At 34.8% G+C, this 144179-nt stretch overlaps 1 protein-coding gene and 3 pseudogenes across 9 annotated transcripts; 3 read left to right on the top strand and 1 right to left on the bottom strand.

Annotated features, from left to right (window-relative positions):
- Positions 1–26157: 26157 nt before the first annotated feature.
- LOC149743915 (FUN14 domain-containing protein 1 pseudogene) lies at positions 26158–29416 on the top strand (annotated as a pseudogene).
- A 37731-nt stretch (positions 29417–67147) lies between these two features.
- LOC149743912 (uncharacterized) lies at positions 67148–144164 on the bottom strand. Of its 9 annotated transcripts, XR_016391673.1 has the most exons (5): positions 143300–144164; positions 141559–141658; positions 137944–138087; positions 132978–134146; positions 116451–120680 (listed from the first exon to the last, which is right to left on the bottom strand). XR_016391673.1 is itself a non-coding variant. In XM_089906039.1 (4 exons), the coding sequence occupies exons 1-3, from the start codon at positions 143495–143497 to the stop codon at positions 137990–137992; spliced, it is 396 nt and encodes a 131-aa protein (XP_089762165.1). In that variant the 5' UTR covers positions 143498–144164; the 3' UTR covers positions 99334–102661; positions 137944–137989. The 9 variants fall into 9 exon arrangements, 7 of the variants coding, with proteins under 7 accessions (XP_089762167.1, XP_089762165.1, XP_089762168.1 ...); XM_089906039.1 differs by lacking the exons at positions 116451–120680; positions 132978–134146 and adding an exon at positions 99334–102661; XR_016391674.1 differs by lacking the exon at positions 137944–138087 and having other exon boundaries at positions 143300–144163.
- Positions 77446–100436, top strand: LOC149743914 (T-box transcription factor T pseudogene; annotated as a pseudogene).
- On the top strand, positions 92516–103628 carry LOC149743913 (casein kinase II subunit beta-like; annotated as a pseudogene).
- Positions 144165–144179: the final 15 nt, after the last annotated feature.

The following is a 144179-nucleotide window of genomic DNA, read 5'->3' as shown; positions in this document are numbered from 1 at the left end:
TCTCCATCTTCCAGGAGGCTCTTCAGTTCATCTCCAGATGAATTCTGTTTTCTGCCAGGCACTTAGTGACAAATACAATCCTTTGCCTTCTCTCAAAAAACTTACAGTCCAGTTTGGGATAATTATATGTATTTAGATAAATTGTTTTATATGTTATGATAGAAGAATGCATGGTAATATTTTAGCGAAGATAGGAATTTATTTTTTAACTGTTTCACAAAGAAGACACATTTAAAGTGAATTATGAATAATGAGTAGGTTTCCAACAAAGAAACAATGGGCATAAAATTAGTTTTTTTACTTCTTTCCTCTTAAATTTTAGCTTTTCTTGTCATTCTATCATTGGCCTACTTATTTCTACTTCTGAATTCCTTATAATAGGAGCGATTATTGGAATTCAAAACTATAAACCACTGCTAAATGCTAATTATATATATATATACAGACATATAAACAGGTGAACTTATAGACAGAGAGATTTTTTTCCAGCCAGGACCTGCCTATTAAATATAGGTACAATGATATTTATACCAAATCAAACTCCGGAATGTAATAACCTCCACTAGATTTCTGTAAACTTTAGAGGACTTACACAGTGAATAACCTTACTTGCACTAACTTATTCTTTTCTGTTACATTCTTACTATCTGATATGTATTTTTTTTTGTTTTTTTTTAATTATCGATGTCTGGGGGTCAACCCATCTTGAGCCTTTTATTTAAAAGAATCATTGTTCAATTAATTTCCATAAGTTTGTATTTAGCTTAATATTATATCAGGTTATTAATTCCTAATCATGGTTTTGAATACTAAACAAAGTATTTCAGGTAATAAGTAAACTTTAAAAGTTGCCAGATGCACAGTCAATATGATTAAATTAAGTATATTTCTGAATAGTAGCATCAAACAATTTAAAAGTAAAATTTTAAATACCATTAATAACATCAAAAATATAAAATCAGCAGAATACATTTCAGAAGATTTCTAAAACCTACCATAAAGAGTACAAAACATTGCTGTAAAAACATTAAAGAAGTTCTAAATAATTGAACAGATACCAAATTTGTGAAAACATTGTAAAAGTATCAATTTTCCTCATATTCTTATATAGTCACTAAAATCTCAATGAAAATGTCTAAGATTTTTTAAACTTTTGTAGAAAGTGAGAAGGTGATTCTAAGATTTAGTTTGAAATGCAAAGAACCTACTGTAGTCAATATATTCTTGAGGAAGAATAAAATTGGAGGACATACATCCCAGATTTGACAAATTACTGAAAAAGCTAGTTATTAGCATCATAGTGTACTGGCATAAGAATAGACAAACAATATCAATAGTACTAAAATAGATCCATATATTTGGGCACTTGACTTATATAGAAGATTAAAGAGGTGAAATTACGTTGAAGCAATAAATTAATGAAAGATAATTGAATCGAACAATTTTATCTCTACAATGGTAAAAAATAAATAAAACTTGACAACTATCTTATACCATTCAATGAAATTGACAAAACTTAGTTCATAGGCATAACTGTGAAAAGAAATCTAAAGTCTCTATAAGAAAACGCAGAGGGATATCTATATGACCCTGCAATAGGTAAAGATCTCTAATATAGGAATCAAAAACACTGAAGAACTAGTCCTAAAACAAAAAATTAAAAATTGGCTTTATAATATTTTTTTCCTTTGCCAATAAACCTCATGAAGAAAGTGAAAACACCAAAGAAATAGTAGAAGAAAATATATATTTGTTATATGTATGTGCTGTAGGACTCATATTCAGAATATAGAAAAGACTTCTCCAAATCAATAAGGAAAAAAATAAAAATAATGGGAAATGTCCCTTGAAAAGAATTTTCATATAAATTATATTTAAATAGCTAATAAGCGTAATAAATATAGTCAACATCACTATTCATCAGGAAAACACAAATTAAAAATACAAAGAAATACTGTTACATAAATACAAATTAAAAGTACAAATAAATACAGCTACTAGGACAACTATAATTAACTAAGAAAGAAACTACCAAATGTGTGGAATAGGTGGAAAAATTGAATACATGGCTGGTAGGGATGTAAAATTATAAAACTGCTTCAGGATAGCTGGCCATTTCCATTATTTCCACTCCTAAATGTATACACAAGAGAAGTGAGTCCACACAAAGACAAAAATATTGATAACATATTTATTCATAATAATAAGCATCTGGGAAAAACCTATATGCTTAACAATAGAGAATGGGTAAACTGTGGTAAATCTTATGAAGGAATATTACAGAGAAGTACAAAAGTATACACTTCGAATATATACAACATGAATAAACCTAACAGACATAGTACTGAGTGAAATCAACTCAAGACAAAAGTAGTAACTGCTATATGATTCCATTTATGGCAAGTTCTAGGATAGTCAAATCTAATTGATGAGGAGAGAATTCAGAATAGTAGTTAAATCTAGGGGCTAGTTTAGACTGAGAAAGGGCAAGGAAGTGCCTTCATGGGTGCTGAAACAGTTCTGTATCTTGTTCTGGGTGGTGATTACATGGGAGAATACACATGTAAACATCATCATGCTGTATTTGTAGATTTAGTTCACTTCATTCATTTTACCATATGTATTTTGCCCCTTGATTTTCATAAGACAAGTAAATACTTACATATGTGGAAAATGTATCTCAGGCAACTACTGTTATAAACAAACTCATTTTTTCCCCTAAGAAATATAATTTTCAAAACGAAGAAATAGTCTGATTTCTTCATTATCAAAACAATAAATCCTTATTCTTGTCCCTAACAATTGATATAAAATTGGTTCATCTTGTTGCTAATAATCAATTTGGAGATAATATTATATAATAGAAATGGTATCGTGTATAGTCTCCTAGAGAATTTGCTATATGAATGCTGGCAGAAGGGTGGACTTAAATATGTTAAAAATACGAAGAAAATAATCAAGAGTATTTCCACAACGATATTTGAACACTAAAGAGTAGCCAGATGATCTAGAACTTTAAGTAGTTATGCCAATTCAAAGTTATGTTCAAAGAGAAATACACAGTTAAGCAAGTCAAGTTCATTATCAGAAAACGGCCTGTCTGTTCAGACATAGCATGTAGTTTCACACATTTTTGTTTCACCTTTTGAAATTTTCAGTCATTAATAGAGTCTTCTCAAAAAGCTTTAATCCATTGTGAGATTCTTTTCCTGATAAAAAGAGTATCATAATTACAAACTTTGATGTGGAAATTAAAAAAGCACATGGCAGACATAGTTCCAAAGCGTGTCTTCTAATTAGTCATTAGGGATGTTTTGGCTAATCCTTCCTCACTAATGGTCTGTCTTTCTACAAAGTTTCAGACTTTGTGGAAGGAACTCTTCCCCATAATGAGAACCTGCCAGCACATTAGTAGAATTTACCCTATCCTTTTAGAAATTCATAATTAACACATATATTGTCCTCTACATTTAATTGTTTCATTCTTTATGTAATATTAAAGAAACCCAAAGGATAATTATTTTACTTATAATTTTTTAAAATAGGGAAACTGAGGGTCACAGAGATCAAAAGTTCAGGATTACAGTTAATAGGAAGTGGCAGTAAGGCTTGAAATTGTTTAGATTATGTTTCCAGAAGCTAAGTTTTATGGGAATGAGAAGATATTGTTGCTAAATTTTCTCAAATCATTATGGAATGTTAAAAGACAGTCTTATATATCAGTTTTCCACCATAAGCCTGTGAATCAGTTCTCACCATGCTGAGCAAAAGAATTGATTTAGGGTCAAAAGTCAAAGATTGGATGTGACCTATATTTTTCATTTGAGTTCTTTAGTTACTGTCTCATTTATTGTGATCATCTACCATGAAAGATATTAAATTTGTTCTTGAAGTACTAACGATAACCCCTGAAAGGTGCTGTTATAATTTAAGCAGTGTTTTAATATTCATAGAAGGAATAAGTGATATGTAGCAAGAGAAGAAAGGCACCTTCACTGTGAAAGATCTTACTTATTGTCTCAAACTACATTATTTAAGAGACAAGACTATAAATCACACAGAGGGAGGCTAATGAAATTTACCAATCCACATTTTTTTTGGAGCACTTGACTTAACTATATTGAGGTTAATTCTGAAATAAAAAGAATTTACTATCTAGTACACCGATTAATAAAAAAATCACAGTCTAATGATGACAATTAAATACTGAATGTAAAAAGAATAAATACAGTGTTATTTTGAGTACGGTGATAGAGATGTTAAGAAAAAATCAAATGGAAAGAATTAATGATTTTTTACTGTTCCATAACAGTGAAATTGTGCTAAGTACTTAAATACCAACATTAACAAAGTTTTCTTTCACCAAATTAAAGATTTTCAAAGATATTGATAGTGACAAAATACTAAAATAATAATAGTAATAATAATGATCTTAATATTATTTCAATATCAAATAAAACACAATATTATTCATTTAAAATCATGCTCAACTACTAATGTATGTTCTATTCTCCATGTTTCTATATCTTATTACCTGAACATGAAATAAACATTTAATATTTAATGCAAGACAAAAATTGGTATTTTGGACTTAAGGAACAAAAGCTAAGACATGGAAATTTAAAACCATGTATATATACTATTAGAACTTAGTATTAAGACATTAATTGATTTGACTTTATTTATATGATTTTTTTATTTCCAAAAAGCCAAAAATTAAATTAAGAAAATATTTTAATTGAATGTAATCATAAATATATATGAATATATTGAATTATTTATAACTTGAATTGAAAGTTAGGAACATCATAAATTACTTAAATATATATTCATGTCTGTCTGGATGAGCTTTTGCAAAAAATTATACTTCATGGATTTAGCTGTATTATTTTCTTAAAGGGGTTTATTTTTAAAAACATTTTCACAGTGTTTGAATTTTCTCTCCAATTGTTTTACATCTATCTCATTTATCTTGAAGAATATTGGGAACAAGTCAAGACTGGAAATGCTTTATACTTTTTCATTACAAATTTATATTTACCTTATACATTATTCACTAATTCTACGCAATAAAGTCTATTAAAGTAACATGAACAGGGTACAAACATCTGTCAACTTACTTGGGTGATAGATATCATTCCTGCACTACTGCTGGGAGCTTTTATATCCCAGCCCTTCTAAATCAATCTCTCTCTCAACTCTCTCTCTTTCATTCTCTTTTGCACATATAACACATAAAATTCTTAATCTTCCCTTCCATTCACACATAAACTAAATTTGATCAACAAACCTAGTTGTACCTTTTGTATATTAAAAAAATCTTAATAAGATCATTTTATTGGCATGTGCTTTCATAAGCTTAACCTTAATTTTCATGAAGCAAATTTTAAAATGTAAAACGAATTTTAAAAACTCAAAAACGGGAAAACATAAGAACTTTCTCTAAAGGGATCTGCTTATTTTGTTAATAACTGGATCTTTGTAATAGCTGTTTAATCTTCTGCTAAGCACTTATTATGATTTGTATTTACTTACCTTTAATATTGTTTTTCCTATTTTCTCCCAGAATTGTGAGCTCAATGAAAGCAGGAATTTTTTTTTGGCTTTTTAATCACCATAATTCCATTATCTAGAACAGTGATTGACAAATAGTAGGCACTTTGGAAATCATTGACCAGATAACAGGAGATAGCTAATAATTATTTGTTGGATAATAAATAAGTAAACACACAAATAAACCTAAAATTAGAACTGGAATTCCTACTAAAATATAATCTATAGAAACTAAGGAACTCTCTTTTGAAAATTGTCTTGAGTAACATTGAAAATTTAGAATTTGAAAGACCTATCTTTTTTTTCTGTCATTACAAATCTGAATTGATATTCTGAAATAAATATGGATCTATCATTTACATATTCTTAAACTTGCTGAAGTTAATTTAAAGAGCTTTCTGTGTTTTGCTCTAATTTGAAATGAATCATGCTACTGGAAATAACCAATAATCTTTATTAAAATAAAATTATTTAAATTAAATTTCTATTGTTTCATTACTTATGTTTGTAAATAATAATTGTGAGTAAAATCACATGCAAATTCATTATGTCAATAAAAATTCCATTCTTCTTAGACAAAGAATAGAAAAGTATCTAGATTGAAGATTCACTGAATTGAGACTTATAACAAGGATTAATGTTTTACTTCTGCATTCCCAATATTTTATGCTCCTTCTAATACTAAATTAGAGTGACTGGAGTATTAAACTACCAATTGGGACACCTTAATTCCAGCTGTAAATTCCCACAATTTATTCACAAATCTGTAACAAAAATAAACAATAAAATTTCTCTTCCCTAAAAATAAAAAGTGGAAAGATACTATAGTAGCTATGAATATACGTATTCTTAAGTTACATTTTATTTTATCAATACTATAGTATATATCATTTGACATTAATATGCTATATTTATAATGACATTGTTTTACAACATTCTTAAAATATAGGGTTTCATTTTTTCATTTCCTTATTCTTAATCATCAATAAGGTATTAAATTAGATGCTGGAGTAAAATGTCAAAAAATCCTAAACACTTTAGAAGGAGATAATTTTGTTATAGTTGCAAAACTAGTCTCTTTAATGCATCATATTAGGTTCTGACATTTCAATCTATTACAAGAATCCTTTGTTGACTGGATTTATCTCTTTAAATCCAATTTATCTCCACCTAAGTGCTACTTTTCTTGACACATAACATGATTTACCTGGATATTAGAGATAAAGTCTAATAATATTTCATCACTTGCTTAAATATTTGCTACATGATATTAAATTTTCCTTTATTACTTTGAAAAAAACATTATATATAAATTTTATACTGAGTGAGTAAGGAAAAGATACATAGTAAGTACCTAATATATTTTCCTTTCCCTTCATATTTTAAAAATTTAATTACCCTCCTCACTAAGTTTCTCAAAAATCACATGGTTCAATTTAGTACTATCAAGTTTTCACTTTTCAAAATACAGAACATTATTTAAGTAATCACCAAAAGAAGGAAGAAGTAAAAATAGAAACTATTAAAAGTATTTGTCTCTAGGAAATTGGGCTACTTTCAGGGAATGGTGAAGTAGGGGATTATTGCTTTCATTATAAATTGATTTTGGCCTTATAACTTAAAATATCTGGTACAAATTCTATTTACAATAACAATTATAAAAATACTAATTCTCATATATCTGGAATTCAAAAACATTTTTAAATTTTGTTATGTGGCTCATGGAAACAGACTATGAAAAACATGTGCAAAAAATAAAATGAACAGAATTATTTTAGAAAGACATAAATGCTAAGAAAGCAACAAAATAGCACATATTCCTGAGAGTGATAAAGGATCAGGAGTTCGATGGTCAAGAAAAACTGAACAACAATTCTCTATTTTCTCCTTCCCCTGGCCTTTGGTAACCACAATTCTACTCTCTACTTCTATGCGTTTGACTATTTTAGGTACCTTATATAAGTAGAATCATGCAGTATTTGTCTTTCTGTGACCAGCTTACCTCACTTACCATAATGTCCTCCAGGTTCATTCATGCTGTCACATATGGCAGAATTTCCTTCTTTTTTAAGCCTGAATAGTTTGATTCATGCAAGATGAATAAGTTCTAGAGATCTGTTGTACAACAAGTTGTCTATAGTTCGCAATACTCTCTTGTGCACTTAAAAATTTGTTAAGTGGGCAGATCTCACGTTAAGTGTCCTTACCACACTTAAAAAAGAAAAAAAAAGGGCTTCCCTGGTGGCGCAGTGGTTAAAATTCTGCCTGCCGATGCAGGGGACACGGGTTCATATCCTGGTCCGGGAAGATCCCACATGCGGTGAAGCGGCTGGGCCTGTCAGCCATGACCGCTGAGCCTGCGTGTCTGGAGCCTGTGCTCCGCAATGGGAGAGGCCACAACAGTGAGAGGCCCGCGTACCGCAAAAAAAAAAAAAAAAAAGAAAAGAAAAATGTGTTGGAAAGGTGAAAAGGAGCAGATACATAAATGAGGGAGTCAGCCTTCGGAAGATCTGGTGGCAGAATATTCCATAAGAAGGAAAGGGAAAATATATCTTTAAAGTGGAATAATGAAAAGACAAGTGACTATGGGAAAAGGGGAAATTAAAGTGAGAGCAGAGGAGTAAACCAGGTCGGACTGGGCCTTGGAAGACGTGTTTAAAATTTAATCTCTTCGAGAATTCTAATAGGGTCCTAATTTCAATGGGAGTTCACTGTAGTGTTTGAAAATGAGAATGATGTTACCTAATACATATATTAAAACTACAAAAATATTCTCAAAAAAAATGAAGAAAAATTCTAGAGGAAAAAAGTTGTACATGGACATGTGATTGATTACTTCATGGGTCTTTATAGATTTCACCAGCCAGAAATTTTCAAGGATGCTCTATAAATGGGGTTCAATTAATTATGTCTTTTCTGTCTTGGATGGTGTCCTTGGTTGATCATCTTATTCCTGGATGGTGACATTGATTTCCTAAATAAAGTCTGTCACTGTATTAAGGGCATTTAGTTATTGTCAAAGTAATTGTGAATAATTCCTCACATCTAACCCAAGCTCCAATAAAGTTTCTAGATAAAACAAAAAATATCTGAGTTCAGAGCTGCTTTCCAGACCATTAAAAAAAACCCATGAATCATTAATATAATTTTTTTCTAAGATTCCCTCAGAGATAAATGACACATAGTCAATTGTTCCAAATGACATAAACCTAACTAAGAAAATAGAAGAAAGAATTTGAGAAACGACTTGACTTGAGAGTCAGGGACTAAATAGCAGAATAACACTTTGGAAGCCAACTCTAGAGCTGTAGATGCAAATGATGGAGAATAATCTCAAGGCTGAACTAAGAGATTTGAAAATCGCTCCCAAGATAGAAGGGTACATTCCGTCTGTCATGTTTTGTGCTTCCTGTTCATAGTAAATTGTGAAGAGAGAGAGAGAAGAGGGGAGAGAGAAAGAAAGAAAGAAAGGCGAAGGGGAAGGGTAAGAATGGGAAGGGATGGGAAGGGATGGGAAGGAGGAAGGAGGGAAGGAAGGAAGGAAGGGAAGGTGGAAGTTAAAAAAAGAAAATTAAATAAAGAGAAAATGGGCACAGTATTTTTCTTCAAGAATTAGTCTTCCTGATTAAAGGAAAACTTTAAAGTATGTATTTAAGATTTATCCTAAGATAAGAACAGTGCAATTACCTGGAAGTATAAGGTTTTGGACTAAATATTTGAATTTTTTACTTTTCTGTAAGTTCTTGAAAGGTTTCACCTCACTTCTATTCATATACTAATACTAACGCCAATTCATGCTAATTAAAAAGAACAACAGTAAATACAGTAAGAGTGAGTTTCACCAGACAGAAAAGACATAATTAATATAGTGTCTTACATTCCTATCTCATTAACTCCAGGCTTGACTATTGTACTTATACTGAATTTGACCAATAAAATATGAACAGAAGAGGGATGAGGCACTTCCAAGGAAAATCTTTAAGAACCTTTGATGGTTCCATCATTTTATCTTTTCCATTTCCCATGAAAACAGAAATATATTTAACTGGGACTGGTCATCTAGCTCAGTTCCTTTAATAAAAATGAGAAGCACATCCACAGACAAACCATCATGAACATGTCACAATAATAGGAAATGCATCATTTTTATTTCCTTTTTTGTATGTGTCCCTCAAACTTTGTGGTTTATAACTTAAGCATAACTTAGCTAAGGCTGACCAATGTGAGTACACAATTTTTTGTTTATTTGTTTGTTTTGCATATATATTGCTCCAAAAAAGAGCAATGTTATTTTTCAAATTTTAGGTGCTTAATAATTATTTTTCCTATGACTGAATTTTGCTGTCATGTATTAAGTATAAACTTGCCATAGAATATTTAAATATATTGTTTTTCTCTATTTTGGTATTTAGGTTAAAACACAGTTACTCACATCTCTCAAACCTTATTATATCCCTAAGGAGCGTGTGGGTGCATAGATAGATAGAGCAGCTCTATTTTGAAAATTGAATCAAAATCTCTGAAAGAGGGACCAGATATTTGCATATTCATCAACCTTACTCAGATAAGTATAATGCACACCAAAGTTGTAGAACTGTTGTTAAATGCGATGATACCTAAATCTTTTAACCATTCATAAACATAAAAATACAATATGTCAGAAATAATTTTAGTTACTTGCCATGAAAAGCAAAGAAAATTAAAATGTATATGCAATGTATAGGTGTTTTTTATTCAGGACTATTTATCAAATATATATAATTTTATGTAATTTTATACATAAATTTCAAAATTTATGCATTCTTTATATAAAATTTTAGAATCTATAAGTAAATTCTGGTATTCTCCACATTAATGCATTTATCACTTGAATCTTTCAGAATTGTTTGTCAGAGTTTCTCTTCCATATCCTGTTTTTTCACTTGGAGTCATCTTCATTTCTTTCAACTAACAATTACAGATTATTTAAGAACAAGATTTGTCTTCTCATTAGGGAGAAAAAATAAAGATTTATTAATTGCAAATTCCTCCTAATAAACATGTGGGGAAATTTACATTTTACAAGGAGATATCAATGTTTTTCCTTCTTTTTTTTACCTGTCCACAACTACTGTCCAAATAAGAATGACATATTAATTAAGCAAAATCAAGATGTTACCTATGAATCTCACATTTTGATAAAGATTGCTGTTCTTTTGATTACATTCCTCCTCAGCTTACCATTAACTTATCATTCACCTTCTCTCTTAACCAGATATGACATATTATGGAGATACTACTACAAAGAAATGATACAATTTAGAAGAAAATGCTGGATAGGTTTTAGGATAGATTCTGCTGCTAACAAGAACAAAAATGTTATATACATTTGAAAAATTGTCAAAATAGCAAAAATTGTCAGGTCAAGATTTGAGTAAAATAAGAAAGCCACAGAGGTAACATACAAAAAGATAACATACAAAATATGCAGTAGAGTTTTAAAATTATATTGAGACATATCACAAAACACTTTAGACCAAGGTTCCTCAACCTTGGCACTATTAACATTTTGGATCAAATAAGGTTTGGTTGATGGGAAGGTTGTCCTCTATATTGCAGGATAGTTCACAGCATCCTAGTTTCTACCTAGTAAATGTCAATAGAAAAAATCCTGTTGTGACCAAAAAAAAAATTTTTAAATGTCCCATTGAGGCAAATTATGCCTCATTTAAGAACCAATGCTCTAGGTCAGTAAGTAAAATTGAGGTTAAAAAAATGTTTTTTAATTTCTGGAAATACATAACCTACAAAAATTGACACAAGAAGAAAATGAAAACTTAAACAATCCTTTACTCATAGTAACAAATTAAATAGTACTGAAGCCACTATCCTCATCCACAAAAATTCTCCCCCCCAAAATAATATTTCTAGATGGACCACTGCATAGAGAATTTCTACTGTGCCAACACAGCTAGACTGATGCTATCTTTTTACAGAATTCTCTTTCCTACATAATTACAGGTTAGCGTGACCAAATGAAGCACTTTGCAAGAAATTCGGAAGGGAGAACTATGTAGCAGACACATTAATTTTACATTAGGAAGGTTTTTTGTTTGTTTCTGTTTCTTTGCTTTTATGGCTTCCAAATGGGCTGTGAAATTTGGAGCAAAAAAAAATGATGAGTTCACAACACTAAGTTTCCTGCCCAAATCTCTTATAAGGGAGCTGACTACCATAAAATAAAACCTCATCTTCTATAGACATAGTGCTCATATTTATAAAAATCATACCTGTGTCAAAGAGTGTTTTTCCTATGTTTTCCTCTATGAGTTTTATAGTGTCTGGTCTTACATTTAGGTCTTTAATCCATTTGGAGTGTATTTTTGTGTATGGTGTTAGGTAGTGTTCTCATTTCATTCTTTTACATGTAGCTGTCCAGTTTTCCCAGCACCACTTATTGAAGAGGCTGTCTTTTCTCCATTGTATGTTCTTGCCTCCTTTGTCATAAATTAGGCAAGCATATGTGTGTGGGTCTATCTCTGGTCTTTCTATCTTGTTCCATTGATCTATATTTCTGTTTTTGTTCCAGTACCATATTGTGTTGATTACTGTAGCTTTGTAGTATCGTTTGAAGTTGGGGAGCCTAATTCCTCCAGCTCCACTGTTCTTTGCAGTATTATTTTGGCTATTCAGGGTCTTTTGTATTCCCATATGAATGTGGTACTGATGAACATAGTGGCAGGGCAGGAATAAAGATATAGATATAGGGAATGGAGTTGAAGACACGGGGTGGAGGGGCAAGCTGGGACGAAGTAAGAGTAGCATTGACATATATACACTACCAAATGGTAAATACTTAGCTAGTGGGAAGCAGCAGCATAGCACAGGGAGATCAGCTCGGTACTTTGTGACGACCTAGAGGGGTGGAATAGAGAGGGTGGGAGGGAGGCTCAAGAGGGAGGAGATATGGGGATATATGTATGTATATGGCTGACTCACTTTGTTGTACAACAGAAACTAACACAGTATTGTGAAGCAATTATACTCCAATAAACATCTATAAAAAATCATACCTAAATTATAAGATTACAGAATTGAATTCTCAAGCTTGCAAGGCTTTTTATGATAAATTTAGGGTATTGATTGGGAAGGATTGGGGTCCTAAATATTAAGATAGAGGCATATGGAAAAATTCCAAATAAGATTGGAAAGTTGAACTTTTAAACTCTGCTAAACTGCCTTTCTTTTAGAATTATCTCTTCAACCTCTTGTTTTAAAGACGTTAGTTTCCTCTTGTTTGAAGAAACTATAATTTCCTCCCCACTGAGACAGTTCTCTTTCAAGAAGAGACTGCTAATCCTCTCCATATCCTATCTCCAACAATTCTTAATGCTCCTACATCTATAACCAGAGTCAAGTTCCAACAGGGCCCAGAAGGTAATGTACAAAGTGTGACATGGAAAGTATTACACATACCAAAAATTTTTCACATATGATTTTAACATTCTACATTTACCAAAACCTAGGTAAACAAGTGAGAATTAATCCTAAGGTTTTTAGATTAAGGTAGAAGAAATACAAATTTGGCTCAGGCTGAGGAGAGCAATAAGGTCTCACTTAGCCAAGATTCCAGATTCAATATGTTAAATCAAGAAGATAGGAGTAGCTTTAACATTTTCCTTTGCAAATGACTAAAATCTGAGACCCAAAAGTGCTTACATTTAATTAAATTAAATGCTAGAAATTCCCTGTCATATTACTGAGGGATATAACCAAAGTCTTAGTGAGATCGGAACAGTAGAATGTATTTATGATGTCATATTTGTTTATTTATCTCCTAATGCACCCCTCAGGTGGATCAGAATACACTCCCTTCATTAAGTCTGGAAGAAATATATTCATGGGGAGTCCACAGTGTCCTTAATGAGCTCCTTTGTGATTACATATTTTTTTCTTTATAAATATTTATTTATTTATTTAGCTACATCGGGTCTTGGTTGGGGCAGGTGGGACCTTCGCTGCGCCCTGAGGGATCTTTCATTGTGGTGCATGAGCTCTTCATTACGACGAGCAGGCTTCTCTCTAGTTGTGGTGCACAGGCTCCAGAGCACACAGGCTCAGTAGATGCGATGTGCAGGCTTCTCTCTAGTTGTGGCTCATGGGCTCCACAGTGCACAGGCTCTGTAGTTTGCAGCACGTGGGCTATCTAGTTGTGGCACACGGGCTCCGGAGTGCACGGGCTCAGTAGTTGCGACACACCGGCTCAGTTGCCCTGTGGCATGTGGGATCTTAGTTCTCCAACCAGGGATGGAACTCGCGTCCCCTGCATTCTTAACCACTGGACCACCAGGGAAGTCCCTGTGATTACTTTCTATTGTTCAGAAATATAAGCAGAAACTACTGTCATGGATCTGGGCTCCCAGAAATCAATGGGGATAATGGAATTCCAGGGTGGCAGATGGCAAATTGAGGCACTTAATCTCCAGAGATAAAATAGTAATGGTAACTCCACTGCAGAGCAGAGCTGAAGCAGGAATCAGAATGTCTATGCTGCAAAGATTTTGGTGTTGAATAGTTCATCATTATGTACCTAGAACTAAAATAAATGAGTAGTCTGTTAAATTTCTAAAAGTAAAAATTCCCAAATGTGTTAACCGTGATCTGTTTTAGAACACAATACAGTCACAGACATCCCTCAACCAGTTTACAGTAACCAGAGTCATTTTAATGAAAAGAAGACTGAGTCCTCTTGAGGAAAGTCCTAGCTATATAGCCCAAAACGGATATTGTTAATATTTCTCCTAGCTTTTCCCTAAAGACCTGCAAATATTTACCATGGTTACTATGAACTGGTGAAGGTGAAATTATCAGACTTTTCAAGGGCATTTGACATTGACTCTGACCTCCCACTGATGCCTGGAGATAAAAATAGAACTGTAATGTACTAGTCAGAAGAGAGGCTTATGAAGGTCACATAATCAATGGAGTGTGTCCATTTCATAGTAGACCCAGTGGACACCTAAACCCACACCGTGACTATCTTCTGAGTTCCAAAATACATAATCAGATAGCACATGCTCATCAGCGGACTTGGTTCTGTAACCCGTGGAAAGGGCTTTGTTATGGTAGGGAAAGCCTAGTGAAAACCCCTAGATCTTCCTTTACACATAAAATATAAAACCGGAAACAACATCACACCCCAAGAGGGATTTCAGAGATTAACGTCACTATCAAGCCCCTAAAAATGCTGGAGTTTATTCCTACCACAGCTAATTCAACTTACCTATTTTGCTTGTGCAGAGGACAGATGTAAATAACCATTATGAAATGAGATTATTGAAAATATAATCATGCAGTGATTCCAACTGCATCTGCTAATCTAGATGTAGTTTCATTGCTAGAGCAAATCATTACATCTCTTGTCAACTGATAGGCAATGATAGATGTGGACAATGCTTTTCTTCTCTAAACTTTTGAGCAAAGAGGTAGTTTGCTTTCAGCAGGTAGAGCCAGAAACACAATTGTACTATTCTAGCTCAGGGGTATATCAACTGTTAAGCTTTCTGTCATAGTCTAGTCTGTAATGACCTGAAACACCTCTCAATTCAAAAGGATGTCATGTTTATACATTACATTTATGATGCAGTGATTTTGCATCTGATGAAGAGGAAGTATCAGCAACTCTAGATACTTTGACATGCATGTTAGAATTTGGGAATGCATCCCACAAAATTCAGGGACTTGCCACCTTGGTGACATTTCTAGGGGCTCCATCTCATAGGAATGTTGAAATATCCCTTCCAAGATGAGAGATAAATTGCTGCATCTTGTCCCTCTACTATTGAGAAAAGTTTTAACAGTCTATGGGTCTCTTTAGATTTGGGATGCCACATATATCTCACTTTGCTGTATTATTCTTACTCATTTATTTAGTATCCTGAAAAGCTGCCAGTTTTGAGTGAGACTAAGTTTCTGCAACATGTCCATCTGCCAAGAAAGCTGTTCTGCTTGGACCATATGACTCAACGGATCCAATTTTGTTTTAAGTGTTTATGGCAGAAAACAAATGTATTGAACCTTTTGCAGGCTGGTATAAATGATTCACAGAATGGAGTTTTGGAATTTTGGAGAAAGCTAAAACAGTTCCTATATATAACTTTCCTTCTGAGACATCACTTCTTTTTGATACCTTGCCTTAGCAAAGATGAAGTGCTTTATTTAACACAGGGCAGCCAGTTATCATAAAGCCTGAGACGCCCATGATGAACTGGGTTTATCTCAAGGAAATCAATTGCTGCTAAGAAAGTACATGGATACAAAACTTCAAATTTACAAAGTTCTATACAGGATGGAGGCTGACTTTTGCAAATAATACTTTAATTTTTTTTTTGGTTAAAGGAAACTAATTTTTATATTCAAATGCATATAAGTGTTAAGCAACTTACAGAATTTACTGGTGAAGTAAAAATGATTTTGGGAGCAAGACAAACACCTCAAAGAAAAGAAGCAAAGATTAAAGAATTGGGGGCTTCCCTGGTGGCGCAGTGGTTGAGGGTCCGCCTGCCGATGCAGGGGACGCGGGTTCGTGCCCTGGTCCGGGAAGATCCCACATGCTGCGGAGCGCCTGGGCCCGTGAGCCATGGCCGCTGAGCCTGCGCGTCCGGAGCCTGTGCTCCGCAACGGGAGAGGCCACAACAGTGAGAGACCCGCGTACAGAAAAAAAAAAAAAAAAAAAAGAATTCGGAGCCGCTGTAATCAAGGCAGGCTCTGCCTCCCAGATACCCTGCTCCTGAGCTGTGTTCTTTCCCAACAAAGCCTGCTGCCTGACAGCACCAGACCCTGTGCAGAAAAAAAAAATTGGTTTATTTGTTTTGTTTAAGTAAATCAATAAACGACAAATGGTCTTGAATAAGGAGGGAAGGGGGCAGGGCACCATCTTTAAAAGAATGATATAGCCATAGGACATGACAAAAACTGTTTAGAGCCAACCTGGTCCAAGATGGCGGAAGATTTGACTCCCAGTGGACCTTGGGCTTCATTATATGCTTATTGTAATACATTAGCATGCTAAATGACACACCCACCAGCACCATGACAGTTACGAGGCTAACTATAAAAGACCAAAAAGTGGGCGGTGGCCCAATTCCTGGAAATCCCTATCCCTTCCCCCAAATAGTTGGAATAATCCTCCCACTCATTAGTCTATGAAATTACTCACCCCTATAGAAACTGACAACCCTGTACCCTGGGGCCTCTTACCTTCAGAGATGGCCCACACTCTGTCTGTGGATTATGTATCTCCCTGAATAAACCTTCTTTCACTTTACTATAGCTCTCTCTTGAACTCTTTCCTGTGCGAAGCCAAGATTCTACACATGGCAGCTGTTCCAGGGACTCCCCTGAGACCTGGGACGTGACCATCTTCTCGCACTCCACTTTATCTCCTGCAAGTCTGAATTGAAATAATAAATATTAAATTAGCTTTCTTCTAAAGGGATTTTTACATTTTCTTCAGTTTATGATAAGCTTAGAATGTGTGGTAACTTGGAATAAGAAAAGAAAAAGATTTGAACGCAAAAGGCTGTGATGAACTACAAGGGGATGATTAGGTTCTATGGATAAACTGAGGAAGATAAGGATGCCAAAGATTCCACGGTTAAGTCATTTGCTGTTTTATGTTTGGTTATGAGTTCTCTCCTATGTGGTCAGGTCACTGGAAGTTGCTGTTCTCTTGCTCTCTGTACATCCCCAGCTAGACCAGTGCCTGGGGTCTAGCTACACCCTACTCACATGACTGACCTTCCTACATACTGTCCCCAGGCCCCAGCTAGAGATTATTTTTATCAAAGAGGAGGTGAGGGGCATGCCCCCTGCTAGTTTCCCTGGTAACCAATGAGCTAACCTGACTTCAATTCCCCCTATAACTGGCAATCTCCTCTTCCCCCCAGGAGCAAAGACTGGCACCATGTGCTGCCCACCATCTGCTGCACATGGTGGGGTGTTGCTTCAGAAGTATAAGATCCCGTTATCCATTAAACCATTGATGTCTCTGTCACTGACTCCGGGCTCTTTCTTTGTCTTGAAGCTGGGCAACTACAGGCCTTGAAGGCCAGTGGGGTGCACACCAACACCTCCTTAATGTCCATATTATGTTTACTGCATACAATCAAAGTTGTTATTGACAATTTGGAGAGTAATGCAAAGGACACATTAGTGGTAGGATGTCAGCAGTTGCAAAAAATAAGCCTCAATTTTGGTGATTTCAGATTGAGCTGGAATAGAACTCCCTTGGAAAATTTTAAAGTATATTTATAATAATAAAACCAACAACAGTAGTGGTAGTTGTAATAATATAAACAATGATAATGACTGCCAACATTAATGCACACTATCTGACTCAGGTATTGTTGAAGTGCTTTACCTGGATTATCACTTAATTATCAGTATAATATATGAGGTAAAACTGTTGTTCCCTCTGTTTTCAGTGAAGAATTTGAGTCACCAAAAATTTAAGAAACTTGCCAAAGATCAAACTTCTTACAAATGAAAGTCGCAGAGAGTCAGAGTTGGTAGACTTAGCTAATCACCCCTACACTAGTATACTCTCCATTTACAGAAATGAGGGGAGAGGGAGTTTAGCCTTTGATTTATATTAATTGATAGAGTAATTCTAGAACACTGAGTTTCTTTGGGTTATGAATGCTATATTTGTGTTTATTTTGTATGTATTTCCTACCTTTTAAGATTATTTTTCATTTTATTTATGTGCGACACAACTGTGTCATGAAATAAATATCACTAGAAATATATTTCTCATACTGTCAACTGGTTGCCATATCACGTACTTATAACTGTTTAAAACTGAGCAAGTACTATTATGTAAACAGATGTTTCATCCTCCATAAGACTGGTGATTTATGAAATATATTTTGTAATAAGTTAAGAAGACTGTAGAAATATCACTTCCCCATAAATGAAACAAAAGAATTAATTTATTACACAGAAAATGGGTAATGTGGAAATTGGATTCTGTGACAACTCATTGAACAAACAATCATGAGCAACCACAATAAAATGTAATTTCCTTTACCTTAAATTCTTTAAAGTTAGCAGTTAAAGCTGGATTCTCATATATGCCATTCCATATCTTCCAAGAAAATGATTTTGTGTGTCAAATATCTGTAGCAAGGATAATTCATGAGCTGAGATTTTAAGGGTGAAGAAACCAATGAAAAGTTGCACTGGTGTTCCTTTGCTTCAGACTTATAACTGCACAATGTTAATTTTTTTTTCAGTTTTGTGTGAGCTCATGTAGTGACAGGAAAGCATAATATAATCAAGACAGCAGGGAGCTTCTCTCTACAACTCGAATGAATTTACATTTGTCCATTATGTAAATGATTCTTCACCATTTTCCTATTTGCCTATTTGAAGTAGCGTCAGAGTGAATTTCCATGTGCACTTATGAAAGTGTTTTCAAAGTCTTTCTACAATGATACAAAAATACTCATTTTTTCATTAATATTAAGATAAGTTACTGGTGTATTTCTATCAGAAATAAAAAATTGGTCAAATGTGTTCTTATTTTCTTTATTTATCTTGTATATGATTTATCCTGGAAAGCTAAGTCTGTTAATAGATTTATTTCATAACCTAAATTAGCCATGATTATAGTTTTAATAGTTGGAGGTCATTAAATACTTTTTATAATGTTTTTATAATAATTAGTAAATCCTCTAAAGTTTTCACTTAAAAGGGTGTGAAAACTATGTGTTAAATAAGAACAAAAATAAAATAAAAATATTATCACATCTATGACAGATATCTTTAATCAATAAATTCTAGAAATTTATCAAATAGAAAGTTTCCAGCCTCTGCAAGTTTTGAATTATATCCCTCTCGTTTTATTCTCTTGTAAGACAAATATAGTTGAATGAATTTTGCTGTAAATATGAAAAATACTTTCAACCCCAGAAGTTAAAGTGCATTTTAAAATGAATGCTTTTCAACATATTTCATTTAATAGTCAACTTTACTTTTGACTCAATGAATGCCATATATTTTTTATTCCTGAAATTTAGTTCACTTTATAGCAGTTGCACAAGTAGTCACTCAGTCAGTGCAATTAATAACATATGGCAGGCAAGTAGTAAAAGTGTTTAAACCATTTATTTTCTTTAGTGCAGACTTGCGGAGGTTTGCTATGGCACAGATTTTTCACTAGTAAGCAAGTTTCTGTTCAGTAGTGTATATGACATTTTTTTCTGAGTTTATTGTCCAAAGAATAGTCTAAGCTCACAGCTCCATCCTCCTCAATGAATACTTCTCCCAAATTGCTCATCTACTTTTATGCTTTAACTAGCATGTTTGTGGTCACAAACCTCATATTAACAACCAGTGCTCTAATTTTTTGTTTCTCTAATTATCTATTCAAAGATACCTTCAAGGTATCTCCACTTTTATTTTCTCCCAACCACACAAATTTAATAGTCATAAACAAAAAGCTGTCTTTCTATTGCTCTTGTGCCTCTTCTTACCCTAGACTTTTCTTTTGCATCTGTAGATCATGCCCAGTCTGCCCTCTGCCCAGACTTGAAGGCTTCAATTTCTACTTCAGTGTCCACTTACATCCAGTACATTCCATTGCTCTACTCTGGGCTTGTGTTCCTGCTTTAATTTGTTTCACAAAATGCCTTTATTTTGTAGTACCTCTGTCATCAAACTAAATCCCTTAGGCATCTAAGACTTTTCCGTAACTAGCAGAATGAGTTCTTTTCAGAGTCATGCTTATTTCTTATAACTATGCAAACCAACACTTTTAGTTAAGTCATCTTTATCAATACTACTTCTCCCCTTGTATCTCCTTCTACACACACACACACACACACACTTTATTCATATCGGCAACTGTTCCTTTCCTCATTTTATGCCTCACGTGGGCAACCGTTTCTAATATGCTCAACTAATTCAAACCATATATTTTACTCTAAATGTTGCCTAAGAATTTTCTTGCAAATTCTGAATTGCTTATGCTTAAATATTTCAATTCTTGATATTCTCTTTTTACTACCTCATCCACTGTGTGATGCATGGTGACCTGGAATTTAAGGAAAAATTCTAGAAGGATTTTCTAGAGAGTGGATGTTTTCTTTCATTTAAATTTTAATTAAATACATTGACATTATTTTAACACAATAGCACTTGTTTAAAAATGTTTCCTTATTTATAAATCAGTTAGATATATAGTAAAGGTCATAAAAACCAATTGTAATAAAACTATAAATTTCAGGATTTCTATGGGAACCTAATGCAAAATGTAATTCAGAAGAGGCTATATGAAAGCAGATTCTGTAGAAATTCTCTGAGTTCAAGTATGTCATCATAGATTTTCACTCTGCTTCCAAATGACACAAGCGTGATATAAAGTGAACCTCTTTAAGTTTTTTATCATTTAAATTTGTGAATTTATTATCCATTCCAGCTTTTTAGTGTTTTTTAAAGACGTGGGTGGGATGCAGACATTACTTCTTGCACCATTTTGGCTTCACATCACTAGATTTAAGCATTTAACAGTTGGAAGCCTCTTACGTGTTCATTTGTAGAAAATGAACTAGGGAGGATGGTTTCACAGTGACTCTCCTGCCTTCTCTCTGCTCCAAGTGGAACATCTGCTGGAGGTATGTGCATTCTTTCTGCAAAGACATGATGTCCTTGTACCCATTTTCAATTTCGTAATGATTGTCAGTGAGAACTGGTGAAGCGTGAAGTAGAGAGTGCAAGTTTGGTTGTCAGGAACAGCAATGATCTGTGCTAGATAGGAAGGTTAGATAGGAAGAGAGAGGTTAGATAGGAAGAAAGGAGTTGATGTATTAAAAACTATGCTTGATTGAGGTCCTCTGGAAACCAAATCGGAGACATTTATTTACAAGAGATGTATCAGACAGTGCTCTTAGTCACAATTGCCATAAAGGAAAGGAAACAATGAGAGTTTGAACCTTGATGTAGTTGAAATAAAGGTTTCATTCACTCCTATGAGAAGCTCTAGAGTTTGTATGGCCAAATAGACTACAAGATCAAAATGAAAAATTGCAATAATGACATAGTCAGAAAATTAAAAAGAGGAAAGAAAGAAAGAATGAATGAAAGGGAGAAAGATTGAGAAGAGACCAGTGAATAGCTGTAAAACTAATCAAATTGAAAAGGAAAAATGTTTTAAATGAATAAAAAATCATAAATATCATGAAAAATAAATTAAAAATCATAAACTGTATATATTGGCAGAACATAACAGGAAATATCTCATAAAACTTTGTGCACTGTACTAAATTTGGGTATCTTCACATAGTAGAAATCTATTTTAGTAGTAACATAAAATTTCATGTTGTAAAGCCTCCTAAATAACCATTAACAAGATATAAGGACACATTTTTAACAGAATTAACTTGTAATTTGTAATGCCTGGATTTAGGAATAGTAAAATAAATACTGGGTTTTGATAAGCCCAGTGGAACACCAGGATATTTGAGAAGATAAAAAATTATTAATTTTAGTCATGAATTAAATTAATAAATACATAAAATATCTACTATGACATTAATAACACTCAAATACAACTGATTTTTTTCAGGCAGTATAGACTTTTCTTCTTTCTTATTTTCCCTATTTCACAACTTTTTGCTCTTTTTCAATTTTTTAAATTTATTCTCTTGTTTTTTCCATCTGCCTCTTTCTAATGTTTATTATTGAAGCTAGATTTATGGATGTCAAAGGAACATATTAAAACCCAAAAAATTTAGTAATAATGACTCCTCTGAAAATATGAAGTAAAGGCCAAATGCTGTTGAATGGCATGTAGATGGAAACTCAAGAAAAAATAATATTTATTATAAAATTAAGCTTATCATCAAATTTGTAAACATGTAAATGGTGTTAGAGACTAGATTTTTCTGTCAGTTTCTCTATATCAGTAGAAAAGGCAACAAGTGCAGAAAAATAAACAAGCAACAACGATGACCTTCCACATGCTATCTGCACTCTCAATATTTTTGTACTTATTTGACATAGCAAACTCTTAATGAAATGCATGCTGGGGTAAGGAAGGGCGCTGGGGCAGATCGTTGTAACACTCTGCTGGTAAATAACATTGCTCCCCTCCTAATTCTAAGAATCATTCGGTTTCTCTAAGGAAATATATATATTTTGTTGTTGTTGTTATTGTTTGTGGGAGGAGGATGAGATGTCAATTTTGAAGCAATGGAAAAGAAGGAAAGATGTAAAGATAAAAACTGGAAAGACTAATTCCAGAACTGATTTTCAAAATTGCCTGAGAGAAATAATCTATATTGTCAGAAATCAGGATAGTGATTTCCTTTGGGAGTTGCTACTAGAAGCAAAGATGGAGGCTTCTAGACTAAAATGTTTAACAAAATTAGTGTACCCCCTAAAACAGTAGCTCATTTTTTTTTTCCAGTACACGGGCCTCTCACTGCTGGGGCCTCTCCCGTTGCGGAGCACAGGCTCCGGACGCGCAGGCTCAGCGGCCATGGCTCATGGGCCCAGCCGCTCCGTGACATGTGCGATCTTCCTGGACCAGGGCCAAACCCGCGTCCCCTGCATCAGCAGGTGGACTCTCAACCACTCCGCCACCAGGGAAGCCCAGTAGCTCATTTTAATGCTTCAAGAATACTTAAAAATCATTTTTTTAATGATTAATGTAAACTATGGAAATAGCACACAAAATAAGTACACAACTAATCATGGTGATTCATACCTGTTTTTTTTTGTTGTTGTTGTTGTTTTTTCGGCTGTGCCATGCGGCTGTCAGGATTTTAGTTCCCTGACCAGGGATTGAACCCAGGCCCCCTGCAGTGGAAGCCCAGAGTCCTAACCACTGGACCACCAGGGAATTCCCTCATGTCTGTATATTCTAATCATGTGATAGAGAAGATTCTAAGATATTCCCCTAAGATCCCTGCACTGTAGTGTAAATGACTTATATAATCTCCTTCTCTTGACTGTGGGTGTAGTCTGGAATATAATGGGATATCACTTCTGTGATTAGTTTACTAATAAGCTAACTGTGTGTTATGCAGAAGGGAGATTATTCTTGTGTGGCTGACCTAATTATGTAAGCTTTTAAAAGAAGGTGAAACATCAGAGATGGAAGAACACAGATGAAGATGAGAATTCCATCAATAGTCTATCATAGAAATCAATTAATGAAATTTATTTTGAGTTCATAGATTTTTATTTTATTGCATTTTCTCTTTAAAATTTTAATCTAATTATTATTGTTAATTATTATAGGTACAATTATCTTATTTTATTAATTTCAACTCTTACCTTTCTAATTTTCTCTCTTCTACTTTCTTTGGGTTTAATTTGATTTTCTTTTTCCAGCATCTTAAGTCATTGTATTCATTGTATTCATAATTCTTTTTTTTCCTAATATAAATACTTAAAGACACATATCTCAAGACTGTTTTAGCTATATTGAACAAATTTTGGTCTACTGTGCTTCCATATTTACTCATTAAAATATTTTCTATTTTCCTGAGTATTTTTTTGTCCCAAGTGTTATTTGTAAGTGAATTGTTTAGTTTCTGTACACTTGAATGTTTTAATATGCCCCTTTTTGTGAATTACTAATTTAATTATGCTGTATAAATGGACTCATACAATATGTCATATTTGTGGATGTCTTTTTATATCTGGAATAAAATTTACAAGGTTTTTCTATATTGTAGCATGTATCATTACTTAATTCTTACAATGAATAATATTTCATTGTATGGATATAACACATTTTATTTGCTCATTTATCAGTTGATGGACATTCAGATTATTTCTACTTTTTGTCTATTAATAAACCATGCTGCTGTGAAAAAGTGAAAAGAAGTTATGGTAGACATATGTTTTTATTATTCATAGGTATATACATATGAAAATACCGAGGAGGGGAATTTCTGGATTATATGGTAACTCTATTTTTAACATTTTTAGAAAGAGCTGAACTATTTCCCATGGAGTCTATATCATTTTACATTCCTACCACCAACATCTCAACATCCTGGCCAGCTAGTTTTATGATCTGTCCTTTTGACTTTAGTCATCCTAGTAGGCATTAAATAGTGAATATACTGTGAATATCCTACTATATCAGTATCAGAGATGATCATGTGCTGTGTGTCATTTAATCTATTAATAGAGTATATTATATCGATAGTTTTTACGTATAAAACTGCCAATGCATTCTCTGGATGAAGCCCATTTAGCCGTATATACTTATTTTTATATATTGTTGGATTCATTTTCTCCGAGTATGTTTTGAACATTCTTTGTCTATATTCATTAAGAATATTGGTCTATAGATTGCTCTTATAATGTCCTTATACTAGATGGAAAATAGCCACCTGTCTTATTTCTATAGCAAGGAAACATTTTTTCACACTAATTCATGAACTCATTCTGTTCTATCATGATACATGCAGAAATAATGCAAATTAATATTAACATAGGAAAATTAATCATCATTATCATGAGGTGTTTCTTTTCAATGAAAGAGAAGCATGTAATTTCCATGTGCAGATGCACATTTAATGGGATCAGCTGTATGGTGATGGACAGAAACTACATTTTTGGTGGTGAACATGTTGAAAAGTATGCAGAAGTAGATAATATCATGTTGTACACATGGAACTTACATAATGTCATAAACTGACATTACCTCAATAAAAAACAAATCTAAAAAAAGCACACTTAAGAAGAAAATTACTGTCTTGCTTTATGGTGCTTTTAAAAATGATTTTCCTCCTTCAGTGTTGTTACTTCAAATCTAATAAATTTAAGATGTATATGTAGGGTAGTGTTTATATCTCATATGTGGTTGGTCCGTAAATATTATTTAAAATATGCACAGTTTTACATTAGGGTATTATTTCCTGACCTCTCAACTAAAGTTTATAAATAACTGATTGTGACATTCTGCACATTGTCATATAAATGAGCATGGGGTACAATATCAACCTCTTACCATAACTGATCTTTAACACTCAAGAATGTTTTATGTTGGAGTGGAAAAGAGTTGACTATCATTGAATGGAAAACAGAAACATGATTATACTTAGAAAATAAAGGCAGTAAATGGTTCATTTGCTCTCTTTCCATTTGCAGAATTGTAATAAAAATGCCAACTAGATGGATATTTAGGCAAAAGTACATTGCAATGAAGTTCAGATTACAAGAGGAGCTGCATTAATATACAACATTCTTGTTTGAGCCTGCTTTTCTATTTCAATTTCAAGAGTACTTGGGTATTTTAATTTCAGTTATAGATAGCCATTTAGCAACTCTCTTTTCTATAAAATAAATGTTAACACTTCTAAGTTATTCCATTTTACCATGTTTTCTTAGATTTTAATCTTAATATTAAAAAAAAATCACAACATTTGAAAGAAGTTACAGTCCTGTATATCACACAGAGTACTGAATGCCTTCTAGTTCACACATTATTAAGCTGCTGTAGCAGCAGCTGCATAGGATTTAGCACAACATATGGTGTTGATTCTTTCTCTTTTTTAATGAAAATCTGATTTATGAATCTCTTGCAACAAACTGGTGGTGAAATGTTTAGCAAAGCTATAACACATATTACTTGATATTTAAAAATGTCACCTTTTTTTCTCGTGAGCAAAATGATGACAGACGTATGAAGGTATGCTAAAAGAGGAGCGGAAATAAAATGGAAGGGAAGAATGAGAAAAAATGTAGAATTACAAGATAACAACTAATACTCCCTAAAATGAGTCTCATAAAATAATGTTATTTTTATTGGTTAAATAATTATTTGAGCTGTAATTTTGGAGTTTTTAAAAAAAATTTTTAAAGTATTAAGGTTGTAGTAAGGTGTTTTGTGTGTTTTATTGAGGGAGGGTAGAGAGGTAGTACAGCAGCTAAAGAAAAACTACACTGTTTCAGGATGTGTTAGAATGCTTTGTAAGACATTTCAAATAAATGTTCTTAATATGAACAATATCAATTTTTAAAATATAGAAAAATTGTATTAGCAATTAAAATAAAACGAAAAGTGTCATACAGGCTCTAGCTATACATATTCCAAGAAACAAACCTTGATGAAGATTGCCTTTCTTATTCATCAGTTCCTATTTTTCTATGCCCATGGCATTTATTCTTTCTAGAAATTAACTAGTGACTTGATATCATCTCATGTAAGAACTGATTCTGAGTAAAATATTTTCCTTATATTCTTGAAGATTCCCTGTTATGGTACCTGTAATCTTTCCACTTAGATGAGGGACTACTTAAAACATCTTCCAATGAAAATATATTTATCAAGAGGAGATTTAAGAAGGGAGAAAACCATCCTTTACCTCTAAAGTGATACAATGCAGGTGTTTTAAGGAAAAATAGATTTTCCTTATACATACATATATGCAGAGAAGCTTGATTCTCAATCTAAGTTTTAATCCTCATTACAACTCAAAACTAATATTTTGTTTATTAAGATGCTATCATAAGCTGTACTAGCAGCCCTTCTCGAAAACAACACTTACATCATCACCAGTGGTGGTATCTTATTTTTTAATGTCACTGGTAGATTACAGACTGGGAATTAGATGTGTTTTTTTATAACCATTTACTTAGTGCCAAGTATTCATATGTTGATGCAGTCTGAGCTTGAGAACGTTGGGAATGACAGTTTCTATTTTCAGGCTAATCTTTTCTCTCTGTTGACCAAGTAACCTTTCCAGTCTTCACTTCCTCTTTATTCAGAATAAGTCCCCATCCCCCAATTCCTGACAAAAGAGAGCCTCGATATTCTGGAATAATCTTCCTCACCCTAATTTAGATGTGTCAAACCATGTCTGAATACTAGAGTGAGCGTGATTCAGCCACAAGCTGGTAACTCCACTAAGACTAGTGAAGTCAATATTAGACTCCTAAGAAATAAAGCATTTAGGGCTAGCAAAGAAGAGATTTTTAAAAAAGAAAAATACTAATATCTATTGCTGACTAGTGAATTTTTATTCATTTTATTTATAATAAACAACTTAGATCTTATTATGCCAATTGATCTTATTAAGCCAATTAATAACGCTGGTACAATATTTATAGGTGTTTCTAACAGAATTCATTTTATGTATAAATGTCCAGTCACTATTCTTGTTCTCATTATTACTACCGTTATGCCCATCCTCACTGAACACAAATAATTTACAGTAATCTGTGATCTCTCTAGAAAAGGAAATGGCATTAAGGGAAATGGCATTAAGGAAATGGCATTAAGGGAAATCACAGATCGGCAGAGAGGAAATTAATTAAATATTAAATTAAATCTTGACAGCAAGCTTTCAGAGGCAGCAAAACATCTCCATCGATGATACAAAGCAAATACACTTAACATCTTTCCTCATCTGTAGTATCTCAATAGATACTATACAGATCTAATACAGACCTAGATAACAGATCTAATGATCTGTCACATGAAACACCTGCTCCAAAGTTTCTTTTCTCCCAACTCCTAAAAACATGAGTTCTACAACCCAAGCTAGTAGGTAGATTTTTGCCCCTTTTTTTCTTCTCTCACATTGCTTAAGAGGCTTTCTACTTCAGTTGTCTGTAACTCCAGAGTAGTTTAAGTTATTCAACTTTTTCTGAATTTCACTTTAGTGCATCTCAAGAGGCTGACATTGATCAGACTCAGAGAACCTATCTTTTAATATCAAAGACTGGGTAAAAATCTGTAAATGCCTGTGCGTGAATGCATAGTTAGGGTCAATATTACTTTTTCAGTACCCATACCTTTACACCGCACCTGACGTGTTGCACTGATAAACACTATCAGGTATTCTAGTTTGCAAAAACTGAAAGGACCACTTCAAGTGCATCTCTGGGAAACTAGCTATTGGAACTGCCCTCAAATTAATCCTGCTGAGGCTAAAGTTTTCTTATCTATAAAATACTCTTCAGGGACTTACTTGGGGGTCCAGTGGTGAAGACTCCATGCTTCTACTTCAGGGAGCACAGGTTCAATCCTTGGTCAGGGAGAAAATATCATGTATGCCATGCCATGCAGCCAAAAATAATAACAAAATACTATTCATTACTTAATTAAAAAAATAATGGGGGAAACAGTAAAAGCCCTCAATTCCAGAGGGTGAGAAAGCTTGGGGATAGAGAGCTGTGAAGTTCTTTTAATTAGTCCAGCACAGAAAGGCTGATTTACCTAGAAATACCATTTGCTTAGTTTTCATGAAGTGCTTACTTCTATGTCTATGACCATTTCTTCCAACCCCAGGCCCTCTTTGCCCCCCTTTGACAGCTGAGTCCTTTTCACTTGGTTCTGGATTCCAAGGCCAGGCCAGTCTAGATGGGATCTCTCTCACCTGAATATGAAAGTGATGATGATTCATATTGGACCTAACTCAGTATACATGAAGACACCGCTGGTAGAATCTATGTTTGGCCATAGTTTGGCACTTCCGGTAGAACAATACTCAGTAGCCATCCAGATTGCACTGGCCATTGTGCAGGATTTTTGTTCCAGAAAGTTGGAAAACTTACAGCAACAGTAGGCTGCTGGCCATCTTCTTCAGATTTACCAGTCAAAGTAACTATGTGCAAATCAACTGGGACAGAGTTGAAAAAAGATATAAAGAAAGCAGGAAGACCTGATTCAGAAATGAGCAAATAAAGCAGCACCTGAAATCAGCAATATAATTGAAGCAGCAACAGAATTTATCAAACAGGACATTGTGATGTTCAGTGGATTTGTGAGAGGCTATTTGCTAGGCCTTGCCTCTTAAGGACATGAGTGTTCTGTCACAGTGGATTCAACCTGAGGGGAGAAGGGGTGGTAACATGATGACGTCTCTACAGTTCCAGACACCAGATTCTCCAGGGTGTGAAGAAAAAAGTAGTTGGGCAAAATGGAGCTCACAACTTACTGTTTGTCTTCTGACAAATCCTGCAGCGCAGCCAAAAAATAAATAAAGTGAATCCACTTTAAAAAATATATATGTTTGCAATAAACTAAAAGGATTGTAATGCCCTTTTGTGGAAGGTCTTAGAAATAATAGAATTATTGTGTATATTAAATAGATTCTACTGATATAAAATAATAATAAAGGGGGAAAAATCACTGCTGTTCTAGTCTCTGTGACATAATTAGTGCAGCTTGTATCTCCCAAATCTTACCATTCTGTTTCTCTTGCAGGGCCAGAATACGGTGCTGCCCTTTGCATTCTCTGCTTCCCAGCACAGAAAACACTGGCAAAGAACAGGCAAGGAAGCTGGTCATTTAAGCCACTCTAAACTACAGATTATTCTTGAAGGAGATTCTTTTAAGGAACTGAGTTTTTGGTTTTACTGTATAGTAATGAATATATACAACTGAATTTTACAGTTATTTTTAAACAGTTGTATAAATGTTTTCTTAACTGAGAGATGACTGATTTTACTTTTTCTGTTTTCACTTGTATTCATTATGACGTTTTTTAAATTATAAGCCTTGAATCAATATACTTATGTGAATGTTGATAAGAGTAATCATTTCTAAGCTTGTTTGTCTCATGCCATAATATATACACATATTTCAAGATATTGAATTTATAGAAAATATATAGAAAAATATATGGAAGTGAATATTTAGAGAAAAAATCACTACTGACCACACCTCGTCAAATTATAAGATATGACAATTTCCCCTATTGTCAATACAAATGCTATTAATGCATTTGTATATGCAATGAAACTTTTGAAAATTCATGTAGGAAAATTATATCAGACAGCTCACAGATTAGATTGTACAAATATTGAGTACATTAATGATTATTCATTAAAAACTATCCTAGGTAAAAACAGTAATAAGATGTCGGTATTAAGCCAATCCTTTGAAGTAAAAAGTAATGGCATATAGGGTGTTAATAGATATTAGAGACATAAATTAAAGTGATTGGGCTAACTAAGGCTATAATGCCACACTAGCGATTCAGATTATTATGAGTGTTTTGTAGTGTCAGCCTGGGAATGCTCAAGGAAGTATATTCCAAACTTCCTTAATGATAAATGTCACCAGACTAGATAGCTAAACGTAATGATTATCAGACCTCTGCCCCAAGAGATTCTCATTCAGTAGATTGTATTGTGACATTGTTATCTATAGTGTACCTGTAGTCCTCCTGGGGACTCTTCAGGCAAGCTTGAAAATCACCAAGGCTAAGAGGTCTGTGACCTTGGCACACTCTGAGCCTTTAATCTTCCTCATTTGTGCTTAAAGTTTGTGAAATAGGTTATAATTGTCAGATTATATAAACTATTTGTTTTATTTTACAGCATTTGCTCACCTAACAACTCTGTGAACTACTTGATATATATTTCATACATTCTTTACTTGGATTTAAGGGTGCACATGCGTTCTCAAACTTAATGTGCATGAGGATCACTTGGACAAATCATTAAAATGCAAATGCATGCTCTGCCACCTAGATTTTGATTCATTTGGTCTCTGATGGGACCTAGGAATTCACATTTGAAATAAGCACTCCTGCTGATTCTGATGAAAGTGCTGTACAGATTATATATTCAGAAATCCCACTGTAGAGGACTGATGAATTAAAATCACAGTAACTGTTGGAAATCCACCTAAATCTAAACAAACCCTGTGGAAATACTTCTGTGTTTGGAGCTTCCTACCAGCTGCCAACATATTACCTGAATTTCACTATAAATGGTGCACTTGAATGTCATAAGACATTATCTTTATTCATTGGAATTATTTTGAGATTCATTCTATTTAAAAGACACTACAAGGAGGGCTTCCCTGGTGGCGCAGTGGTTGAGCGTCCGCTTGCCGATGCAGGGGACACGAGCTCGTGCCCCGGTCCGGGAAGATCTCTTATGCCGCAGGCCGGCTAGGCCCGTGAGCTGTGGCCGCTGAGCCTGCGCGTCCGGAGCCTGTGACCCGCAACGGGAGAGGCCACAATGGTGAGAGGCCCGCGTACCACAAAAAAAAAAAAAAAAGACACTACAAGGACAGAACTTCTAGGTGATTTAATTAAGACAAAACTCCTATTATTTGCTATTTAGGTAAACTATTTTATTTTTAATGTCCAAGCAAAATAATTGTTTGCAATTGTAATTATACTCTTTACCAATGTATCAAAAACTCCACAAAGAAACTGGTATTATATTTTCCTACAGGAAATCTTGCAATTTTGCAGTTCACATTTTTAGTTAGGTAAAATACAACTTTCATTACTATGCACAGTGAGAATTTAAATGTTTCTGATCCTTTCTGCAATAAAATGTTATGTACATGCTTTAAGACAGTTGAATTACTATGCTTCTCACTAATGATGGAGTAAAATTTTACGTGAATGTGTTATAATATTTCTGAATCTCATTAAATATTACATTCATAGAATTTTATTTTAGAACAATAGCTATCATCTCTTAATTGTTATGATCCTGAAACACACCAAATGCATTTCACTTGGTCAAATTTGCATTGTAGCTTATTTTAAATGTTTAATCTTAGACATCTGAGTTATTAGAAGGGTTGATTCAAAAATCGAATGTGTCTGGCTTGCAGAAGAATGAAACTGTCAATCCTATAATGATTAAAACAATGGATTAACAAATGTGCTAACCATATAAACAGTGGCTTTTTATATTGGTGTATCAGTGTTTTAAATTAGGTAAAATTTGTCAATGTGATCAGCTTTATGTTTTTTACTTTCAGATGATATAGTCTAATTTAATGAGGAATAATAACACTGGCTTTCTCACAGTTATTACCAAAATGCAATCAGCAAAGTATGTTAACAATTTGGATAAACAGTCCTTGTGTGTGTGTGTGTGTGTGTGTGTGTGTATGAAAGTGCACATATGCCTGTGTGCACACAGAGTACATGTTTAATTATAATATTGATATTTTAAAATACAGTTATATTTATCTGTGTGAACACATTTTATTTCTATTTTGAACAGAGTGTTATTAATTTAACCATGTTATTGATGATCTATTTCTGATTTCCTAAATAATTATTTTAAACAGAAGTCATGTTCCTTTATCCAGGTTGGTTTTCCTCATCGAAATTGTGTGTAGAAGAATAATATCTTGATGAGAAAAAGAAGAAAGACTGCACAGTCTAACCCTAATTTTAGAGGGATAGCTTTTTATCTTCATCCCTGACATCAAAAGAGGAGGTATCATAACATTTTAAAGCTTGAGCTTTTTATTTGACCGAGATTAGAAAATAAGGAACTCTGGATTTTGTACTTGTTTACCTGAAAACATCAAATTTAATACAACTCAAAAGATATATTATATTCTAGTTTACTTTTCATATGTCCTTGTTATAGTCAAATGTTCTCTTTTTTCCAAGAAGATAAAGTTTTCCTCTGTGAATATATTTTTTTTAACTTTTCATTTTATATTGGAGTATAGTTTTTTTGTTTTGTTTTGTTTTTTTGCCACACCATGTGGCTTGTGGGATTTTAGTTCCCTGACAAGGGATCGAACCCAGGCCCTAGTCAGTGAAAGTGCAGAGCCCTAACCACTGGACCACGAGGGAATTCCCTGGAGTATAGTTGATTAACAATGTTGTGTTAGTTTCAGGTGTACAGCAAAGTGGTTCAGTTATACATATACATGTATCTATTCTTTTTCAAATTCTTTTCCCTTTTAGGTTGTTACATAATATTGAGCAGATTTCCCTGTGCTATACAGTAGGTCCTTGTTGGTTATCCATTTTAAATACAGCAGTGTGTACATGTCAATCCCACACTCCCTAACCATTCCTTCCCCCCACCCTTCCCCCCTGGTAACCATAAGTTTGTTCTCTAAGTCTGTGAGTCTGTTTCTATTTTGTAAATAAGTTCATTTGTCTCATTTGTTTTTAGATTTCGCATATAAGGTATATAATACGATATTTCTCTTTCTCTGTCTGACTTACTTCACTCAGTATGACAATCTCTAGGTCCATCCATGTTGTTGCAAATGGCATGATTTCATTCTTTTTAATGGCTGAGTAATATTCCATTGTATATATGTACAACATCTTCTTTATCCATTCCTCTGTCGATGGACATTTAGGTTGTTTCCATGTCTTGGCTATTGCAAACAGTGCTGCAATGAACATTAGGGTGCATATATCCTTTCAGACCATGTTCTTCTCTGGATATATGCCCAGGAGTGAGATTGCAGGATCATATGGTAGCTCTATTTTTAGTTTTTTAAGGAAACTTCATACTGTTTTCCATAGTGGCTGTACCAATTCACATTCCCACCAAAAGTGTAGGAGGGTTCCCTTCTCTCCACACCCTCTCCAGCATTTACTGTTTGTGGATTTTAAAATTTGTATGGAGACACAAAAGACCCTGAATAGCCAAAGCAATCTAGAGAAAGAAAAACGGTGCTGGAGGAATCAGGTTCCCTGACTTCAGATTATACTACAAATCTATAGTCATCAAAACAGTATGGTACTGGCACAAAAATAGAAATATAGGACAATGGAATAGGATAGAAAGCCCAGAAATAAACCCACACACCTATGGTCAATTAATCTACAACAAAGGAGGCAACACTATACAATGGGGGAAAGACAGTGTCTTCAATAAATGGTGCTAGGAAAACTGGACAGCTACATGTAAAAAAATGAAATTAGAACATTCTTTAATGCCATACACAAAAATAAGGTCAAAATAGATTAAAGACCTAAATGTGAGACCATAAACTATAAAACTCTTAAAGGAAAACATAGGCAGAGCACTCTCTGACATAAATTGCAACAATATCTTTTTCGATCCATCTCCCAGACTAATGGAAATAAAAACAAAAATAAAGAAATGGGACCTAATTAAAGTCAAAAGTTTTTGCACAGCAAAGGAAACCATAAACAAAATGAAAAGACAACCCACAGAATGGGAGAAAATATTTGCAAATGATGTGACCAACAAGGGATTAGTCTGCAAAATTTACAAACAGCTCATGTGGTTTAATATCATCAAAACAAACAACCCAAACAAAAAATGCACAGAAGACCTAAATAGATATTTCCCCAAAGAAGATATACAGATGGCCAAGAGGCACATGAAAAGATATTCAACATTGCTAATTATTAGAGAAATGCAGATCAAAACTATCGATACAATGAGATATTACCTCACCTCAGTCAAAATAGCTATCATCAAAAAATCCACAAACAATAAATACTGGTAAATATTATTTTTATTTTGTGTTATAAGTAATTGTTTTTAATAGCCAAGAATTAATACATTTATAACAATGTCTTAAAAACAGAGAAAATCACAATTTGTGAGAATTTAAAGCCAAAATAGATCTATTTATTTCTGAAACATAAAATTGAAAAATGATTATTATTCCAAGTATTCAAGTGCGGCATGAGCAGTGTTTAAAAAGATATATAGACTTGTATTTTATCTAATATAGGAAATCATTCTAGATACTTATTTGTCCAGGGGATTAGTTAAACAAATGTCCCTAACCTATTTAAATTTGTCATCTCAATTGAAGACAGGTCTCAAGAAGTGAATTGGTGGACTCTGAAACACATGGACACACTTTGTGACCATCCTATTATTAGAAGCTAAACGGTAATTACAAATCACAGAGGTGGCAGCGGCTCGAAGGGGTCAGGTTAGAAAGACAAGGAGAAAAATTATGGTCTAATTTTTTAAAAAAAGGATGTATGTTTAAACTCAATTGAGTTATTTAATGAGATTTAGAGAAAGGATTGTACCCTGTCACACCACTTTAGCATACTGAATAGCTCAAGGGGAAAACGTTGCTAGGGAGCTTTAATTAATTTCCTTCATCTAATCCTCTGTTAACACTAAACAAGCCACTGTCACATGCATCATATGAATTCCAAGGACAAAGTAAAAGCCATTTAAAAGTAGTCATATCCCAATAAGGTTATTAAGAGACCATTTCTAAGTTCCTCATTAAAGTTAATGCATTTAACACTAATACTGTTCAAAATCCATATTACAGTCCAGCAATTTCATAAAATATTGATTGCTTTGGTGTGTCCTTATATACTAATGTATTATATTTTTAAGTAACTTAGTGAGGCAAAAGTCCAGGTTATTTAGTTTCAGCTTGTTGTGAAAGATTGCAACTCCTGTAACAGCTTTAAATTGCAATAGCTCAAGCCTTTGGGTATATCAGTTTCTGTATCTAAAATTGAGTGCCAGCATCACAGCCTCTGTATTTTGTCTAGAGCTTTTCTCTCTCAGGGTTATACAAAACAATAGGAGATTAATGGGGTAACATATTAAAAAGTTTTATGAATGATCAATATTATCCCTATTTTTCTGTAGGAGAAATGGAGTCATATGTAGGTTAAGTAACCATTAAAACTGTTATAGAAAAGGATCCATTTATGCTGCATTTAACTGCATTCCAAGCACTTATTCTTTGCTAATCTCCTTAACTGTCACTTTGAGTGCCAAAGGTGAGGTACGTATCCTGTATAAACATATGCAAATTTTGAATCATTTAAGCTGTCTTTTCAAATATTGATCAATATATCAAGTTTGATGATCAAAAACCAGAATTTTCCTTACTCTTTGCAAAAAAGCCCCTTTTAGTGAGATTTTCTTTAATGTAATGAGGCGGGGCTGGGGGGAGGCATAGGTTTGCATATAAATGTATTTCCCATCAGTAAACTTACTTCCCCAAACATCTAGTACTATCATCTCAACTGAAAAGTTGGTGTAGAAAGAATGTCAAAGTCCATGCTGGAGAATAAGATCCTTCCCCACTGAAAACTGTAGAGCAGGTCTGAAGGGAATGACATCTCTCGCTATCTTAAGGAAATTCTTTTTCTTTTATTTTTTCCTGTCAAAATGCAGCTTAATTCAGTATGAAGACTATGTATAGTGGTTTGTTGCTTAAGGTTCTACAATGTTTTTTGCATAACGGTAATAAAGTGTTTTAATGATACATTTTTCCATTAAGACTTTGGAAGAATATATTGTTGGCATAATGGGTAGAATGAGAGAGTATCTTACAGTGTACAGCAAGAGGAGGTGGGAAAGTTAAAGTAAAAGAAATAAAAATATCATTGTATATTATTTTACATGAAATAAAATTTAATTAATAACAATAATTTGTAAAGTGATAAGCATAGCCAAACATAAATGTGAGTGAAATGAAACTAATATCAGAGACTAAAGAGAAATCTTCATAGATTCACTCTTCTGTAGAAATTGAAGGCAGATAAAGGGAAAAGGGCATGGAGAGAATCAAGTTTTTAATTTTCATACAAAACATTAAAAATCCATTGATATCAGAGAAGTTCTTTGTATTTAGACCTCAATGTGAGTGGTGGGAGCTATTTCAATGTCCCTAAATTCTTTCTCAATGAATTTCAGATTTCCTCTACATATATTGAAGAGAAATGTCGTGAATTTTTTAAAGAAATTAGTTCAAATGGAAAATAAGAAGAAATGGAGAAGAAAGAGAAGACAGAGGAGGTGAAGGATGAAGAGAAGAAGAACAAGGGAAAGCACATCATTAACATCTATGAAAGCATATGTTCAAGAGAAAAATACACTCCCCCTACAAAGAACTGGGGAGATCAGTGTTCAGCCCTCTTTGTGCCAGTTTACTTTGTAATTGTTTTGTCCAATTTACCTTAGGCTAGCCATGTATTTCCTCCCTACTTTACATACGCATGGAAATTGCACATTTCCTAGGATTGGGCTGAAACAAGTTGTATCTTGAACACGTGGCAAATTTCCTACTCTCTTCTAAGCAAAGTCAAAATATGCCAAGAAAATATACCACATGGAGGTATAACACAACACAGTGTAAGGTGCATTTGGAAGCAAGCAAAGACTTTCCTAACAGATGAAAAACTTTCTAGAGCCCAGGTCTCCTGAAAAAGAAAGTTCAACATGAATATAAAGAGAGGAAGAGACTGCTATGGAATGAGCTTAAAAGAGTAGGAAGGGATCATATCAAGAAAAAAAAAAACAAACCTGAAATTATTCTTAGTTTGCAGTTTTATTAAGTAGAAAAGAGAAACTGTGGAAATACCTTACCTGTGATAACAGTAGGATGAATTCGTGTTTCTGTAAACTGTTTCCTTTGCAGTCTGAATACTGGATTGGAAAGCAAGAAAAAAAAAACAAGGAATTCAGATCAACAATTAAGGGTCATTTCAGCAGTTAACAGAAAGATAGTGGCAGCTGGAAAGAGGTGACAGTAGAAATGGAGAAAATAAATAATGTAGGAGGGAGAATAAAGAATTTTTGGTGCTTTGTGACAGGTGGGCAAAGGTGTCTTGCATGATAACTGTATTAATGGAATGTCAATCCATTTACTAAGAAAGAGATTCAGGAATAGGAGAGATTCTGATGGAATAATATCACAAGTTAAATTTGGGACAAGTAAAATTTGAGTGGAGCTGTCCAATTGTCTGCAAGATATTACCAAGTAGAAAAAATAAGATTTCTGGGCTATAAAGAAAGTATGTGAGTATAATGGCTTATAGACAAGCAGAGGTACTGGATAAATTGGGTTTAAAAGCTTGACCATTTACAAACAATTTTTCCTAATCAAAGGATTATACCTCAGTTTCTTCACCTGCAAAAGTGGGATTGCAGTGGCACCTCTTGACATTGATCTTAGAGGATTATTGTGGAAATTCAATGAGATATTATATGCAAGACACTTGTCATACGTCTAGAGTTTTATACATATTCACGAATGTTAGCTATTATTGCCGTCACTATCATCACCATTTAAACATCTGGGAATGTATGACTTTCTTAAGAAGAGATGTCTCAAGATTAAATGAGCAACCTCAGCATTGGAATACAGTTAGGGGAGGAGAATCCAGAACACAAAACTGAGTAATATGGGCAGCATTGGAAGTACATATATAACTATGAAAATGTTATGCAATAGATATGAAAAATTTTCAGAGTCCAAAGAAAATGAGGGTTGAAAAATGTCCACTTTATTTAACAATAAGGACATATTGAATACACTTGCAAAGCAAATTGAAAAAATATATAAATGTATCATTGGCATGGCTTAGCATGAAATTTTTGGAGAGTAGCTATGCATAAGTAGCCACCAGTAGTAGATAGCTAATATTAGCAAAATTTTTTGTGCATAGCAGATGGCACAGTTTTGGGAATTGAAGAGAACAAAAGGAGAAGAAAAAGAGAGAAGCTGACAAATTTATCAATTAATTAATTGGAGAAATAATCTTGCCATTTTTTGGAGGAGAGCAAGCTTAGGGTTATAAGAGAGGCATATGGTCAAATAATCCTTTAGATATGCAAATATTGGCAATGGCTTTCTTCAGTGGAGTAGAGATGAGTAATATGATCTCTATGAACTGGTAGGACTAAGAAAACTTTCTGTTTAAAGTTGGAACAACTTATTTGGTCAATGATCCATACTGTTCCATACATGGAAATGCTGTAAAATATCAGTCAGATATCAATCATATAGATCCGACATCATTCCTTAAAGAGAAACATTTTACAATGACTCAATCTTGGAATATTTATTCCTCCATATTTCTCCTTCAAAAAGAATCCTCCTCATCAGCAGTTGTTCATGTTTGTCTCATCAAATTAACCAAAATCCTGCTTATTAGCAAACCTCACATGAATTATCATACTGTTTCTCTCCTTTTCTTCATTAACAAACATCTTGAGAAAACTTCCTACTTTAAATTTCTTCTACTCTTTCTTTTTCACCTTTGTTAATTTTTCTCCATTTGCCTCTTAAATGTGAACATTCCAGTAGATTTTTTTTTCTAGCTTATAGTCTCTCCTCATTCTACATATTCTCATGCAGCAATTTGATCTTCAGACATGTTTTCAGTCTGGATGATATGCAGACACGTTCAGCTCAGACTCAAATCCAACTGCTAACATTTTTAGTTCCAAACCAGGAGGTAGGAGGCTGACAGTGAAAATAAGTGGGAAGTCAGACAAGTAAACTGCCCCTGAAACCAAGGCTTCCCTGAAGACCTATGATGGTATATTTATCCCAGATCCCAAGGTTGGATAGCCTTAGACGGAATAGGAGACAATATTTTGTACTGACACAAGATGGTCAGCTGGAATCGATATTTTGGATGAAACTGGGACTTTGAAAGTGTTATACCTTTATGGAAAAATCAGCAGGAAATAAAAAGTACATGTGTTTACATGACAGAAATCTTCCAAAATGGCCTGAATGCTAGATGGAGAATGCAAGGCAAACTCTCGTGAAAATCATATACGGTAATTCTGCTCTTTTGTAGGATTTTGGGTTTTAAATTTACGTTACTCATAGAGTCAAGGAAATACAAACTCAAAAAGTTAAAGATATGACTAATTGGTATCACTCCAGAAACTTAATAGAAACAAAAGAAAATATTTTCCAGATTAGCCATTCTGATTGGTATAAAATGTTATTTTGCTTTTCTCCAAGATCTAGGGAAGTTAAGCACCTTTTCATATATGTATTGGTTATTTGGATATCTTTGTTTGTAAAAGCCCTGTTCAAGTGTTTTGTTCATTTTTTCTATGATTTATTCATAGAAATTTATAAATTCAAATTTATTCAATTTCTTAGTAATTTCTTAGTAAATATTTATGTGTATCTTACAAATATATGAATTGCAAATATATTTTCCCATACTGAAGCTTGCCTTTTTAGACTCTTAAAGGTGTCTCTTGATAAGTAGAACATCTTTATTTTATGTAGGTAAACTTGAATTTTTTTTTCCTCTATGCTTAGTGGTTTCTGAATTTAAGAAATCTTTCACACTCAACAGAATAGGTAAAATGAAAAGAAAAACAGTATCAAGTGTTGGCAATTTTATGGAACAACTGAACATCTAGTGTTCATTGACCCAACTATTTTGGAAAACTGTCAGTGTTGTACTAAAACTGAACAATATTATTCCATATTACCCAACAATTCCACTGTTAGATAAGTAACCTATTTATAGAAATTACTATACATATTTACCTAAAACTTTGAACAAAACTATTGGTATCAACACTACATATAATGTAGCCAAAAAATGGAAACAACCCTAATGTCCATCAGTAATAGAATGAATACACAGATTTTGCTACAGTCACACAATGGAATGATAAGGAATAAACTGGGTACAGACACATAGTAGTTCAATAAATTATTATTATTATTTTGTCTTGAGTATGCTAAGACTCTTTCTTTATTCAAAAGGTCTAATAATTTCACTTTGGATATATCTTGGCATTGATTATGACTACATTTACTAGGCAGCTTTAGATATTTCTTTATTTCAATAAATAGTTACAGGAGTACACAGGTTTGAGAATATTTTTGTTGTTGTTGTTGATTTATTTTTTAACCACTATGGGAAATACTTAAGTATTTTTATACATACAGAGAAAAGAGCAACTGATAAGAGAACTAAAAATGTAGAAGAGAGAAAGTCCTAAATATAGGGCAATATTTCAGTACTGAAACAGATGGAAGAAGATAGAATCCAATGCAGAGACAGTTGATATAACCTTGCAAAAGAAATGAGCACCCAGCCTTAGGAACTGAGGAAAAAAAAGCATGTAGCTGAGTTTCTGAATAAAAAATACTATGTGATTGACAAAGAAAATACCTATCTTGTGTTTTCTGACCCTAATAATTCTAGTGAAGTACAAGGCAAGGTCAAGAGCTGAGAAAGAAGATAGAAGTGACATAGAGGTTACTCTATATTAATGACATCTTTCAATAGCTAATTCATGGGAAGCTTTAAGGTATGAGGAATTTGAACAGAAGCGTAGTTCAAATGACTGGTGAGGGTTTAATAGAGAGCTGTGATCAAAAAACAAGTATCGAATCAGAATGAATGGGTTTGAAACCCACTTCTACCACTTCCGTATTTTGTGACTTTGAGTGTCAGGTTATTCATCTGTAAAATGAGAGTAAAAAAAATGATATTCCTATAGGATTACTATGAAGATACAAAGAAATAATGAGATAAAATGATAGACACACTATCTTAATTAGTTACTTGCATTTTTTTTTTTGGTTAGTCAGGGGATCTATAGTGACAGGACAAGAAAGTAGAGAGATTAATAGAGTAGGAAAATGGCAATGGGTCAAGCCTCATGATATATTCACTTTTATTTTTTTAGATCAAAAGTCAGTGAAGTAAGGAGTGAAGGAGATAAAAGGGTAAATGGTTTTAGTAAAACAAAAAAGAAGTAGATTAGCAGTCATCATTTAAGATATGGCAAAATTATGCTTGATGTCAATGTGTAAAATGTAAAAAAAAATTGCTAGAAAATGGAAAATTGTTTTTAAAGATTCTTAGTGGATTCAGGATGCCTTCACCTACATACCTACACACTTTTTAACCACCCTCTATGTGTGCTTTGCACCTAACACTTCAAATGACTTTGCTTTGTTAAGATCTGATATCTAAATTTATTTGATCTAGCAACAACATTCAATACAGCTGAACTTTTTTTCCTTTTTAAAATACATTTCTTGACTGGCCTCCAAGTTTGTACATTTTTTTCACAGTCCTCCTACATCCTTGTCTGCTCCATCACTATCTTCTATGAAAATACAGCCGCCTTTCCAATGATCCCAAATACTGAATTTGGGGGTCTTCAGTGTATAGGTTTACTTAGTTCTTGGAAAAAAGTGTGAATTGAGAACAGGAGAGCCCAAATCTATATCCAGAGCAAATTTAATATTCAGAATTGCTTAGAATGGAAGATTCTATCTTTCTCTACTATAATGCTGGCTGCTTGAATCAGTAAGAATAACCATCCATCTCCATGGCTTCCTCTTTACCATGGTAGGAGAATAATCATGATTTACTCTTTCTGTAGTCTCCAACAACCCCTTACTAAAGTGTTCTAAATAATCCATATGTATTTTCCCTAGAACTCCTTAGCCCTAAGCTTCTTGCATTATTCTTTTCAGGCCATTGACCTCATGGCAGAGTTCTCTACCACAGCACAGAATTTAGAGTATTTCCACACATCAGACATACATATTGGATAATTAAGTGTATTGCTTGTATCTTTGCCTATTCAGAGTATTTCCCATCACCAAAACCCTGGTCATCCCAGGGAGAGAGGGGACACTGCAATGAGATAGTAGTTAATTTTCCATAGTGGCGCTAGACCATGCCAGACTTTCAACCAGGCCTTTGTCTTTTCCACCTCTATCTATACAACTTCTGGTTGTAGAGAATCCCTTAAAACTCTGCCTAGTATCCTTACCTACCTCAGATATATTTATTACCATCAGATCTGCTGGATTATATACCTAAGTGGTAGGCTGCAATATCATGTAGCACCCTCTCTATGCTTCACTCAAATCAAGTTATCTTCTAAAATACCACATAAAAACACCAGAACAGTAACCACAAGCCCTCTAAAATTCAAGTGGTCCACTAAAAACCACACCTCATTTTTTATAGGCTGGAAGTTCAAAGTATAACAAGTATTATAAATTAGGAGAATTTCCTCTAATGTCACAGAGCACTAGACTCACAAAAACGTCACAAATAACTGCAGATGGATGAACCTTTGAAACTTTATCTCTCACCCTCTGGTTTGCCTGTGTCTTAGTAGATAAGACTACATGCTACTTACTGCTTCCCTGCTCTAATGAGTATATCACTAATATAGTGAATCAGCATGTTGTTTTCTGGAACATCAAAATGGTCTAGGTCCTAGTGAACTACAGAGCAAGAGACTTAACAGGGTCTGGTGAAAGTTAAAGGTTTGAAAACTAGTGGTAGAAGTAGGAAAATTCTTATCAACAGTCTTATGCCTCAAGAGATGAAATTCTCATCACTCCATCAGACAAATGAGTGAGAATAAAAATATTGTCCAAAGGTGACTGAAATCTAGAATGAATGGTAAAGGAAGTATAAGATAAATATCAACTTTGATTCTAGGATCACCTGTAACATCAAGGAATATATTGAAGGATATTGACATTGACCTGTACTCTGAGGGATTGTAGTTGCTCCTTCTTTCTTGAGATAGAATTCAGGGCCTCTTTTACTAGTAACAGATTTGTATATCATAAGAGTGTATGCTATTTAATTGGCATGAAGGGTAAACTGTTACAGACCGAGTCAATACACCACTCATAGTTACTTGGGTCTCATTCATTTCCCTCACTTCCAGAGTGAAGGCAATGATTTTAAAATCCTGACTCCAGTGACTGCCTCTCATCTCTGAGCACCGTAAGTTGTCCCAGGGTGCCAAAGGACCAGGGATGGATATTAGACATGACCACCTGTGTGCCCTCCAAGGCATGAGCTACAGCAGCTCCAGCATCCAGTCCACCTGAGCTGGACTCATGTCCAACTGAAAATTCCGGCCTTCCTAGTGGTCCAGCTTAGGTGAATTAATGCCTCACAAAGATTTTGATTACAAGAGACAGGATGTGGAAAGCAACTAACAGAAATGTCTTCCCTTTCTTCCTTCAAGGAACTGCTCTATGTGGTGCTGTGTAATCTCATGGAGATGTTCCATAACTGAGCAATCATACTTGTTTTTTTGAAAATATGTTCAGTTTGATAAAACATGACATTTTATTTCCTATCCCTCTTTTTCTACACTTTTGCTTTCAGTTGATTACCACTCCTCCAACAATAATTGAATATGTAAGATTTTCCTCATGTTCTGATTTCTAGGAAACCAAGGCTAAAACATGATGCTTATCAGACAGGTAGGTAAGATAAAATTGAGGGCAAAGTAGAAACTATTTAAGCATTTTATAATCCTATGATTATCTGAGGCACAGAATTTGTGCCTTTAGTTACACTTACATTCCAAGCCCCACAATATTATTGAAACTATAGGCCATACCTAAAACAGCAGAACTATGAATCTTTACTACAGGAAAGACTTTTACAATTATGCTTTCCAAAAACAGTTTTTCTAGTGTGAACAGATGCAACAAATTAATTTTTCTTCCTGTAAATCTATAAAAATATTGCAAATAACCTGTCAGTTATGACCTTTAGAATGGTATTGACCTTTTAATCTCATAATGGTGAAAAAGTGATAAAGTATAGCTGCACATAAATTGTATTTCAACCCTACCCACCCGTGAGAATTGATAAAACAATAAGCAGAAAAATACAGAGTTGTTCAGTACAATCACATACCAGGAGTAATGGACACTGAGAATGTTTAATGGACAATTAATTATTTTTCACATCCAGAAAAGAAACATGTGTGTGAGAATCTTGCTGCTCTCGTCTGTATATAAACCAGGTTTTTATACAATGTTTGGCAACACGCAGACCTAAGTTCAAGAGGCCTGTACTACTGTTAGAATGAATGTGAAGAAGACAGTGTTAGAATGAAAAATATATGAAACAGTGAAAAGTTCATGCCTACTTAAAGGCAACCTTATATTACATTGAAGTTTATGTACCAGTACTAATGAAAAGGGGCAATAAAAGAGGTTCTTTTATGCTAAATTAAAGAATAGATGTATATTAGAGACTTTTTCTTGTTAATGCTTTAGCAGAGGACCACCAAAATAATCTCTCTTTCAAGAGAATACCTGCATTACACATAGTCAGCAACTGGATACCTGTATAACTATGCTAAAGCTCCAGACATGTTTCTCTCAAGTTCTCTGACAAGGATAGAGGCTCCAAAGCCACCTGTTTGAGCTACTAAACCTCCTTTATGTCGCACCAGGTTCAAGGCTCTTGATCAAGTAGCCAGTTACTTCTGGAAGGTAAAGGAATTGTGCAATGATGTAAAGGGTGCTTATACCTTTCTGCTCCCAGCCTCTTAAACTTCAGAATTTTTTTTTTTTTTTGCCACACCGCGTAGCATATGGGATCTTCCCCAACCAGGGATCAAACTCGTGCCCCCTGTAGTAGAAGTGTGGAGTCTCAACCACTAGACAACCAGGGAAGTCCCCAATTTCAGAATTAAAGCCTTGTTCCAACCCACAGTCCTGTCTCTAGCATAGTTGACTCAATTCATAGATATTTTAACCAGTGAGTCAGGGAATTTTTAAGAAATAGCCTTATAGACTTTGGGGTAAAAGACCTGGAATCAATGAGATATGTGGTGTTAAGTCTTTTCTGGATGGAAAGGTAGGTAGGGGCAACTCAGTTTGAACTCTTGGCCATGTTAGAGTGTGATACGGAAATAGATGAGCCAGACAACATTCAGGGGTTACCAACTAGTAAGGAGCCCTGTAATATAAATAAAATAATCTAATGTGATATCAGTGAACTGCTTTACTCTTATAAAAATGACAAACTGTAACTTAGGCCCACTCTAACCTAAACAGAGCACGTCATTAAAGACAATTAATGTTCTTTGCTAACTCCTATTTCTTCTGTTGGCCTTTCACATTTCCCAGTCTCAATCTGCATAGTCATGCAGAGCCTGATTCCTACACCAGCCACTAACAGAAAAGAGGAGCCAATGGGCACAGTCATTTTTAATTCCCAAACATGTTTAACAAGAATGAATGGTATATTTAATTATTTACATTTAAACCATTACTATGTTTTTTGAGAAAAATATATCAAATAAAATGCAAAGAAAAATTAAGAGAATATGGAAACTGCAGTCAAGTTTAAAACATTTTCCTACTGAGGTAAGTCCAATTACAATTACAAAAGAAAAGAAAAATGGCAAAAGCAAAGTTTCAAACTTACCAGTAGAATAAAATTTGGAACCCTGCCTATGTACGTTACCTCTAACTTTAATGAGTATGGGAGTTTTCTGACTCATGCATTCCATGTATTAATAATGGATAAATGCAAAATTATAAACAGTACCTAATAAGCAAAAATGCTAGGATACACTTAAATCTCTTAAGTATTTATAAAGGAATTGTTATAGTAATTTCATTAATTGAAAGTCAATTTATCCATACTCCCACCAAATGAATTTTCAACACTATCAAAAGACTATGAGTTTGAATTAGGATTTTTAAACTATTGTGCTATGACAAAGTTAACTCATAGTATGTAATCCAGGAAGCTCATTGTTTCTATGAAATACTTCTTGCCTACAGCTCTCACATTATAATGAGAACTACAATTGCAATATTCCTCTTACTTCTCACTTTTCATCTATACATGCTTATTTTTTCCCTACGAAAGTGATGACTTCTTCTGCTGGCCTAATCTTTTAGTTTGTTTAATTTGATATGAATGTATCTTTCCTTATTAGATTGCTCTAAAAGACGATATTTTATGTTACATTTCCAAATTGTGTGTGTGTGTGTGTGTGTGTGTATGTCCTCAATTATCCACATAATTTCTAAGGCCAGCAAACAAACCCTTGAGTCATCATCTGACCGAAATTCTAGAAACACCTCATTGTCATTTGAAGGATCATAATATTTTATACCAATGACTATAGGTTGTTTTGTTGTATATGTTTTATTTGTTATATACATTATGTGAAGTATGATAATGATTGTAAGAAGGCATGATAATTTTTTTATTAAATGGACTTTTCCAAATGTCATCATTAATAAATCAATCTATAGATTTAACACAATCTAAATTAATACTGCAGAAAAATATTTATTATTTTTGTAGCAATTGACAAGTGATTTAAAATATTTTATGAAAATGCAGAGGCCCTGGAAAAGCCCAAATGACTTTCAAAGAGAAAAAGAAAGTTGGAACACATGTACTACCTGATTCCGAGATTTACTCTAAACATACTTTATCACATTGGTATGGTATTGGTGTAAGTATAGAAATATAGATTAATGTAACAGAATATCAAGAAATAGATCCACTCATACATGGTTAATTAATTTTCAACAAAAATGCCAGTGGAGAAAGGGATGCTTTCAGAACAAACCCTTTTGGAACAAGTAGATATCCATATGAAACAATAGGTAAATAACCTCAACTTTTACCTTAATCAAACAGAAAATTAGTTCAGAGTGGATCATAGACCTAAACAGTAAACACTAGGAATAACAAGTAACTTTCTAAACTGGATAAGCTACTGCTAATATTTTATGTAATGGTGAAATTATAAAATTTACTCTTATGTTTGGGCACGAGAAGGTTTTTCCACTCTCACTAATTCTATTCAAAAATAAACTAGAAATACTAGTTGGTGGAATTAGGCAAGGGAAAGAAATAAAGACTGTGTAGATTGGATAGAAAGAAATACAACTCTCTTCATTCACAGCTGACCTGTTTGTGTACATTGAATACCTTAAGGAATCGATTTAAAAAGCTACTAGAGCTTGCAAATTTGTTTAGCAAGGAAACAGAGTACAGTATTAATATACAAATGTCAATTGTTTTTCTATATACTAGCAAGGAAAATTGGAAATTGAACATTTTAAAAATACCATTTAGAGGGCTTCCCTGGTGGCGCAGTGGTTGAAAGTCCGCCTGCCGATGCAGGGGACACGGGTTCGTGCCCAGTCCAGGAAGATCCCACATGCCGCAGAGCGGCTGGGCCCGTGAGCCATGGCCGCTGAGCCTGCACGTCCAGAGCCTGTGCTCCACAGCGGGAGAGGCCACAACAGTGAGAGGCCCACGTACCACAAAAAAAAAAAAAAAAAAAAAAAATACCATTTAGAATAGCATCAACAAACATGAATACTTTGTGATACATTTGATAAAATATATGTAAGTGCTGAGGACTAGAAATTATAAAACATTGCTGAGATAAACTAGAGAAAACTAAAATAAATGGAGAAACATTATTATGAAGTTATCTCCAAGTTGCTCTATAGACTTAATGTAGTCTTTTTACAAAGAAATAATCAAACTGATTCTAAAATTTATATATAAATACAAAAGATCTAAATTAGCTAAAACCATTTTGGAAGAGAACATACCCTACATAATTTCAAGATTTATTATAAAGCTACTATAATTAAAATAGTGTAGTATTAGCATAAGGATAAACAAACAGAATAGGGAGTCTAGATATAAACTCATACATATATGGTCAAAAATGCTGAGGTTGTTCAGGGAGCAAAAGATGATGCTCTAGGACATGTGATGACGGAAGATAGGAAAATGCAAAACACACATAAAATAGGAACTACTTTGAAGCTGGTAAGATATTAACATACATTTTCGGGAGTGAGTTTTTCAGATCTTTATGTAGGTGTCAATGCGGCAGGCTGGAGGGATTCGTAGGAGGAGAAGCACATGAAGGACATGGAGTAACAGAAGAGTTAGCATAAGCTGCCTTTCAAAAAGGAACAATACTCTGTGTCAGACCAAAGGCACTAAAGGCATGGTTTGATTATTTCACAACTTTGCGTAGGATTGATACTCTGTAAAGGTTAACATCTTTAGGAAGAAATCAGATAAGCAGTGTTGCAAATACCACACCAATCTACAATTTACTGACTACAAGCTCTGTGTTTGTGGAAGTGTGTGTGTGTGTGTGTGTGTGTGTGATTGAGAGAGAGAGACTATCTCTGATATTCCCTTCTAGCTACTTAGAAGACATCTTAGAAACTTTGGGTCATCTCTTAGGAGGATATATACCGTGACATTGGCAGCTAGAGGGTAATGTGAAAAAGAGGTCTGAAAGATGAAGCTTTCTCCTGAGAGCTAACTTTTTCAGAACAAATTGGGCAGCTGAGAAATATTCACTCTCCAGACCTCAGAAGATAGTTAAAATCAGTGATCTCAGGGTGGTCAAAGAAAACAAATACCAAAGGCTGACTCAGAACCCAAACATTTGTTGTGACTCTCTTCAAAGAACTCTTGGGTGATATTTTTATTTAAATCAATGTTTACAGATTTTGTCAAGTTTTCTGAATTTGTCTGCTGAGTACACTCATGTACTTTTTCAATAAATAATTGGAAAATTATTTATTTTCAATGTAAATGAACAAAAATAGTCCAAGATAAAAATAGAAAGAATAAAGCATGATTTGAATCAAATCCATATATTCTTTAGTACCTGGCATGTATAGTATATATAGTTCAGATTGTTTATTCTTATTCATATATTTTGTTTTATTTTATTTCACTGAATTCTTGAAACAACCACTCTGCTTTTTATCAATAATTATTTTCCATTTAATAGGAGAAGGAATGATGAATTTCTAAATATAATCTTATTTATCTGCATGTTCCCTACTCTTCAAAGAAAGGAGTTTGTCATTTTTCCACTCATGTTATGTATTCAGGTTTAAGAACACAACACAGAGGGTACTGAGAATAAATATTTAAGAATATTTATAAGATTTGTAGTAAGTTTGATACTCTTGGAAAAATAAATTTTTATACCAAATGGCATAGCTTGAATTCATAAGTGGAAGAACAATGAGAATTTGAAGTGTTGTTATATGTGTTCAAGGACATTGCTCTTAAAAATTTGAGAAACAGTATTTAGTGTAATTGTTAAGAGCACAGATTTGAGGTCAGACTATTTGGGTAAAATAAATACATCTGCCTTTTATTGGCTGTGTTTACTTGAGCAAGCTATTTAATGTCTCTGGGTCTTTGTTCTTCATCTGTAAAATGGAGATAATATATTCATATCTGTTGTCAAGAATAAATACACGAGAAACACTTCGAATGCAGCCTTATCTACATTAAAGTACTGTGTGTTAGTGATTATATTTAGTCTATTTTCCTATCCAGTGATAAAAATTTTCATTTCACATTTAATTTCCTAGGGGCATTTTATAACAACTAGAAACCACAATAAAAACAAAAAAGTTCTCAACACAAATATTTTCACTTCTGCAACATGCTTTCCGTATGTATGTGTTTCCCCCTTGATTGATCTACATTCTATAGTTGTTTAACCTACTTTACCGAAATTTCTCCCTGATGATATTGTTCTCTCAAATTTCATTTCAGACATTACCTCCTTCATCCTAAAGCCCAACTATATCCCCTGATATAAATGATCATCTATCTTAAGTCCCATAGTAATTATCACCTCGGTTGTAGCAAAGATTGCATTCTGCTTTGACTTTTTTTCATCCTCATCCAGATCTTAAATAACTTATCTATGAGCTTTGAGTTGAATCATTCTCCATCACATGTATAACTTGAGCTTTTTCTTTGTTATTTCATAGGAAATTTTTAAGTTATAAAACTAATGACTTTAGAATATTCAATGTAACTTAATACTTTATATGTATATGTAATACCTTATGTAATGTATAGTTAGAATTAAGATTCAATTATTTTCCAAATACTTTTATTTGTGGGTATCTATATAAACATTTGCCTTTGCTCTGTTTTCTAATTTTAAGAAAAGGTAGTACTTTTCCTCTGTATTTACTAGTGGTTTTACAATATTTTAAAATGTATTTTTCTCACATAGTGCTCATCCATAATATTACAAACATTGGGTATTGCATTAATATGACTAAGTTGCTGTAACTTAGTTTGTTAACAAGAATATGTTTCAAGAAGTATACTGTCCAATTAGTTTTCTATTTGAATAATTTACAAACCTTCTGAAAATGGATAATAGTGAATAATAAAAATGTCATACAAATTAGTAAGACCTCTCTAATTATATAACTATATGATATATTCTAAATCTTTGGGCCTTAAACACAAGATAAATCTAAAAAACCTTATAATTTAGATAAAATACATAAGCACAAAAACAATAGCAAAGACAAACATTCCTATAGTTCCTACTATTTATCATACAATTTAAGAACTTTACTAATGCATCTATTTGATGACAAACAAAAGCTTAACACTGACTATTTCTAGTGCTATTACATGTGATTATTTCTCCTTATACTTTTTTGTTTTGTGCAATAATTTTGTTAACAAATATGTTACTTTGGGGCTGAAAATTTTTGCCTTTTATGCCTTTTTTCTTTATTTTATTTTTAAGAAGTTACTTTCCGTTTTTCCAAATAATTGTACCAGAGTGGGTTTTTCATACATTCTCATATTCAGTGGAGGAGACTCTCATACACAAATGTTTTTTAATGATTTTATCTTAAAAAATCTTATAGGATTTTTAAAAATTTGAAATATAGTTATTTATTTCTAAGTTAATCTCAAGAGAAAGTCAAAATAACTGCAACTATAAGATGTAAGAAATAGGTATCATGAAATGAAAGAGAAAAAGAAATTCTTAAAATCAGCAACTATCAAAAAATCTTATATATTTACTATATACCATTTTCTACATACATATGCCTCATTTTATGGAAAAAGTTGGCAATATTATATATAGTAAAAATGTAAAAGCAGCAGCGAGTTCAATGTGAGTCTTCTTTATTTATAGAAAAATTTCAATGAAATGATTTCAATCTCATGATCTATCCCTTTAAAGAGGTTCTCTGGTACCACCTTATCCCCACCCCCATCTGTATATGTGTGTATTTGAAAAAGTTTTAGATTTTTATTTGGAAAAAATTAAAATGGTGTGATGTGTCTCTGTAATATGGGTCTCGTTTTTCAGACTTTTGTATACTTCAGTCTGAATGCAAGAATTAAGGTCACTGGTGTTATACTTTAAGGGTTTGGGGGCTTATTTTTGCATAACCGTGAGGCTGGGCCCATTTTCACATTAACAGTGACTTGAAAATTATTCCACTGGGTAACAGACATATTCAAAAACCACAATCAATAAAATTAATATTTTAGATACGATCATAATAAAATCTTATTAATAAGTGATTAGGTGTGGGGGGAAATATTTTATGTGCATTTTGTTAATAAACAAAATATAACATGCATTCACTTTTAAGTGAATAGCCGATAGCTCAAAGTACTGCCAATATTGCAATTTTGAAAGAAGAATTTCCCTTCACCAAATAAATGTTAGTCCTGGTATATTTCCTGAAACAATCTAACTTTTTATTTTCCAAGTTAGGTTTTTAGCCTATGAACTTCAGCATATTTTTGAATGTTTCTTTCTTTCTTTTTTTTTAAATTTTATTTATTTAATTTATTTATTTTTGGCTGCATTGGGTCTTCGTTACTGTGTGCGGGCTTTCTCCAGTTGTGAGGAGAGGGGACTACTCTTCTTTGTGGTGTGCGGGCTACTCATTGTGGTGGCTTCTCTTGTTGCAGAGCATGGGCTCTAGGCACGCCAGCTTCAGTAGTCATGGCTCGTGGTCTCTACAGCGCAGGCTCAGTAGTTGTGGCCACGGGCTTAGTTGCTCCACGGCATGTGGGATCTTCCCGGACCAGGGCATGAACCCGTGTCCCCTGCATTGGCAGGAAGATTCTTAACCACTGCGCCACCAGGGAAGCCCAAATGTTTCTAATAATGGTGTACCATGAACTAATTCAACACCGATCATTTTCACATACTGGATTTTGTTGTTTCAAGCAATGAAAGCCACTTAACCACAAGGACATCCTTTATCGAGAAATAGGATACCACTTAGAAATGCATCACAATAGTTGCAGAATATATATTATTTAATATTCACTGGGATCACTGTGAAACAGACTTGAGCTAGCAATAAAACAATCTATCTTATTAATTTTCATTTACTTAAGGTTCATTTAGTCCAAACTAAATGTAAATTATCATTAATTCATTCAACAATATTTATGGAGTACTTAATTAGGGGCAGGTCCTTCTCCAATCTATGGAATTTCTGTAAGTTTCCAAAAGACATCAGTCCTAAACTCATGGAGCTCAGTCCTATAAATCTTAATTATATTAAAAAGTCTTTTGTAAAGAACTTTTGTTTTTGTTTCTAAAACAGACTCAATTCAAAGAATTAAAGATAAATTATATACTCATATAAAATTTCAGGTTGATTTAAGTTAAGAAAAAAAACAAGAGAGAGAAAGTATATCTTTCAAATTTCAAAAACAAAATTATCAATTTCTCATTAAAGCATTTACCTTGTGTAAAATAAGGATGCTTCAGCTTTTTCTCTCACTTCCATAGGAAGGGATATTTCTTCTTTCAAGAGAGAATTTCCTGGCATTTTCCTTTTTTTACTAAAAAGAAACTATTCTTATATGTTTTACCGGATTTTCATAGCACCAGGACCCGGGGTAATCAAAGTCATTCACCAGAATGACCGTGCATTGTAACAAGGCCTTCTACTGCTGCCGTCTGTCAAGAATGGAATCATTTTTTTAATGTAGAGAAGCCAGGAAGAAATAAAATGAAATGTCTGCCCTTTAACATTTCAGAACTGGGAAACTGATTCACTCTGCCCTATTCCAGTTAAATGTAATAGATGTATTTTTGTACTTGTTCAAACCACAGAGCTTCTGATGGGCATTCTTTTAAAATACTCCTATAGATAGAATATATTCTTCCTCTCTGTTTATTTTCTTTGGAATGGCAGCTGCCTCAACTTAATGAGATTGAGACCATTTCTCTGAGGATCAGGCGCTAGCTCAATGAGATTAATGAACAGTATGAAAGCTTAGTTTGATATTTGAAAAACTTATTTGTTTACTTATTTATGACCACTACTCATGGAATTCTGCTCCATAACCAGTGAATTCTAGTTCCTCAGGCCTGATTCATGGTAACGTGTAGACTTTAAAATATGACCGATACTATCCTGATGATATTTTGACATCCTTGACTCTCTAGTAGAATCAGTAGATTTTTAGCAACATTTATTACTTGTTCAGAGATTTAGAGTTCATTCATTTGCATTATCTGTCTTATCACAGTGCCTGAGTGAAGAATGATGGTGATGGTTTCTATAAATACACATTCTCAGTTGAAGGAAACATTCTAATTCTTTCCTATGGTCATTAAAAATATTTTGAAAGTAAATATTAAATATTTTCAATACCAGTTAAAATTAAAGTATTATATCTCTGTGTATCTATTAATATTGTAATTGCATCGTAGTAAGATGAGAAATGTCTCCCCCCAAAATATTCACAACCTAATCCCTGGAACCTGTGAATGTTACCTTATATTGCAAAAAAACAGGGGTATTTGCAGATGTGATTAAACTGAGATCTTAAGATAGAAAATTATGTTGGATTATCCTAAATGCCATCACATGTATCCCTATAAAAGGGACTCAGATTTTACACAGATGGGGGAGAAGGCAACGTGAAGATGGAGCAGAGAGATACTTAAAGACACTGGAATGATGGGGCCACATTTGACGGGATACCTGCAGCCACCAGAAACTGGAAAAGTCAAGGAAAAAATTCTCCTATAGAGCCTCTGGGGGGGCCATGGCCCTGCCGCCACTATGACTCAGATTAAGTAATACTGACAGAACTGTGAGAGAATAAATGGTACACATTTTGCTTGTTTTAAGCCAAGTATCTGCTGAATTGTTACAGAAACTTTTTATGACTTGGAAAAATTATTCTTACGTTATCTTCTTGATTGAGGGCTTAGCTAATTTATTTCTTGGTTTTTAGTTAGTTCTTGAAACATCAATGTCTTTCTGAGAACTATTTTTATCATATTATATATTCATCAGCCCATAGTCCATATCGTTGCCATTTAAGCAAATTTAGTGAGATTTTTCTTAGTGCCCATATTCTATGTCTGTAAAACATTATAGATGTTTGAATAGATTGAATGTTATTCATATCGTAGGCACATATATTATAGGTTAATATATAGAGGGGTATGGATAGATACTTTTTAATATCAAGTAAAACCAAGTTTTACTATGATATAATTCCTTCTTTGTTTTTTCCTCTTAGTTTTTTGCTTGCTTTCCTATATTTGAACAAAACTGTTTTCTATTGACTTATTACTTACACATGTCATACAGTTTGTAATGATTTCCTGTGAATTTAAAATATACATTGTTATATCTTTAATTAATAGACCTTTAGTTAACCAGTTTCTACCTATAGGTGATATGTTGTTTCACCTGTCATATAAGGTCTTTAAAACTGGCCTTAAAATGCCCTAAGGCCAACATTGTCACTGTTTTTTTAGCTAAAGACTTTTCTCTTGTGGTGGAAATAAAGAGGAAGCATCAGGATGCATATACTTGTCCCACCCACATGGCTGTGTTCCCCTCTCCAGTCTGCATCACTAATAAGCATTTCTAGTTGATCTTTCAGACCTTTACTGTGAGAGACCAATGGATTTAATGAAGAAAGAGTCCTCCAGGGCATGCAGACTCCCCCAGTTTCTTCAGTGCAGGGTTGTTTCACATGGCATTCCCAGCCTGCAATTAACCTTCCTCAAATGTCTGTCCTTTTAACTAAATTTTTCTTACCAGCTTCCTGCTGTGTCTACCAATTTTGTTTACTTTTGTGTTGTCTTAAGAACTTGTTTTATCTGTATGTAACGGTACTATTGTAACAGTGAAGAGCTAAATTGGACTCCAGGTTAGATCTGTTTCTTTGAATTTAACCTTTGCTTTTCATTGCTTTTATTATTATATCATACATAATGGCCTGCCTCAAGGAACACTGCCCCTCTGCCTGAATGTTAAACTAAACTGCCTTTGTTGAGCTCACAGGGAGCCGATCTGACCCTGCCCACTTGTGAATGGCTGCAGATAAAGAAGAAATTAACACATCTCCTCCTATTTTGCAAGATAAATGGCCTTTTTTACTTTACTTCTTCACCTTCTCTCCCTCTCTGCTCTGTAAAAGAAACTGGCATCCAGACCCCGATAAGATGGTTTCTTGGGAACCCTAGTCCGACATCTTCTCGGTCTGCCGACTTTCTGAATGAAATCACTCTTCCTTGCCTCACCACTTCCTGTCCCGATTTATTGGCCTGTCGTGCGGCGAGCAGAGCGAGCTTGTACTCGGTAACACTATTGCATTATTTGGAACATTAGTTACCTCTTAGATGTCATTTTCTACGAAAGACAGCGTTACATCTGACTCTAACAAATTGTAAATTCTTAAGTATGTCTTAACTGCTAGAATTTTCTATTTCTTATTCCACTTTTTAGAGTATTTCCCTCATTTACAAGTGTGTTATATTGTGCAAGTTTTACACACTTGTGATGTTTCTCTGTTCTTGTTTATCATAACTTTTACTGATATAAAGCAAACCCCTTGATTTTTAAAGCATTTTTACTGTAAATTCTATTTTGACTGAGATTTACATTGAAAATCTTGTTTTAATCTTGCTTAAAATTTCCAGGTCTATAAATGGAGGTACTTTTAAATGTCTTAAATTTTGGTTTTGATTTGTCTACTATAAATAATATAGTGATAGAATTTTAAGTAGTCAGTCTAGGAAAATTTGTCTTTTAATGCAAGCTTTATATCAATTCACAATTATTATGATCCATAATATACTTCCTCTTATATCTGGTTTTCATTGAAATTCTTTTGCTTTTTCCCTTGTTTCTGCATTTTCTTGTATTCCAATTTAAAAACTTTTCTAGAAATAGTTTGCATTTTATATTTGTGGTTCTTATTTTTCTCTAACACTTAAAAATGTCTATCCTCTCTTTATAAATGGTACATGTGAAACCGAGCAGGGCCCTTTTGAGGCTCCCGGGCACGGAGGTCTCTTTTTTGTCCCCTGTTTCTTGTCGGCGAGATTCCAGCCTCCTTGACCTTCCCTGAGTTCCAAAGGGCAGATTCAAACAGTTGCTAATCAAGGGAGGAGGAGCCAAAAAACCACTTGAGGCAAGATTAAAGGGAGCAGAGAAGCTCATCTAGATTAGGAGACCCGCCACTGAGACCCTGCACACACCCTAATCTTGTCAGCAACCCCACCCTTGGGAAGCATTGTTATAAAACTCCTTATCAAATCCTCCTGGGTGGGGACACACAGTTTTTTGAGGCAGAAGCCCCCTGTGTCCCCCTTTGCCTGGCAAAGTTATAAAGCTATCCTCTTCTATCTCATCCAAAGCTCTGTCTCCGAGGTTCGATTCGGCACTGGTGTACAGAGAAGCTGAGCTTTCGACATCACAGGTAACTGAAATGGCCGTATCTAAATGTAAAACAACTTTAACTGCAGCATAAACATCTATGTATATATCCCTGGTAAAACAAAAAAATAACAAAAATATCACTATGCATAACTTCTCCTATAACATAGCAATACATTTTGCATGGAATTTCTTGATCCTTCTCCCCTCCCTACCTCTAAACCCAAGGATTGGTCCTACCATCTAAAATATCTCTTCTTGTTTATAAGTTTTTATATATACAAACAAAAACAGCAAACAACATGAACGTTCTTAAATGGTAAAAATGCTGAATAAATGATAGTACATATAAATACAGAAATATTACCGTTTTTATATGTGACTTGTATGTCCGTCCTCACATTATATCTTGATTGATGTTTAAGTGGGAGATGCGGGTTTCAGAGTACTGTGCATAGTTTGCTTCCATTCTTTATAGAAGTAAACAGCAAACACATCTACATATGTGTTTGTGTGTATGTATGTTTTCGTATGGGTGCGTGGTATTGAAGACGAATCCAGCCTCTGTACCCTGACACCGAATTGAATCTCAGAGACAGAGTTTTGGGTGAAGTAGAAAAGAATGGCTTTATTACTTTGCCAGGCAAAGGGGGACACAGCGGTATAATGTCCTCAAAACTGTGTGTCCAAAAAGGGAGGGGGGGTTGTGAAGAGTCTTATAGTCAAGGGGGCAGGGTTGCTGATAAGGATCGGGCTGTGCATTCCTTCAATCCAAATATCATCTGGCGTCAGGTGGTGATGGGCAAACTGTTACCTTCTCTGGAATGAAGAGTGCTTCGTCAAGTAGTTAACATCTTCCATTTGGTGAGGGTTTTAGTTCTGCAGAAGAGCTCAAAGGTATTGTTATGAATATCCTTTGCGGGGGTGGGGGGGGGACCAGGACCCTGCCCTCAAGGCTGTACTATTGTTTCTAGACTGCTCCTCCCTTGTCTCTGCATTCCCCACCCCCTCTCCTGATTAGCAACTGTTTGAACCTGGCCTTTGGAACTCAGAGAAGGGGATACAGAAAGGCTTTTGTACCCAGGAGCCCCATAGGGTCCTGCTGGGTTTCAGTATCTTTTTAAATTCATGAGGAAAGATGTAATAAGTTATATATAAAAAAAAAAAACTCATTGCTTGAAGGAGCTAGAAAATGTTTCATGTCTGTGATTGCATTGAACTTGTATTATTTTGCAATACAAATATTTAGTACTTAAATTGCATTACATTCCAAAGTAGTGTTGTCAAAAAGTATTTATGTTTTAGTCAGTTTTCTCCAGAAAAACAGAGCCTGCAGCAGATATAAAGATATGCAGAGAGAATTTTTTTATGAAGGTGACGTGATTATGGAGGCCGAGAAGTTCCGCGATCTGCAGTTGGCTTGCTGGAGGCCCAGAACACTGGTGACGTAGTTCCTCTTCAAACCCAAAGGCTAAGTGGAGGGGAGCCAATGGCGTAGGTCCCAGTCTGAGTCTGAAGGCCTGAGAACCGAAATCATTGATATCTAAGGGCAGAAGAGGTTGCATATGCACTTATTTTAATTTCCTACGCTCCCTTAAAGAAAAGTTTCATATTCATATTTTGCAGGAATGCTATCTTCTCAAACATTACTAAGCATATTTATTAAGTTATTTGTGTTTATTTTTCCATTAATTTCTTTCCTTAATAGATAGTTCTTTCATTAGCTCCAGCCAGTGTTCCTCTTCTATGTTCCCCTCAGATATTTGGTCATTATGGAATTTTCTGTGTAAATTTATAACAGTAGTTAGCATTGATCAATAGTAGTTGTTTAAGTGGCTTCTTTTTATTCACTCAGCACAACACTAAATATTTTTCTTTTCCAAACAGCAGATGCACTTTTACTTTATGTGATTTCTAGCTGTGGTTGTAATTATGAACTTGAGTCTGGTCTGGTTTTTCTGTTGAACAGGAAGAAATAGCCTTTTCTATGGTGATGACCAGAAGTTTTCCTCAGCACACCTCTCAGCTTCTCCTTCCAGCTTCAACACTCTGGGAACCTGCCATACTTGATCTCTTTGAAGAGGTATTCTGGGACAAATCCTCTAGATACAGCAAATGTTAAGAGGTAACTGGCACAGAATTAACAGCTTTCATACTTGGCTACAAGACAGTCTTCTCTAGTTTCCCATATATTTCTTGACCTGATGCATTTAAGGACGTTTGAAATCACATTATTTTGAAGTGTCTTAATTTTGCTTATATTGGGTTGTGGAAGTTTCAGATTAGTTTTATCCTCTCAAGGCAATCTGATCTTATTGGCTCTGTATCCTTCAGAAATAACTGAATAATTGATTCTTACTAGGGACTTCTCTTGGTTTTTCAGGACCTCCAAGTCTTTAACTGTTTATTTACTATATTTTGTGATTTCTATAATCTCAATGGGATTTTTGAAGGAAGAAGAGATTAAAACATGGCCTTAGTCAGCCATTTTGAAACCCCAAGTCTCTCTTTTTTTTTAGGTAATATTATCACAGTGAGGGAACAGAAAAAACAGTTAACAATCAGAGTTTAATACAGAGTACGGTTCTATGAGTTATACATGGACATATAAACAGCAGTTGAAATCTAATCCCTATTAGAAGGAAATGCACATTCTTAAATGTGATTATTTTAACTTCATTATGATTAATTTTAATAAAATTACATACAGTTTTCTGGAATCCAGTTTATCATTAATTAAAATGAAAGGTATGATTAATACATCCACATTAAAAGTGTTTTTAAAAATTAAGCAAGAAAAAATACACTAATAAAGTAAATGTGAATTTTATTAGTAAATAAGGAAAGTTAATTGGTTTGAAATAATTAGAAATAGACATATCCTAGATTTAAATTGGGTGTAGAATAGAAATTCCACAGAGAATGTAACTTTAATTCAAAAGGTAATACAGTGAGTTTTACAAATCATAACTTGAGTGTGGGTGGAAAATCACCTCAGTTTCTTTTTTTGTTTTTGTTCTTTTTTTGCGGTACACGGGCCTCTCACTGTTGTGGCCTCTCCCGTTGCGGAGCACAGGCTCTGGACGCGCAGGCTCCGCGGCCATGGCTCACGGGGCCAGCCGCTCCGTGGCATGTGGGATCTTCCAAGACTAGGGCACGAACCTGTGTCCCCTGCATCAGCAGGCGGGCTCTCAACCACTGCGCCACCAGGGAAGCCCTCGGTTTCTTTTTAAAGTGTGCATTCCTGGTCCTCATTTCCAAATATCCTAATGAGATTCACAAGAAACTAAATTCCTAAGAATCCCCAGGTAATTCTAATGAGAGACATTGTTCCAAGAGAGTATGTACTCATTTTACCACTCAATAAAAGAGCTCAACAGAAATAGTTAATCAGATTTGATAATGCTGCAGCAATGCTAACTATGAGAGTAATAATAACAATTACAAGAGCAAACAAATTAATAGCTTTATAGGTGTCAGTCTGCTATGAACTTTCTTTTAATGGTTTCTACTAATCCTTATAAAAATCTGGGTTCCTACAAATTAAGTTTATACTTCTGATAAAGAATTTAGTCTAAGAAAAGAGAAGCTATTTGTCTATGTCCTGTAAGTAGCAAGCATCAGCACTCTCTGACAGCAGAGACTTCTCCCATAATCCTCCCTGCTAGACACTTCTATTTAAAATCATAATTTTAATAGTGCAAGTTGAAAACAACATATATTTATATAATTACTATGTACCATGTTAATGTATCACATGACTAATAGAAAGACACCTTTCTGATGTTGATTCTTCCCATACAAGAACAAGGTATTTACTTCCATTAGTCATATCTTTTTTGAAGACTCTCCATAATGCTTCACTATTTTATCTATTGAATTTCTAAAATGTATTGAATGAGTTATTTCTAAATATGTAAATTTTTGTTCTATTGCAACAGAGTTTTTTTTTTCTTTCTATGATGTTTCTTATCAATTTTTATTAAGAGAAGTAATTTTGATATATGATTAGATCACCAATTTAACACATTGCTTATTTTAATTTTTTGTTACATTACTAAAATTTTCTAGGTAATGTATCTGTAAATTGTTAAAATTTTATACCACTTATGCCTCTCATATAATCATATGATAATTGAAAAAATGTATATTAATCAAGAACTGTGTCAAGCACTGCATTGAGTGTTGGAGTGAAAAAAACAAAAAGCAAAACCTTGCTTCATTAAACTTACAATTTACTGGTAATCTCAGGCATTTGCAAATAATCATACAGAAATATAATTCCAAATTGGATAGGTTCCATTAAGAAAATACAGAAAGATTTTTTTTCAATAAATTTATTATTTTATTTATTTATTTTTGGCTGCATTGGGTATTCGTTGCTGCACACAGGCTTTCTCTAGTTGCACGCAGGCTTTCTGTAGTTGTGGCGAGCGGGGACTACTCTTTGTTGCGGTGCGAGGGCTTCTCATTGCAATGGCTTCTCTTGTTGTGGAGCACAGGCTCTAGGAACGTGGGCTTCAGTAGTTGTGGCTTGCGGGCTCTAGAACGCAGGCTCAGTAGTTGTGGTCCACAGGTTTATTTGCTCCACATGTGGGATCTTCCCGAACCAGGGCTCAAACCCGTGTCCCCTGTATTGGCAGGCAGACTCTTAACCACTGCGCCACCAGGGAAGCCCAAGAAAATACAGAAAGCTTTTAATGTATGCCACGGGGCATGTGATTAGCAGTTCAGATTTTAGAGAAATGCTGCAGTTAACGAGAAGTGTTACGGAATATTATTTTACATGGGTGGCACTATTTGAAAGCTCCAGGCATGAGGGAAAACAGGGCACAGTGGAGAGCCTAAGGCCTGGTGACTGAGGCAGAGACCACAAAGGGGAATGAGACAGGAGGGTGTATTACCTACTGCTGTGTAAGAAATTACCTAATTTTAATGGTTTCTAACAATAAAAATGTATTTTCTAACAGTTTTTGGGAGTCAGGGATCAGAGTGTGACTTAGTTAAGTGCCTTTGTCTAACATCAATGCTGAAATTATAGTCCATAGGCCACCTGGGGCTCTGGTCACACCTATAGACTCAAAGTGAGGAGGGATAAATCCAGTTACAAGTCCATTCATGTGGTTGTTGGCAAGTCTCTGTCCCTCGACACATGAGCCTCCTACAGGGCTGCTCGACAAGGTGGCCTAACATGGTGATCAAATCCTAGAAAGCATGAGAGAAAGCAGCCAAGATGGAAGCCAGTCTTTTTACAGCCTAATCTTGGAAATGACAAGTCACCCCTTCTGCTATTCTATGTTACAAAGGACTCCATAAGTCCAGCCTCCACCACCCACAGCCCCTCCCTCCGCGACCCACACCACCACACACACACATGCACACTCCATCCTTCCGATCTTCTCCATCTCACTGTCTATTGTTTCTGTTCCCAGGGTGACCATAAGCTGTGGCTGAACCATAAAAATCTTCACGTACGCACAAGCTGACAGTGCTTTGCAAAACGCCCATACTGTGCCCCTCTTACTCCCTGTCTGTAGACTTCTTTGTTTGAGCCGTTACAGGACCTCTTTTGGCACGTTCCTTTGCACAACCTGAAAGTATGTGGGAGTTAATGTCCCAAGGGATGAACTTTGAACAGTAGGATTCAGTAATTTGTGGGTAAATTCAGTCCTATTTATCCCTTCCAATAGAAGGACCCAAAATGAAGCTAGTATGGATTTTTGAGAGTAATCATGGTATTCTGCAATTTGTCTTACTTAGTAGTAGGCAGTTCAATGATCTATACTTGTATCATCTCTCCCTTCCTCCTTGCCACTTTGTCTTTCACTTCTGCTCCCTAGAAATGAACATAACTCCTCTGCCTCAGGCTCAGCTTTCTGGAAAGACTAAGCTACCAGTTTGTACTTAGAATGCTAATCTTCAAGGTGGAATTTCGGAACTGAATTTTACCCTCAACTGAAAGCAATAAGAACACCATGTAACAGCACAATCACTAAAGATTTTATGTGTCATTTGGATGAGATATAGGTAGACGGTGAAGAGTTCAGATTTATAATGTCTAAGGCACTTGAGCAGTGTGACAGCAAAAAATAATTATAAGAACTGTGAAGTGGGTTGGTTTTTTATAAACTGCTAACCATAAGAATGTACTGTAAACCGTTGTTATTTTTAACCCAAATTTTAGTATAAAAATATGTGACCTTCAAAAATTAGAAGTTTGCATTCCTATATCCCTTACCTAGAGTTTCCAGGTTTCATTATTTGCTATATATCCTTTATCTCTCACCCTCGGTCTACCTAAACATACACTCACAACAATACACATTTTGATTACATATTTATCAATTATTTAAAACTAAGCTTCTGATACTTCACACAAATATTTTAGCTTGTATTTCATTTTTTTTAAAGATATTTTATCTAATTGTAATGTAATTATCACATCCAGAAAATTTAAGCCTGATATACAAAATGTTCTTTAATATTTATGTCACGTGTTCAATATAACAATTTTCCCCAAATATGCCACTGAATATTTTTCTAGTTGTTTTTATTTCTTAGTTCTTATCCAAGATCTAATAAAAGATCACATATTGAATTTTCTGGTCATCTAGAACAACCCATATTCCTTTTATTTTTATAACACGTTTTCACAGTTGTGACTGAGAATTTTCTTCACTTACTTCCAAATACCAGGAATGAACTTGACTAAGGGCTCCAAATCCACCACTCTGAAATCCAACTCTGTGATAACACTGAGGTCACAGGCTATCTACCGGACTCCTCTTAGAGCCGATGTTGCCAGTAACAATGTCCCTTTATTTTCCATTCTTGATATTGAAATTTTTCATTCTTATAGGAAGCTCTTCTCCCTTTTTTCTTGGTCACTGTAACTAGAAGTTTGTCGATTTTATTGAACTTTTCAAAGAATATGCTTTTATTTGCATTGATTTTTTTAAATTTTTCTATTTTCAATTTCATTAATTTCTTCTCCATTCTTTATTACTTCTTTCTACTTGCTTTGGGTTTAGTTTTCTCTATTTTTCTTTAAAAATTTCTTAAGATGGGGCTTCCCTGGTGGCGCAGTGGTTGAGAGTCTGCCTGCCGATGCAGGGGACACGGGTTCGTGCCCCGGTCCGGGAAGATCCCACATGCCGCGGAGCGGCTGGGCCCGTGAGCCATGGCCACTGAGCCTGCGCGTCCAGAGCCTGTGCTCCGCAACGGGAGAGGCCACAACAGTGAGAGGCCCGCGTAACACACACACACACACACAAAATTTCTTAAGATGAAAAATTAAATTATTGATCTGAGTCATTTCTTCTTTCCTAATATAAGTATTCAATACTATAAATGACCCTGAGAGCACTGCTATAGCTGTATCCCTCATATTTTGATGTGTTGTATTTTTATCTGTATTTCATAGACTATTTTTTCATTGGTTTTAGACTTCCCCTTTAACCCTGGGTTATTTAGAAATGGGATGTTTAATATCTAAAGATTTGAGAATTTTTTAGATTTATTCCTGTTTGACTTATAGCTAAATTCTATTATGCTATTAAAATGTAGCTATGATTTCTACTCTTTTAAATTGTTTGAGATATTTTTATTGGCTTATTATATGGTCTATCTTGTTGAATATTCATATGTCTTTGAAAATAATGTGTATTCTACTGTTGGGTGAATTGTTCTATAAATGTCAATTAGGACTACTTGGTTGATAGTGTTCAAATCTTCTATACTCTTACTGTCTTTCTGCCTATTTGTTCTATCAGTTACTGGGAAAGGATTTTTGATGTCTCAATTATAATTTTAGAACTGCCAACTTGTTTTACTAACTTCCATTTTTGTCTCATTTATTTTGATGCTCTGTTATCAGTAATATATATATATATTTATGGTCATTATGTCTTATTGGAGAATTGACCCTTAATGAAGATATACTGTCCCATTTTATTCTGGATAGTATTCCTTGTTCCGAAGCTGGCTTTTTCTGATATTAACATAGCTATTCAAGGTTTTGGGGGATATTTTCATGGCATATCTTTCTCCATCTTTTTACTTTTAACTTATCTTTATCAGTATATATTAACTGCATTTCTAATAGACACAGTAGAATTGGATCTTGCTGTCTGATCCAATCTGACAATTGCGTTCTTAAGAAAGTTATATTTAAGCCATTCATAAGTAACGTGATTATGGATATCGTTGGATAAAAACTTTACTAAATTGCTAGCTGTTTTGTATTTATTTAATTTATTATATACTCTTGCTTTGCCTTCTTTTGCATTAAATAAACATTATATAGTATATCATTTTACCTCCACTATTGACTTATTACTTATACATCTCTTATAAAGTTTGTAGTAATTTCCTGCTAATTTAAAATATACATTGTTATATTTTTAATGAATATACCTTTAATTAATCAGGCTGTACCCTCAAATGATTGTTTCACCTATCATATAAGCTCGTTAAAACTGGCCTTAATATACCCTAAGGCCAGTAGTGTCACTGTTCTTTCTGATTAAAGCTTTTGTCTTGTGGTGGAAATAAAGAGGAAGCATCAGGATGCATATACTTGTCCCACCCACATGACTGTGTTCCCCTCTCCAGTCTGTATCACCATAGGCACTTCTTAGTAGATTTTTCAGACCCTTTGCTGTGAGAGGCCAATGGGGTTCATGAAAGAGTCCTTCAGGGCATGCAGACTCCTCCAGTTTCTTCAGTGCAGTGTTGTTTCACATGGCATTGCCAGCCTGCAATCATCCTTCTTCAAGTGTCTGCTCTTCTAGCATCCTACCAATTCTGTTTTGTTTTGTGTTGTTTTAAGAACGTGTTTTTTTCTGTATATAGCAGTACTATTGTATTATTTGGAACATTAGTCTTCTCTTAGACGTCACTTTCTAAGAAAGACAACTTCACATCTGACTCTGACAAACTGTAAATTCTTAAGTATGTATTACCTGTTTGAATTGTCACATAATAGTAAATGTTACACTGAAAATATTTTATGATGAAAGACCTTTGGAATAAAATACCCTTGGAATATTGTAAACAAAGTTTTAACATATTAAACAGGGAACTTTTTAAACAGAAGTACTTAGTAAGTTTCTCACAACTTGACATAACCTTAAATACATACCTTACTTAGAATGATTGCTTCTATCATAGAACAGTCCTATGCTGAGATCTATTCCATTGAAATAGCTGAAAATCAATGTGTTATTGGGAGATATATAGCCAGGTGTATATTCACATTGTCAGTATGCTTTATAATAAATGCTCAAGGACTTAAAATTATTATAGCTAAGTGATTTGCCCTTGACATTCAGGGATTACTGTTATGTATTTTGATTCTTGCATTTTATATAATAGTAAGTTCATTTGGCTCAGAGCCCTAAATGTTTCCAAATGACTACAATTTTTTCAATGCCAGCAGTTTGGAAAATAATTGCTTTGAATCTCATTTTTTTTTTTATTACCCATCATCTACACTATGCCACCCAGACAAGAGAACAGTGAAGTAAAAAAACATTGTTGATTATTTTGTTACATTACAAAGTCTTCCCATTAACGTATATTGATATGGAGTTTTTTTAAGTGCAAGGACTAAGATCACTGAAAGTACAAAATAACATGCCTTAAATTTTGTTGTTTCTGGTAGATAGGCTCTGCTATAGAAATGCTGATTTGAAGGATAGTCACAAAAAGTCACAAAACCAGATATGTAAATTTTACATGGATTAGAATATATTAGCTCAAATTTAACTTAATCCTAATTTTAGAAAAGCTACAGAACTTAACAGATAGTCAAGTTAAAAGCTTATTTATTATAATTTGTGATAAGACAAAAGATCATATATTCATACCATTCCACACTTCACAATATATAGGGCATGGAATTTCTAACACTCTTGATATCTTTGGCTTAATCCCATAAAGTTAACATTAAAAACTTCAATAGTTTTTGAGAAAGATTAACAATTTAAACAAATATTACATATGGTTTAGGATTTACTAAATGAAAATTGAAATTCCATTCTGAAATTTAGTGATTATTGATTTCTTCAATCCACATAAAATTAATTTCAGGACACCAAGGCACAGTTCAGTCAGATGAGCACAAATTTCCTTATTTTCTCTGTTCAATGTTAGACAAGAAATATTCAAATATAAACCATGCTATCTTCTGTCTGATGATAGTGTGTCAGATACAATGGTGTTCATCAACCCAGTCTATTCAGCCCCACTGTTTTCCTAGTCTTTCATCTAAGGAAAGCAATGTAGCATGGTTCCAACAATTAGATGGAAACAAGTCACTGAGTTGAGCTTTTGGGAATGTTTTGAAGAATGGTGAGGCTCCATAGGCAGGCAGTTATGCTTTTGCCCTTAGGCACTTTATGTTTTTTCCACCCTTTCTTCTTCTTTATGCTTGGAATAATGGCAGGTTGTTAGAAGATTATCAACCATACTATGAATGGGAGAATGGAATCCACATGCTAAAAATGGTGAAGCAGGAAGATAGAATGTACCTGGGCCTTCAATGGCATTGGTCAGAAGCTGCATGTTTAAGAAAAACTTATAACAGCAACAAAACAACTAAGAGAGAAGAGGAGGATGAGAGAGAATGAGAGAGAGAGAGAGAGAGAGAGACTTAGAATGAAGAATGTTCTTTTATGTTTTTCTCCCTTGTTTGTACTCTTTCTTTGAAAAAGAAAACCATCATAGGATAAAGTGCTAAAAAAATGCTCAATATTTACTTAGTTAACTTATTCAATATGCTTTCCAGAAGAAAAAAAAATCATTACATGAAGTGGTTGACAGAACTGTAAAAATATCTCCCCAAGATTTTTTGTTTCCTAGCTGTTCAGTAAAGCACTGATACAGATACTGCTGAGAAGAGTCTTTCACATGGAATTAAGGTTACTAATCAGTTGCTTTCTATTAGGAAGGTTATCCTGGATTACCTGAGTGGACCTAATGTAATCATATGAGCCCTTAAAAGCTAAAGAGGAAGACAGAATCATCAGTCAAAGAGATGAAGCTTGAGTGACTTGAGGCATGAAAGGGACTTGACCCACTCTTGTTGGTTTGAAGATGGAGGAATGGGGCCAGGAGCCAAGGAAGGCTAGCAGCCTCTAGAAGCTGAGAAAGATCCCTGATGTCTAGCCAACTGGCAATACCAGCAAGAAAACAGGGACCTTAGCCCTACAACCACAAGGAAGTGAATCCTGCCAATCACTCACACAAGCCAGGATGTGGATTCTGCCTTAAAGCATCAAGAAAGGAACACAGCCATGTAGACACCTTGATTTTAGCCTTCTGAGACCCAAGGAAGCCAGACTTCAGACTGTGAAGGCACTGTGAGATAATGCCTGTGTTAAGTCTCTGAATTTGTGGCAATTTGTTATGGCAACATTATGAAACTAATAATCATAGTAATACAAGAGAACCTGTTTAGAACATTTGCAAAAAATGTCTTGACATATTAACCTTTCAAAAATTACTTTCATCAAATTATAAGGCACAGATCAGAGATCAAAACCCTGAAAAATTACTACTAAGAACTCAGTGTTTTAGTGGAGGCAGGGAAGTAAGGATCATGAGATGCAATCAGGGTAGATAGTGTGTGGCTCTGTGGATGGTCCTTTGTGATTGAGCTTCCAATTGGAAGTTTGAAAAATAAATGCCAAAAAACTACACTACTCCAGAGTTTCCACTAGTGTCAGTTTCTAAAAAATCTTACATGAATTACTATAATTTCAACAAAACATTGATTTTACTAACATTTTATATTGTTGTAACTCTAAGATTTGAACAATAATGTTTACTGTGAAATATAGGAAATTTATAATTATGTGTTTTTAAATTTTTTGCATGTAAAAAGTAGGTTGATTGAGACTATGCAATCCCATCTATTCACTCTTTTTGTGATTATACTGAAGTGCCATTCTCTTCAGAAAAGAAAAAAATATAGAGAGCTCAACTGAAATGAAAGGATTATAGTAGTATGAATTACTCATTCATGTTAGTGATATATTCAATCAATCCAAAATATTAATTGAATAACCATTATATCCAATGATTTTTATACATAAATTTACCTACATTGCCACAACACAATGCATATTTTGAATGCATTTAAATTATTTTACACACGTACACAAAATAAGACTGCTGATGATTAAATTTCACCTCAAAGTATCTTATTAGGTGATTAAATAGTAGGTGGCACAGAGTACAGTGAATAGTACCAACTATTATTTCATCACTCACTTATAATAAGAAAACATTGAATAGAGAGTCAGCGTTGTATTTATCTGAGTTTCCCAAGCAAACAACAAAATACCTAATACGTAGGAAAATAAAAATGCTGTTGGAGTGAACTGTATGTTAATAGTTACACTATTTAAGCAAGAACATGACCAAGGATAAATGTATAACTGAATAGTTATGTTCTGTCATTTTGATAAAAAATTTCAAAATAACACTAAAAAATCAAGTTTTATTCTCAATTATTTGCTATCTTTCATTCTCTAAACAAATATTACATGAGTACTTGCCATGTAGCAAGTATCCAAGACATTTAGGGAATGGAAACGAGCAAAGAGAGTCTCTGGCTTTAAGAATTTCCTGGACATGTTAGAATGTTTGCCACATGCAATACCTGAAGATGTTTATTAGAGCTTTATTCGGCATGCAGCAAAGGGCAGAGGAGAAAGTGTTTAACTCAAGGTAAGTTGTTTATCTGCTGGGGGAAAATCAGTGAAATAGCTGAGAAAAACTGTCATGTGATATTATGGTTTAGTTATTCTGAAATGGGAAATAAAAGAATATTTTATACAGAAATATTAAATTATTTTATGGTGTGCAAATTAAATTCTTTGCATTGAGGTTTTGTAAAATGGCAATGTTAATCATGAACTTAAGAAAAAATATAGGTGAAAAAAGAGAAATGAGTTATATTTTTCAGGATTGGGCTGAGGGGAATATATTCCAGGCAGTGGCAACGGAAGATGCAACTTGCAGGGCTGTGAAAACTCATGGAACTTTTGAATGATGACAGGGAATTCAGAGCCAGAGCAGAGAGGTCTTGTAGGCAGACAGGGATGAGTCTGAGAAGCAAGCAGGAGTAAGATCAAAAAAGTTCTCAAATATATTGCCAACAATTATTTGACTTCAAGCTAGGCTCTGGGAACTCAATGACAGATGTGAATTGCAGAGGAATGACCATATTTCCATTTCAGAACAATCACACTGGCAACAATGTGGAGAGTCAGAAGGGAGGCCAGAATGTGAGCACTCAAATGAAGAAAAAATGAGCATGAGCCCAATGCCAGCAGAAATAGGGTGGAGGAGAGGGCTTCAAGATAGGTTTAGGATGTAGAGTCTGTAAGACTTTCTGATTGATTTGAAATGAAGGGGAGGAACTGCCAAAGGAAGATTCAAGGACCACCCCAATTTACTGGTTAGCAAAACTTAACTTATCACACATACTTGTGATAACTATAAACTGAGATTTAAAAAAATCTTATTTATACCTGAATTTCAGAGTTAACCTAAACATTTCCTAATAAAACTTGCCTATAATTATGATTCCTTCTATTTTTTTCCTAATACTCAAAAGCAGTGATTTTACATTTCATGTAATCATGGTATAAGTGGCATGAGAAATACTAATTGCAGAATATTTACTTCATTAAGCCTTTTTCTCATGTGTTTGAATATTTCAAAACATAGTTTGTGACATTAAAGAAAAAATAAAAAAGATATAGTTAATTCTAAAAGGCACCATGAAATGCAAAAGTGCAACCTATACTTAAAAAAAATTAAAACATTGATATTTGTCCACATACATTGCCCATTGATTTGCAGCAGCAGTAATTCATGTAAAAGCTATCATGTAATATACATGAGGCTGCTTTTCTACAATCTTGCAGAAAGGATACTTGGAAGTATCCTTTTGTACCAAAACTGGAATCATTTTTCTGATGATAGGGTAAAGTAAGGTGAAGCTTTACATTTCATGAGTAGTCAGTAAATGTAGGTGGGTGAAATCATTTATTCCTTTCAAACAGATCACAAAATGTGTTATTCTTGATGATTTCCAACAATATTATAAGTCCTTGAAGTAGCACATGTATTTGCAGAAAAAAAAATAATATACACATAAGCAAAGCAGGGTGAAAGAAACAAAAATTTACCCATGATCCCAATAGCGATTATATATATATTTGAAAGAGAGAGAGAGAGAGGATGCTAGCTAACTGACTAGGTAATCAGACTCCCTAAGCAATGTCTACCATTACAGGGATTCTAGGAATCTAGGGGTGGGCAGGAATATAGTGATTCTAGTACGTCATAGTGCTTAGTCACTGGGGAAGCAGTCTGGCAAGAACACATTGGCCAATCTTGGGGCAGCTGGAGGCTGTCAACCAGCTATCCTTCCTGCAGAAGTCTTCCTTGAATAGAGATGTAAGCAAGACACCTCCCATCCATCCCTTGCTTCATACAGATTCTCTTCTCTGTGCATGAGGTTTGGAAAACAGCTCCTTCATCATTTTCTTTTTAAGCTTTGTATATGCATTTTTCTTTTGAACCAGAATCATTTTTTTAATTAATTATTTTAAATTTTTGGCCGTGTCCAGTCTTTGTTGCTGTGTGCAGGCTTTCTCTAGATGCGGTGAGTGGGGGCTGCTCTTCATTGTGATGAGCGGGCTTCTCATTGCAGTGGCTTCTCTTGTTGTGGAGCACAGACTCTAGGCACACGGACTTCAGTAGCTGAGGCATGAGGGCTCAGTAGCTGTCGCTCACGGGCTCTAGAGTGCAGGCTCAGTAGTTGTGGCACACGGGCTTAGTTGCTCCGCGGCACGTGGGATCTTTCCGGACCAGGGCTCAAACCCGTTTACCCTGCATTGGCTGGCAGATTCTTAACCACTGTGCCACCAGGGAAGTCCCTCCTCCGTAGTTCTTGTCCGTGTTTCTGAGGAGAAACTTATGAGAGGTTAGTGAGAAGAGGTACAGACACCATTGCTGCAGGTAGGTTCAGGGTACCATTAATACTCATCCTCTCCCTCCTCAAACACCTATACTAACTTCCTCCTACCCTTAATTATTACCACAGGATTTGGTAGCTTACCTGGCTTTATGACCCAGGATTAGCTATATAATTTTCTGTGTTCAGTGCAAAATGAAATGTAGGACTCCTTGTTCAAAAATTACTAAGAATTTCAAAACAGTGACAGCAGAGCAATAGACCAAGCATGAGGTTCTTTTAAGTATGGGGCCCTTCATTTGACCTGTGGGACTGCCCAGGTCAAATGCCCATGAATCTGGCCCTGTTGTGGCCCAAACTTAAATTTCTAAAGGGACTGAGACCTTGGTAATCACCCCTCTGTCTGGCTGGGGTTGCTGCATCCATCCACTCACAGGTACAACTGGGTAAGTTCCAAATTTCATAATGAGAATGCATAATCATTACTGAACTGAGCATGAGGAATTGGATTAATATCAAGATTTTAGGTGTGGAAATGGTAAATAGGAGCTTGGAATTCACTAAATTATAAAACTGAAGAATGTTTCAATGTTTATGCCAGTTGAATGGTATTCTTTTAACAATGTTACTTTGTTTTCATATGTGATGGGAACCTCCTAATTCTTGAAAAGACCTGTGACTTCTGAAAAAAATAAACAATATCTTGAAGTTTTGTGACTTCACACCTACTTTATAAAGTAATTGAGCTGAAGATTGGTGTTTAAAATTCTTGTGTTCTCGAGTGGACAGCTTGTGAAAAAAATTGAGGAAAAAATAATACTTACTGGAAAATAAGAAATTTATTTGGTAAAGTATAAAAATATTCTATTGGAGAAGTGAATATGGCCTGTGCATTACTTATTAATAATAATAAATATTTACAAAGCACCTTCTAGGCACTAGGAAAAGTTCTAATTGCTTTCCATTTTTTTAATTATATGATAAATGCCCCCATTTTATGGATAAGGAAACAGAATAAGTAAATATAGGTAAAAATTTAAGAGTTACAGTCTTAATCAGTTTTTTAAATTAATTACAAATTAATAAAATTCATGTTCTGGTATAAATTAAATTGTGTTTTGAATCATTTACTTTTTAAAATTTTGTTTTAATTTTACTCAAAGAGAAAAAATATACTCCTGAGTTTGATTAGAGAGAAAAGTGGTCACATTTCAGGAACTAGGTAATATACGATCTTTATATACAATGCCAGCACCCAGGAAGAGACTGCCTATTATAAGTTGTTTTTTCTCAAAGTAACAGCTTTATGGAAATATAGTTTACTTACCATACATTTTACCACTTTAAAGTGTGCAATGTTTAGCATTAGTGCTTAAGTGTTCATTGTTTGGTATATTCACAGAGTTCTGCAAGCATCGCCACTATCTCATTTTGGAATATTTGCATCACCCCAGGAAGAAATCCTTTAGCAATCTCTCCCCTGTCCTTCCTCTTCTTAACTCCTATTAAACTCATAAGTTTTTCAAAATTGAAAAAAGTCACATTGAATCTTAACGTGAGGCCCCATTTTTTGTTTGTTTGTTTGTTTTTAAGCTGTGAGAGACTTATTTGTTTGAAGTTGATGATAATTTTGTTTTTAAGAGATTTACAATGCCAAATTACTGAGTGTTTGATAGTAATGTTAATTTAAATGTGTTACACTAGATATAACAAAATTCAGATTTTTCCTTATGTAGTATGTTTAAGATGGGTTGCTTGTATATTTTAACCCCTTAACATGACTCTGCATTGAATTTCTATGGTAACCGCATTTCTGCAAAAGCATAAAAACATTCAGAGGCTGTGCCCTCTCTCTCCTTTTCCTGTTGCCTTTCAGATCAGGAGAACATGTCTCTCCAGAAGCCACTGGAATGCCCTACATACATTTATTATTATTGCTATTTCCATCCCCCAAATTAATATCAAAACTACCATGATAGATTTGTAAAGAAACCATTTAGGACTACTCATGAGAAAGAAAATTATCTTGGATAATGACAGAAAAGAAAAAAAAAATACAGTTAGAAGATAGGAAGTCAAATTCAAACTGTTTGGCCTAATCCTGAAGGTATCATTTTCATTATATAGTCAACTTCTGCTGTGACTTTATGGCTTAATGATATGATTATGCCCAGTTGATGATGAGTAGCTCTGGTCATAGGATCACCCGAAATCCTAGTCATGTTTAAATAGAACATAGTGGTATGTGAGAAGCTCTTACTCAAACTAAGAGTAATTTACTGTCACAGCAACCAAGACTTTGTCCCCCAACTTCAATTAGGCTATGATGTTTTATCATAATATTTCATTCCTCTCAGATTTCCTATCTTTGGTTATAGGACCAGATGGTTTCACTGGTGAATTCTACCAGATATTATAAGAAGTCATACCATTCCCTCTCAAACTTCTCCAAAACATAGATGAGGAAAGAACACTTTGAAATTCATCTTACAAGGCCATCATTACCTGATACCAAAGCCAGACAAGGATATACAAAAAAATTAAATTACAGGTCAATATATGTGATGAACATAAATGCAAAATTACCCAATAAAATATTAGTAAATCAAATTCAACAGTACATTAAAAGGATCATACACCATGATGAAGTGGGCTTTGCTTCTGGGATGCAAGGATGGGTCAACACTTGCAAATTAATCAATGTGATTCACCACATTACAAAATAAAGGATAAAATCCTGTGATTATCTTAATAGATGCAGAAAAAGCATTTGACAAATTCAACATCTTTTCCTAATAAAAAACTCTTAACAAAGTGGATATAGAAGAAATTTATCTCAACATAATAAAGGCCCTATATAACAAGCCCACAGCTAACATCACAATCAGTGATGAAAAGCCGAAAGCTATTGCTCTAAGATAAGGAACATGACAAGAATGCCTGTTCTCACTATTATTTAACACAGTACTGGCAGTCCTAGTCAGAGCAATTAGTCAAGAAAAAGAAATAAAAAGCATTCAAATCAGAAAATAATAATTTAAATTGTCTCTGCTTGCAGATGATATGATATAATATTTATAATAGACTTCACCAAAAGACTGTTATAACTAATAAACAGTTTCAGTAAAGTTGCAAGATAACAAAATCAATATACAAAGATCAGTTGTGTTTCTATACACTAATAATACCTATCAGAAAGAGAAATTAAGAAAACGATCTCATTTACAATTGCATTAAAAAGAATAAAATACTTGGTAATAAGTTTGTTCAAGGAGGTGAAGGATTTGTACACTCAAGAATTGTTCCAGATTGAATGTTGAGCATCTTTTCATGTACCTGTTGGCCACTTGGGTGTCTTCTTAGGAAAATGTCTACTTAGTTCTTCTACCCATTTTTTAGTTGGATTATTTTGTATTGAGTTGTATGAGTTCCTTATATATTTTGGACATTAACCCTTTACTCTGTATATGGTTTGCAAAAATTTTCTCCCATTCTGTAGGTAGCCTTTTCATTTTGTTGATTGTTTCTTTAGCTGTGAAGAAGCTTTTTAGTTTGATATAGTCCCACTTGTTGATTTCTGCTTTTGTTGCTTGTGTTTTTGGTGTCAAATCCAAAAAATCATTGCCAAGATCAATGTTAAGGAGCTTTCCCTACATGTTTTCTTCCAGACGTTTTATAGTCAGGTCATATGTTGAAGTGTTTAATCCATTTTGAGTTAATTTTTATGAGGAGTATAAGATAGAGGTACAATTTCATTTTTCTCCATGTGGTTATCCAGTTTTCCAGACACCATTTGTCGAAGAGAGTATTCTTTTCCCAGCAAAATAAGGTATCAAAGAGGTATCAGCACTTCTGTCATTATTGCAACTTTACTCAGAATAACCAAGATATGAAAAAACTGAAGTGTCCATCAATGGATGAATAAATAAGATGTAAAATATATATGTATGTATATATATATATTTATATTATAATTAATATTATAATATATATATATAATTCAGCCATGAAAAAAAATGAAATTCTGCCATTTACAACAACATGGATGGACCCTGATTTATTATGCTAAATGAGCTAAGTCAGACAGAGGAAGATTAAATGCTGTATGATATTACTTATTTGTGGATTCTAACAAAGATAAACTTGTAAAAACAGAGAGTAGAATAGTGATTACCAGGGGCTGAAGGTTGGGGGATTGGGGAGATGTTATTTAAGGATACAAACTTAAAACTAGTAGATAAATAAATCCTGAAGTTCTAATGTAGAGCATAGTAATTATAGTCACCAATACTGTATTATGAACTTCAAATTTACCAAGAGACTAGATCTTCATTCTTCTCATCACAAAGAAAGAAGTGATAATTATATGACACATTAAAAGTATTAGGTAACACTATGGTGGTAATCATATTGCAATATATAAATGCATCAAAACAACACATTGTACACCTTAAAATTACACAGTGTTATATGTCAATAGTATCTCAATTTAAAAAAGAAAAAAAAGTAATTGGTTGAATAATTTAGTTATCAGAATTGATGTATGTGTAACTTTACCACCTCAACGTGAAGCCCTGATTTCTGTCTAGTCTAAGCTTCAGAATTCAGTTTTACAATTGTAAATTAGAAATGAGGATTCTGAAAAGTCCTACACATAAATCCATGTAGATACATATAGCATGTGCACACACACACACACATCATACTTTGTATATTTATTTTGAATAGAAAATGGAATAAGCAGGTGAGTAGTTTCAAAGTTGAAGATTTATTCATTTTTGGAAATTTTAAGGTAATTTTAGTCAGTTTGATATAAATATCAATATACTATATGTTGGCTGCCATTGGTCTAAAAATCTACCAGATCTTCCAGCTCCATGCTACTAATAATATCTAGTACTGTTGTGAGCTGAACTGTGTCCCCCCAAAAGATATATTGAAGTCCTGAACCCAGGCACCTGTGAATGTGACCTTATTTGGAAACGGGGTCTCTGCGATTTAACCAACTTAAGGTAAGGTCATATTGGACTGAGGTGGGCCCTAAGTCCAATGACTAGTGTCCTTATAAGGAGAAAGAGACACAGAGAGGTAGACACGCAGGGTAAAGGGCCATATGATGGTGGAGACAGAGGTTGGAGGGATGAAACTTCGAGTCAAGGCATGCCAAGTATTTGCCAATGATCATCAGAAGTTAGGGAGATGCAATGAAGGATTCTTCCCAAGAGTCTCCAGAGGGAGCCTGGCACTGCTGACACATCAATTCCAGACTTCTAGCCACCAGAACTGTGAGAAAATAAATTTCTGTTGCTTTAAGTCATATACTTGTAGTAGTTTGCTATAGCAGCGCTAGGATATTAATACACATACTATATACAGTAGTAGATAGTAGATTGGCCAGTGATATTCCAACTGGGTAAACATTTCTTTGACATGTTCTTACACAGATGGGCATTCACCATACCTTAATGACTTGCAATTTATAATTTTGTTTATGTGACAGACCCATGATATTAACTTTGGAACAACAACAACAAACAAAAAGTACTGGGTGAAAGAACAGTATTGTTTCTCCTGAGAGACAATTAGAAACTGGTTTCAGACAGGCTGGAAGTAGAGAATGCAAATTTTCTGTTAAAAATCAGTGGAATAAAAGCATTTTATTTCAATCTCATCTTTTCGACCCCTGTCAAATGCCTAAAAGAACAAAAGAATAGTAGAAAATTCAAGATTTAATATAATAGAAAAAAAACCCTTCAATATACAAATAGAATTATACTAGCGAAAAAATGTGAAATATTAACCTAAACAAGAGTGCATGATATTTATTTTCACAAACTTCCTCAGTCTCCAAGATATTTGTACATTTCCAAAAAAAAAATTAAGTATCTTATTCTGCATAATCTCTACAAAATGACAGTTAAGACATCAAGAGTTATAGGAAGGCTCTGGGTACTGTGGAATATATCCTGTTGGGACCCAGATATTTGCGACAGAAAAGCAGATACCTGGCAAATAAAAAACAAATAAATAAAACCATCTGTACACTTTCTTTCCTAGCCTGAAAGTTACTTCACTGAGAGCTGAATAGAGGAGAGAAGGAAAAGCATTGCCATAGACTAAATGTTAGTGCCCCCATTCATATGTTAAAACTTAATTTACAGTGGGATGTCATTTGAAGGTGGGGCCTTTGGTTGGTGATCAGGTCATAAGGGCAGATCCCTCATGAATGAATGACACCAAACCTGCTGGCACCTGATCTTGAATTTCCCAGCCTCCAGAAGTGTGAGAAATAAGTTTCTGTTGTTTATAAGTCACCCAGTCTACGGTAATTTGTTATAGCAGCCTGAATGGGCTAAGACAGGAATAGAGGAGGCAATCCATGATTTTATAAGTTGAGGGGTGCTCTGGATACTCTAGCTTTCAACATGATGGGCTCTCAATATTACACTTTCCTTTCTGCACTTTCTTCTGTACTTTTGAGGGATAAACATGCAAGCCACATATTTCAGACAACCTAGCTTTCTGGTTTCTGCCAATTGGAGGCACTAGATGGAATTTAGAAGGAAGAAAGAAGAAACAGAATATTACTTTGCTATTTCAGTTTCTTTCAGCACCTAGGGGCTGTGACAGTAGCAGGACCATAATGACAAAAGAAGGCATCTTGCTCATGGTCTTCTTGGCATGGAACCTCCATTCTAGGAGAAGAGCATGCAGGGGTGGAGGCAAAGAAAGGCAGACCAGCTCTACAATATACAAAAATTTATTGAATTAAATGCTCGCGAAATGGGTGAATTTTATAATATTTAACCTATATTTTATAAAGCCGTTTTTTTAAAGGTGATTTTAGGCAGCAGTGAATGTCAGCAACTTTGAGAGTAATTTAGCAGCAATGGTAGAGTTTTTGCTTAATAGCAAAATACATTTCTAACAGTAGCAGACACAGACAGAGAGCTTACCCCTCATACTGTCAGCAGCTCTGGGGCGAAAATGGTCACATGAGCTGTAGCCTAAGGCAGTGACAGTTTCTTGATCTATGAAGAACAACCCTCCTCTTCCCTTAACACCTTTAGCCATTCCATCACTCTAGTCACCCGTGATCAGCTATAAATTTCCCCATCCTTAAATACTGAATGGTTTTCACATCTGCCAAATGTACGCTGAATACCAAAGAAGATTTTTCTGTCACCCAAGCAATTTGTTGAGGAAAAGTTTGGAGTCAACACCTCTGAATCCACGCCCCAGATAGTCCCAGTTACCATAGTTGTCAACATCTCTGGCAAGCAGCAAAAATAATTCAAAGATGGATCATACTTAGAAAGGAAATGATATGTGCTCTATGCACAAAACATTTTTCTTTAAATCAGTAAATGGTCATTTCTGATAAAAAGATGGTTACAGTAAAACAAAGGAATGAAAGAAATGCTTCTCATTATTCTCACAGAATGTATAGATAATACCATCTTTATAAGTAATAAGTGAAATTTGAACAATGAGAAAAAAGTATTCCAAAGAGACTTTATAGGATGCCCAAAGAATATAGAATTGAGTTGCAAAATGTCACAATATGACAAAAAATGAAAAGCCAGTGTAGAGAATAATGCCCGTTATAGGTGGAAAAAGTTAGATGTTTATAAGTAGTTATGAGGGTGACTCCGAGAGAAAGAAAGAGCGGGAGGGAGGGAGGTGGAGCAGGGAGAGAGAAAGGGGAATGTAAACATGATCACAGAAGGAATGCTAGACTTTAAAAAGGTATATCTAACATGCATTATTGATATTTTTAAGAAGAACTAAGCAAATGAAAATATAGAAAGAGTCTAAAGTATAATTTTTTCAACATTTTTCTGAAATAAAAACAAGTTGAATGTGTAGACTGAAGGGGCTCATAGATTTCCAAGAAATAATGAAACCTAACATTCATACCTACCATTCCAAATCAAAGCATATTCTGGTAAGGATGTTAAAATTCAGGTACAAAGAAAGAATCCTAGGAGTAGGAGGGGAAAAAATCATGCCCCCTACTAGTGTGAAATATCAAGATGGATTCGACATCTTCACAGTAATATTCATGCAAGGAGACAGTTTGATCAGTATCTAAAATATACTAAGAGGAAGAATATGTGATGCAAGAATTTTATAATCAGCCAGGTAATCCTTTGATTTTAAAGAAAACTTTTGAGTAAAAAGGAAAAGGGTGCACGAAGTTATGCCATTTATGAATAACAAGGTCTGAAACTCCTAGGGGACAAGGTTAGGCAGTGATAAAGAAAGAAAAGGGAGAAAATGGAGCTGAAATCAACTGATTAGGTGATGAGAACTAAAGGATATTTTTTAAATTGACAGAGTAGACACCCATGCCAACCCACCCCCACTCCTGCCCAAATATGTTAAGATTAATTTTTATTTAATGAAAGTGACAGAAGCGTGAGATGGTCACATGATCAGAGCAAAGGTAGCGGGAATATTCAGCCAGCCTCCTTTGGGTTGCAGAGTCTGTTAATTTTGACTCTGTTCCCATGTGAGGACTCTTGTCAATACGCAAAGCTCATTTTTTCTAAGCTCAAAGCTTTTTCAGAATCAAGTCACCTAACACCATTCAGAAAGAACTTTAAGCAGCATCTATGTCCTTCCTGTGAAATATTTATGAGCAACTTGGATTCTGACTTTCCTGTCAAACCCACCAAAGCCTAGTCTACATTCTCTTTTAAGGACATGATGGATGTTGGAAGTGGAAATCCTGTTTATCCCCAGCCCACACCGATCTTTCTATTTTTTTCTATTTCTATAGATGATAGATAGAGAATAGAGATACAGTTAATTTCTCACCGAGCTTATTAAAAAATCTATGTTCTTACAAGATGTTACTTATATTATTTCATTTGATTTCCCCAATACTGTTAATAGTTGGCATCATAATTCCCATTTTACAGCATAGAGATTTCAATTCCATTAGGTTAAATCAATTTGTTCTAAATTACACAGAAATTCAGTTTTGTGTCTGGTATTAGAAGAATCTCTTTGTACTTCCCCACCACCCCTTACTGTAGTTGTAAAATTCACCTATTGGCAATCACATATGATAAATGATCATATGATTCCAGACAATAAATTACAAGTGTTAAACTTAAAAATAATGGCTTGTTAGTTCCCTATCCCCACATCTTTAATGACAGAAATCACAGATCTTGTTCATGAGGATCACAGTTTTTGAAGTAAAATACTGGATTTTTATTTCTATTGCTATGACGGTATTATTATAGTAATACCAAAACAAGAAAAACACAATACACAAAAAGAAAACTACACACCAATTTCCATCATAAAATAAATGTAGAAATCCTTAGCAAAATATTAATAATAGAATTAGCAATATATAAAAATAATTATACACCATTACCAATTGATATTCATTCTCAGCATGTAAAGCCTGTTCAATATTCAAGAATTATCAATGTAATTTACCCAATCCTAAAGAAAAAAAAATTGCATGGTCATATAATTCAATGCAGAAAAAGAGTTTGACAAATTTCACAACCATTCATGTTGTAAAAACAACAAACGAACAAAAAGCTCTCAGAAAAATAGGAATAGAGAATAACTTCTTCCACTTGATAAACAGCACCTATGGAAATCAAAAACAAAAAGAAAACCAAAAATCCCAAAGTTAACTTATACTTAATGATGAAAGACTGAATTATTTCCCTCCTCAAGATCAGGAACAAGGCAAGGATATTCACTCTCACCGCACTCATTTCACATAGTATGAGGTGTTCTAGCAAGTTCAGTAAGGCAAGAAAAACAATTAAAAGACAGATATGTAGGTAAGAAAGAAATAAAATTGTCTCTATTCGCAGATGATATGATTATATACAAACTGAAGTCTAGGAATACACATATACTCAAAAAATACCCTTTTAGAATTAATAAGTTAAGCAAGGATACAGGATATAAAACAAACATAAAATATTAATTGTAAACCTATTTGCTAGGAATTAACTATGGGCAGTGAGATTTTTATAATCACTCAAAAATGAAATATAGAAATATATCCAAATAATCAAATATTTACAAGACTTGTCATCAAAAACTATAAAATGCTCATGAAAAAAATCAAAGAGGTTCTAAATAAATGGAAGACATTCAGTGTTTATAGATTGGAAGCTTCAGCTTGGTAACTGTTAGTTTTGCAAGGGCCATCATAACAAAATATCAAAGGCTGGGTAGCATAAATAAAATAAATATATTTTCTCACAATCCTGGAGGCTTATTAAAGTCCATGATCAAGATGTCAGCAGGGTTTTATTTTGCCTAAGGCTTCTCTTCTTTTCTCCTAAATGGCCATCTCTTCTCTGTACCTTCAGAGTCTTCCTCTATGTGTGTCTGTCCTAATTGCAAATCAGGTTGGATTAGAGCCCATCTTAATTACCTCATTTTAATTTAAATACCTCTTTAAAGACCATATCCCAAATATAGTCACATTATCATATTGTTAAGTCTGGGGGGTTAAGACTTCTACACATAAATTTTGGGGAGAGTCAATTTAGCTCATAACAGTAAGGATTTCAATTATGCCAAAATTGATATATAACTTTAAAACTATTCTCATCAAAACATCAGCAAGAATTTTTGTATAGACCAGATTATTTAAAAATATATATGGAAAAGAACAAAGGAACTAGAAGAACAAAAAGAATTTGGAAAATGAAGAATATAGTAGAAGAAGCCAGTCTACCCAATTTTAAGCCTTATTTTTTATCTTTATCTTTTTTAAATTACTGCTTTATTTATTTATTTTGGAGTATCGTCACTTTACAATATTTTGTTAGTTTCTACTGTACAGCAAAGTGAATCAGCTATACGTATACATATATCCTCTCTTTTTTGGATTTCCTTCCCATTTAGGTCACCACAGAGCACTGAGTAGAGTTCCCTGTGCTATACAGTAGGTTCTCATTAGTTATCCATTTTATATGTAGTATCAATAGTGTATATATGTCAATCCCAATCTCCCAATTCATCCTTATACTATATTTAGTAATCAAGACTGTGTGGTGTGAGTGGAGGAATAGACACATAGGCCAATAGAAGAGAACAGAAAATTCAGAAATAAACTCACAAATATGCCCAAATGAGTTTTGACAAAAGTGAAAGGAACAATTCAATGGAGAAAAGATAGCCTTTTAAACCAATGGTACTAGAGTAATCTGATAGGTTAAAAAAAACTGGGCCTTGACTTGTCACACATCTTACATAAAAATTAGTATTCTGGTTGTGATATTGTACTATAATCTAAGATGTCGCCATTGAGAGAAACTGGGAAATGAGTACATGAGACCCCTCTGCATTATTTCTTATTACTGCTAATGAATCTACAATTACTTCAAAATGAAACTTTTTTAAAAATTTAAATAAAACATTTAAATCCTAAATAAGATCAATAGTCTGAATGTTGATTCATAGTAAAGCCTTTGTCAGTTTGGTGCTTGTGCTATCAACAGCAAGGCAGACTGCTATGATCAGGTGAAAAAAAGAGATTACTGTGTGTAGCCTCTCATCCTATAATACCCCACTTGAGTTCAGACCTAAATAGAAGAGAGTCCTATTTACCAATCAGCTGGGGGAACACATACTGTCTATATATATGTAAATATTTCATTTTTAGGAGATTAAAGAAATTCCTAAGCTATAAAATCAAAACTATAGTGCTTAGGACTCAGAATGTTATTTGCTAACTTCAGAGTTTATGAAGATCTTTCATTACGAGCTTAAGGGAAGAAAAGAAACTAATATGTAAATTAAGCAAAAGAAAGTTATGATAAAAGAAAAACAAAGAGAAAACCCAACAGAGAAGGTAATAAAATTCCAGTGGAGATCATTACAGGTACTTTTTAGAAATAAAGGTAGTAGAACATAATGATAAGCATGATTTAGAACTGAAAAATGTTGAGAATAAAAGCAGTACATGCAATTTTTAAATGGCCAATATAACCTCCAAAAATGACAGAAACTGAGGATGGAAATTATTTTCCAAATATAATTTTAAATGATTTTTTACCAACTGAGGAAATCCTTTCAGCCTAACATTCTCCCTCAAGGGGCATTTGGATTTGAACTCCTAAAGATGGGAAGATAATTGGTATTTTATTGCTCAATTGCAACCATAATGATGAAAATATTGTTTATTTACTTTCAATTTTGAGTCAATCTTCAGGCCACGGAAAGAAGATGCTATGTTTAAGGATGGAATGAAAATCCAAGAGCTATGATAAAAATGTAACTTACACAAAGCAGATTGTGAAGAATATTGGGTAGAGAAACAAGGGCATTAAAATTGTCATATAAAGTATGAAAACTGAATTAAAGGACTATAGAAAAATGATTGAGTTTAATTACATTGTTTATACTAAAGATAATTGACAGAAAAACCAAAACAATAACATAATTGACTAAAACAGTTGGAGAAGAGGACCTGAGTGAGTTAAATATTTATATTTGATATTGGGGGAATAATAAATGTTATCTGATATTAATAAATTCAGAAAATATATATTGTTTGAGAAGGGAAATAACCAAAATATAAACAATTGTGAAGAACTTGTCTGGAGAGTAGACTTAGAAGTGAAGAAGTGATCTGACTCTGTTGATATTTAATATAAAACATTCTTTAACATGTGATTTTTTTTAATGAGCATATATTACTTGATAAAACCAAATACTTTAAAACTACAACCTACTTACTTATAAGTGATAGTGATTTATATGATACGAAGGTGCTTATTGTTGAATTGATATGAAAAAATTTAGAATAGAAGCAATTACCAAACTAGAATCATGCATGTAAACATCTTTTCTAGCATTTTTTATGTGTTAAAATGTGTTATTTTTCTTTGCTTTATACTGTTGAATTTGAAATATCACCCACCCAAGGCTCTTCGTTTCTCCCTAGTTACTTGGCTAGCGGCTGCTTCTATTTGCAAGGACATATCATGTGAATTACAAGGAAGTAAAATAATTGGCCTTCAACTAGACTAAATTTTCACCAAGTGGATTATTGTGCCCTGATAATGCCCACAGTCTAAATGACAACACTCAAAACTCAAATGTGTTCTTAATTATAATTTCCAAGTTAGGAAAATTGTGTTTTGTATAAAATATTATTTCATTAAATTAGCCACAATAAAAAATAAGAATCACCTTTCATTGGGAATATACAAGAGTAAGTTTCAAATAATTTTATCATGGAAAGTATTATAATAATCATTTCTAATATTTACAGTTAAGAATCTTAAAATCCTTCTGGCTTTACTTTCAAGAAAAGTCATCAGCAACATTTAAAAATGTATGCTTATGAAATAAATCATCCAATTACTCTATTTCTATGTTTAAATTCCCCAGTTCTTCTGGCAATAGAATATAAGTCACTGAAGCTTTGTTTCCAGTGGAAAGTGGCTGGTACCTCCAATCCTACCCCAGAAACCCACATTTATATAATCTGCAATAATTATCCAGGTATTTTTAGATCACTTCCATGGCTTTAATATTTACTTGTCATGTTACTTATTTTCACAGCTAGGCATCACATCACCCGTCTTTACAAATCAATTTATTACAAATTAAAGGATATAATCCTTCTTCTCTGACTAGTTTTCTACAATTTCTTTTTCCCAGCAACAAATATAATTAAAAATAATAATTGATCATTTGTTTTAACTTGTCAGTAGAACTTACCATTTCCTGGTAAGGACATCTTTGTTAAAATTGGATGATTTTTAAATGTGTCAAAATGATCAAGATAATAAAGGCCTTGAAATATTTGCCTTTTTGAATTTAGAAATGTAAGCTATGACAGAATACAATTTCTTTCTGTAAAACACATACAAAAATGAATAGCACGTTTCAAATAGTTAACTGTTATTTCACAAGGATCATAAAAATTAAATAATTAGATGAGGAACTCTGTTCCATTATTCAACAGGACAATTAGTTCTATCAACATTTACAAGTTTTAAATATAGATTTATAATGCAAATATATTTATAATGTATTTTTATTTTTTATAGTGTATTTTTAAAATCTTCAATTAAAATCAGTAATCAAAAGAATTTAACATTAATGATAATAAAGCATTTATTATAATGTTTCTTTTATTCTTCAGTTATACTATTTCAATACTTTAAATACATGTTCAATTTTATTACCATATTTATGAATTAAAAATCTTAGTTTTGCTTAATGTCCTCCACTAGCAAGAAAACAAAAATTGAATGATACATTTCCATTTACTTATAACTTGAATTCTTTATAAATAATTTTATTTATCAAATATAAATAACTATGATTATAAATATAAGGTTTCAAAAAATGAGAAAAGCGAAGGTACAGTTCATGAATTTGTGCTAATGACAGTTAATTATGCTTAAAATTTATTGTCAATTTGAACAAAAAACTATCACAAAAACAAAGTAGGACATTATATAATGATAAAAGGTCAAATCACCAGGAAGATATAACAATTACAAATATATATTCATGCAACATCAGAGCACCTAAATATATAAAACAAACACTGACAGAATTGACTAGAAAAATAGACAGAAGTGCAATAATAGTAGACGATTTCAACGTCTCACTTTTAAGAATGGAGAGACAGTTACCTTATAGGGAACAATTTTTATGAGTTTTTCTTCTCTCCTTCCCTTATTTATTTTTGCAAATATAAAAAAAAAGCACAAACTGTGAAATAATAAAGAAAAGAAACAGAGGTGAAAGAGGGAGAAAGGGGTGGAAGGAAGGATGGAAAGAAGGAAGGAAGGAAGGGAGGGTATCTTACACAAAAGGTGACATACTACATACACAGTTTTCTGCAACTTCCTTTTATCACTTAACAATTTATACTCCAAAATATACAATATATAATCCATTTAATCCATTTTGTAGAGATCTTCCCAACTGCTTTGCGCAAGTACATAGTAATCCACTGTGTAGATATATTGCAGTTTATATAACTGTTGGATTTTGGTGTTAGAATTTTGGATTTTGAGGGTGATTTGAATTTTGTTACTAGTACCAATAATGTTACATTGAAGAACATTTGATACATGTCATTTCAAACTAATGTCAGTGTACTTTTGGATCTTTGGAACAGATTCCTGGAAGAGGGATTGATAGATCAAAGGCCAAATACAGCTATGATTTTGTTAGATATTGATAAAATCTTCTCCATGGATGTTGTCCCATTTTACATTTTGAAAAACAAAATATTAGACTGCTTTTTCCTCCTTAGCCTCACCAACAGAGTGTTATCAAACTTTTCATATATTTCAAATCTTACAGGTGACTAATGGTTTTGGTTTTAATTAGCATTTTTCTCATTATAAAGATTATAATATGAAATATATTTTCTAACAAACATTGTTCCATTGAAAATATGAAACCTACATTTCGATCTGAGTAGCCCAGGGAAGTATCCTGGGTTAATGACATAAGTGGCTATTTAGTTGTAATTAATTAGGTTAATCTGAAACCATCCATTTTACTCAGGACTGCAGTTTAAAGAGATAGGAGAAAGAAAGGCAGAACAGAAGAAAGGGAAGGAAAGATGGAAGGAAGGAAGGAAGGAAGGAAGGAAGGAAGGAAGGGAGAGAGGGAGGAAAGGAGGGAGGGAGGGAGGGAGGGAGGGGTGAATTAAGCTAGGTCTGAATTAAGACAAAAAATATATGAATAAATGGGAAAGAACTGCTTAAATCAATGTAATTACCCTTGTTTGCTTGAAATCTGTGTTATAGTTTGAAGTCTGTGCCATACCTACCTTGTTAAAAAAACACTAAATTTACCTATTTTGCTCATATTCATGTTTCTCATAAACTCTGACCAGAAATTACAAATTTTAAAGTTTTACCGCATTTCAGCAGTAAACTACGTGCATAACCTCAGAAATGGATTGATGTCTCTTGTTAATACATATTTTGTTCATCATATGCTGGGTAGGAGCTACATATTAGTATATATGCTCAAATTTTTATTGCATTTAACACACCAGAAGGGACATTATACAACTAATAAGAAGTGAAGTCCATATTAAGTTATTTGATCAAATATGTTTCATGAAAACTGCCTAAGAACATCAAAACAATTAGTCAAACCCAAAATTCAATCTGAGTTAGCATTCATATTCAAAGATTTGAATTCAAAAGTAAGTTCAGAGACCAAATATTATATTTTGATTTGTTCTGGAGTGGCCATCTGCCCATATGAAAAAGCAACTGCAACCGTCTGGCAGGCAGTTTAAAGAACCAAAATAACTACTCTGTGCAGGTCAGGTTCACAGGCATCTGGGTGTTGACTTGGAAAGCACAAAAAGTAATAATCACAGCACGTGGTACTTTACCGAGTAGCCAGCCAAAAGTGTCTGTCTAAATAGTCAAAAAATTTAGCTGTCATAAGAATCCTTTGAGGAAACTTTATAAATACCTATCAAATATCAAATATCAGTGGCCAACATTTTTAAAAATACCATAAAGATCTAATAAAATGTTATAGAAAAGTTATAATAATCCTGAGGTACCCATAATTTATATCCTGGCACATTTAAAAATGTTCCTTTTGTTTAAAAATGGGCTTCAAAGATATCAATAGTTTTATTTGTATATTTTCTAAATCTTTGTGTGCTAGTCAATAGTCTGATTTTTAATTGTTTAAAGCAAATCCAATGCCACAAAGAGCTACTTTAGTCATGACTTGCAGGAGTTCAAGGGGAATATCCTCTTTCTTCACCCCTCTGCCCCTCCCCTACCTTCAAGTCTTCTCCTCACAGGTCTCTGCCTGGGAACTGTGGACCTTTGCTGCTCCTTTTCTTGGAAGAGTGGCTGTTGAAAGGAGTTAAATATGGCTCTTGGGTAAGTAAGTCTGGGTTGGAGGGCCATGAGGAAGGGTCAGCAAGAGGACAATCTCCCTCGGAGTCCGGAACTTGTAGAATAGCCTGCAATAGAGTGGACCACCAGCTGAGCTCCTTGAAGTGAGAGCTACAGGCTGGCAGGGAGAAGGGTGACCCCAGTGTCAACGAAGAAAAGTTAGATATGGCTGCACTTCAGAGAGCTCACCAACCAGGTGATGGTCACCAATAACAGCAGGAGGATGCTCCCAGTGCTGAAATTGAGTATGGCTGGCCTGGACCCGAACACCATGTGTTGTTTTATCTTGGATTTTGTGATGGAGAGCAACCACTTCTGGAAGTGTGTGAACAGAGAGTGGGTGCCTGGGGGGTCAGTCCAATTCATATGTGCATATGAAACTTCTTACATAAATAAAAGCTCTAAATTCATATAGTATGAGTTGAGGGTCTACAGGGGATGACTACCAGCCACGGCATTCTCAAGACTCAATGCATATCTGTCAAGGCTTACCAGAAAGAGATTACAGCTCTTAAAACTAAATACAACTCATTTGCAAGGGCTTGCTGTGATGCAAAAAGAAGCAGGGATCACAAAGATAAGATGGAAGAACCCAGAGACAAACAGCAACCTGGGTATTACTAATGGAAGTAGCTTATCCCCGGACTCAGTTCCTCCTATCTGCTGTCAACCCCCATCCTCAGTTTGGAGGTCCTGTCTCACTTTTCTCCACCCATGGCTGTGAAAAATGCTCTATGCTGAGGAACCACAGTTCACACATCCCTGTCCCTGTCCTCAAAGCTGTGCCTAGGACTCCTCCCCACTTGGACAAGCTCATACTTAGCCCATACACTCATTGGAAAAATTCTCCAACCTATTCTGACAATTCATTTGCAAGTTGTCCATGATCTGATCCCATGAACTTAGCCCAGCCTCAGCATGTGTGTACATACTATCATGTTACTCCTGAGCACAACAGGACTGCATCAGTACCCCAACCTGTGGTCAGCTAGCAGAGCACCTTCACACCAGGGTCTCAGACAGCATAGCTACCTAATGGGCTGGGAGTCCAGTCCTTCCCAGTGAACACTATCTTACCCAAATAATCTCAGGTCCCTTCTCCTCAGGATTCTCACTCTATAAGAACCATGTCCTGGCCACAGATATTCCTGACAGCCAATATCACACCTTGGCCTCATAACCTCATGGATATCCCTGTCACCACCTTCCATGTAAACCAAAGCCTTTCCTTAAAATATACACTATTTTTTTTTTTATGTCTACCACTTTTACTCAGGATTTGATCTAGGTACAAAATGACAGTCTCATAGGTCAAGAAAGAAAAAAAAATCTTATTAACTTCACTTTAAAATATGAAAAGCAATATATGTTCTGTTGTTCATCAAAAAAATAACCCCACCCATCATCTGCAACACAAGTGTAGTCCTATGTTGTGTTTGTATGCTACAGATGAATTTAAGTATGGAAACAAAACTCAGTTGGACTATTAAATCACCATTACTTGATCATAATAAAATTTTGTTTGCTAAGATCCAGAAACTTATTTGTTTGTGTCTCTTACAGAATATAGAAGATTTGACACACTAGAATTAATAAACTCAACTCGTCTTATTTAGTGAAATAAAAAGCATACTTTCAATTGCATTTCTTGTTTCTTCAGAGTAGTTTTCAGGTCCCTTTTGTGACAGCTATCATACTTATAGTTAAGCTGTTAGGGACAAAATAATAAATTCATAGTTGAGGACAACAGACTTTAACTGAAATGGAAATTTCACTGTTCTGCCCAATAGAATGCGTTTATTTTGAGCATATGTAATTGCCTCTTGTATTGTTAAACATACAATGGCAATATTTTTCTTCTGAAAAAAATAGCCAAAGACAATGAGCAAAACATTTTCTGCAAAATAAAGGCAATATGCAAAAAAAAAAAAAAAAAAGAAACAACAACAGCAAAAAACTAAATACAGTTCTAAAAAGATCTAGTGAGAGGAGTCAGTACTAGAAATTAGTGACAAACATAATCCACTAAAATTTTCAAAATTTACATAGCTCAAATTCTCGTCTTTTGCTAACTTACTGTGCATCTAGAAATATTTATTTTGGAAAATATTGAGCAAACTTCTTTTGCCCAGAATGAAAAACAAAAGAACACATGCTTTCCTTTTCAAAGGAGAGTGATTTTTTTTTTTTTGGCAGTACGCAGGCCTCTCACTGTTGCAGCTTCTCCCGTTGTGGAGCACAGGCTCTGGACACGCAGGTTCATCGGCCATGGCTTACGGGCCTAGCCACTCCGCGGCATGTGGGATCTTCCCGGACCGTGGCACGAACCTGTGTCCCCTGCATCGGCAGGCGGACTCTCAACCACTGTGCCACCAGGGAAGCCCTAAAGGAAAGTGATCTTAAGAGCTTATAATTACTTAGTAAAGGTTTTCTGAAGATCAAATGCTTTTTAAATGCCCTTTTTTTGGTAATCTCTAAATTAATTGGAAGCATGTAAAATTGTTCTAAATTAATGATAAAAAAATCAACTTCATATTTTTTAACTGGCTCTTTAAGTTTTATATTAACAAATTGTAGCTCATGATATACCTTAAAATATTCTGATAAAGTATCCAGATTAAGTTCATCCAAAGAAGAGATAATGCATTTCTACATTTGTTTGTGATAATTGGAGCAAAGACTGTATTAAACTAAATAATGATACTTTGACAGTGTAAAGATGCAAATGTACATGAAAGTAATATTTTTCCAATGGTGAGAAGATGTATTTTGTACTAGACCTGACTTAAGTCTTTTGCACAGGATATTTCTTTGTCTGGAAATGGCTTTCCCCACATAATCGCCTGGCTTACTCCTTCAATTTCATTCCTCACAGAGGCCACGCCTGACCACTCCACATCAACTGCCCCAATGTACTATGAAAACTCTTGGCCTGTTAGATTTTTTTCATAACATGAATTTTTATCTACTATGTTTATTCTTTTATTTTCCAAATATTTTATTGATTGCCTCCCTTGCCCCTGCCAGAATTCAAGTTCCTCAAGTGCAAGAACTCAAGTTTTCCTTGCTAGTTGATCAGTCCCCAAGACCTAGAATCATTTTTGGAAAATAGGAGCCCAGTACATATGTGTCAAAAAAACACTCAATGACCTAGGAGGAATTTCAGGAAAACTTTTGTTGTCATAATCACATAAAAATACATAATGTCTATAAAACAGCAATAACTAATTAGATGGGAAGAACAGGCTGGAATGAAAAAGGAATAATGAGGCAAAAATGGGTTTAGGTGAGATTAAAAAATACTGCTAAGAAAGTAAAAAACAAAATCTAAAAATTACAGCCACACTAGAGGCCCTAAGACAACAAGAAACATTGATATGATTATAAATGTCACAGCAATAATTCTTTTTTTGGTTAAATTCCTGAATCAAAAGCAAAGTATAAAGTCTGAGTTTTAAAGATGCGATAACTACATGTATTCAGAGAGAAACAAATTACCCAAATGTTTGATAAAAATGTTAAAAAAAATAATTATACACAAAAACTATTTAAAAAGTGATGAAGAATGAGAGAAATGTCAATTGATATTTACAAATATACCAGTCTAAATTAGGGATATGATTAGTCTGAAACCATTGAGTGTTAGAAAAAAATGATAAGAAGGTAAAAAAGAAGTTAATAAGAAATCAATGATAGTATGAAAAAGGAAAAAATTTCAACATAACAAGAAGATAATAGAAAAAGGAAATTGAGGTCATTTAACTACTAAACTGTAGACTGTTCTTTCTATGTAACTATGTTCTCACTCTATCCACTTTCTGCCTCCTATTTTTCCAACATACTTTGGACATTTTAAAATAAATTGCAACACACTTGAAAACAGATAAATTATAAGGGTTTACATCACATTTTCTTGCCACAATGTTATAAAACTAGTAATTATAACAAAATGTGATAAAATATTTTGAAGTTAAAACACACATTTCTGAAAGTTTGTGTAAATAGGAAAATAAAAGCTGAGTTTTTAGATTTCTTATAAATATCAAAGTAAATTATGTACCTCAAAACTCAAGCACAGGGGAGGAGTCAAGATGGCGGTGTGGGAACACGCAGAGTTAGCTTCTCCCCACAACTAGGGTGTCTGCCAGCCACTGGTAGGGGACTCTGACCCCCAAGGAGACAGGAGGAACCTCAGAGTGAACGAGTAGGATGTAGGCAGACCGATGGGGGAGAAGTGGAGCCCAGACAGGATTGGCGTCCCTCGGGCCGGGGAGCCTGCTGAGTTCCCAAGCCAATTCCCCCTCCCCTCAAAGCCCCATCCAGGCCACATGGGTCCTGAGGACATAGGAGGGAGGCTGGGGAGATCAGGAGTGGCAGATAGGAGGGGCCATCCAGGAGGATCAGGAGAGGAGCAGAGGGTGATTACCCTACTCACTTGGGCACAGGGAGCCTGCTGAGACCACAGGCTGGTCCCCTGACCTCCAAGGCCCCCTTTTCCCCCTACCGTATTGGTCCTGGGGACATAGGAGAGAGGCCTGGGAGATCAGAGAGGCAGGCAGGAGGGACCCTCCCAGACCCCAGACCAGAGGAGCAGGAGAGGAGAGGAGGGCATTTGCTCTGCCCCTGCTGGGCTCCCAGGTGAGGTCCCCTACCCTCTGAGACCAGGGGCGGGTGGCACGCCTGGGTTCCTACTGTTCCTTGAGTATAAGCCCCACCCCCCACAGCCCTCAGGACGTTTTCCAGCCTTGTGGGTCCTGAGCATTGGCCCCATACACCACCCAAACCTCACCCTTACTTAGGCACTGCTCTCCACAGCCAAGGCCTTCCCTCCCCCACCTTTTTTTTTTTTCCTTTTCCCTCCTCCTCTTTTTTGCTACAGGGTACTGATGTACATTCCAGTTGTTGATTCATATATATTTTTATTTTTACATTTTTTCTAATAAATCTGTTAGTTTCCTAGTCTAATTTTATTTTTACTTTGTTACTGTTCTTTGTTTTTTTCTTTTTTTTGCTGCCCAACATGGCTTGTGGGATCTTGATTCGTGACCTCAGGGTCGGGCGGAAGCTCTTGCAATGGGAGCTCTGAGTCTGAACCACTGGACTAACAGAGAACCTCAGACTCCAGGGAATATTCTTCAGAGTGAGGTCTCCCAGAGGTCCTCATCTCAGCACAAAGACCATCTCTACTCAATAGCCTACAAACTCTAGTGTTGGAAGCCTCAGGCCAAACAACCAGTAAAACAGGAACACAACCTACTCATTAAAAAAAAAAAATGAGATGGCAAAAAAATATGTCACAGTTGAAGGAGCAAGGTAAAAACCTACAAGACCAAGTAAATGAAAAGGAAATAGGCAATCTACCTGAAAAAGAATTCAGAGTAATGATAGCAAAGATGATTCAGAATCTCAGAAATAGAATGGAAGCACGGATTGAGAAAATACAAGAAGTGTTTAACAAAGACCTAGAAGAACTAAAGAACAAACAAACAGAGATGAACAACACAATAACTGAAATGAAAAACACACTAGAAGGAATCAGTAAAAGAATAGCGGAAGCAGAAGAATGAATAAGTGAGCTGGAAGGCAAAATGGTGGAAATAACTGCTGAGGAGAAAAATAAAGAAAAAAAGAATGAAAAGAATTGAAGACAATCTCAGAGACCACTGGGACAATACTAAATGCACCAACATTCAAATTATAGGTGTCCCAGAAGAAGAAGAGAAAAACAAATGGTCTGAGAAAATATTTGAAGAGATTATAGTGGAAAACTTCCTTAACATGGGAAAGGAAAGAGTCACCCAAATCCAGGAAGCACAGAGAGTCCCAATACAGGATAAAACCTAGGAAAAATACACCAGTACACATATTCATCAAATTAACAAAAATTAAATGCAAAGAAAAATATTAAAACAGCAAGAGAAAAACAAAAAAATAATATACAAAGGAATCCCCGTAAGGTTATCAGCTGATTTTTCAGTGGAAACCCTGCAAGCCAGAAGGGAGTGGCAGGATATACTTAAAGTGATGAAAGAAAAAAACCTACAACCAAGATTACTGTACCCAGCAAGGATTTAATTCAGGTTTGATGGAGAAGTCAAAAGCTTTTCAGACAAACCAAAGCTAAGGGAATTCAGCACCATGAAAACAGTTTACAACAAATGCTAAAGAAACTTCCCTAAGCAGGAAACACAAAGAGAAGAAAAAGACCCACAAAAACAAACCGAAAACAATTAAGAAAATGGTAATAGGAACATACATATCAATAATAACCTTGAAAGTAAATAAACTAAATGCTGCAACCAAAGGACACGGACTGGCTGAATGGATACAAAAAAAGACCCATATATTTGCTGCCTACAAGAGACCCAATTCAGTCCTAGGGACACATACAGACTGAAAGTGAAGGGATGGAAATAGATATTCCATGCAAATGGAAATCAAAAGAAAGCTGGAGTAGCAATACTTCTATCAGATAAAATAGACTTTAAAATAAAGACTGTTCCAAGAGATAAGGAGGGACATTCCATAATAATCAAAGGATCAGTCCAAAGAGAAGATATAACAATTATAAACGTTTATGCACCCAACATAGGAGCACTTCAATACATAAGGCAAATGCTATCAACCATGAAAGGAAAAATCAACAGTAACAAAATAATAGTAGGGGACTTTAACACCTCACTTACACCAATGGACAGATTATCCAGACAGAAAATTAATAAGGAAACACAAACTTTAAATGACATAATAGACCACATAGATCTAATTGATATTTATAGAACATTCCACCCAAAAGTGATGGAATACACTTTATTCTCAAGTGCTCATGGAACATTCTCCAGGATAGATCACATCTTGGGTCACAAATCAAGCCTCGGTAAATTTAAGAAAATTGAAACCTATTAAGCATTTTTTCTGACCACAACACTATGAGATTGGAAATCAATTACAGGAAAAAACCTGTAAAAAACACAAAAAAACATGGAAGTTAAACACTGCGCTCCTAAATAACCAAGAGATCACTGAAGAAATCAAAGAAGAAATAAAAAAATACATAGAAACAAATGACAATGAAAACACAATGACCCAAAACCTATGCATCACAGCAAAAGCAGTTCTAAGAGGGAAGTTTACAGCAATTCAATCTCACCTCAAGAAACAAGAAAAATCTCACATAAACAATCTAATGTTACTTTTAAGACAACTAAAGAAAGAAGAGCAAAGAAAACCCAAAGTCAGAGGAAGGAAAGAAATCATAAAGATCAGAGCAGAAATAAATGAAATAGAAATGAAGAAAACAATAGCAAAGATCAATAAAACTAAAAGCTGGTTCTTTGAGAAGATAAACAAAATTGATAAACCCTTAGACAGAATCATCAAGAAAAAGAGGGAGGGGACACAAATCAATAAAATTAGAAATGAAAAAGGAGAAATCACAACTGACACTGCAGAAATACAAAGGATTATAAGAGACTACTATAAACAACCATATGCCAATAAAATGGACAACCATGAAGAAATGGACAAATTCTTTGAAAGGTACAATTTTCCAAGACTGAACCAGGAAGAATTAGAAAATATGAATAGACCTATGACAAGTAATGAAATTGAAACCATAATTAAAAATCTTCCAACAAAAAAATGTCCAGGACAAGAGGGCTTCTCAGGTGAATTCTATCAAACATTTAGAGAAGAGCACATTTAGAGAAGAGCAAACACCAATCCTTCTCAAACTCTTCCAAAAAATTGCTGAGGGAGAAACACTCCCAAATTCATTATACGAAGCCACCAGCACCCTGATACCAAAACCAGAAAAAGGTATCACAAAAAATGAAAACTACAGGCCAATATCACTGATGAGCAGAGATGTAAAAATCCTGAACAAAACACTAGCAAACAGAATCCAACAGCACATTAAAAGGATCACACACCATGATCAAGTGGGATTTATCCCAGGGATGCAAGGATTCTTCAATATATGCAGATCAATCAATGTGATACACCACATTAACAATTTAAGGAATAAAAACAATATGATCATCTCAGTAGATGCAGAAAAAGCTTCTGACAAAATTCAACACCAATTTATTATAAAAACCCTCCAGAAAGTGGGCATAGAGGGAACCTACCTCAACATAATAAAGTCCATATATGACAAACCCACAGCAAGCATCATACTCAATGGTGAAAAGCTGAAAGCATTTCCACTAGGATCATGAACAAGAGAAGGATGTCCACTCTTGCCACTCTTATTCATCATAGTTTTGGAAGTCCTAGCCATGGCAATCAGAGAAAAAAAAGAAATACAAACTGGAAAAATAAGGATTAAAACCGTCACTCTTTGCTGATAACATGATGCTATACATAGAAAATCCTAAAGATACCACCAGAAAACTACTAGAACTAATCAATGAGTTTGATAAAGTTGCAGGATACAAAATTAATGCACAGAAATCTCTGGCATTCCTACACACCACCAACAAAAAATCAGAAAGAGAAATTAAGGAAACACTCCCATTTACCACTGCAGCAAAAAGAATAAAATACCTAGGAATAAACCTGCCTAAGGAGGCAAAAGACTTGTACTCAGAAAACTGTAAAACACTGATGAAAGAAACCAAAGATGACAAAAAACAGTTGGAGAAATATACCATGTTCTTGGATTGGAAGAATCAATATTGTGAAAATGACGATATAGCCTAAACCATCTACAGATTCAGTGTAATCCCTATCAAACTACCAATGGCATTCTTCACAGAATTGGAACAAAAAATCTTACAATTCATATGGAAACACAAAAGACCCCAAATAGCCAAAGCAAGCTTGAGAAAAAAAAAAATGGAGTTGGAGGAATTAGGCTCCCTGACTTCAAACTATACCACAAAGCTACAGTAATCAAGACAGTAAGGTACTGGCACAAAAACAAATATAGATCAATGGTACAGGACAGAATGACCAGAGATAAATCCATGCACATATGGACACCTGTTTTATGACAAAGGAGGCAAGAACATACAATGGAGAAAAGACAGCCTCTTCAATAAGTGGTGCTGGGAAAACTGGAGAACTACATGTAAAAGAATGAAATTAGAACACTACCTAACACCATACACAAAAATAAACTCCAAATGGATTAATGACTTAAATGTAAGACCAGACACTATAAAACTTTTGGAGGAAAACATAGGAAAAACACTCTGACATAAACCACAGGAAGAACTTTTTTGACCCACCTCCTAGAGTAACAGAAATAAAACCAAAAATAAACAAATGGGACTTAATTAAACTTAAAAGCTTTTGCACAGCAAAGGAAACCATAAACAAGACAAAAAGACAACCCTCCGAATGGGAGAAAATATTTGCAAATAAAACAACAGACAAAGGATTAATCTCCAAAATATACAAATAGCTCATGCAGCTCAATATCAAACAAGCAAGCAATCCAGTTAAAAAGTGGGCAGAAGACCTAAATAGACATTTCACCAAGGAAGACATACAGTTGGCCAAAAGGCACATGAAAAGATGCTCAACATCACTAATTATTAGAGAAATGCAAATCAAAACTACAGTGAGGTATCACCTCACGCCAGTCAGAATGGCCATTATCAAAAAGTCTAGAAACAATGAATGCTGGAAAGGGTGTGGTGAAAAGGGAGCCCTCCTGCACTGTTGGTGGGAATGTAAATTGATCCAAAACTATGGAAAACAGTATGGAGAGTCCTTAAAGAACTAAAAAAAAAACTACCATATGACCTAGCAATCCCACTATTGGGCATATACTCTGAGAGAACCATAATTCAAAAAGAGACATGCACCCCAATGTTCATTGCAGCACTATTTACAATAGCCAGGACATGGAACCAACCTAAGTGTCCATCAACAGAGGAATGGATAAAGAAGATGTGGCACATATATACAATGGAATATTACTCAGCCATAAAAAGGAACTAAATTGAGTTATTTGTAGTGAGGTGGGTGGACCTAGAGTCTGTCATACAGAGTGAAGTATGTCACCATATGTTAATGCATATATATGGAATCTAAAAAAAAATAGTACTGATGAACCTAGTTGCAGGGCAGGAATAAAGAGGTAGACATAGAAAATGGACTTGATGACGTGGGGTGGGAGGGGGAAGCTGGGGCAAAGTGAGAGTAGCATTGATGTATATACACTCCCGAATGTAAAACAGTTGGCTGGTGGGAAGAAGCAGCATAGCACAGGGAGATCAGCTCGGTGCTTTGAGGTGACCTAGAAGGGTGGGATAGGGAGGATGGGAGGGAGGCTTAAGAGGGAGGGGACATGGGGACATGTGTATGCATACGGCTGATTTGCTTTGTTGTGCAACAGAAACATGGTATTGTGAAGCAATTATACTCCAATAAAGATGTACTAAAAAAAATTGGTATCAATAGAAAAAAAAAAACCTCAAGCATAAGGACAGTTCGAAAAACTGCAGTATTTACAAAAGCTGAAGATACACAGTTCCAAAGATAATCAGCTCCACTCCTATATATATACCTAAACCCAACAGGAATGCATTCATAAGTTCACTGAAAGGCATGCACTAGAATATTCATTATAGCATTATTTGTAAGCCCAAACTGGGTGCTACCCACATAAATATCCACTCATAGGAGAAGCCGTGAAAATTGTGGAATACTCACACAATGGGAATTGATCGTCTATAATGTGCATAATGCATAATTTATCAATACTAAGTACAAAAAAAGACAGGACGAATCTCTGGTTTTAGAAGTCATGAGAGCAGTTAACTGGAACAGTTTTTACTGAGATGAGAATGTGCTAGGTTATTGGTATTCTGTTTTTGATCTGAGTCTGACTAAGCAGGTATCTTCTGACATGTGAAATCAATCCATTGAGCTGAACTCTTTTGATGTGGTTACTAGTCTTTACCGATACTATGTTCAATAAACACTTAAAAGTACATAGAAATGAAAAATATCATTCCCATATTTTTATTAATTCATTAAAATAAGTAGAAACACATTTTAATCATGGCATGCTTTGCAAAACAAAAGAAAAAAAAGACCCCTAACTTTCAAAGACTTTTATGATCACTCAAGAAAGCAAAATTACAGAGACAAAGAAGCATCAGGAAATCAGTAAGGAAAAATAAATGACAAATTTAAAAAAAATGATTTAAACATCAGGAAGTGTTATTTATACTGGTTCTGTGGGCTCCATGACTATGAATTCTTCTGTGAAGTGGATGAAGACTCCATCCAGGACAAATTTAATCTCAGTCAACTCAATGAGCAGGTGCCTCACTGTAGACAAGCTCTAGACATGATCTTGGACCTGGAGCCTGATGAAGAGCTCGAAGACAACCCCAACCAGAGAACCCTGATTAAGCAGTCAGCCAAGATGCTGTATGGGTTCACCCAGACCACCTATATCCTCACAAACCATGGCACCACCCAGATGTTGGAAAAGTACCAGCAGGGAGAGTTCGGCTACTGCCCCATGTGCACTGTGAGAACAAGCCAATGCTTTCCAATAGCCTTTCTGACACCCCAGGTGAGGCCCTGGTGAAGCTCTACTGCCCCAAGTGCATGGACAATTCCACACCTAAGACACCATCGAGACAGCACCACACAGAAGGCCCCTACTTGGGTACCAGTTTCCCTCACATTGCTCTTCATGGTGCATGCTGAATGCCGGCCCAAGCAGCCCACTAACCAGTTTATGTCCAAAGTGTACAGTTGCAAGATCCATCCACTGTCCTACCAGGTGCAGTTCCAAGCTGCCAGCAACTTTGAGTCTGTCAAGACCGTTCACTTATTCCCAACCCCACCTGTCACTCTGTCTTTGACAGTTCCAGTCCTCCCCTGCCACCTTTAAGGAAATCTCTATGGTTTATATTTTAAATTAGAAGAGTCATTATTGTGGTGTGAATATGAAATAAAGTAGAAAAAAGGCAAAAATAAGCATTTACTCAAAATTTATATAAAATCTTGCCAGATCTCTTCAGGAAAAATATCTTAGAGCTTGATGACTCCTAATATAAATGTTGTAAAATCATAAGGTATTTTAAAAATAATTCTATGGTAATTTATTTAATTACTAAATAAAATTGATTATTTATATTAAGATACATTAGCATCATTGATGAATATATGAGAAGAATACTGAATAGTACCATAATAATGAAGAAATTTTTTAAAAGATCTACAAAAACTACCATGTTGAAAGGTACAAGAATCACAGGTCTTTAGAAAGGAAATTTTCATATACCTAAAATCAACGAATTCTCATATTATTTAAATAGTTCTGGGCTATAAGTTGAAATGGACTTTACTGTGTCAAACCACAGACTGACTTGCATTATTTTAAAAAAAGCAAATCTCAAATATCACTAGTAAATAGCAATTAAATCTTAAGAGAGAATATATTTTTATACTTGATAAAATCAATTCAATGTTTAATAAAATTCAAAGAAAGCATAAGTACCAACAGACGTATCTAAACATGACAAGAATGTGTATCTCAATCCAGCTATATTTCAAAATGTTCTGGAAATTAATTTAATAGATTTATGATTATAAATGTGAAAAGAAGCTAAAATTTAGGTATATGATCTAGCAACTACTATAATGTACTACAAAACCTTTTATTTTCCCCTTGGAATAGAGAGTCAAGTCAAAAATAATGAATAATCCAATGAAATCAGAGTGTATACAAAATTTATGAACATCAGTGGGGAGAGATTGGATGACACATTAAATTGAGAATTGGCTAATTATGTCAAGTTGGGTTGATATAAAACATCTCTTAGTTGGAGAACTGAAATTCCAATCCCATCTCAGTGGAAAAAATCAAGATGCCTATTTGGAGAGTGTTCTTAGCCATCAAAATCTAGCTAGGCTAATTCAATGACTAATGATAACACCATACTTCTATGTGAGTGACAACAAATATAGACATTGTAATATTCATATTCTTCTCAGTATATTATTTGTTAAGCACTGCATGTTGTTCTAGTTTTTTTTTTCATATTATAAGTGTTAGTTTTTGTTAACTTGATCTTTCTACACCTATCTATCCTTGAGGTGCTTGGATTTATCCTGTAGATACTGTGTTGGAATCATGTTAGCCACCTCAGGGTCAGATATTATGAAACATTTTTGTAATCCACAATGGAGACTTTGTAACAAGCTACAGCAGTGGGGAGTAGCAATTTATTTAAGTATAAGGTATAAATGGGGCAGCAAAATAATAACATTAAAATTCAAACAAGACCCTTTCAAATAAGCATATTTGTTGAAAATATTTAATCTAAGAGGCAAGTAGACAGATGAGTAAGGACAAGGAGCAGAAAACTATGGTGTCTTGGAAAACCATATCCATGTGAAAACTGAATACTGTCAGCACCAAGTTCTTTCATGTAGTCTTGAATTCAACTGTAATTGAAGCACAGATCATAAATCAGAAAGGTTTTTCAATCTGACACCCTTAGAGGAAAAAAGTGACAAATGGAATTTTCAGATTGCAAAGCATTAGTTTATCATTGCACTTTGTTGTGAAGATATAGAGCAAAGTTGGAGAATATTTATATACCACATCCTAATGACACATGGAATAAGAAAGTTGAGCTCATCATTCTGAAACTTAATATCTCTTTTGTTTACTAAAAAAAGCAAAAAGCAAAACTGTGATAATTGATATTTTTCACTTATATCTAGGGATAGTTATATTAAGCATGGTGTTTGTACTAAGAAGCTGCTGTTGCTCAAATGGATATTGCAACATATTTTTCTTGTCCACTCAAATTTATAATCTATGTTAGACAGAATATTTAGTTTACCAACTTAATCTAATTATCCATACGTATACCCCAGTTACCATGTTTTAATTAATGTGAACATTATATAAATTATATAAATCATCTTGAATTATGAAAAGCTTTTAAAACTATCTTTCTAGCATATTGTTAAGATAAAATTAAAATTTTATTTACAGTCAATTCACTGAAAAACATTTTATCTGAAGCTTTTGGATGGAAAGAAAAAGCGTTTACCGTTACCTGTACCCTCAGAAGGACTGAGTCTCTTAGTATCAAATAACATATACATAAAGTATGAGATAACTTGTTTCTTAATCATATGCATTCGGAAGTATATACTGCCTTGCTAAATAAGGGTTTGAAAACTCTTATTCTGATGCTTTCTAGTTTCATAATCTTGAGAAAAGATACCTAATCTGTATTAAACTCAATTTATTAATTTGTGACGTTGACAAACATTGAGTGACTCCTCATAGATTAATAACATAAGCCACATAAAGTATACTACTATATATAGAAAATGATCAAAGTGTATTGACTACTATTGATATTAATTTAATGTAAGTAAGTGTATTTGGTAATTCCACCCAAACAATCTCTCTATAGTGCTCCTGGCTTCTGGGATATTATGGAGCTATTTTCACTAAAGATGGGAGATGATTCCACTTCAAATACAGCATATTTCTTTCAAACATATCTTCGATCCTGTTTCTATTTAGCATCCTTTGAAGTACAAATAAATTTCCAAAGGGAGCCAACCCTCTTTTGCTGAATGTTGTAAACAGATTTTTTTTCTTATTTATTTATTTTTTGTAAACAGATTTTAATCTCAGTACCTGACAGGACAACACAGCTCTTCTCTTCAGCACACCATGTATTTGTCACTCTACTCAGTGTATCCAGTTTTCTGTGCACTGTAGATCAGTAGCTGTATCTCCATCTCCAGGCATATTTATTTCTGCACTTTTTGTATCACCAAATAATCCTAAGTATGCATTGATTGTTTCCTGAATTTTATATTTCAAAGGCACTAGTTATTGATTGGGCAGCTCCAGAAACCTAGATTTGTGCCCTTGTCTCCAGTCCCCATTCAGGGACAGCTAGAGCAGTGGCCCATATGCCATTCTTCTCAAAAGCCTAATTGCTTCAGGTGACTATCCCTACTATTTTCTGAAACGTCTGAGGCTGAATTCAGAGAGTTGAATTCCGTTCTTTTTTGACATGTTCTAACTACATTCATGGAAGGAAACTTGTACACATTTTCAATTTTAAAAATTACCTAAAATAGTAAGACTTTAACTCCCCCTGGATGCCATGCCTCACAATCATGGTTGTTTCTTTGGGACATCAGTCTGGGCAGGAATCTCCTCCTCCTCCTTTGTCAGGAGGTGAAGTCATATCTTTGTGCTTGCATTTGTTCAGTTTCTCCACACTAAGTTTGGAAAGGCTGTTTTGATTATTTTACAATCCTGACATTCAATTGTGATCATGACTAACTTATTGCAACTAAAACTATTAAGAATCCAGGAATAAATCATCATCTTTCTGTTCTCAGAAGGACAAAGCATGCCACACTCGAAAGGAAAATTGTTTTTAGTAGACCTATTCAATTTTTCTGAAAGGATGCAATTCAACTGTAGACTACAAACACACATTGTACATATTTTACTGCATTGTGTAAGGAAACAAAAACACAGGTAAATAAAAGTAAAATTTCCTTCAGAGTTTTGCAATTCACTAAAATAGCACTATAAAATTTCTTTGTAAAAGAAGATAATAGGTCTGTTGGTTTCAAAACAGTTCTAGTAGGGTAAAAGTATCTTGAACTGTCAACAAATGTGGCATCCATCTTATCTATTAATGGTCTTGGGAAGACCGTTTTCAGAATGCAAAACTTTAAAACTGAAATTCACTTCATTGGGTTACAGCTTTTAATGGACTGTCACTGATAAGGAAATGATGGAGAGCACAATGTTTCTGCAATCTCATTAGCTGGATGTGTTGTGTGAAGTTGAATTTCCCAATCTCCAGAATACGAACATATAGTACCAGTGAGGAGAGAAGAAAAGCAATTCAAAGTTCTATATTTAACTTTTATTCTTTTGAATACAGCATTAAAATAACAATTTCCATGGCACTGTATTTTCCTTAGTTCTTTAGTGGGCAATAAAAATAAATCTCATATTATTTTAGCATAATATCATCCTTCCAAAGGAAATCTATTTTGAAATGACATCTCATGTGGTCAGAGAACTTCCCTTAGTTCATATAAAGTTGGCAACTACACTGTTTTCTTCATTAGAAAGAGACAAGATAATATATTCAATCATCAGCGTCACAGGGGCATGCTTCACGAGTATTTGCTTAAAACTTTTAATGCTGTGCAAATGTGACATTTAAGAAATATTTATTTAGAGTAAGCCAAATAAATTTGTTGACTCATTCATGATGCCCATGGAATATGATTTTCTATTGATCATTTATATTAAAATGTCAATGTGTAAAACTAGATCTCAAAAAGCAGGAATATCTGTATATGAATGCAAACTATGTCAATCATGTAGAATTGGTTGACAGGTACACAGATGTTTGGCATACTGCAGCTTAATTGACAAAATTTCCCTATAAAAATAATGGTTTTCTCTTTCCAATTTAATGGAGAAAGTCTATGAATTAAGGCATTCAAATTTTTTTAATATTTATAATTTCAACTTAAATATATTTAGATAGAAATATATAATGAAAGCAAAACAAAGAAACACAATTTTAGTCCCAGTTCTGCCACTTTATTTATTTATTTATCCCAGGCAAATCACTCAGTCTCTCTGAGTTCCCCTGTATTGATACTTTTGTGTCTAGTAACTAGATAATTATGTCAAAGACACTTATAATTTTATGATAACTTTATAAAGACCAGAAACGGGGTAGAGTGATCTCAAAAATACATTAAATATGTGCAGCAGTGAATAAGAATTCTGTTTTCCTCTATGAAGATGGTTGCTACAAATGTGCAATGTTTCAGGGGGGAGAAAAATGTGTCTTCTGACATCTGCAGCAGTATTTCCATGTAAACCAGGAAAAAAGAATGACTTCAAAGGACATAATGATAACTAAGATGTATGGAACACTTTCTATCACTGATAGCTTTAAAGATTTCCTTACAAAATCCTCATAGTAAGCCTCTGAAGTTGATCCCAAAATGACCATTATTTTCTAGATGAGGAACCTGGGACTCAAGAAATTTGGGTAAGACACACAAGGTGAAGTAGCTAGCAACATCAGAACTGGATTCAGAATATGAGAGTCTGGCTATAGAGGTGATATAACTTAACCATGCTTACAGCAACAATTTTGAAAAAATGTGAGAATTCGTTCAGAGATTTGGAAGAGATATGGAAAGAGACCATCCATTTTAGGCAAAAAATGTATTGAAAGCAATATCCCTTTGTTTCAAAAAATACCTGTATTGCTGTAATTTAAAAATAATCTTTTAAATACTCTTCCCCTTTATCAACTGAGAACAATTATTTGATTATTGGGAAATATATAAACAATCATATTAGCCAAACGATTAGAGTTGCTTGGTCTTCAACCAATGGCTTTTGGAAGGAAATACATTTTTCTCTTGATGCTCCTCAAGGAAAAATTGACATAAGAAATAATTGTCACTTAAATATTTTCTAAATGCTTTTAAGGACTTTGATTAAAATTGGGGAGGGGCAAGACCAAGGTCAAGTACATAATGCTTTTTCATTTAACAAGGAGGAACTTCCTGACTTATTTGATTCAGCTCACAAGGACTTTTTTTTGTTAACATCAACACTCAAAAATTTAGAGAGCTCACATTAAAATATGAATTTCTTTCTTTTCCACAAAAACTGGAATATCTGCCAAACCTGGTTCTGAATTCCAATGTGGCAATGATCCATGGTTGCTGGATAGCAGCTGCCACCTTTAGGTGGACCACGCACTTTGCAATGCTTCCAACCACCCGGGGCCTGCTTCACTCAATTACATTTCCAATCTGGCATTAAAAAAAAGAATATTCAGTGCTTTACAGTCTCCTCCTTAATGCCACCATTTAATACTTTTTTTTTTCCTTCCCAATACTCATTAGGGTCTTGTGAAATGCCCTGAGTCCAAAGCAGTGAATAATTTTTGTTACCAGTGGAAAGAAGGATGGATTAATTTGACTAATTTCCTCTGAATGCCTTGAAGTAAGGCATCAAAGAATCACTGTTTACCTCTTGAAATGCTCAGATTTGATTCTATAGTAAAGAAAATGTGATTCAACTTTCATCCAAAGGACAATTGGAGAACTTTGTGCTTAAACAAAGACATATCATAGTCCATTTTATTCTTTTCTTAAAAGGTATGCATTTAGCATTATTTACCCCCTGGCATGTATCAGTAAAAATAGTTTCCCTTTAATATGATTTTTAAGTGTAGATTTATAATTAAAATACATTCACACTGTAAAAGAAGCTTTCGTCCAAGGAAAATAAAATTTGAAACTATTTTAACATACTCAAATTTGTGCTTTCAGAAAACTTCCCGAATTATTGCATTACAATTAGTTGCTATGAAATCATCTAGCCCTTGCTGTTCTGAAAAGAACCTTGCATAGTAGCCCTATAATTATATGTGCATTATCTGAGTGAATTGAGAACAATAAAAATAATGAATTATATTAAGTTTATGAATTATAATTTGTATCATTTAGGGCATAATTTTGATTTTTCAGAATGTAATTAGTACTTTGATTCTTTATATAGCTAAAATCTGAAAATGAGATAGAGTTGTGCCGCCTTTACAATCCTTAGTATCTCTGTCTTTGTCTCCGTCTGTCTCTCTTGCTCTCACAAGCACAGAAAACACACACACACACACACACACACACACACACACCTGCAATATCTTTTCTACTCAAAGTCTGAAAGATTATACTTACATGGTGTTTTGAAACAACAAAAAAGAAAACTTAATGCTAAGGCATACTCTCTTAGAGATAGTCTGTGGTATACTCACACATACTGATGGTTAAAATGGAAAATATTTTTAAATGATACACAAGACAGCAATTTTCTATGAGCTTTGATAATGCATGACTTTTGCCTCTCAGTTCAACTTTATAGACACTATATTGAAGAATCTTAAAAACAGTTCAGATCACCTTTATGCATAGAACTGTTCATCATAGTTCTACAAAATGAAAACCTGGAAACAGAATTTCAAAACTAGGAATTAGTAATTTTTTATTTCACAAAGTATATTATTCTAATGCTACTAAAGTAATATATAAGGAGTGTGTAAAAAAACAAAGTCCATCAAAAGTATTTCCTTTAATGTTAAATGACCAAAAAGTGCCAGACATTTCAAAATCCAGTTGTGTTTGTGTTGGTATGTGTGAAAACTGACAAGTAGAATATAATATTTATATTAAAAATCAAGTAGGTGAACATAGCCAAGACTACCTTATTAAATAGAAAAAAATGGAATGACTTACATTATTGAATATAAACACATATCGTGTTACCATCCTCTAAAACACAATTTTTGTACAATCTATACAATCTACGTGTAGGATATATATACTCTGTAAAAGTTACTTTTAAATGCTTTTGAGAGCTGTGGTTTTCCCTATTTTATCCTATTCTGATTCCACATTTTTCCAATATTGACCTCATATTGCATTTGTAATCAGAAATAAAATTTTAAATAATAAAGTTGGAGTGAGCCTTAGTGCATCCTGCAGGCAGTTTCCCAGCAAGTACCGTGGACCTCAGTTAAGCAACATCCCAATAGGTGTTCCAGCCACTTCCCTGCGAGTTCAGGGCCCACTCCACCTACCCCAAATGTAGCTCCCCATGAGTTTCCTCTACATATAGGAGGCAGTTCTCTGCTTGCTGGCATCCTCCTGTGGAACTTCAGTGAACTTCTCCACTATCTGCTGGGCTACAGCCATGCGCCACCAGGGGGTTCTGAGCCTCAGTTTGGGGTGGGGGGTGGTGTTTTTGGGGTGGGAGTGAGGGAGGAACTTTTGCACTGATATCACCCCTAAGAGTGGCTGCTTTCTCTATTAGGTATTACTGCATTCTTTACTCCATTCACCTGTTACTAGGTATGAATTCTTTTGATAAACTGCACCCATTCCACGTACCGCATGGTTTATCTCCTGACTGAACCATGACTGAAAAATCAGCATTATTTACAGAAGAAGACAGATTGAAAGAATCCAACTGGTAAAATGTAAGGGTAATATTTAGGTCAAATGTGAGACACAGGGTAACATGAAAAAACTGTAAATGAAACCTTCCTCATTTGAGAAGAAGAGAGTGAAAAAAATGTGACTTTGGATCTAATGACTAAGCTTCTAAAGAGGAAGAAAAAAAATTATCTTACTGAACTAATTATACAAATCATTGCAACAGTTAGGCATAAAGGTAGTTTTTTCTTTTTTTTTTTGGAGTATAGTTGATTTACAATATTGTGTCAGTTTAGTTTCAGGTATACAGCAAAGTGATTCAGTTATACATATACACATATCTACTATTTTTCATATTCTTTTCCCATATAGCTTATTAGAGAATATTGAGTTCCCTGTGCAATACAGTAAGTCCTTGTTGATTATCCATTTTATATCTAGTAGTTTGTATATGTTAATCCCTACCTTAAAGGCAGTTTTTGAATCTACTTTTTTTTAATGTTTGTCTTTTTTAACATCTTTACTAGAGTATAATTGTTTACAGTGTTGTGTTAGTTTCTGCTGTATAACAAAGTGAATCAGCTATATACATACATATATCCCCTCTTGCGTCTCCCTCCCAACCTCCTTATTCCACTTCTCTAGGTGGTCGCAAAGCACCGAGCTGATCTGCCTGTGCCATTCAGCTGCTTCACACTAGCTATCTATTTTACATTTGGTAGTGTATATATGTCAGTGCTACTCTCTCACTCCGTCCCAGTTTACCCTTCCCCCACACCATGTCCTCAAGACCATACTCTACATCTGTGTCTTGATTCCTGGCCTGCCCCTAGGTTCATCAGCTTTTTTTTTTTTTAGATTCCATATATATGTGTTAGCATATGGTCCTTGCTTTTCTCTTTCTGACTTACTTCGCTCTGTATGACAGACTCTAGGTCCATCCACCTCACTACAAATAACTCAATTTTGTTTCTTTTTATGGCTGAGTAATATTCCATTGTAAATATGTGCCACATCTTTTTTATCCATTCATCTGTCTATGGACACTTAGGTTGCTTCCATGTCCTGGCTATTGTAAATAGTGCTGCAATGAACATTGTGGTACATGACTCTTTTTGAATTATGGTTTTCTCAGGGTATATGCCCAGTAGTGGGATTGCTGGGTCATATGATAGTTCTATTTTTAGCTTTTTAAGGAACCTCCACAGTGTTCTCCATAGTGGCTATATCAATTCACATTCCCACCAACAGTGCAAGAGGGTTCCCTTTTCTCCACACCCTCTCCAGCATTTATTTGTTTGTAGATATTTTGACAATGGCCATTCTGACCAGGGTGGGGTGATACCTCACTGCAGTTTTGACTTGCATTTCTCTGATGATTAGTGATGTTGAGCATCCTTTCATGTGTTTGTTGGCAACCTGTATAACTTCTTTGGAGAAATGTCTCTTTAGGTCTTCTGCCCATTTTGGGGTTGGGTTGTTTTTTTAATTGGTATTGAGCTGCATGAGCTGCTTGTAAATTTTGGAGATTACTCCTTTGTCAGTTGCTTCATTGGCATATATTTTCTCCCATTCTGAGGGTTGTCTTTTCATCTTGTTTATGGTTTCCTTTGCTGTTCAAAAGCTTTGAAGTTTCATTAGGTCCCATTTGTTTAGTTTTTATTTCCATTTCTCTAGGAGGTGGGTCAAAAAGGATCTTGCTGTGATTTATGTCATAGAGTGTTCTTCCTGTTTTCCTTTAAGAGTTTTATAGTGCCTGGCCTTACATTTATGTCTTTGATCCATTTAGAGTTTATTTTTGTGTATGGTGTTTGGGAGTGTTCTAATTTCATTCTTTTACATGTAGCTGTCCAGTTTTCCCAGCACCACTTATTGAAGAGGCTCTCTTTTCTCCATTGCATATTCTTGCCTCCTTTATCAAAGATAAGGTGACCATAGGTGCGTGGGTTTGTCTCAGGGCTTTCTATCTTGTTCCATTGATCTATATTTCTGTTTTTGTGCCAGTACCATACTGTCTTGATTACTGCAGCTTTGTAGTATAGTCTGAAGTCAGGAAGCCTGATTCCTCCAGCTCCATTTATCTTTCTCAAGATTGCTTTTGCTATTCGGGGTCTTTTGTGTTTCCATACAAATTGTGAATTTTTTGTTCTAGTTCTGTGAAGAATGCCATTGGTAGTTTCATAGGGATTGCATTGAATCTGTAGATTGCTTTGGATAGTATAGTCATTTTCACAATGTTGATTCTTCCAATCCAAGAACATGGTATATCTCTCCATCTGTTTGTATCATCTTTCTTTCATCAGTGTCTTATAGTTTTCTGCATACAGGTCCTTTGTCTCCTTAGGTAGCTTTATTCCTAGGTATTTTATTCTTTTTGTTGCAGTGGTAAATGAGAGTGTTTCCTTAATTTATCTCTCGATTTTTCATCATTAGTGTATAGGAATGCAAGAGATTTCTGTGCATTTATTTTGTATCCTACTACTCTACCAAATTCATTGATTAGCTCTAGTAGTATTCTGGTAGCATCTTTAGGATTCTCTATGCATAGTATCATGTCATCTGCAAATAGTGACAGCTTTACTTCTTCTTTTCCAATTTGGATTCCTTTTATTTCTTTTTTTTTCTCTGATTGCTGTGGCTAAAACTTCTAAAACTATGTTGAATAATAGTGGTGAGAGTGGGCAACCTTGTCTTGTTCCTGATCTTAGTGGAAATGGTTTCAGTTTTTCACCATTGAGAATGATGTTGGCTGTGGGTTTTTCATATTTGGCCTTTATTATTTTGAGGTAGGTTCCCTCTATGCCCACTTTATGGAGAGTTTTTATCATAAACAGGTGTTGAATTTTGTCAAAACCTTTGTCTGCATCTACTGAGATGATCATATGGTTATTATTCAATTTGGTAACATGGTCTATCACATTGATTGATTTGCGTATATTGAAGAATCCTTGAATTCCTGGGATAAATCCCACGTGATCATGGTGTATGATACTTTTAATGTGCTGTTGGATTCTGTTTGCTAGTATTTTGTTGAAGATTTTTGCATCTATGTTCATCAGTGATATTGGCCTGTAGTTTTCTTTTTTTGTAACATCTTTGTCTGGTTTTGGTATCAGGGTGATGGTGGCCTCATAGAATCAGTTTGGGAGTGTTATTCCCTCTGCTTATTTTGGAAGAGTTTGAGAAGGACAGGTGTTAACTCTTCTCTAATTGTTTGGTAGAATTCACCTCTGCAGCCATCTGGTACTGAGATTTTGTTTGTTGGAAGATTTTAAATCACAGTTTCAATTTCAGTGCTTGTGATTTGTCTGTTTATATTTTCTATTCCTGGTTCAGTCTCAGAAGGTTGTGCTTTTTTTAAGCATTTGTCCACTTCTTCCAGGTTGTCCATTTTATCGGTATATCGTTGCTTGTAGTAATCTCTCATGATCCTTTGTATTTCTGCAGTGTCATTTGTTACTACTTCTTTTTCATTTCTAATTCTATTGATTTGGGTCCTCTTCCTTTTTTCTTGATGAGTCTGGCTAATGGTTTATCAATTTGTTTATCTTCTCAAACAACAAGCTTTTACTTTTATTGATCTTTGCTATTGTTTCCTTCATTTCTTTTTCATTTATTTCTGATCTGATCTGTATGATTTCTTTCTTTCTGCTAACTTTGGGACTTTGTGTGTGTGTGTTCTTCTTTCTCTAATTGCTTTACGTGTAAGGTTAGGTTGTTTGAGATTTTTCTTGTTTCCTGAGGTAGGACTCTATTGCTATAAACTTTCCTCTTAGAACTGCTCTTGCTGCATCCCATACGTTTTGGGTCATTGTGTTTTCATTGTCATTTGTTTTTAGGTAGTTTTTGATTTCCTCTTTGATATCTTCAGTGATCCCTTGGTTATTTAGTAGCGTATTGTTTAGCCTCCATGTGCTTGTATTTTTTACAGTTTTTCTACTGTAATTGATATATTGTCTTACAGGGTTGTGGTAGGAAAAAATACTTGATATGATTTCAATTCTCTTAAATTTAGCAACACTTGAGTTGTCACTCATGATATGGTCTATTCTGGAGAATGTTCCATGAGCACTTGAGAAGAAAGTGTGTTCTGTTGTTTTGGGATGGAATGTCCTATAAATATCAACTAAGTCTATCTTGTCTAATGTGTCCTTTAAAGCTTGTGTTTCCTTATTTATTTTCATTCTGGATGACCTGTTCATTGGTGAAAGTGGGGTGTTAAAGTCCCCAACTATTTTTGTGTTACTGTCAGTTTCCCGTTTTATGGCTGTTAGCATGTGCTTTATGTATTGGATTGATCCCTTGATCACTATGCAGTGTCCTTCTTTGTCTCTTGTAATAGTCTTTATTTTAAAGTCTATTTTGTGTGATATGAGAATTGCTACTCCAGCTTTCTTTTGAATTCCATTTGCATGGAATATCTTTTTCCATCCCCTCACTTTCAGTCTGTATGTTTCCCTAGGTCTGAGGTGGGTCTCTTGTAGATAGCATATGTACAGGCCTTGTTTTTGTATCCCTTCAGCCAGTATAGGTCTTTAGGTTGGAGCATGTAATCCATTTATTTAAGGTAATTGTCAATATGTATGTTCCTATTACCCTTTTCTTAATTGTTTTGTTTTTGTTTTTGTGGGTCTTTACTTTTTCTAGTGTTTCCTGCCTAGAGAAGTTCCTTTAGCATTTGTTGTAAAGCTGGTTTGGTGTTGCTGAATTCTATTAACTTTTGCTTATCTGTAAAGATTTTTATTTCTCCATAGAATCTGAATGAGATCCTTGCTGCGTAGAGTAATCTTGGTTGTAGGTTTTTCCCTTTCATCACTTTAAATATGTCCTGCCACTTCCTTCTGGTTTGCAGAGTTTCTGCTGAAAAATTTGTTGTTTCTGTTGAAAAATTTGTTTCTGCTGAAAATTTGTTGCTTTTCCCTTGCTGCTTTTAATAATTTTTTCTTTGTATTTAAGTTTTGATAGTTTGATTAATATATGTCTTGGTGTGTTTCTCTTTGGGTTTATCCTGTATGGTACTCTCTGCTTCCTCGATTTAATTGACTATTTCCTTTCCCATGTTAGGGAAGTTTCGACTATAATCTCTTCAAAGTTTTTCTCAGACCCTTTCCTTTTCTCTCTTCTTCTTCTGGGACCCATATAATTCGGTCTGTTTAATGTTGTCCCAGAGGTCTCTGAGACTGTCCTCAATTCTTTTCATTCTTTTTTCTTTATTCTGCTCTGTGGCAGTTATTTCCACCATTTTATCTTCCAGCTCACTTTTCCATCTTCTGCCTCAGTTATTCTGTTATTGATTCCTTCTAGAGTATTTGTAATTTCAGTAACTGTGTTGATCATCAGTGTTTGTTTGCTCTGTAGTTCTTCTAGGTCCTCCTTATGTTTCTTGTATTTTCTCCCTTCTGTTTCCTGGATTTTGGATCACCTTTACTATCATTACTCTGAATTCTTTTCAGGTAGGTTGCCTATTTCATCTTCATTTATTTGGTCTTGTAGGTTTTTACCTTGCTCCTTCAACAACATATTTTTTTGTTGTTTCTTTTTTTTGGGGGGGGGGTGTGCTTTTGTATTCCTGTCTTACAGGTTGTTTGTCATGAGTCGCCCAGCACTGGAGTTTGTAGGCACTTGGATAGAGCTGGGTCTTGGTGCTGAGATGAGGACTTCCGGGAGGCCTCACTCTGATTGATATTCCCTGGGCTCTGAGGTTCTCTGTTAGTCCAGCGGTTTTGACTCAGAGCTCCCATCGCTGGAGCTTGGGCCTGACATCCAGCTGGGGAACCAAGATCCTGCAAGCTTCATGGCACAGTAAAAAAAAAAAAAAAAAAAAAAAAAAGGAAGAAAGAAAGAAAATAAGGAGCAGTACAATATCAAAGAATAAAAAACAAAATAAAATTAGAAAGATAAAAAATCTATTAGGATAAATAAAACTATAATTGAAACAACTGCAACAAGGTAAAATAAATACACAACAGAAAAAAGAAAAAAAAATTGGGGGGGGGGAACAAGCCAAAAGGAAAAATCACTAACAAAATATAAAGAATAAAATAAAATTAGAAAAATAAAAGATTACGAAAAATAAAAATATAAAAGAATCAACAATAATGAATCAACAAGGTAAAACATAACCCCAATCTGACAGAGCAAAAAGGAATAGAAGAAAATAAAAAACAGCCTTGGCTATGTGGGCGGAGTTTGGGGGGAGAACTTAGGCTGGGGCAGTGTTTAGGGTGGGGGGGTGACTTTTGAGTGTGGGGCGGGACCTACATGGGGCGATGTCCAAGTGTGGGAGGGGGCCTAGGTGCGTGGGTGGGGGGTGACTTTCAAGTGTGGGGTGGGGCCTCTGCTTAGGACCTGAGCAGAAGGGGAGAGGCAGCACGTGGAAAGGAAGGCCTCTGGACTGTGGGCTTCTGGAGTTTGGAGGTAGGACCCTGAGTGAGGGTGTATGGGTGGGGTTTAGGCCAAGCTCACTGGAGGGGGTCTCTGAGTGTAGAGGTATGGCCCTGGGTGGGGGTGTAGGGGCGGGGCTTGGGCTCTGCACTGCAGGAGGGAGGCTCCAAATGCAGAGGATTAGGCCTGGGAGCCCAACAGGCTTCCTGGTGCTTAAGTGTACAGGGAAAGCACCAGCCGTGTTCCTTTCCCTTCCTTCGTGCCCCTCCCCCATGGTCTCCCCCCATTGCTGCTGGACCCCTATCTGTGAGTGGGTCTCACTGGGTGTAGGAACTCCTCCCCTCCACCAGCCGCCCCTCAGGGGTGCCAGTCCCAGAGGTCTGGCCTTTACTTTTGATCGCCCTTCCCTCCCTCCCACTCCTTCAGGACCTGCGTGGCTGGAGGGGCCCAGGTGGTGGGCAGGGGCAACCTGGCCATGCTCCCTTTTGATCTTCTTCCCTCCCAGTGGTCCTCCAATTTCCCCCTTCTGGCATGGGATCCCTTCCCTTCCCCCAGCCACCCCTCAGGGGGGCCAGTCCTGACTCGCCTCCACTTCTCCTCCTCCCTCACTCCCCCCATGCCCCACATCCTACCCAGTCACTGGGGGTTCCTCCCATCCCCTTAGGTGTCCGTGGACCCACCATTGCCTGGTAGGTGCCCTAGTTGTGAGGAGGCGCAAATTTTGTGTCCTCCTAGTACACCATCTTGACTCCACCCTTCTCTCATATCTACTTGATCAATCTGTCCTGCATGAAAAAAAATCACAACTCCATAAAAATCAAACTAACAGAAGAAGAAATTTATTAATATTGAATTAGAGTAAAATGGTTGAAACACCAGCTCCAGTTCCAGGGGTCAGGGATCACCAAGGCACGTGATGCTCTGGTGTTGAGGCCACGTGTGCATTTACTTGACAACCAACAGCTTTCAAGATCTTTCTGAACATCCCTTCTGCACCGTTCATCCGTAAGTCTACCAAACAACAAATTCCACTGCCCTACATGGGGCAAAAACCGTCTCTTCACACATTACATTTTAAGGCACAAATTATTCATTATAAACTGGAAGCCACTTTAAGAAATCTATCAAAAGATGGATTTTATGGTTGAAAATATGTCTGTGAATTTATATTAGGTCTCCAAAGTAATCAAAAAGAAAGAGGATGTCAAGTGAGTTCTCAAAGAAACAATTTTTCTTGTCATTCAAATTTTCAAAATTCATGTGTGTTCTTCTGAGCCAGTAAAATAAGTAAAGTGCATTCTCCTGTTCCATTTATGAAATCTCTTCCTCAAATTTTGACATAATGAATTAATTTAATTCATCCTCAAGGCAATTTCAAGGTTTTCACTGTAAATTCCTTAAAGCAGAACTCAAATTTCATGGATTTCTATAAAACAAGGACTTTTTTGGATCAAAATACTCCTAGAGCTATATACTAGTACAAAGCATTACACATTATTTGTTTATATACACTTTCAATCAGTGTCACTAAAGAACTTTGAAATCGTGGTTTCCATATTTCCCATTTTATTTAATTTTTCCACAGTTTCACTGTTTTTGTCCTGAGTGTGAATTTTACATAAATTTTATTGAAAAATTATTTTAAAAGGAATTTAGAAAGAATTCATTCATGCACCTCCCACTCCCAACTGTACAAAGAAAAAATTTTTTCTCTTGATTTGATTCTAAGAAATGGAATGATAATCTTAAACTTTTCCTTTCAAATCCAGTCCTTGTGCAAATTCAAGCTCAATATATTTACAACATGAAGCAAGATATGAACTAACTTCACATTTTCAAAACAGATCATCTTTTCTGCATGGTTTTTTTCTCTGTAAGGATTTAGAGTTAGTACCCATGATCATTAAAAAATATATATATATACAAATTTTGTATATATATACAAATATATATATATTTGTATATATATATATTTGTATGTATATATATATGAAACTCAGCATTCTTATTCAAAAAAGTGTTCATACAAAAACCTGCCACTCAACTAGATGAGTTTTATAGGTCGCTTTTTTTTTTGACAACCTATTTATCCTACTATTTAAAATCCTTGAAGGAAGGCTTGCCATATATGATAGTGTATTTCAAAGGTCATGTAAGTTGCAATTTGTCATTCTTCATTTTGCAGGAAATGGTTCATGATGTAAACAACACATGAGCAATATATTAACATGTTTTGCTGTCTTTCAGTGTGAATAGATTTTTCTCTTAATTTTGATGACAGTCAAGGCAAACTATACATTGTTCTGGTCAACTATGGGTTGTAAAGAAGATATGTATTAAATTGTATATGTTGTTATGCTTTGGTATCTCTAATTGTTGTGCCTTGTTTGTTTGGTAGAGGTAGATTCTAAACTTCTAGAAAGAAACACACTTTTGATTATTCATTTATTCATTCTTTTAAATACTCATCAATTCTGTCAAAGTGCTTATATTAAATGCCTAATAAATTCAAGAAAGAAATGATTTAGGTAACAGATGATGAAAACTGTGGAATAGTTTCTACTTTTGTGAAACTCATGGAAAAGCAAGAGAAGCAAACAATCATGTGAATGTGAGTTTGTTTTGTATGTGTGCTGTCAGGATGGCCTGCTTGCCAGACACTTCTCTATTACCCTGTTTGTGGTGCTGACAGAGGAGGATTCCCATGCCGATTATATATTTCTCACCTTAGTGCCTCATATGAAGTAGAGAGGGCAGATCCTTCTTTGCGGGCTATGGTCAGACATGTGACTCAAGCTTAACCAAATGCACATTCACCCTTTCTATGTGGCTTTTCAAAGTGGGACATTTGGCTCAAGAATTGGGAGAGTTTTGTTTTGTTGTGTCATTACTATCATGACAGCAGTAATTGCCCTGGTAGCTCTAGCATGGCACCTGTGATCTTGGCAGAGGGACTGCTGGTGACATCTTGAATAGTATAAAGCTGCTGCATGTCCTTACCCTTAATTTCTGCTTTCCAGCATCCATGGACATGTGCCTTGTTATAATTTCAGTATTGCTGTCTCTCATTGATTCTATGAGGGTTTAATTTATATCTACTCCTAATGTATCTCCCTCTCCCACCTGCCAAAACACAAACAAACAAACACAGCTAGGGTCAGAAAGAACAGCTCAAATGTCCTTCACAGCTTAAAATAAAACTTATTGAACAATAGTTTATGTCCCCAAAGAGTGAAATTAAGATAAAAAGAACAGAATTTCTGTCCATGTGGGTACAGCATAACAGTCAAATGCACTTTGATTTCATATTTTTTTGACTTATTTTGTCTTTCATTAAAATATGTAAAACACTCAGAGTAGGGCTTGGTGAGTAGTAATCATGTCAGTATGAGCTATTTTATTATACAAAGGGGTGGAGCATAGAGGTTAAGAGCCCAGGTTATGGTTCTACACTGACTTTATTCATAAACTAGCTCTTCCATTTACACATCTGTGTGACCTTGGGCAAGTTACTTGGGCAAGTTACTTAACATCTCTGTGCCTGAGTTTCTTCATAGGTGAAATAAGGCTCATAATAGTATCATTCAAGACTGAGATTGATAATTCCAGCAATATTTATAGAAAAGTCTGGTCATATATTAAGCTCTCATGGAGTGTTATCTGTTTCTAGCTTCATCTAATTTCATGTCCATTTTTCCAATAAATCCACTGAAATTTAATAATTATGTTATATATATATATATATACTCTCTCTTCTTAATAATGAAAGGATTTATAGCTTTTCGTGTTCTCTTTAAGGTTTAGTATATTTTATATACTTTGTTATGTTTGGTTCTGTAAGTACTTAATTTCTAAATAGGCATTGTAATTTTGCTTTCTTTCAGAGTAATTAGAGCTATTTAAATGAGTTCTATATTATAATTTCCTACTTGTTATTGTGTTATTAAGCTTATTAATTTCTCAAGTTATTGCACTGAGGCCAGAAACTGTGTTTTTTTTCTATTTTTAATAACTGATTAAAGTTTATTGCTTTGAGAACATAAATTTTGAACGTTTTTCAGATATTTGGGAGCTCTTTGCATGTCTATTTAGTCTAATTTTAAATTTCAGTATAAACCTATTAATTCAGACTTGTACTTATACTCTTCAAAATCGCTATCATTTTTAAAGTTTTCTATGGACTTGCTTAAAATCATTTTGAGAGATGAGTCAAAGATTTCCACTTACATTATAAGACCAATATTAATCATCTTCTCATTATTCTAAAAGTGTTTGCTATTCATATATATTCTTCGTGGATCATGAATTTGTCCATTTTAATATTGATATTGCCCATCCTCCTTTTTTTTGGTTATTGTTGGTATTTATTTGTTTGCTTTTATCAAGTAAAGAAGGGTCTCTTCACTATTTGCCAGTCAAAATCTCTTCAGAACAGACAAGCTGTACTGGAAAGGAATAAAACCCAGGGTCATAGGCTTATTCCAAGTTTCAGAGAATAGTCATGTTCTCTCCAAGTATTCTTTTCTTTAATTGAAGTATATTTGATTTACGATATTGTGTTAGTTTCAGGTGTACAGCAAAGTGATTCGGTTATACATTTGTATGAATAAATTAATATATATTCTTTTTTCTCAGTTCTTTTCCATTATAGGTTAGTATATGATACTGAATATATTTCCCTATGCTAGACAGTAAATCCTTGTTGTTTATCTATTTTATATATGGTCTCTCCAAGTATTCATTTAAGCACATGCCTGGCAGCCATGCCCAGTCAGTCTCTCCTTGACCCAGATAGGAGTTTTCCAGATTGACATCACCAACAGGTTTGACTTTATTTATGGCTATGCATACTCAGTGAAAAGTGAAAATGCAGTGCTCCTTATTCAAAAATTCTTCAGAATTTCAAGATGGCAACAATAGAGCATTAAACCAAGTGTGTAGTCCTTCTGTCTGGGTCTGAGTGGATGCACTAGGTGCATGCCCATAAATCTGGCTCTTCTTGTACCTTCTTTTTCAATGGTAATGTTTCCATCTCCTACTTCAGCCACTTTGGGAGAAACATGGGGAAAAAAACGGGAATTAATTTTTTTCTTGCAATCACTGATTTTCAATTTTAACATACAATGGAATAAAATCCATGGAGCTAAAGACACAGTTGAAGTTCAACAGTCATAATAAACCACTAAGGTATTATATACTTCTGATTTTATAGTGTATACAGGATTATTTTTTGTAACGCATCTCCAGATTGAGGAATTTAAATACTTTAATAGTCAAAATTATGTTTGGGATTTAAAGAATATATTTAAGAATGCATAAAATTTGCCTTTTATCCTTATCTGTAATTTTATTCTATTTTTACTCTCAATATTAACCTACAAGGTTTTTCTTAGTTATATAATTTTTTACATTTTAGTAATGTGATATTCCTTATTGTTATTCATTTGAGTTTTATTCCAAAAACTCTGTTGTATCGATGACAATGATGGTGATTGATGATGGGGGAATAAAATGTACTTTATCCATGAATTATCTGTCTTAAGATTATCTATATGTAAACATCAATGACTCTAAGAGTTAGTTATGAAGTTCATAAATTAATCGTTTACTCATTATGTTATTTTTGTTGATATAATTCTATTGATAAATGAATCTGTTGCAATTTCAAAGCTAGAAAAAATGTATTGCCACTTCTTCTCAATGTAAGTGTATTACTTAATTTTTAAATCCAAATGCATCATAATTCAGTTAATTGCAGAGACTTTTTGTTAAATTATCCCAACTTATCTTGCTCTTTGTATTTATAAGCTCTTTAATATTGCATGTATTCAAGATATCAAAGTAGCCTTAAAAGCTTATTACAAATGATAGCTTTTTTACTTAATCTGCTACTATGATACAAAGGGTGTTTTATTAAATATTCATTTTCTTCTATCAGCACTGATACTAGTAATTTAAGTTTGGCTATAGAGTAATCAATTAAAGTAAAGCATGCTGTGTGAACACTAAACCTAACACATTAATTTAGTCTATATTGACTACTCCTGCTGTCTTGCAAATCATTCCTATGGTTACAACACATTTATCAAAGTTTCTAATAGAAAAACATTCCACGATGGCAAGACCTATACTAAATAAATATAAGATTTATGGATAATAAAAATATTTAGATTTAATTTCGTAAATTAAGTGACATTTTCCTAATATCACGGAACACATACAATAAAAATGAGCTAAATACACTGAAATTTTGTTTAAATTATTGTGGAAAAATGACTGTGTAAGATTAATCATAGAAGGTGTACAAATGATTATACAAGAAGAGCATAAAATTTAATTAACTCTGTGATAAATTAAGGATAGTGAACAGGCAAGTGACTTCTTAGAGCTGGCATATAAGTGAAATTGTGTCCAAGTGTCACCTTGGTTGGAGCTTTTTCATATTCCTAGTAAGCAGGTGTCATTATTTCAACAGAATAAAAGGACAAGAAACTTTACAATGTTGTCTGAACTTTGGAATCACTATTGCAAATCCTTAAAATGATAGCATAAATGTGACTTTGATAAATGTACTTGTATTGTAGGGAAGTTAACTTTACCCTAAAGAGGTCTGGCCTTTGCCTTTGCTCTCAGGGAGATATATCCTTTGGAAGGTCATGCCTGACAGGAGCATCTTTGTATAGGGGTCTGACCACACCAGATTAAGGTAGGGGTTGACCAGGATAGAAAGACCAACAATGTGATACAGAGTAGGGCTTTGGGTCATACAATATCACTTGAAATGGAGACTGAGATCAACCAGGGGGCAAGTGGAACCCCAGTAGCGACTGAATACTGAAGCTGAATACTGGGGTGAGATTCCCTGGTTCATAGTGCTGAAACCTTAGGGTACTGTCGCACAAGGATACCAGGAAAGCAACACCTCCTGATTCCACAGAGAGTCAATCAAGTCCAGGAAGCACAGAGAGTCCAATAGGATACTATCAGAGAAACACGCCAAGACACATATTAATCAAACTATCAAAAATTAAATACAAAGAAAATATATTAAAAGCAGGAAGGGAAAAGCAACAAATAAGTACAAGGGAATCCCCAAAAGGTTAACAGCTGATCTTTCAGCAGAAACTCTGCAAGCCAGATGGGAGTGGTATGACATTTAAAGTGATGAAAGGGAAAAACATACAATGAAGATTACTCTACCCAGCAAGGATCTCATTCAGATTTGATAGAGAAATTAAAACCTTTACAGACAACCAAAAGCTAAGAGAATCCAGCAACAACAAACCAGCTTTACAAAAAATGTGAAAGGAACTTCTCTAGGCAAGAAACACAAGAGAAGGAAAATACCTACAATAACAAACCCAAAACAATTAAGAAACTGGTAATAGGAACATACATATCGATAACTACCTTAAATGTAAATGGTTTAGATGCTCCAACCAAAAGACTTAGACTGGCTGAATGTATACAAAAACAGGACCCATATATACGCTGTCTACAAGAGACCCACTTCAGACTGAGGGACACATACAGACTGAAAGTGAGGGGATGGAAAAAGATATTCCATGCAAATGGAAATCAAAAGAAAGCTGGAGTAGCAATTCTCATATCAGACAAAATAGACTTTAAAATAAAGACTATTACAAGAGAGAACGAAGGACACTACAAATGAGCAAGGGATGAATCTAACAGGAAGATATAAAAATTGTAAATATTTATGCACCCAACATAGGAGCACCTCAATACATAAGGCAAATGCAAACAGCCATAAAAGGGAAAATCGACAGTAACACAATAATAGTAGGGCACTTTAACACCCCACAGATGATCCAAAATGAAAATAAATAATGAAGGAAACACAAGCCTTAAATGATACAGTAAACAAGATGGACTTAATTCATATTTATAGGACATTCCATCCAGAAACCACAGAATACACTTTCTTCTCAAATGCTCATGGAACATTCTCCAGGATAGATATCTTGGGTCACAAATCAAGCATTTGTAAATTTAAGAAAATTGAAATCATATCAAGTATCTTTTCTAACCACAATGCTGTGAGACTAGATATCAATCACAGGAAAAAAATCTATAAAAAATACAAACACATGGAGGCTAAACAATACACAACTAAATAACCAAGAGATCACTGAAGAAATCAAAAAGGAAATCAAAAAATACCTAGAAACAAATGACAATGAAAACACGATGACCCAAAACCTATGGGATGTAGCAAAAGCAGCTCTAAGAGGGAAGTATATAGCGATACAATCCCACCACAAGAAAGAAGAAACATCTCAAATAAGAAACCTAACCTTACAACTAAAGAAATTAGAGAAAGAACAAAAAAACCCCCAAAGTTAGCAGAAGGAAAGAAATCATAAAGATCAAATCAGAAATAAATGAAAAAAAAATGAAGGAAACAATAGCAAAGATCAATAAAATGAAAACCTTGTTCTTTGTGAAGATAAACAAAATTGATAAACAATAGCCAGACTCATGAAGAAAAAAAGGGAAAAGATTCAAAATATAGAATTAGAAATGAAAAAGGAGAAGTAACAACTGACACTGCAGAAATATAAAGGATCATGAGAGATCACTAGAAGCTACTCTATGCCAATAAAATGGACAACCTGGAAGAAATGGACAAATTCTTAGAAAAGCACAACCTTCCGAGACTGAACCAGGAAGAAATAGAAAATATAAATAGACCAATCACAAATACTGAAATTGAAACTGTGATTAAAAATCTTCCAACAAACAAAAGCCCAAGACCAGATGGCTTCAGAGGCGAATTCTATCAAACATTTAGAGAAGAATTAACACCTGTCTTTCTCAAACTCTTCCAAAATATAGCAGAAGGAGGAACACTCCTAAACTCATTCTATGAGGCCACCATCACCCTGATACCAAAACCAAAGATTTCACAAAAAAAGAAAACTACAGGCCAATACCACTAAGAAATTTAGATGCAAAAATCCTCAACAAAATACTAGCAATCAGAATCCAACAGCATATTAAAAGGATCATAAAGCATGATCGAGTGGGGTGCAAGGATTCTGCAATATACGCAAATCAATCAATGTGATAAATCATATTAACAAAATGAAGGAGAAAAACCGTAGGATCATCTCAATAGATGCAGAAAAGCCTTTGACAAAATTCAACACCCATTTATGATAAAAACCCTGCAGAAAGTAGGCATAGAGGGAACCTACCTCAACATAATAAAGGCCATATATGAAAAACCCACAGCCAACATCGTTCTCAATGGTGAAAAACTGAAATCATTTCCACTAAGATCAGGAACAAGACAAGGTTGCCCACTCTCACCACTATTATTCAACATAGTTTTGGAAGTTTTCACCAGAGCAATGTAAGAAGAAAAAGAAATAAAAGGAATCCAAATTGGAAAAGAAGCAGTAAAACTGTCACTGTTTGCAGATGACATTATGCTATACACAGAGAATCCTAAAGATGCTACCAGAAAACTACTAGAGCTAATCAATGAATTTGGTAAAGTAGCAGGATACAAAATTAGTGCTCAGAAATCTCTTGCATTCCTATACACTAATGATATAAAATCTGAAAGTGAAATGAAGGAAACACTCCCATTTACCATTGCAACAAAAAGAATAAAATACCTAGGAAAAAACCTACCTAAGGAAACAAAAGAGCTGTATGCAGAAAACTATAAGACACTGATGAAAGAAATTAAAGATGATACAAACTGTTGGAGAGATAAACCATGTTCTTAGATTGGAAGAATCAACATTGCGAAAATGACTCTACTACCCAAAGCAATCTACAGATTCAATGCAATCCCTATCAAACTACCAATGGTGTTTTTCACAGAACTAGAACAAAAAATTTCACAATTTATATGGAAACACAAAAGACCCCAAAGAGCCAAAACAACCTTGAGAAAGAAAAATGGAGCTGGAGGAATCAGGCTCCCTTCTTCAGACTGCACTCAAAGTTACAGTAGTCAAGACAGTATGGTACTGGCACAAAAACAGAAATCAAGATCAATGGAACAGGATAGAAAGCCCAGAGGTGACCCACGCACATATGGTCACCTTATTTCTGATAAAGGAGGCAAGGATATACAACGGAGAAAAGACAGCCTCTTCAATAAGTAGTGCTGGGAAAACTGGACAGCTACATGTAAAAGAATGAAATTAGAAAACTACCTTAAACCATACACAAAAATAAACTCAAAATGGATTAAAGACCTAAATGTAAGGCCAGACACTATAAAACCCTTAGAGGTAAACATAGGGAGAACAGTCTATGACATAAATCACAGCAAGATCCTTTTAGACCCACCTCCTAGAGTAATGGAAATAAAAAGAAAAATAAACAAATGGGACCTAATGAAACTTAAAATATTTTGCACAGCAAAAGAAACCATAAAGAAGATGAAAAGACAACCCCGAGAATGGGAGAAAATATGTGCAATTGAAGCAACTGACAAAGGAGTAATCTCCAAAATTTACAAGCAGCTCATGCAGCTCAATACCAATTAAACAAACAACCCAACCCCAAAATGGGAAGAAGACCTAAAGAGACATTTCTCCAAAGAAAATATACAGATTTCCAATAAACATATGAAAGGATGCTCAACATCACTAATCATTAGAGAAATGCAAATCAAAACTACAATGAGGTATCACTTCACACTGGTCAGAATGGCCATCATCAAAAAATCTACAAACAATAAATGCTGGAGAGGGTGTGGAGAAAAGGGAACCCTCTTGCACTGTTGGTGGGAATGTACATTGATACAGCCACTATGGGGAACAATATGGAGCTTCCTTAAAAAAGTAAAAATGGAACTACCATACGACCCAGCAATCCCACTACTGGGCATATACCCTGAGAAAACCATAATTCAGAAAGAGTCATGTACCACAATGTTCATTGCATCTCTATTTACAATAGCCAGGACATGGAAGCAACCTAAGTGTCCATTGACAGATGAATGGATAAAGATGTGGCACATATATACAATGGAATATTATTCAGCCATAAAAAGAAACAAAATTGAGTTGTTTGTAGTGAGGTGGATGGACCTAGAGACTGTCATACAGAGTAAAGTAAGTCAGAAGGAGAAAAACAAATACCATATGCTAACACATTTAGATGGAATCTAAAAAAATATATGGTTCTGAAGAACTCAGGGGCAGGACAGGAATAAAGACACAAACGTAGATAATGGACTTGAGGACATGGGGAGGGGGAAAGGGTAAGCTGGGACGAAGTGAGAGTGGCATGGACATATATACACCACCAAATATAAAATAGATAGCTAGTGGGGAAAGCAGCTGCATAGCACAGGGACATCAGCTCGGTGCTTTGTGTCCACCTAGAGGGCTGGGATAGGGAGGGTGGGAAGGAGACTCAAGGAGGAGGAGATATGGGGATAAATGTATATGTATAGCTGATTCACTTTGTTATAAAGGAGAAACTAACACACCTTTGTAAGCAATTATACTCCAATAAAGATGTTAAAAAGAAAAAAACAAACAAAAAAAGAAACATCCTCACAGATACACCCAGAGTAATGTTTGACCAAATATCTGGCCACCCTGTGGCCCAGTCAAGTTGAGGCATAAAATAAACCATCACACCTTCCATAAAACTCATTTCTTTGAAAAACAATTAGCAGAACAGGAATGTTTTTGAAACCCATATACACTGGCAGAAATATATAATAATAATTTATTCTAGTGACAAGACCAGTGATATTCTCAGGATGGAAGCTATTCAAAATAGTTAACTTGTTACCAGGTAGATAGTAAGTCTCAAGAAATTATGTAATTTTGGAGCTTGGTTTTGGTCTCTTTTTCTTACAGGTTGGACATTTGGCAGTAGCAGTAGCTAGATTAGCCTTAGTTAGTTAGTGAGAATCCACGCTGTTGGCCTCTCTCTCTGCCATCATGACCACTCCATCCTCTAAACAGTGTCTCATGAAGGCCTTCATAGTACTAACTATTTGAAGAGATTAACATGCTATCCTGAAAGCAATGGATTCATGTGCTGCGCTCTGCAATGTTTAGATAGTCCGAGATCCCTTTGGACTACATTATAGCAGAGGAAAAGGAATTACAGCTCAACAGCAAAATTTGCAAGTGTTTATTACACATTTGAAGTGAGCAAAAACTCTCCCTGATCCTCTTTTCTTACTGAAATAGAAAAGAATGCATATGCCAAAACAATGTCCATATACCAGAACCTGAGGCTCTATCTGTTCTAACAAAGTTACCACATCCATCGTGGCAACTTCAATCAGGGCAACTACTGGGTTGAGCTTGCAGCGGTCTACAGTCACCTTCCAGGATCCATCTGGTTTTTGCAAGATCATTGCTAGGTAACTTAACTGGGGATGTGATAAGGACCACCATCCTTGGCATCTCTTAGAAACTCATAGCTGATATAAATCTCCTAAACTCTATATAATACATATATGATACAATTTTTATTTATATATTTTTACTTACTTTCTCATGACAGGAACAGTTTCAGAGGCTTCCATGTGGCTTTCCCTATTTTGGTAGTTATCTACAACCAAGGACCCAATCTGGAAGTTGTACTAACTTCCAAGTATGTTAATACCAATTAAACATTCAGGGCCCAGGGAAATGACCATCAGGTGGTCTATGTAAGTGATTTACTACCTGTCTCCCATATGCCCCCATACATATAGGAAGGCCACAATAATGTTTCAAAGTATTCGTACTTCAATATCACAGAAACCCTATAACCTATACCAACAGTGCTAAAAATGAGTAATCCCCATCTCCCAATTTATAGTCAAATGAGTAAATGGCCATAATTTTCTTGAGGAAAAATGCAGCAAATCATTGCTTTGTATACATGCTATGGTATTGCAATTGTTCCACTTGGAACCACTGTTTAGTGGGCTGTGATTCTGAACAATGGTCCCCAGTCTGAAACCTATGCAAGGAATCATGACATATTTATTAGGGTGGCTATCCTCAGACGCCCAATCACCAAACCTTGATTTCTTCTGCTGGTTCAAGCTGAGTAGTGACTTTGTCAGCCACCAATCTATTTTGCCCCTAGGGAGGTCATATTCTATTAACCATCCTTGTAAGTCCCTGTGTATCTGGTTCCCAGGGCTATTACTCCAACTTTGCTAGTGATCACAACATATGTGGTTAAGTACCACCTGGTTACTGACAGTTAACTGCTGCCACCTAGACTCTACTATTTTAAAGTCCATTCATGGACATTGTTTTCAGCTAGATAAATTCTGTAACAGTATTTTCTATCTCCAGCCCTAAAATGAAGAGTAGAGACATTACTGAATTTTTTTTTTTTTTTTTTCCTGTACACGGGCCTCTCACTGTTGTGGCCTCTCCCGTTGTGGAGCACAGGCTCCGGACACAGGCCCAGCGGCCATGGCTCACGGGCCCAGCTGCTCCGCGGCATGTGGGATCCTCCCAGACCGGGGCACGAACCCGCGTCCCTTGCATCGGCAGGCGGACTCTCAACTACTGCGCCACCAGGGAAGCCCCTGAACTTTTTAATGATGCTGCTTCCTGTCTCACCAGGCCATTCATATGGTCTTGATAAATCTTGTGTCCTTGGGCCTTCCCAAGGAACATAACCATCATGCTTATCTTCTGACTGTACATATTACATCCATTCTAGCATGTCTACTTCTCTGAACTTTTTAATTTCTTTATCCATCATCTGACATTGCAGTTCATGCATTTCAATTTTGCTCAGCTTGGCCACTGTGTGTACCATGCCATGTACTGGGAGCCACCTTATTAGTTTGTACAATCTCCTGAGGTTCTTTCCCGGACACTAAATCCTTTATCTCCAAAGAATATTCTCAGGTAAATAAATTCTTCCCTTTCCAATTCTATGTTCCAGTCCCTCTGATAAAGAATCTTCTAACACAGTGCCACTCATCCATCCCAGATGGCTACTGATACATGTCAGATAGATTTACAGCATCTTTAAATTACACTACTTTGTTTATGAAGCCAAGTGCATCCTCAGTTGCTTGATATTGTGACTTAAAACCTAGGTATAAGCCAAGTGGCCAGGAGGGAAAGTGAGGGCAGATCTTGAGTGGTATATCTGCTGCCTTTCAGGATTATTGAGATGACTGCTCTTAGCAAAAAGGAATGGAACACTTCTGCAGGCTTAGAAGGTTCAGAAGTGTCAGAGGAATCAAAATCTTCAGGAGCAATCATCCGCATGTCTAGATTCTGTGTGTTAAAGCTTCAGATTTTCCCAATGGGGGCAACGCCCTTGGTATAACAAATCTGCCAAGTTTAACCTCCTTTGAAGTTAGTCGCACAGACTAATAAATCTCAGGCCTCATGTTTGGCTTTCTCTGCACTCCTGTTGCAAAACGAGGGCTTCTTGGCCTCTACCAAGGAGTCCCTTTGACTTTCACATCTCATTTTTAATTCATTCTTATTTTCTTTATCATTCTATTATCATTCTGTAGAGAAATTATAGCCCATAAGAGTGTGACAGAGAGGGCACTGGAATTATAGAAATTGAGGAAGGTATTAATGGTCTCCTTGCTCCTGGATGAATTCATGTCCATGTTCATAAGAGTGCACTCTCACTTGTGAATCCCATCATATCACTTCCTTTCCCAAAGCTCTTCAGGATAAACCATATATATATATAACAAGACTGTATTATCTATTCCCCACCAAAATAGTAAACTCATTTCCTGTTGCTCCCTTTTGTGGCATTTTAAATTCTCAAAAAATATGGAAATATAGAGAAGATCAATAATTATCAACATACGTCCAATCGTGTTTTGGCTCTGCCCAAAACACGATTACTTTAAGGTCACTTTAGGATTACTTCAGAGTTACTTTAACCCCTGAATAGTATAGATGAAAATCCTAAACATAGGATTTTTCATCGGGGAAAAAATAGCATAAGGACTAAAAAAATACAAAATAAGACAAAAGCTTTTCCAGCTATCCACCCACAAATTTAACAATAAACCCTTTATATTAAAATATCTAGTCAGTGTATATATCTGCATGATGTATCATAATTTATTTCCAAAGTTGTTTTATTGAAATCAGAATCCCAACAGGGCTCAGAATATTGATAGCTTGGTTGATTATTCTCTTGTCTTTAAATCTATACGTTGTCCCTCTCTCTTTTTTCCATGAAGTTTATTCTTCCTTGTGGGTGGTCATTTGCCTTGTAGAGTTAACAAAATTTTGCATTTTTCTGTGTGTATTCCTGTTTTATTTTTAACATACTTCTCCGATTTTCATGTTTTTCTTTTTTAACAAATTAGTGATTGGGAACTACAGTTTTGATTCAGATTTGATTGGTAAGAGCTCTTCATAGTTGATGTGCTACACTTATTTCTTCACATTAGGGAGCACATAATATCTGGTTGTCTCAAGTTTTATGTTCTTAAAATTAATCACTAGGTTCATTCACTTAAAATCCCCCTCGATATGTTATGATTCTTAAACACTAATACATTTAGATGTACTGTTTTCTCTATGGTTTTGAGTGCCCACAGCATACTTTACTTATATAGCATTATAATAATTATTTTAAAGAAATAAAGCAATTAACAAGGATTAATGTGCAAGAATGCTTATTATAGAATGTTTGGGGATAGAAGAAATTAGAAACACATTTAATATCAAGTAATAAAGACACAGATAAATTATGTGGTACTTGCATAAGATGGAATGTTTTGTAGGTATTAACATGCTTTCAAAAAATATTTAATAACATGGAAAATGTTCTTAATGTAATGCTACATCAAAAAGTGCTGAAGACACAGATTGTTCCTTAAAAAAATACAAAAGCTTATCAAATGTAATTTCAAGAGCAAAGAAATAATATGTAATTTTAACTTCCTAGTGTTTCTGAGCGTCTGTAAATATACTAAATTTTAATTTAGGATAATGGATAATAAGAACCAATATTACTAAATATCAACAAACTGATTTGTAATTATATATGGCTGAATAAAGTTGTTTCTTTTGCCCTTTTCTCAGTAATTTGGTGCCAACAACAAAAGTAAAAATTAATGAAAAATATTTTAAGTGCATCTTCAGTAAGAATAAAAAATATTTTTTTACCTCTCAAAAGAAGATTTTGTTAGCATAAGGAAACATGACCAAACTGAGGAAGAACTGTGAGATCCTAAGATTAACAATACAGACCTCAATAACACAAAACAAAGTTCTAAAATTAGGTGACTATCCTTGTGTTTCCTGAATTAAAGTTTGGGAAAAGGAGCAGGTTTCTTCAGGAGAATTAATGAGTGCTAAGAAAACACATCGAAACCAAATTGTATGGATAAGGTTTTCTCGTATAGAATTGCTGGCATAGCAACCAAGTGAGGACAACTTGAAATCCCCATAAGAATGACAAATAAATTATGAAGAATCCAGAATATGTGCTATGAAGGTATTTTGAAAAAGTTATAAATCTATAAACAGACATGAAATAGTCTCTAAATCTTACCATCAAATAGAAAGCAAAATCCAAAACAATACAGAATATTAGTCCAACGTTTATATTTCCATCAATTTGAATAGTTTACATTTAACAAATTTCATGAATTAAACATAGACAAAACATTCATATTATTTTTATTTAAAATTTTGTTTTGTTGAACACTGGTTAGTTTGAGCATTTCATTGTATTTATCACATTTTTTACATTTGCTTTCCTGAATTTCTTCTTCCTGGCATTTATTCAATATAATATTTACCTTTATTTTTTAATGAAATCTCTTCCCCCTATATTGATTATTTTGCATTGCAGAAGTTATTTCTCTATTTTGAGATTTGTTTAAACTTTTTGAAGCTTTTGGTGTTTAACCAAATCATTATGTCTGCTTTTATTGTGTAGCTCAGAGTTTGTTATCTCCTGTATTATTCCAGTAATTTTATGCTCTACATATTTAAGTCCTTATTCCATCTGAATTTTATTTTGATTTGTATTTTAAAATCTATATAAGGAGACCAACCATCTGCTAACTAAAATGTACGTATGTATTTTGCATTATCATATCATGATATCTGTGCCCTATAGAAATCTCTGAATAAAGCATACTACTGTAGTTGAGGGGATGGGCGGGGGGACAGCGTGTCCTTAAAGAGAATAACTTACCATCAAGAGAAGAGCAGGTCCTTCGAGAGAAAACAGAAACCTAACAGAAAATGTTAACTTGCTGGACAAGAGAAAACACATTTCAAGTTTCTCCTTAACCACTATTCTACAGAATGCCAAGCACTTGAGAGTATTCACTTTTGACAGTAGGGGATAGAGTGTATTAAATAATTTTGATACTCACTAGCTGATCCCATGAAGATGGGCTGCTGCTTCGGTTGCTTTGGAAAACCATAAATATCTATTTAAAACTCAGTTTGTGAACATCTGCGGTTATGTTAATCAAATATTTTATCAACGTTTCTTCATGCATTCTCAGTTCCATGAGGTGAAAACGTGCTTCATTTTTCCCCCCTCAGTCCACCATTCACCAGAGGAAAGTTCTCCTTCGTTTGCAGCATTATGTTTTTATCAGATCAAATATTGGGCAATTATCAGCTTCATCTTGACTTGTGTCTTCAGAAATGTTGAAAGGACTCTGAAACTAGTAACTGATAAATAACTATGTCACTTTCTGGATTAAAAAAAATCTTGTAATTTGTAAAAGTGACTGTTTCATGAAGTTACAATTTTCTGTAGATTGGATTTTATTTTCCACCTTCTTTCACTTAACTCTTTTCTCATCACACCTAGTTTCTATTATTTTCTTCTGAATTCTGAGAAAAATTGAGTATGTATGTATGCCGAGTATGTATTTCATTGCATTGATTTTCTAAGGAATATAACTTGCTGCTTACTGCTATCACAATGATTTTAAATTTGATAATTCTGTTTTTAATCAGGAATAATAATTTCTTTATAATCTCTAGAATAATAAAGAGGCAATGATAGCTTTGAATCAGGTCGAAAATGGAGTGGTGGCTAGACTCTGGGCTTCTGGGGTTCTAGGTATGTCCCAACCACATCTGGGGCTTCCCATGTCTAGAGGTGCCTCAAGCAAGGAGGGCTTAGCTCACACTTGGAAGGCCCCTATTTACTTTGTCATGTTCCCCAGGGTGGGAGTCAGCTTGCTGAACGCCTTCCTGTTTGCACCAGAGAAAACATAAGAACCCAAGTTTTTGTCTATCCCCATCTCTGCATCAGGTTCAAGCCCTTTTCCTAGAGATACGGTAACCATTCTTTATTCCATAACCCTCATTTGAAGCCACTTCTGACCTGCAATGAAGATGAATAAAGAAAACCTGGACCATTGTTCTACATCATGGACCACAGCTCAGATTTGGACTATTCTTGCACATGGACCAGTAAAATGTATAGGACCTTAAGCCCATGTTCTTTATTTGCATCAAATGATGACCAGTAGACTGATTTTCCATCACTTTTCTTGTAGCAGGAGATGAATTAAATAAATAACTTAGGTAAAAAAAGAAAAGGAGAGAAAAAAAGGTAAAGTTAAGAGGAAGACCATGTATCACTCCCCCTTTTCTTGTTGCCCTAGATTCCATCCTTCCGAGCAAGGAATCATAACATTTATATACACACACACACACACATATATATAACATACACAGGCACATACATATACACGTTATTTATGTTTTGTGCAAATAAACATTCTGCACACTATATAAAAGACAAAAATTGATCAGTTACAATTAAAGTTCCCACTACTCAGCACTGTGCAAAGAGAAAATTGGAAAAATCAGTTCGAGATTAGTTCTCACTTTGATGCAATGGTCTCAGCAGAGGTGGATCTAGAGGAAGTATAAGGTGGCAGGTCTTCTATGATGAATGGCTTATTAGAGGAGAGTATGAATTGGTAATAAAAAACATGGGATTTCAGTTCACAATACTGATATAATTTGTGAGGTGAAAATAGCTAAGAATTTTTCAAAAATAATGACAGACACCAAACCATAGATCAAGGACTCAGAGGAGTCCAAGTGGGATAAATAATAAAAAAAACTTTCACCTGGCATGTTGTGTTCAAACTACAGAAAATCAAAGAAAAAATCTTGAAACACACACACAGAAAAACACCACCTTACCTATGAAGAAAGAAGTATAAGATTTATAGCAGACTTCTTGTCATCAACAATGCAAGCAAAAAGAGAGTGGAGAGAAATATTTAAAATGTTGAAATAAAGGAATCACCAAGCTAGAATTCTGTATTAAGGAAAATTGTTCCTCAAAAAGGAAGGAGAAATTAAAGACTTTCTCAAATGAACAAAAATGAGGAATTTTTCACCAGTAGATCTGCCTTTCAAAAAATGTTTAAAGAGGTTTAATTTTTTTAAACTTTAGAGAAAGAAAATGATGCAGGTTAGAAACTGAGATCTACATAAAGGAATGAGGGGCATTAGAGAGGAAACACATAAAGGTAAAATAAACCCTTTTATTTTTCTTTTTCTTACTTGATTTAATATATAAGTGTTCAAACTAACAACAGCAACAATATATTGGATGAGTATAGCTTATTGATAAGTGAAATGAGTGACATCAATGTTAGAAGGGATGAATATGAAATATTTTAAGGTACCTACACACTCATAAAATAATATAGACCTATTTAGAAGTGGACTTGTAAATACACGTTGTAAATACATGTTGCCATCCTGAGGGCAACCACTAAAATCATTTTTTAAAAAGAAGTATAACTGATTTGTTAAGAAATGAGAGAAAACAGAATCATATAAAATGCCTAATTAAACCAGATAAGGCAGAAAAGGGGTAGAATAATAAAAAATAAGAAGTGCAATGAATAGAGAACAGTACAGAAAGGGGAGAGATTAATCCAACTATACACATAATCACTTTAAATGTGAATGGATTAAATGCAACTATAAAAATTAAAAACAGAAAATGACAGAGGGGATTAAAAAAACAACTGACTATATGTTGTCTGCAAGAAACCCACTTTAAAAAGAAAGACATAGATTATAAGTAAAGTGATGAAGAAAACTATACCACACTAACACTAATGAAGGGAAAGCTGAAGTAGCTATATTAATGTCAGGCAAAGCAGACTTCAAACAAGGAAAATTATCAGGGATAGAGAGAGGCATTACATAACGATAAGGGGGTCAATTTTCTAAGAAGACTTAATCCTTAATGTGTACGTGCATAACAGCAAAGTACCAAAATAAGTGAGGCAAAAACAGATAGAATGGCAAGATGCAATAAACAGCTCTATTATTATAGTTGGAGACCTCAACAGACCTCTATCAGTAATTGACAGATTCTGCTTACAGAAAATCAGTGAGCATACAGTTGAACTGAACCACCATCATTATCAACTGTATCTAATTGACATTTATAAAATACTTATCCAACAGCAGAAGATTACAGTCATCCCTTGGTATCTGAGGGGGATTGGTCCCAGGAGCCCCTGCATATACCAAAATCTGCTGATGCTCAAGTCCCTCATATAAAATGTAGTAGTAAAATGAATGGAAATTTCAATCCAAGTTGATTGAATCCACAGATGCGAAACCCAAGAATTTGAAGGGCTAATTAAAATCACAATAAATACATTAAACGTAAGATTTAATTTCGCTAAATAGACAATTATTATTATTTATTTATGACATACCCAATTTAACAGGACATAGGAAGTCTGCAGTATAAGTGACAGAAAGAATCTAAGGGGAGAATACTGATCAAAAAGAAATGGATTTAGTTATAATAATATCAGAAAAAGAAGTCAAAAATACTATCAGGGATTAAAAGATATTTACTATGATAAAATGTATGAATCATTAAGACCTAGTAACTCCAGCTTCTCAAGCTTCTATAAATATAGCAACTCAGTCTTCACAAGGGAAAATTGAAAATCCACAAACTGGGAAATGTTCTCACACTTCTTTCACTTAATGCTATGTCAAAAAATATTTATAGATATAGATAGGTAGATGACAGATAGATGAATGAATGGATGTGTGTGTGTGTGTGTGTGCACGTGCACATGCATATGTGTATCTTATAAGAGTCTTGAATCAGCAACTGAATTATTGAATCTGACACTGACCTGGGGTAACATTCAGACACTTCAAAAACATCTAGATAAGTGGTCTGAGGTATCAATAACATCTATTAAACAGAAATGATACCCTCTCAAGTTGTTAGCATGAGAGATATGGAGGTCAGGTGATAAACTGAGTTCTGACCCAAGCCCAACTCACAGGGCGCTCACTGGTTCATAATGAAATTTGTGGATATTTATCCCGTTCCTGATATATAAGTGGAAAAAACACAGTTAGTGATAGAACACCCCTTGTCTTGCTTTTCAAATTTGTGTAGGAAAGCCAAATGAAACTGAACTGAACTTGTCTCCCATTCCAACAAGCTTGAAATCAACAGCAATACTGCATTTCTGGAATTATTGAAGAGATGTATATTACTGTCAAAGATATGGAAAATGTAGTAGCTGTGATTCCTAGATATCCCCATTTAATTTGCTTACATGGCTTTAGCACAACAGTGATGGATCATGGCACATAAACATGGACTCCTGTATATTTAACAGGTGATAGCCTGATTTTGAATTGAAACTGCTATGTCTACATATGATACCCTGACTAAAAAAGCTTATCATAGACATTACCATTGGAGATTTAGGTGTGCATCTATTGGTTTGGAAAATAATAAATTTTCAATCTCCATTAAGTGTGTGTGTGTCTATGTGTGTGTGTTTATATGGTAAGGACCAAGGACGATAGTTCCACCTTCACGGTTTTATATAAGTATTATATCAACTCTCTTGCTTTCTACATAATACTGTATATAGGGCATTTATGATCTCAATAATCCATAGAAGATACCAGTAATTTGCTATATTGATTACATCAGAGTGCTCATTTAACCCCTTTGGGCCCCCACGGGAGTGGAGGAAGGCTGGACAGAGAGGGAGAAGGGGCCATTGAAGGTACAGTATTTACTATGGGATTTAACTCCTCAAAGGCCTCCCAGTAGCTTCAGATCTGCTCAAGAATCCTTCATGTCCTGCTGGTTTGCAGCGAGTGGCTCACAGCTTCAAGGCCTCCTCTGCCAGATGGAGAACCATTTCAAACATCCTGCCTCTATTTTGTACTGTAGCAATGCAGACAGGAGACCTGACCCCATTTTCAGGTTCTAAAGAGAAATTCTAAGTACCTGAAAGACTGAGGAACATGGTGGCTTTTATTTAAGATATGGAGATAGAGAGCACATACCTGGACTTGGACCTGCAGCAGCACCAAATTGCACCCAGAGTTCCCTTTATTTTCTCTCACATCTCTGTTTCTCCTTTTCGCTCTGCTGGATTAGCCACGGGGACTCCAAGTTCTTCATTGTGTGGTCCTGGTACCAAGATTCTCCTGGGAATTATAACGCTATTCACCTTCTACATCGAGCACTTCTTATTTTTTCCCCAGCAACATAAGTCATCCTTAAGAGGGGTCAGGATGCTAGCTCTTAAATATATTTTAGTCATCCCTTTGTACATTAAATTCTCTTTCTTGGAGACTGCTCCTGACATGGTGTTCACCGTGCTCTCAGCTGGACTCCTGAAGTTCTGCCCTGCCTTCCCCACCAGGTACAGTTCAGGAACTGCCTAGCTCAGGGTGATAGGTTATCTTCTAGTTGCTTTATTCCTTTCCGTTTTACATTTAGAGAGTATAATTGGAATACATAAACTTCTCTGTGACCACAGCCTTATTTGCAACCCACAGGTTTTGTTATGGCATATTTTCATTATCATTCAATTAATAAAATTCTAATTCCCATTGCGACTTTATCTTTGACCTACATAATGATCAGAAGTATGTTTTTAATATCCAACTATTTGGTAAAATATTGGTTATATAGGTTTAAATTTCTTGCTTATTCAGAGCCTTGTTTTATAACCAGAATACAGTCAATTTTATAAATGTGCCATGTGCACCTAAAAATTTCTGCATAATATATATATTCCATCATTGTTGGTGCAGTGTTTTATGTAAATTTAGGCCAAAGTTTTTAATGATGGTATTCAGATCTTCTATAATCTGCTGATTTGTTGTTGTGGTTCTATGTTACTGATCTAGGTAATTTAGATTTTTCTATTTCTACTTAGATTTTTGGAATTTCCCTTCATATATTGCATTGAAGTTTAGACTTATAATATATTCCTTGTAAAGTAACAGTGGGTTTTATTATCCTGCCTTATCGCCAGTGATACTTTTTGCTTTCAAATCTATGTTAACATTAACAAATCTTCTTCAATTTTACTTATTGTTGTTATGACATAATTTTTGAATCCTTTCATTTTCAATCTGACTCTTGTCTCTTGTAGGTGGCATAGAATTAGGTTTTTGGTTTGTTTCAATAATCCTTGTCCTTTAATTTCAGTATTTACAGTTAATGTATTTTCTTACAGACCGTTTACTCCTTGTTTACTCTTTGTCCCACCTTGTTATGTTCCTTTTGCTCTTCTTTCTTCCTCTGAGATTTCTTCAAATTCCATTTTCCCTTGTATTAGCTTCTTATTTTTACATAAGTAGCAGTTACACATGTACCATGACTTATTAGCTCTTTTACTGCTTCTCAAGCAATGCTGAGATCTTAAATTTCTTTTACTACTTTTTCCTCTTCCTTTTGTTTTAATGCATTCTAATTTTTGATATATTTTATTATTACTCTTTTTTGCTGTTAGATTTTATTTAGGTTTATCCACTTATTTATCCTTTCTGTTATACATAATTCTTTATAAAGTCCTTATTTTCATCTGTGATAATCTTCCTTCTGCCTGCAGGTCTCCCTTTAGAATTTAATTCAGTCAGTTCTGATGAGATCTTTCCCAATACTTTATACTTTATTATGGCTTGTTATTTTAAATTATTTATATTAGTTGTTTTGCTTTATCATTGTTTAATATAAAGGCTATACAATTTTTACCAAGCTCCATTTAGATCCCCTCTAGTTTATTCTAGTATAGCATACAAGTATCATTTAATAAGTGTGCCATGAAGTGAAAACAGTAAGCAGTAGTACCTAACTATATAAGCAGCATATTAATATTCACAACTAGACAATGTGTTCTAGAGTCGAAGGGGGCAGAACCCAGAAGATACCCTTAGCCTACTGATTAGGTAAATATTCAATTTAAGATGATATATTCCCTAGACCACACAAAAAATAGATACCAGTGTAATAATAAGATTTGAGGTCTGTAATTTTATCTAGCAATGTAGCCCTTAAGGCAGCAATCGCTGGTGTTTCATGAATTAATTGCCTACCGTGGAGCTTTTCAACATAGAATACAAATTAATCCCACACACCTTACTATTATAAAATTTACTTACATTTTTCATGACACATGCAGAATCTAAAGATTTATAAATATGGAGTAGATAATGCTTTCCATTTAAATTTGGCATCAAGCTATCGCTCTGAGCCCAAAATAACAATGCAGACAACGCTGGTTTAAAAAAAATCCCAGATTTACTTAATTTTGGCTGTTTGTTCCTTTGCCTAAGTGTTTGGTTTTTTCTTTGTTTTTAATCTTACTCTATAAAGCCAAGCCAAAGTTCTTTATTCGAAGAATCAGATTTTTTGACTGATGGTGAAGCAGATGGATCACAAAATTAGGAGGTGGGACAACTGGATATTTCTGATTACAACTCTTTTACAGATTTGTTTGCTTGAGTATGGTTTTTTGCTTCTTATTTGAGCTAGAGTTTCCTCATCACTAGAATGAAGGTTTTCATTAAATATTTCTGAGTGTTCTTTTGAGCATCATGTGAATTTGTGATCCTGTCTAACTTGTTGCAGAAAAAATTTAAATGTATATAATCTTAGAAGTATTTATACTAGTTATGAATTCAAACAAAGTAGGGATTTTAAACGCTGAATTATCCTGATTTTATGCCATGCTGCCACTAATAAACCAACAGCAAGTTCCTTGATAGTGATTCTCTATTATGGGATATTGATATATTTTGGGATTTGGAGGTTGGATTGACCTCCCCCTGTTTACAAGACACAACTTTCTGATTTGCCACCTGCTATGTCTCCTATTCATCTTTTTGTAAGACTTTGTAAACATTAAGCAAAACCCTCATGGTACAGAATTTCCCACAAGTGGCCCACATTTGAACAGTAGGATTCAACTGAGGCTTGAAGATGGGCCACACACAACACACCCTGCTGACATGTTCCTCTACCCACGTCCCTCCTTTTCTCACTGCCTGGTAATTGAAGTGTATTTTTGTCAGTGGTGTCAAAGCCTGTCTCCTAGGCTGTCTTATTATTTTTAAATCCCCGACAAGTCCACCACAGTGATCCAGCTCCTTGCACTTTATAGGTGCTCAAGATGTACTGGCCAAGCCAACACGTCTCTCTCAGTTTCTCTAGACTTGCAGGTCCTTAACTGCAGACCCTAGGGTGACTGGGAGACACAGCAGCTGGCCTGGAAGAAACTGTGCATAAACCGCAGATTTTTACTTTTGCAGCTTTGTGCATTAATTCTGGATAAGCACATGATAGAATGTCATATGTCTGAATTTTTTCAGGTGTAGTGATGGTGGGAAAGAGGCTGGTAATAGCTATTGCAGACCACACTGCATTACAAAAAATCTGATAAATCCAAGCAATTCAATTCAAAATGGTCAATTAAGGGAAAAATGCAGTCATTTAACTTGATAATTCTACATGATACATTAAGTCTCTCACAGGCTCCACCACAATGAAAGCGAAAAGAGTTGAACGAAGGTAGAGGAAGATTTTCTTTAAGGTCCACTACTTGATTTCTTTTAGCTCCTAAATATGTGGGAAGCAGTAAAGCATGGTGCTCAGGCCATGGTACTCACCTGGTCTTGGAGTTGGGCAGTGTAATTTGTGCACTGGCTGAACAGATGGATAACTGATCATAGGCAAATTCTTAACTTTTCTCTTCCTCAGTGTCTTCATCTGTAAAATGGGGATATTATTGGTACTTACTTCTTAAGAGCTTTGTGAGGATTAACTACACTAATCCATGGACAAGAGACATGTTGTCTAAATAACAGGTGCCCAATAAGTTACAGTGATTGTGTTGTTGTTGATAATGCCCATGACAACAATGATGGCATGTGTCTATTTTTATCATTATAGTGTGATTACACGTCATATATGTTGTATCTCCTTGTTCTGAGATTAACATAGCCTCTTTTAGAAACCACCAAAAGGCTCAACAGTATTGGTGAGAAACATCTGTGAGCAACAAACATTCAGACACATTCAATTAAGACGACCGCTTCCAGAAGCAGTCTCTGAAGCATGTCTGATCTAGAAGGGATGCCCCCATGCACTTCCTGCTGGGAGAGAATCTTCTATTGTCGCCAGTCAGGATCATTCCCTGTTGGTTTAAATTAACCTGAAAGATCCTCAGCAGTTTAGGTATGTTTAGCTCAACATCGCAGATTGTTTATACCTGTGATGCAGGCACGTCAAAACAACAACCACTGAGCCACTGGCTTAGGGTTTCCAGCTGAAGCTACGGCGGTTCTTTTCTGTAAGCACAGGAAATCAGCCAAGCTCAGTTTGCTTAAGACATTCAGGTAAACCGTTTGCTTTGTCAGAGCACTCTCTCCCAGGAACGACCAAGATATTCTGAATCATTTACTTCTTTCCCATTTGCCATTCTTTCCATGAGGTGGATTCCCCAATCGTAAACACAAAGAAAGTGTTGAATCAGAAGCAGCCAGAAGTGATTGGTGATAACTGGGATTTAATGGCTCAATCTCAAATCTAGTTTCAGTTGTGTTTCACCAGAAAATTTTCAGATTCTTGCTATGAGAGTTTGGCAGAAGACAATAAAAATCATGATTTCCTCACTTTTTTCTGATGTTTTGCTATGGCACTAAATAATATGTTCAGTATTCCCCTGGAAATATATAAAGCACATTACGTGGTGTGTTCATCATTTGCCTCTGACTAAAATGTCCAAATGACTGAGAATTAATGAAAATCATTATGGATAGGAGCAAAGGATGTGTACCAACATGTTCACTAAAGCATTGTCTACAATTGTGAAAATGAAAACATATATTATAAACTGTATAACAATAGGCATGAAGTATTTACTACTACATGGACTACTATGAAACCATTAAAATAATGATGTAGAAACAAAAAAATGTGAAAAACGGGTTTTAAAATAAAACAGTAACACACTAATATTAGATTATTTAGTTATTATTCTGGGTCCAACCAGAAGAAAAACAAACAGTAATTTGAGCATGGAAAGTGTAATGAAAAAACTATTAATTATGAAAGAGGATTAGAGTAAGGAAGGAATGGCCAGCGACAAGTAAAGAGAACGCCAAAACACACAGTTAGCAGAAATAAGGAGAGCCGCTAACCCTCCAGTTGAAAAGAAGACCTCCTCCTCCCTGCCCACAGGACTGAGGTCCAGACCCGGTTGAAAAGAGCATGACTGTGGCTCACTGGATGGTAAAGAAGCTGCTGTGGTGTCTCATGGTGGAACTTTCTGGAAATATGCCCTCTGTAAGTTGCTGGAAATCCACATTCTAGGGTTCCAGTAAAACTATGCACGGGGAGATTTCTCACCTGAGGCGCTACTCCAGAACTGCTTGATAGAAGATGCTGATGGAAGCTGTCGTCCACTGCTCTCTCTACGCACTGCTGAAGCCGACTACCGGAGAAGTTGTGAGCCCCGGGAGCAGGGCTGAGGACGCCCTCGGAGCTGCAGGAGTGAGTGGGTGCTGAAGACGCCACCAAGAGCCCTCCCAGCAAGCACCGGGGCATCGCGAAGCAACACCTTCCTCAGGTGCCATCAGTTAGGAAAGCCTAACATCACACGAGGTGGCCAAAGAAAAACTATTTAAAGGACCCATAGCACTGTCCACAGAGCAAGTAACAAAAGAGTGAATTTCGAGCTGAGAGGCGGTAACCAATGTTACCTCAAGAAAAATTAAATTTAAACGGAGTTGGTTTTTTTGGCGCTACACGGGCCTCTCACTGTTGTGGCCTCTCCCGTTGCGGAGCACAGGCTCTGGACGCGCAGGCTCAGCGGCCATGGCTCACGGGCCCAGCCACTCTGAGGCCTGTGGGATCTTCTCGGACCGGGGCACGAATCCGCGTCCCCTGCATCGGCAGGCAGACTCTCAACCGCTGCGCCACCAGGGAAGCCCTAAAAAGGAGTTTTTATCACATAATCAGTGAAATGCAAATTCAAGCAATAAGATGCCATTTTTGACTAAAAAACAAACTGACACAAAGAGTATATAATATTAAAACGTTAACAATGGCTCTCTTTGGGTGGGAAATTACCAGTGAATTTCTCATTTTTCTTGGAGCACTGCCATATTCCTACAATATAAATGTACATAGATTTCCAATGCACAAAAATAAAATACAATTATCAACTCAGCTACCCAAAAAACTTAATATTCACTCAATAACTTTTACTCTGTATTTAATTACAGCA

This window comes from Delphinapterus leucas, unplaced genomic scaffold (genome assembly GCF_059928025.1).
Source record: "Delphinapterus leucas isolate spDelLeu-1000000601 "Yukka" unplaced genomic scaffold, BTC_Dleu_Yukka2 spDelLeu_asBTCV2_sq53, whole genome shotgun sequence".
NCBI classification, from domain to species: domain Eukaryota; kingdom Metazoa; phylum Chordata; class Mammalia; order Artiodactyla; family Monodontidae; genus Delphinapterus; species Delphinapterus leucas.
Note: the sequence above shows the minus strand (reverse complement) of the source record. Positions and strands in the feature narration are given on the sequence as shown.

Bases quoted from the DNA above. Each gene is read 5' to 3' on its own strand.
- LOC149743912 (XM_089906036.1), bottom strand. From the start codon at position 143,497: ATGCCCCGGTGCTTGCTGGGAGGGCTCTTGGTGGCGTCTTCAGCACCC. The intron at 141,659-143,299 runs GTGAGAAATCTC...CCCATTTTACAG, and splicing joins GTTCTGGAGTAGCGCCTCAG to ATGAAGACACTGAGGAAGAG. The intron at 120,681-141,558 runs GTGAGTACCATG...TTTCTCCCAAAG, and splicing joins CTGCCCAACTCCAAGACCAG to TGGCTGAAGTAGGAGATGGA.